Raw genomic sequence first — 144,179 nt, forward strand, 5'->3', positions numbered from 1 at the left:
ACTAGCCTCTTCAGTGATCTCCAGCCCAGTGAGAGACCCTGTCTCAAAAACACAAGGTGAAGGGTCTGGAGAGATAGCTCAACAGTTAAGAACACCTGCCACTCTTCCAGAGGACCTGAGTTCAGTTCTCAGCACGCATTCTGGCAGCTCACAACTTCCTGTAACTCCAGATCCCGGGACCTGGTCCCCTCTTCTGGCCTATGCATGTGCCACCTGCAGGCACACACGAACACGACATGAACAACTTTCTCTGACCAAAGTCCAGCAAAATCCACACATTTAAAATGTCGCTGCTCACAGGTGGGTTTTGACTGCTTGAAACGGAAGTCCTTTTGAGCATATCACAACATGGAGGGACCTTGAAAACTTCATCCCAAACAAAAGGCCACACGTTCTGTGATTCCATGCATAGGAAATGTTTGGAGCAGGCAAATCCACAGAGAGACAGCAGACGTGTGGCTGTTCCAGGTTGAGCAGATGGAGCAAAGCCACCACGGAGTACAGAGAAGTGGGAAGTTGGAAACAAATAGTAAATCAGTATAAGGGAGTGACAGTACCCCAACTCTGAATATATTAGAAGCTACTGAGCGCTACATTTTGCAAGGCTGAATCTTGCAACATGGGAAATATCTTACTGGGTGAGTAGTACAAGTTTAATTGTGCACTGTAATGTGTTGCTAAGTGCTTCGCTCAGAACGTTTACCTTCAGTTAAGATTTGCACATCTGCTCTCTTACCTCTCTCCTTCCTAACTCTCTCTCTTACCTCTCTCTCTTTCTTCTTCTCTCTCCCTATCTCTCTGTTTCTCTCTGGGGTTCCCCTATCCCCTTTCCTTCTCTCCCCCATGTTCATTTAATAGACTTGCACATCTGTGGCCTCCCCTTTGGGTACTTTGAAGCAAATTAAGTGCAAAGAATGACTTTTCTGGCTTCACCAAATATGGACGTGGCAAGCACAGAGAGAAATCAAGAATTAAGCAAGTCTCCAGTCATAGTGGCACAGGCTTTTCCCAGTCCTAGGAAAGCAGAGGCAGGAGGATCTCTGTATGAGTGCGAGCCCTGCACGATCTACAACGCCAGTTCCAGGCCAGCCAGAGCTGCGTGAGACCTTGTCTCAATCAAACAAACGAAAACAAAGAGGAGCTAATGAAGTGAAATCAGATCAAGAAGGGGAACTGGGTGCTTCAGTGACACCCCTTAGGCTTGGGGGTGAGATGGTGGGAACTGGGTTCCCTCCTCTTAGAGGCATGGGAACTGTGTAAGATCTTTGTTAATGTCTGCCCAGCACTTGTTGAGGCATGCCCCTCTGCCCAGCTCTGCCTTTAGCTATAGGATGGGGAACTGCATCAAGCCTAAACACTTTCAGGATGACCCAAAATATGCTTAGCCCTCCAAATAACAACACAGTCCAAGAGCACTGGTCCAGGAGTAGAGGTCAAATCGTTGTCTTCATGGTGGGAGAGTTAAGGAGTTGCTTTCAACCCCCTGAACTTATTTAGTTATTTTCCTTACATTTGGGTACCCTAGGGTAGCTTCAGACTTGGGACATCCTCCAACCCCTGCTAAATGGAGCCAACCCAAAGTAATAGAAGCAAGGGTTTGATACTGATGGCCTGTGACCCTAGATCAGACTCTGATCTGAAGCAGTGTCTCCTGTTCAGTGACACAGAAATCTTTAGCAGGATGAGTTTCCTTTTACTTGCAGTAACAAAGATTACACGTGTAGCTCATAAAGTCTCAAAGTGCAAAGGCTGTACAAAATATAGCTGTTTCTATATTGTATTACTTGTTTACTAGACCTTCATAAAAAGTTAAATGAAACTTCCTGAAAATAGGCTAAAAATATTTACTCCTTAACAAATAAAATATGCAGTTTTTCAAAATTAAAGAAAAATATAGGAGGCTGGAGAGATAAATGGCTCCATGGCTAAGAGAGCCTGCTGATCTTCCAGGGGACCTGGGTTTAGTTTCCAGAAGCCAAGTCTGGTGGCTGTGAGCTCCATGGGATTAAACACCCTTTTCTGGCACTGAATGCAAGTAGTGCACACACAAACACTTGCACACACACATACACATAAAATATAAATAAATAAATAAATCTTTAAGAAAAAATGTAATTGACAAGATTAATTCTGAGTTATAGCTGCTCTAAATATTTTGGAAGCAGAGTCTATGCTTGGCGAACTTATGTTTGACCTGGCTTAGTGTCATCCCTGCCAACACTTCCCTCCAGTGGTTTTCAAGACAGGGTACTATGTTTGGGCAGGGAGGGGGTCTAGTTGAATGACAGGTGGGGTGGGTGGAGCCTGGCCCTGCTCTAAGAGGCAATCTCCCTTCTGCCCACACCATTCAGGTTCTGACCATCAGGCTCTATCCTAGTTAGAAAGTTAATTTAAAAGACTTCTCATCTCACAAGTGGGCTGGTGTTTTCACATGTATCGTGGAAATGACAGCGGTTGCTATACATGCGCATTCAGTTTTGGGTATACCAGAGACCAGATGTCTGTGACACAATGAAACAAGGATAAGCAAAAAATGCACCAGGCAAAAGAAAGTAAGGAAGAGGCTGAGTTCTGATTAGATCTGGACTGAATGTCCCATGTAATTTAAATTACAGTTTCTGAAATGTTTTTAAAAAATAATAATGGCAGTATTCTTTAAATATAAGTGGTAGAATGAAATTCGGCTCAAGGGATACTATGAAGGTTGGGGTGCAGCTCAGTTATAGATCGCTAGTCTGGGATATAGGAAGCCCTAGATACCACCCACAGCATGGCAGAAACAAACACACATGGAAAACAATGAAGATAATGGTGTGGGTATGGTAGACACTTGTACATTTATGGACTGAACATATAGATAGAATCTGTTGCCCAGACATTTTTTTTTACTGTGACAAAAAAATAAGCTCCTCAATTATTACTTTCTGGAAAATGAATTTGGGGTCAGCTAACCTTGAAGGTTACACTCAAATTTGTGTTGGCTATCATTGTTACATCAGAAACATGATACTGTTTTTGCTGAAATATGGCTATGCCTTGGCAAAAGGTTTATAATTTTCTTTCTGCTTATTAATCATAAATACTTATGATAAAGCTTAAAGTTCCCCATGATTTTTTTTTCTGTTGTCAATCATTCTGGAATTCTCAAACCCCCAGTAATAGCCAGAGGCATGAATTGGTGTCTGCCTACATGTCTTTGCCCCTGGGCTGCAGGTGCCTAAGGCATATCCCAGAGTTCTCATTAGTTGCTAAAGGCTTAGAAGGTCATGTCTGGGGTTTTCAGTGCTCTCCAGATGGTGTTTCAGGGATGAACTTCACAGACCTTCAGGTATCCTCACCACCTGCTCACAGACCTCTCTCTCTCTCTCTCTCTCTCTCTCTCTCTCTCTCTCTCTCTCTCTCTCTTCATTTATCATTCATAAAGTGGGTGCAGCTTAGGGGTACAATGCATGCTTCCCATGCAAGAGGCCCAAGGTTCAACCCCCGACAATTCTCAAGACACACATTACCGAGGGTCGGCTGTGGTAACATGCACCTTTAATCCCAGCACTCAGAAGGCAGAGGCAAATGGATCTCTAAGTTTGAGGCCAGCCTGATCTACAAAGCAAGTTCTAAGACAGCTAGGGCTACACAGAGAAACCCTGTCTCAAAAGACCAAAACAACAACAGAAAAGCAAACAACATTACTGGTATCTGAAGTGGAAGTTTCTGTTATATTATGTAAACACGTTTTTTTGTTTTGATCCCAAGCGTGAGATGTGAGACTGCCTTTATCTTATCCACAGCAGATAACAGCCTCCTGAGGCTAGGGAAACATCCTTGTGCAAACCCTGAGAGCGTATAAACAGGAGGTCAGAGAAGAAGGGCAGTGCTTCAAGACGCTCCTAGAGAGAACACTTAGAGAATGCTGATGATGATTCATTCTATGGTTGTTGCTGCTGTTTGCTGTTTGCTATTTAGCTGGTCTGCTGGAATTCTTATGAAGAAGAATGGTATTGCCCCAAGGAATTGAGTCTAAAAAGGTCTATATCCCCTGTCCCTACTAACCTTCTTTCTCTCCTACTTAGGGCAGGTGGGTCGGAAGCAAGATAGAGGCATTAAGGAATCCCAAATAAAGTAGGTTTTTCAAAAAAAAAAAATCAAAGCCTACAGGTGGCACCCAGACATGGCTTAGGCATAATGGGAAACTTAATTTCTAATACTGTAGAGGAGACAGAAGTTATGATGCAATGAAAATATTGGTCAGCAAAATGGCGGCTTCTGCCACTGGGTTTGCTCCAAGAGGGGATTTTCTGATTTTTGCTTTGTATTTTTCCTGTACTCCGTTTTTGAAAAGGTTGGAAGAATTGCTGAACAACTAGAAAAGTTACAAGTGGATATGGAGGGGGTCTGAGAAACAAAAAGTGGATGATATAGGAAAACCAGAAGTGTCACTTAATGCTCCGGTTTTGGAAAGTATTACAGAATTGGCTGTGCAACAGAGAGTTTGCAGGTAGAGGTTGAAGCTCTTGGAAAGCAAAGAGCACTGCAGTAAAGGAAGAACAGAAAGGCTTACACCTGATAACTGAGAGCCAGGGTTTCCCACTCTTGCCGCCCTGCCCTGCTCCATGCACTTTTGCTGCCAGGTCCTGGCAGCCCCCGCATGAGGCAAAGGATCAGGAAAGGTGGGAGACTATACAGGGCAAAAGGGTTAACACTAGCCAAGTGTTCTGCCAGAGGAGTTGCTCCTTTGGCTTTCCCAGTAATTGTGCAATGCATGCCTGCTAATGATGGTGGTCATGATTATAATGGTGTCCAAAAGAAATGCCAGAGGTAAAGAATTTTGAAGAGTCTATTGTATCCTACGAAATGCATTCCCCATCCATTAAAAAACAATTAAGTATCTAGGCTACCCAAAACAGAATTATTTCCCCAAGATTGGAAAGGATTGGTGTCAACTGTGCTGGAAGCTGATCAGCAATTACAATGGTTATCGTGGTGAAGGGATGAAGCCATAAAAATAAAACAACAAAATATAGCAAGAGGGATTAATGTTGTTAAAGATCAATTGCTTGGTGAAGGGCATTATGCTGGCCTACAAGAACAAATCTGATCCGATGATGTGGTTATAGAACAGTGTCACATCACAGCTTTAAGAGCTTGGGTGTCACATCACAGCTTTAAGAGCTTGGGATATGGTTAATGAGCCTTGGGAAAGAGCCACCTCACTTACTAAGATAATACAAGGCCCTGGAGAAACCGTCACAAACCCTGATATCAGAAAGATGTTGATAGAAACCTTGGAGTTTGAAAATGCAAATGTTGAATGTAAGAGAGTAATTAGACCATTAAAAGCATGAGCAGTCCCAATAATATTGACTCTCAGAAGCATCATGCCAATATCAGAGAACAAGCCATAACTAGAGGTCTCAGATATCAAAACACCCGGTGCTTCAATTGTGATGACTATGGCATTTAAAAAGAAATTATAAGGTTAAAAGCTTCAGAGCTCAAAATAGCAGGTACATTAACACTGGAGAATATGGTATTTGTAGAAAAGAATAAGCAGTTTCTGGCTGCAATGTAATGCCAAGGCTTCCAGGGTTTTGTAGCTGCTTTGGAAAGGGAAAACATTGGACTAGGGATTGTAGGTCCAAGAGAGACATACAAGGTAACATCTTGCCATCAGGAAATTAATGGAAGGGCCTGACAGCTTGAAGCTCCGTGGCAAAAAATACGAGCCATTTTCCTTTGGTCATCCAGGAGGTAATATGCAGGCAGAAAAAACAAAACTAATTATTGCTGATCTTATTTGTGCTACTGAAGGCAGTGCAGCTTTGGATGTGGCCACAGATAAACCTCTTACACTATCCCCAAAAGTTAAATGTTAGAAAATAACCACTGGTGTTTATGGTCCTTTACCTTCAATGACAGTAGAAACAATCTTGGGAAGAAGTGGGTTAACTTCTCAAGGCTTTATTGTGCATCCCAGTATTATAGATGGAATTGTAAGGAAGAAATTGAAATCATGGCATATGTTTTAAAAGGACATGCAAACTAATGCAGAGGATAGAATTGCTCAGCTGTTACTGTTTCCTTACATCAAGAGCATAGTCACTCCAGTAGAAAAAATAGGGACATTTAGGAATACTGGAAAATGTATGTTCTGACAAACAGTGGTTAATGATCAGAGACCCAGATTAATATTACAAATAAATAGTGTTGAAATAGATTTGGTTGATACAGAAGCTGACATCAGTATCTATTCCCTAAAGTCTTGGAATTCAGATTGGCCACTTCAGGAGGTTTATACACAGTTTATAGGAATTAGTAAATTATCTCAAATAAGACAAAGTGTAGGATGGATTTTAAATGTGTGGGACCAGAAAGACAAACAGGGAAGTTGAGACCCTATGTGGTTGACATACTCATAAATTTATGGGGAGGGGTTTTATACAACAATCGGGTACTCAAATTGATATTACTGCAATTCTAGAGACAGACAATGATGAAATTAAGGGTGGAATGATATATGTTCCTGGGGAAGGTATTGATATGTGTAATGAGCAACAATCCCAAGCTGTGCCCATTGTCTAAACACAGGACATCACAGGGATTGAGTTTCCAGATTTATAAGAGGGGCCACTGATGAAATACCAACATCCTTGCCCCTTAAGTGGTTATTCAAACAGACCTGTGTGGCAAGAGCAATGGCCCATAACAAAAGAAAAACTGCAGGCATTTGAATACATAACTGGTACAAAAACAGCTGGAGGTTCAACATACAGAAGAATCTACCAGAGTATGAAATTCTCCTGTGGTGGTGGTGGTTGTTGTTGTTGTTGTTGTTGTTGTTGTTGTTGTTGTTGTTGTTGTAGAAGAAGAAGAAGAAGAAGAAGAAGAAGAAGAAGAAGAAGAAGAAGAAGAAAGCAATCAAGAAAATGGAGGACGATAATGGATTTAAGAACAGTGACTACAGTATTGCAACCAATAGGTGTTTTACAGCCTGGAATTCCTTTACCTTCTTTGTTACCTAGGTCATGGCCTATGATAATAATTTATTTAAAAGACTGCTTTTTCCATTTGACAAAATCCAACACCCGTTCATGTTTAAAGTATTGGAGAGATCGGGGATACAAGGTACATTCCTAAACATAATAAAAGCGATATATAGCAAGCCAATAGCCAGAATCAAATTAAATGGAGAGATACTCAAGGAAATTCCTCTAAAATCAGGGACCAGACAAGGCTGCCCACTCTCTCCATATCTCTTCAATATAGTCCTTGAAGTTTTAGCCAGAGCAATAAGACAACACAAGGAGATCAATGGCATCCAAATGGGAAAGGAAGAAGTCAAACTATCCCTATTTGCAGATGATATGATAGTGTACATAAGTGACCCCCAAAATTCCACCAGAGAACTCCTTCAGTTGATAAGCACGTTCAGCAAACTGGCTGGGTACAAAATTAACTCAAAAAAATCAGTAGCCTTCCTATATACAAATGACAATCATACAGAGGAAGAAATTAGGAAATCTACACCCTTCACATTAGCCACAAGCAAGTTAAAATATCTAGGAGTAACTCTAACCAAACAAGTGAAAGACTTGTTTGAAAAAAACTTTAAGTCCCTAAAGAAAGAGATTGAAGGTGACTTGAGAAGATGGAGGGATCTCCCCTGTTCGTGGATTGGGAGAATCAACATAGTAAAAATGGCCATTTTACCAAAAGCAATTTACAGATTCAATGCAATCCCTATCAAAATACCTACACAATTTTTTAAAGACATTGAAAGGTCAATTCTCAACTTTATATGGAAAAACAAAAAAACCAGAATAGCTAAAACAATCTTATACAATAAAAGATCCTCAGGAGGAATCTCCATACCTGATCTCAAGCTGTACTATAGAGCAATAGTACTTAAAACAGCATGGTACTGGCACAGCAATAGGCTGGTTGATCAATGGAATCGAATTGAAGACCCAGATATGAATCCACACACATATAGTCACCTGATTTTTGACAAAGAAGCCACATCTATTCAATGGAAAAAGGATAGCATCTTCAACAAATGGTGCTGGTCTAACTGGATTTCTACATGTAGAAAAATGCAATTGGACCCATACTTGTCATCATGCACAAAACTCAAGTCCAAATGGATTAAAGACCTCAATATAAAACCAGAGACACTAAATCAGTTAGAAGAAAAAGTGGGGAAGAGCCTGGAACACATCGGCACAGGAGACAACTTCCTGAACAGAACACCAACAGCCCAGGCCTTAACATCAACAATTAATAAATGGGACCTCATGAGGCTGAGAAGCTTCTGTAAGGCAGGAGACACTGTCAAAAGAACAAAGCGACAGCCCACAAACTGGGAAAAGATCTTCACCAACCCTGCATCTGACAAAGGTCTAATATCCAAACTTTATAAAGAACTCAAGAAATTAAATGCCACCAAACCAAATAACCCAATTGAGAAATGGGGCTCAGAATTAAACAGAGAATTCTCAACAGAGGAATATCAAATGGCTGAGACACACTTAAAGAAATGCTCAACATCTCTAGTCATCAGAGAAATGCAAATCAAAACAACTCTGAGATTCTATCTTACACCCATCAGAATGGCTAAAATCAAACATTCAAGTGACAACACATGCTGGCGAGGATGTGGAGAGAGAGGAACACTCCTTCATTGCTGGTGGGAATGCAAACTAGTACAGCCACTTTGGAAATCTATCTGGTGCTATCTCAGAAAAATGGGAATAGGGCTTCCTCAAGACCCAGCTATTCTACTCCTAGGAGTATACCCAGAAGATGCTCCAGCACACAACAAGAAAATTTGCTCAACAATGTTCATAGCAGCCTTATTCATAATCGCCAGAACATGGAAACAGCCTAAGTGCCCCTCAGTAGAAGAATGGATAAAGAAACTGTGGTACATATACACTATGGAATACTACTCAGCTATTAAAAACAAGGATTTTCCAAAATTTGTGGACAAATGGATTGAACTAGAAATGATCATAATGAGTGAGCTAACCCAGAAGCAGAAAGAGTCAAATGGTATATACTCACTTATTACCGGACACTAGCCCAAGGGACAGGTCCCATGAAAGTCTGCACCTACCAGGAAACGGGGATAGAGGTGAGGACATCCTATTGAGACTCTAGATGAGGAAAATATAGAGGATAGGCAAGTAGGGGGACCCAGAGGGTCCTAGAAACCTACAAGAAGAACATTATGATGGCTAGATCTGAGCCCAGTGATTCTGCTTGATCTAAGGCACCATCCATGGACAAAACGGGCAGTCATCATCAAACCCCTACCCAGATCTAGCCAAGGGACAGAACATTCTCCACAGCTAAGTGGAGACTGGGGACTGACTTTCACAGGATCTCTGGTGCCCCATATTTGGCCATGTCCCTTTGTTGGGGAGGCCCAATGGCACTCGGAGGAAGGATAGCGGTCTACCAAGAAAAGACTTGATACCTTAGCACCATATTCAGGGGGAGGAGGTCCCCCACAGCCACCGTCATAGGGAAGGGGGATTGGGGTGAAAGTGGGAGGGAGGGAGGATTGGGAGGATGCATGGGATGGGATAGAAAATGAGATGTAATAGGAATTATTTTTAATTTTCAATAAAAATGTGTTATTATTAAATAAAATAAAATAAAATAAATAAATAAATAAATAAAAGACTGCTTTTTCACAATAACCTTGCAAGATCAGGATAGGAAAAGGTTTGCTTTCTCAGTACCTACTCTGAACAACAGTGGTTCAATAAAGAGATACCATTGGAAAGTACTTCCACAGGGACTCTTAAATCGTCCAACTTTCTGTCGATATTTTATGAGACAGCTGTTAGAAACAATTCACAGGCAATTTCCTCAATCTATCACTGTTATTAATCAATTGCAACAAGCCATCAGAAATAGAAACTACCCATTATATATTACTCATATTTGGTTTCATATGTTTGCAAGGTCCACTGGCACAAGGAAATGAGGAAACTGACCAATTATTACTAGGAAATGTTAGAATGTTAGAAGCCTCAAATTTTCATGAAACATCATGTTAACAGTAAAGGTTTTTTTAAAATTCCCTATCGCTTGGCAACAAGACAAAGAATACAATAATAATAATAATAATAATAATAATAATAATAATAATAATAATAACAATAATATAATAATAACAACATCCTACATGTTCTCTCTATAACCAAATTCCATTACCTACTGAAAGTAATCCTATGGTTAGCAAAAGAAATGAAATTTGGCAGGTGAAAGTGTTTCATTTTTCAGAATTTGGAAAACAAAAGTATGTGCACCATACTATTGATACATACTCAGGGTTTCAATGGGCAACTACTTTAAGTTCTGAAAAGGTTGGTTGTGTAATTACACATTTATTGGAAATAATGGCAATTATAGGGATAACTGCACAAATTAAGACTGACAATGCTCCTACATATGTATCCAGTAAGATGAAGCAATGTTTTGCATATTGTAATATAGAGCACATTACTGGTATACTCCACAATCCTACAGGATAAAAAGTATGGAAAGAGCTAATTGTAACTTAAAAGAGGTGCTTATTAAGCAAAAACAAAGAGTAAGCCCCCAGGGACATATTAAATAATACTTTGTTAACTGTATATTTTCTTAATGTTAGTGAAAAAGGAACAACAGCAGTTGAGAAACATTGAGTTATAGAAAAAACTGAAAAACTACAAAAAACCAATATATTATAAGGATGTGTTGACATGAGAATGGAAACCTGCAATAGTTTTGAGATGGGGATTTGGTTGTTCTTATGTATCTTCAGGGAATAAAAAAATATAGTTACCAACAAAACTTACAAAAATTAGATCTGACCAGGGAAGACCTCCTATTAGCTGAGACATGAATGTCTTTACATAGCAAGCGACTCTTGTTGGCTACCTGATCCTCATGACATTCCATTCTTCCATCTTGCATGGAAGGAGATTTATATTACATTTCAAACAGATTTATAAAGTTGCTAGATGCCCTTTACCTACTTAAGCATATAGCATAAAATTATCTTTAGCTGATTTGTGCACCTTGCGTATGTATGTGTGTGTGTGTGTATATGTGTGTGTGTGTGTGTGTGTGTGTGTGTGTGTGTACCTATACTATTACCTTTAAAATTTTGTTTACTTTCAGAGAAAAAGACTGGGTAACAATAAAGACAAAGCAAGTATCCAGGTGATTCAACCTCACAGATGGCCTCAGTTACTGTTTCTTTAAGAATTTGCATGCACGCCAGGCTTGGTGGCACATGCCTGTAATCCCAGCACTCAGAGAGGCAGAGGCAAGCAGATCTTTGTGAGTTCAAGGCTAGACTGGTCTACAAAATGAGTCCAGGACAGCCAAGGCTATGTAGAGAAACCCTGTCTTGAAAAACCAAAAAAGAAAAAAGAGGGAAAAAATAAAAAAGAATTGCATGCAGATGAACTTCAAAAAGGCTATCCCAAATGATTGATCTCACAGAGACTGAACATAAAAACAGCTAGCTTTCCCAGGACTTGGACAATATTCCAATTTCCATAGGGTATCCAAAAGATGCTTTTGCCTCCAGACAGAAAGAAACAACTGTAAGAACACAACACTCCACCCCCTATTCTCTTGAGATGGGGTAGGTGGTTTTGGTTGTTTGATGGGTTATGACTATTTGTTGTTGAGAGGGTTAGTTATAAGTTGTTAAAGGTTAAATTTAGGGATCTCTTTTTTTCTCCCCTCTATTCTTTTTGTCTTATCATCCTCTCTTATCTAATAGTCAAGGAAAGCAAATGGCGTGTGTGTGTGTGTGTGTGTGTGTGTGTGTGTGTGTGTGCGTGTGTTGATAGAAATTTAAGGTTATTTTGCCTAACTATTATTTAATGTATTGTACATAAGCAGCTCATTTTTAAATGTAATGTAAAGTTCTAGTCTTAATACAAAACTTAGTTTTTAGAAACCAGGATAATGTTTTAGGCCTAAAAACATTTTTTAGGTTGATAAATGTCAGTTATAATAAGAAATTCATTCGGGTACAGAACTTTGGACACTAGGAAAGGACTAAGCTAGAATAGACAGTGGAGTACTTTCTCCAAGATTGCCAAATGCATACGAAACGGGCATTGTAAATGTAATTCCTACCTGACAATTCTCATAAGTATCCTTATTGTATATAGCTTATTAATGTTATAGAAAAAGCCATGTTTTTAAACAGAGAAGGGAACATGTAGTGGAAGTTTTGGTGATGTTATGTAAGCATGTTTTTGTTTTGATCCCAAGTGTGGAATGTGAAACTGCCTTTATCCACAGCTGATAACAACCTCATGAGAGAGTGCGTGTTCTTTATCAGCTTGGAACTGCCTCATGTGGGGGCATGATCTTTGCCAGCTAGAAAATATCCTTGTGTGGAGTCTGAGAGGATATAAATAGGAGCCCAGAGAAAGAGGGACGTCACTTCGAAGCGCTCCTAGAGAGAAATGCTCTGGAGGACACTTTGAGAAGGCTGCTGCTGATTTGTTCTTTGGTTGCTGCTGTTTGCTGTTAGCTGCTGCTGCTTGCTATTTGGTTGGTCTGCTGGATTCCTGATGATAAAGAGTTGAATCACAACACACACACACACACACACACACACACACACAGTTGAATCACCCCTAGGAACTAAGTCTAAAAAGGTCTACATCCCCTCTCCCTACTAACCTTCTTTCTCTCCTACCTAGGGTATGTGGGTTGGAAGGGAGGCAGAGGCATTAAGGAACTCCAAATAAAGTAGGTTTTAAAAAATCAAAACCAACAGGCATCTAGAAGAAGCTGCCCTACAGTTTCAATCTCAGACGTGTTCCTTAAGTGCTGTGGACCATCTTAATTTCCCTTCACCTTTTTCTCTCATTACTTCATGTCTGATTGTAGGGTCTTTCAAATATCAGTGTAATGTCAGTGTGGAGAAGGCATGACAGATATGGCAGGACCCTCTCACAGTTAAACTTATTTAAACATTGGTACTTCTCAGGTGCCAGACCTGAGACTTTGGTTTGAGTAACTGCATACCCTGCATACCCTGCATAATTCTACACTTAGGACTTATTTAAAACTAAGTGAGGGGTTGGGGTGTAGCTCAGGGGTATTTCACATGATTAGTATGTATAGGGAACTGGGGTCCATCCCCAATATGAAGAGAAAAGCAACCAAATGGTCATACTTTAATTTCTCTATCACTTACCTATATAAGCCAGATATAAAAACAGTCTTTGCCAGAACTGCCTAGCCCTGGCTATCTTTAGGAGTGTCTCAATATCAGTGTAAAAATGAAGAAGAGAATTTTCTTTACAGGGATTAAAGGCTTTTATATTGATATTTCTGGATGCCATACAAAATCTTTACTAGCTTTGTAAGTATTAGCCTCAAGAAGAGAGGTAGAGAAAAAAATCCCTGGCACTGTGAAACACACCATCAACAGCTGAAGAGCCAGGATTTTATTATACAGCTCTTCCCAGGCATTTAGTTGACAAACATTTTTACAAGACCAGCTTTTCTACCACTTCAACAGCATTAATCTCCCTGTATATAGTTCAAGACAAAGAAAGATCTTAACCAGATACTCAAGGTGACTGAAAGTCTTAGGAAAACATAAATAAAGGTTTTTTAAATTTATGGTACAAAATAGAAAGAAGAATCACAGGCACTTTCCCCTTGCCAGGGAGGATTTATGACTTTGAACTCTGCATCTTCTGAGGAAGCCTCGGCCAGCTTCCTACACTGTTGTGCCCCCCACAGATGCTTTACATGAGACAGCCTGCCCCACGACTGCTATTTAATTCAGGATTTCTGAAAGATTGAAAACCTTAGTGTTCCTTAAAGAGGACTCAGTAAATAAAATAAGCTACAATTCTGCCATAGAATACTACACAGGACAGCTCTTTGGGAAAGTTCCACTGGTCCTTTATAGCCCAGTTCACATGCCAACTCCCTTGACTTATGTGTCTGTTCTGATCTGAATACAGAAAGCTCCCCACCCTCACCCCAAGCTCATGTTTGCACACTTAGTCCCCCACCTAATGGAACTGATTTAGGAGGCTGTAGAACCTTTAAGTGGCATCCCTGGTAGATGTAGGTCCCTAGAGAGGAGTCTTGACCCTACTTCAAGATCCAGCAGCTGGTGAGGGGCATTGGCATGCACTTCAGCTTCCCTGCCCTGCCCTGCTCTGCCCTCCCTTTTCACCATGGCCATGAGCCCAAATAGACCCTTCTCTCTTGTTTCTGTGAGGTATTTTGTCCCAGCAATAAGGATAGGAATCGCACACTGCCCCCACAGCACTTTGTCGTCACTCACCCTGATACTGGCCATAGTTATGGGGCTGGCACATTGGTACTTCTCTCTCCATCGTTAGACAACAGGCACAGGGAGGGAAGGAAACACAGGGGACTGGTCCCTGATCCCACTCCACAGTTTGGCGCACCCTGCTCAGGGAAGGAGCCCACCCAGGGACAGAGAAATGTGTGAGATTACTGAGAGAAGGGAGGAAGCATGCTGGTCATAGTCAGCAAAGGGCTGGGGTAGAAAAATGAACCCTTCTCTGTAGGTCTCCAACTATACGTCACAACTCATGTACACCCTATGGTGTCTCCAAAGAACCTACTTCCCAAATGGACAGCAACTCTAAAAGATTTGGCAACACTTTTCCATCCCCATTGCTCACATGAAGCATTGAAATGAAAGGGGTTGATAGCTCACATCCTCATTCATCAATACGAAGGAATTAAAAACAGCTCTTCTCACAGGACAAGCAGACAGAATGGTTCAAGCATCACCAACTTTCATCAGGGAGAAGCTCCCAAACCTCACATGAATAATGGCAGGAAGAGGCAACTGGTCAACCCCTCAGCTGTAGGTGGTGATTTCCAGAGGGCAATCACATGCAAAGGCTCGGGGACAACCTAGGAAGATAGCTTTACAGCAGAACCCTCATGCACAGAAGCATAAAGGACTTGGGGCAGAGGCCAAATGGTGGCACAAAAAAAAAAATGCTCTGTTTACACACTGCTCCCTCTTCAAGGTCGATGAAAAATAAAATTCAACAGTAGAAAACTCACCTCTGGAATGATGGTTTTTAAAAAAAACCTTGAATGATATCACAGTAGCAATGGTTGTCCTGCCAACAGTAACAAACTGCACACATGGACCCTGGAGTCAGGTCGAACTATCTGAGTTGGGATCTGCATTTCGTCGACTCTTAGTCCCATGCTTTGTCCTGTGTCTTGTGGGTGTCAGCATTTTCAGCTGTAGGCTGGAGAACATAACAGTGACTAATTACAAGGGTTTTGTGGGGATTAAATGAGATAACAGGAGAAAAAAGCTCATTATGCTGTTTGGTACATAATAAATGCCTAATGACTGTTAGATATTATTACTATCCCCTCATTTCCAATGTTTCCTGGAAGGTTATTTTCCTGTCTGAACATATTAATCTTCATTTTCTGCAGACAGCTCTAAGTGAAGGACAGACATGATCCTCCTGTTCGTTCCCAGGCAACAAGGACTTCAATGTTGTCATTTCCCATGGTGCACAGTCTCCTGTCTCTTTCCCACCTGGTCCAATATCCCCAGAAATACCAAAACTGGACCCTGCCTTATTTAAGAAGTCTGATCCTTCACTGCTCATGTGTATTGTAAGAAAACAAAGTCAAAAGTTTAGCTGCGTTCAACTGACCTCTAATTGTAGAAGTTAATGGAGGCTTTGCTCCAAGTTAGGCAATGGTCCAGGGGGTGAAGGTGAGAGAAAGGGGCCTCACAGTTTGAAAGATAAAGTCACACGAAACAACTGAGTAATCCGCCAGATGCACCCACTATAAAAGGGCATAGGTATAAAAAGCAATGCCATCTATGTAGGACAAAAGGGGTGACGCCTCCTGGATCCAGAAACAGGGAGGACAGGCTATTTCTAGGGTGTCGGGAAGTATTAATAATTTGAGGTGTTGAATCTTAGTCGGCACCATAAGCTATGGAGCCAGACCTGAGCGTCAAGACATGACCTTGCCACTAGCTAGTTTGTGTCCCTCTCAGATTTAATTTTTACTTCACCTCACATAGCCTCAGTGTCCTTACCCATAGGGTAGAGATAATAATTTAGTCAACTCATATGCTATTATAAGGATTACATCACATTGAATGACATCCTCTGAAGCAGGCACCTAATACATATAGCTAGTGTCCTATTTAGGGTTATCATTGTTTGATGAAACACCATGACCAAAGCACTTCCAAATCACTGCTCATCATTAAAGGAAGGCAGGACAGGACCTCATACAGGAGACAGAAGCTGATATAGAGACCATGAAAGGGTGCTGCTTACTCGCTTGCATTTCATGGCTCGCTCAGCCTGCTTTCTTATAGAACACAGGACACCTGCCCAGAGGTGACCCCACCCAAAATGGATTGTGCCCTCCCACATCAATCACTAATTAAGAAAATCACCTACAGGCTTCCCTACAGCTGAATCTTGTGGAGGCATTTTCTCAATTTAGGCTCCCTCCCCTCTGATGACTCTAGCTTTCGTCAAGTTGACATAAAACTAGCTGGCACAGTCAGTGTCATCAGCTGGCCTGAGGGAGATTACTGCAAAGAACACATGGGTTCATGTCTTCAAGAATACATACTGGAAAGCAGGGGAGGCTGTGGGGTCTCTGAGGTTTACACAATGAGGAGAATATCGCCCACTGTCCACTTTATCATCCCTGGGGCCTCATCTGTTGAGCAGCTTGGCTTGGCCTCCACTGCTTAAAGATGTTCCAAATGTCCATGTTTGTACAAAGGGAAATGAATCTCTGTAGACTTAACCCCTCCTATCCCAGAGCCTGATGAGCATTAGGAAGGCCATCACTGCCCCATTGGTGTAAACCTGAAGGGAAGGATATCCCACAGTACCTACAAGAGGCTCCCAGGAAGACTCTACTTCCTTCCTGGAGGTCATCCTTTTTCCCTGTGTTACTTCCCTACTCACATATGTGTTTCCTGGGACCAATGCCCCAAATAAGTCATCTGTACTAAAACACTCATCTTAGAGTCTGTGTTGTGGTTTGGATCTCAACTTCCACAAAGGGCTTATGAAAGGTGATTCCTAAGGAGGCACTGTGTCCAGAGCCAGCTTTGGGGAGGTTTATCACAAGGGCTCTGACTCCATGAGTGGGATTGTCCACCGATGAGATCATTATTGAATGGACTTTGCCAGGTGGTAGAAACTAAAGGGCAGGGCTTAGTTGGAGGAAGCTGGTCACCAGGGGTATGTGTTTGATAGAAATGTTGTGTCCTTTAGCCCTTCCCTCTTGCTGCTTTCTAACTGCCATAGGCTTTGGTCTACCACATGCTTGCTCCCCACCATAATGTTCCTCTGCACCATGTGTGGGCTCAGAAGCAATGAAGCCAAGTGAACATGGACTGAACTTCAGAAACCATGGGTCCAAATAAACCAGTGGTTTAAGAAGAAACCACTTCTTCTTAAATTGCTTGTTTCAGGTATTTTCTCATAATGATTAATAGCTAATCATCATGACCTGCTTGGGGCAAAGTCCATACTAAGATGCATGTCATAAAGATATCTGCTTGAGATATTTCTAAAGGCAAGAGAATAGTGGACATAACAGAATAGAACCTGAGGGAAAATGGGGTGGTCATGGTAACATTCAAGGAATTTTCAAGACCTGGAATCATCTTGACTTAAGGGAAGAGAGGGGAAAGATGGAGCCAAGAACCACTGAGGCAGCTCCTGGGTGACTGAGGTCATAGAGAAGCAAGCTGGGGAAGAGCACTGTATTGTTTGTGAGAAAGCACTGGGCCTGTAGCCAGAGTGTTGGTTTCAAGGTTTAGATCTTTGGGTCCTTAGAACATACATGTGGATGAGGTAACAGCATGCATGGGACTCCTAGAAGAGGAAATAGCGTTGAGGCCAGAATCCTGAAGACAGTGTTGTTGAAGGGGAGTGAGTTACAAGGCAAGAGAAAGGAGAAAATCCAGAAAAGAGGTCTCTAGACCTAAGAAGGCTTTCAGCATAGAAGGATGACTAGGTCCTTCCCCTTGACAGCCGTTCTCAGTAGACAAGGCGATGGCTATTAGACTGTAGGAGGCTGTGAAATAGAGAGGAATTCAGAAGTGCTCCTTCCCTGGAGTACAGAACATTATTGGAAAACTCTAGTAGCGGGGAGGGAAAGATGATAGACAAAGGGAAGACGGGAAAGTGATATTATAGGACAAAGGACAAGGTAGGACCCAGTAAGGCTATGTTCTATGAGTGATGCACACATGGATAAAGGCAGATATACAGTACATCCAAGAATGTCTGCCAGAAGGTCAGAGAGATAGAAGATGAAGCATCACAGGAGAGCAGCTTTGGAGTCAGGGAGGTGTATGTTCAATTTTCTTAACCAATATATTTTATTAACAACTTAGTGACCCGACTAACCAAAACAATAGGAAACGAGGATTAATGGACACAATAACAAAACTGTAAGGATATCAGTTCCGAGGAACGATTCTCCTGGTACAATCTGCAGGATTTCTTCTGCTGGAACCTGGAGTAACCAGAACCCAGAACCTCAGCAGGAGCAGGAACCCCGAAGCCTTCCCTAGAGCTGTTTTCTCTAGGAGCGTCTCCAAGTGCAGCAATGAACAGCCAAAACCATCCCAAGTCTCCAAAAAGCCTCCCCTCCAGTTCTGGGCTCATTTATATATCTCCTCCCAGAGTCCGTTCACGGGATCTTTTCAGCTGGCAACAATCAAGTTCCCACATGAGGTGTTCAGTATTCTAGTGGATTAACCTCACCTGTTCTCTCACAAGACCGTTCCAATCCCACCCTTGGGATCCTACAAAACAGGTTTATCTCTCCTTCAGGGAGGGGACTTCTGGGATGTGAGAGGGGTCAAGGAGGGAAATATTGGTCAGTGGTCTGGTGGTGGGCAGGCCACACTGAAGACCTGGATCAGGAAGGAAGCCTGGAGCAGTGCACACAAACTCTGAACACCTTGAGGAGAGAGGTGGGAAGACAGCTGGTGCCCAACTTGCAGACAAGAATCCCCTTGCTCTTCATCCTCCGCTGTGACTGGGAGGTCTGGGAGAATCGGGGCTTGTACAGGAAGGGAAAGTAGGCTATCCAGATGAGACCTGATAGGCTGTGATCATATGGTGGGGGAGGAGGTCCCCTTCTGTCACAGGTCTAGCGGAAGGGAATAGGGTGAAAGAGGGAGGGAAGGGGGAATGGGAAGATACAAGTGAGGGAATAATAGTCAGGATGTAATCTGAATAAATTATGTAAATAAAAAAAGAAAAAACAAAAGGAGGAGAATGAAAGAGACCAAAATTTCCACGTTACCTGCCTGCATCACCTTCTCCAGCACAGCGTCTGTGATAATTGACTGTACTGGGTTGTTCTTTCCGGGTCCATGGTGTCCACCCACGTCTGCAGTGGTGCTAACCCACCACTGCCTGGTGGAGCTTGCATGACTGGGAGCCCTGGATGCTGGCCATATAGAGAGATATTAGTGTTTCTTGAGCATTAGAGTGCAGCTGTTTAGAAATATTTCTATTCCATATATGAGATGAATTATTTTGCTAGATTAAGAAATTTTTGAGTCAATTACACACGTTTGTAATCCCAACCCTCCGGGAGGATTATGTAGTAAAGTTGTCTGAAAATAAGAAAAAAAAAAAAAGACTATAGTTGTTTGAATGAGACTGACCTCAGAAGGCTCATAAATTTGAATACTTGAGGGATGGTGAGATGGCTCTGTGGTTAAGAGCGCCACTTACTTCTTAGACCAGGCTGGCCTCGAACTCACAGCAATTCACCTGCCTCTGCCTCCCAAGTGCTGGGATTAAAGTCGTGCGCCGCTGTCTCCAAAAAAAAAAAAGAGCACCACCTGCTCTTCCAGAGGTCTTGAGTTCAATTTCCGGCAACCACAACCATCTATAATGTGATCTGATGCCCTCTTCTGCAGATAAAACACTCATATTAAATAAATAAATAAATCTTTAAAACATTTTTTGAGTACTTGGTCCCCAGTTAGTGGAACTGTTTGGATAGGATTATGGGATATGGCTTTGTGTAACTGGGGGAAGGTATTGAGGTTTCAAAAGACTTTTGTCACTTCCGGTGCTCTTTCTGCATGGTTGTGGATCAAGCTCTGAGCTCTTGGCTGTTCCTTTGCTTTGCCTTCAGACTCTAACCCTCTGAAACCATAAACCAGATTATGTGCTTTCTCTTACAGGTTGCCTTGGTCAGGGTGTTTTATCACAGCAATTGAAAGGTAAGTAAAACAAAGACCAAAAGTAAACAGCCTAATTCGCTGTGGTTATGCAGGAATTAAGCTCAGATTTCTGTCTGGATTACAAGTACAAATTCAATGTTAACCAATAGCAAGTTTTTTGGTTTTGTTTTGCTTTAGAACCTTTGATATCACCAGGTGTAGTGGTACACATCTTTAATGCCTTTAATCCCAGCATTCGGGAGGCAGAGGCAGGCAGATCACTGTGAGTTCGAGGCCAGCCTGGTCTACAAAGCGAGTCCAGGACAGCCAAGGCTACACAGAGAAACCCTGCCTTGGAAAGAGAGAGAGGAAAAAGAAAAGGAATCTTTGATATGTTTAGCACATCCAATTTGTGTGAGCAGTTTTTATTTATTTATTTATTTACTTGGGGTTTTTATTTTTTGGTTTTTTAGACAGTTTCTTTGTGTGGCCCTGGCTGTCCTAGTACTCACTCTGTATGTAGATCAGGCTGGCCTCAAACTCAAATTCAACTGCTTCTGCTTCATGAGTGCTGGGATTAAAGGCATGCACCACCACAGCCAGCTAAATAATTTTATTTTTAAATATACATATTTTAACATATAATATGTAGTATCAGAATATATATGCATTAGTTGATCACTTAACTTGTTTAGGGAAGAATTATTCCAAATTATAAACTCTTGGTGTACTGTGTTTTATGAGGTTATCCTAAGTCCTTGTTTTCTTTATGCCCATGGGGTTTGAAACCCGTTTTATCAATTTTTAAGAATCTCATTAAATCAAGTGCAACACTTGGCTTCCACACATTAAAAATACAGAGGCGCTGGGTCAGAAATAGCCATGTAACTGTTAATTTAAACACTGTGATTCACAACGCAGTGGGGGATAGAGGTTACCAAGAGTGACTTTAGTAGCATATGACCAAATGAGAATTTACAAGGGACATCAGTGATGTCAATGTCAAGACACACAGACAACATCAACGTACAACTGTCAAACTAAAATACATATCATTAAAATAAAAAAGCATTTGTTTCTAGTTTTCTGAATTAAATTGGGTGTAGTAGCTCACAGGCCTTGTGAGCTACATAGAGAGTTCCAGGCCATCCATAGCTACATAGTGAGGGCTTGTCTCAAAATAATAATAATAATAATCAAATAGTTGAAGACGGAAAAATTATTTTTACCTGAAGAATTCCACTGAGTATAAGTTCTTCTTAGAACTATCAGGGAAGCTCCTCATAAAATTTCTATGCCATCTAGCATGCCCAATCTGTGGCTCACTAGCTAAGGAGACATTTGTAAACCACAACACTGTGTCTCAATACCAAAAGATTGGACACCTCTGTTATGGCACCCATAAAGTGACAGGGTGATAGAGACTCTTTATTGGCTAGATCAAGCTGGCCACATCCGGGGCTGAACAGTGACAAAGAATTGGTCCAGACACACTGTGCCCCCTGGAAAAAAATAGTTGAAATTCACCAATGAAGTTGATTTATTTAAAAAAAAAAAAAGACTAAAGCAAAAAGTAAAACTGACATTGAGTTGGTCTGTAGAAACATAGGGAATAGCCAGGTGGCTTAATACCACAAAAGGGCAAACAGACAATTTCAAAAATGCTGATTCTTCTGCATCAAACACTAGGAGAAAAACAGTACAGCCAAGGAGAGGGAAGGGTCCTGGAGTGAAGACACTAAATGCAGTGGCAGACGTCGTGTGGATCCTGATTGGAATAAAGCAACGGGAAGAACACACTGGGAAGACAGTGGCGGGCCCTGGAACAGTGTATGTCAAGGGATACTGAAGAATTCTCTGGGTTCTGACAGAGAAAGGGAAGGAGCTCCCTATGTGGGGAAGACGTCTCTCAGCTCTTACAGACAAAATGATGTAATGTCTAGAATTTGTTTCACAATAACCTGCAACGTGAGGCTGGAGGTGAAGAGAGAGTAGATGAAGGGCTGATGGAGGCATTCATGTCCTGTTACTTACTCTTTCTGAACTGAAGCTTAGCAAAAAGCCTTGTTCTCAGCACCGAAACTGGTGATCACTGCCCTATGAAAGTAATTCCATAGTAACTTAAGTGTGTTTGTACTCCACCCCCATGGCCTTCCACCTGCGACCCCACTGTAATATCAGGTAAACACCCATTGTCCAGAAAGGAAGCTCTGAGCCAACTGGGCACTGTCCAGTTGTTATGTTCAGTCTTCTAACTCTTCTGCTTTTTACTCTGCCCTCTCTCTGTCTCTCTCTCTGTCTCTCTCTCTCTCTCTGTCTCTCTCTCTCTCTCTCTCTCTCTCTGTGTCTCTCTCGCTCTCTCTCTCTCGCTCTCTCTCCCCCCCCTCTCTCTCTCCCTCTCTCTTCTCTCCCCCCCTCTCTCTCCCCCCCTCTCTCCCCCCCTCTCCCCCCCCTCTCTCTCCCTCTCTCTCCCCCCCTCTCCCTCCCCCCCTCTCTCCCTCTCTCTCTCTCCCCCCCCTCTCTCCCTCTCTCTCTCTCTCTCTCTCCCTCTCTCTCCACCTCTATCCACCCTCCCTCCACAGGCCCATGCTTCCACAATCTAGAGCAAGAATTTGTTTTCTTCTAGTTATCTTGTTTTAACTTAAAGCTTGAGTATCCCCTAGGAACTGCCAGCTGTTAAAAGCTCTGTTCCTAGCTGGGCACTGATGAGCGGTGATGGAACCTTGAAGAAGAGGAAGCCAGTACAAGGACTTTAGGGCCCTGCAGTCTTGCCTTTGAATAGGATTGTTGGACCAACCCAGCCTCTGCTTCTGTTTTCTGTCATGCTCAGCCACATGCTCCTGCTGTGACATGCTGATGCGCCACAGGTCCCAGGACAATGGCATCAGCTGGTCATGGGCTGGACCCTCCAGACCTGTGAGCCAAAGTCAACTGATTTGTCTCCACTGTTTATCACTGTAATGGGAGCTGAGTCTTGGCATCCACTCTTCTTCACCCTCATCTCCCCTCCTCAAAGGGTCTGTTCTGGTACCAGGCAATTCTAACCAAGCCCAGCAGATCCAGACTCCTCACTTTTCCCTTTCTCCTTACTACAGAGCATTTACCATCCTCCCTGTAGCACAACTCAGTGACTTAAAGCCAATAAGCCTTGCCCTCTGAATGCTTACCTGCTACTTCCCTTATGTGGAGACCAACCTAATTGGTCAGCCATGGGTTATGTGGGCTTTACCTTTCCTACTTCCAGTGTAGCTTTTTCTTGGAACTGCGACATTTCCTCCTGGAGTGGGGAGGGAAGCCCCAAGAACAGGAAGTCAAAAGTCTCACCAACTGGAAAAAGCTAAAACTTGTAGAATTCATAAGGCTGCCTCCCCAGTGTTATACAAGCTGTAAACTCCCCTGGCTGGGACCCCTGTAGGGAGTCTGGCAAGAGTACTTACCCAGACTTGTGTGGTAGGCTGTTCAGTGAGGCCTTTGAGCCTTCCATTCTCCTGTAACCCCAACAAGTTCACCAAATCAGACTTGGGCAGACTCATCACTTTTATCTGTCATCAGTGTCCTAGTTGTATTTGCTCAGGTCTTTCCAGAAAAGGCCTCACCACACTACTTTTTTTTTTTTAAGTTCATACCTGGCTTACTTCATAGTTTTGGGGTTTTGTTGTTTGACCAACAAGTGGGGATTTAAAGCAAAATTATAAACCCTCCTGCCACTGGGGTTGAGTCACTGATTACACTGCTTAGTGCAAGATTATAAAGCAATCCTGCACCTACAAAAAGTCAGCCCTAAATTAGATCAAGCCCTGAGGCAGCTGCCAACTTACTGTTGGGCAGAACAGAGGAATATGTGCAACTGCATATGCCATGTACATGCCCCAGACTGAGGGAAAGTGGACAGGACAAATGTCTTGGAGTCTTCAAAAAATTTCCAAAAGAGAAAGGGGAGTTGGAAATAAAAACTATGCATCAAAAGAGGCTTAAAGAACGTTAGTCAAACATAATAGTGTCTCTTTATGTGTGTATTTGTATTTTCTACATTAATGGGAAAATAATTACTTCAACACTAGCTGTGTATCTGATAACATTAAACAATTTTTAAGACTGATCACAGTATTGTGATCACTATGGCTTGCCTGTGAAACGTTCCCCACAGGTTCACGTGTATGAACACTTGGCTCCCTGCTGATGGCATTGTTTAGGAGGTTGTGAAGCCTTCGGGAAAGGCATCTTGCTGAAGGAGTAGATTGCTGGACAATGGGGCTTATGGGTTAGATACAGCCCCATTCCCACCTCAGTCTGTCTGCTTCCTGATCCACTGAGATACAAGCAACTACTTCACATTCTTGCTGCCACAGAACTGCTTATATTCATGCCTTCCCAGCTATGACGGACTGTGTCACCTCAATGAGCCAGAATCAATGCTCACCTCCTTTAAATTACCTCTTGTCAGGTGCACTGTCACTGAGAAAAGTAACTGATTATAGTGGTTGTGGTAATTTTTAAAGATTTACTATATTTTAAATGTACTGGGCTTTTAAATATACCTATTGAAAACATTATGGGCAAAATCAAATAATATCTTCTATTTGTTTCAAAATAATGAAGGGGTGATATTACTGAAATGGAGACAGGGCTGGCCTTGAGTTAATGGCCATTGGAAAAGTGATGTTATGTGGGGGCCCACTGCACTGTCATCTACCAACTTGGCATAATACAACATTTCACCAAATCCTATACACTGTAGCATCAAAGGGAAGAGCTCCTCTGACAGGATAACTTGTAGTTATTTTTAGTGTTTTAGTCTTACTTCTGTTAGGAAGAAGGAGTAATTCTCCTCTCCTTTGCTTCTCTTCACTGCTCATTTTTGAGGGTAAACTTATTCTGAATCCTGAAGAACTGGGGCATCATGGGCAAACATGAAAGAGTGAACAGTTTTCAGCAATCTTCATTCCTACAAAAAAAAAAAAGCTGAGCTATGTCTGAGGAGAGAAGATGAGGCTCCTGGGCTGGAGCACGCAAAATCTTGGAAGGAGACATGTGCTTTCATCTCAGAGGGCCTGTCACTCTACCCCAGGACCCGAAAGGAAAGCCCAGAGCAGAGGCTGGCTGCCAGCCAAGGGGTTGGGAGGGGAAGCCTTCTCATCTGTGCTCTCACCATAGCTTAAGAACCATAACTGAGATGGTTCAGCTGTTAAGAGCACTGCTTGCTCTTCCGAAGGTCCTGAGTTCAATTCCTAGCAACCACATGGTGGCTCACAACCATCTATAATGCGATCTAATGCCCTCTTTTGGCCCGCAGAAGTACACACAGAGTACTGTATACATAATAATAAATCTTTTTTAAAAACATAACTGCAATGCTTTCTCATCCAGGCGAGCCCAGTTGTCAAGAGCAGGTGATCTCCCTCACTTGGGTGGGCCTGGGGATAGGACAAAGTAAGGCCCAGGGAGTGGGACACAGCGGGGCCCAGTGTTACCTTGTCAATGTGCTCACTGTGTATCTCTTGTACTGAGCTCTCCTTTTCTGTCTGTAACTTTAAGCTACCTCCAAGGTCTTCTTAGATCATCCTTGCTATAAGGTGTCATCTGCACACTGACCTTTCCCCAGCCTGGATATTCAGTTAGCTTCTCCACGTTAACTCACCCAAACCATCCTCTTGATTTTTCTCCCAAAACTTCAGTTGCTCTGCCAAATACTGCAGTCATCCTTCATCTCCCTTTTCTTGCTAAGGTCCAACCCATCAGGAAATCCTTTCCATTCTACCTTCCAAATCCTACCACTTTTCATCACACCCACTAATATCTGAGAGACCATCTTGCTTGTGCTGGCTGGAGAGCTGGCTCAGGACTATCCAGAGGCTTCCTCACATGAAGTGCATACAAAGTTCTTTCCTGGCTACCTGACCCTTCATGTACTGGCCTCTGCCTTCCTCTCCATCTTAACCTCTTATTTCTCTCTCTACTTGGATACCACAGCCAGGGTGGCCTCTGTGATGTTCCTCTGGGCTCCCGATGCCATCGCCACAGGAAATGCTAGGATTTCTAATATCATTCTAGCTAGAACAATACCTTTTCACTCTCTAACCATTCATCTTGTTTTATTTTTTTCCATGTAGTTTGTCATTATATGACATTGATTTACATATAATCTGACTCCTGACCTGAATTTAAGTTCCATAAAGGCAAGGACTTACCAAAACAGTTCTTAACACAAAGTACTATTACGTCTTGAATGAATGGCTGGATGGGTGGGTGGAGTGAAAAATGACACAAATGCCTTTCATTTGTGTAAGTTCAAGTTCATAAAGTTTAGGAAAACAACCTCCTTCATTCCCAGAAATGCCATACCTGTATCCAACCTCATATAATTGAAAAATGACTACAAAATATAGAAAATGTTTCATTTGCTTAGCAGATTAGTATTGGGCAACCTGTGATGACTGCTATTTCTTACTGAGTCCCATGCAAAGATATGTATCACTTAGAGTGACCTTCCAAGGCAGATGTGATTCTGACATTTTGTCATTGGCAACAAATACCAATGGATCATGAGACTTTTACCAGGACATATAACCTGTATCTGGAACAGATGGGACTCCAAGGCCGATCCATTCTTTACCCTAAGATATAAAGACATAAAACTTTTTTATCCTTAGCCTGAAGCCATCTCATTATGGAACAGTCCCTTCCTACCCAGAATTGGTAGCAGTATTGCCCACATGAGCACAGGAAACACTTGTGGTTTATTTGTCACCTCCCCTGTGGAGCCCTTTGTGCCACAGGCAAAGTTGGCTGCTGGCTGCTCCAACCCCAAAGCCCTTTGTTAATGTTGCTGAACAACTAACTACTATTGCTTGTCTATTTGTCCTACTGCCTCTCCCTAAATCTCTCAAGGACTTGTCTGTCCCTGGAGCCTAACATAGCATCTGCCATGTTGTGGGAAGTCAGTGACTGATCAATGAGTGAGCAAGCACTCCATGAGGAGACTTTCCACCCTGTGAGCTGCTGATGGAGCAGATGGCCAGCTGGCCCCTTGCTCCACTCAGCCTTCTGGGACCCTTCTTCGCTTCAGATCTGCATGCACGGGTCTGTGCTGCCCATTTCCTTACACTAGTCTGTGGAACACTTCTGTGCCACAGGGGCTCATTTGCACTAACTACCTCTTTCTGGTAGCAACTGTTCTGTAAGAAAATGTCTCTCTTGAATTCAGATTCTGCCTTGTAGGGTCCTATTTCCCAGTGATCAGAGAGGTCCTTGTCTGAGGAAAAAGGGAGGTTGAAGTTTGGTGCCTCCTGGAGCAATCTAATTAGATGTTTCGGTACAATGTCATGAATCTTTTAAAAAGCTCCAGTAATGACAGGATTCAACTTTAAGGGGGTGGGGACTAGTTATGGTATGCACATCTATAATTCCAGATCTCAGAAGGCTGAGGCAGGAGAACCATAAATTCCAGGCTAGCCTGGGCTACACGGGGAGGCCCTGTCTCAAAAAAAAAAAAAGATACATTTTAGGTGAGTATGTTAGCATAGACTGCTCAGTGTACTGATTTCTATAATAACATTACATAATAACATAGAGGCTTGAGTCTGCAGTAAACAGATGTGTTTATTATTTCTCTTCCCCACAAAGACCAATTTCCTACCAGAATCTTTCCTCGGTGGTTGGTGGCAATATCTTCAGGTGAGCTCCATCATCGGTGACAGATGCTGAGAAGCAAGGCTGTCCTCGGCTGCACAGCAGCTCCACTTAGACGATGACTGTGACACTCTTGCTCCCTGTGGCTTTGCCCTCCTGCCTGCCCCCCCCCCAGTCCACTGCAGGTGCAAGCTGGGAGCTCTGTGAACAGTCCTTTCTCTGCTCGTGTGTCTTCCATCAGGTCTGTCTTTGCTTCTGCAAGACCACCTTGCTGTCTACATGTCTGTCAAGAATGCTGATAGGTCCACAGCAATACTCTAAAGAAGTTATAGAGACATATATTCTTTTGGAAGAACGTTTCAGAGGAAATGAGGCCAAGTGCTAATATTGTAGTTATTTTTAGAGTATTTTACACTTGACAGTTTCTCCCGAAGACCCATTCCTCTGGAGAGTCAAAGTAGTGACATGTGCCAACCTGTAGGAGGACATGAGAAAGACACTGGACTGTTTTCATTTATATACCTTGTGTGTCAGAATCAGGTCTCACTGACATTTTCACTGGGTCTATGGGTCAGAGATGCACATTCAGGGAAGGCAAGCAGATGTTCTGGAGTTAGATGCGGTCAACAGGCCTGTTCTTTTTTTTTTCATGTTCTCTGGTGTTTTGCCTGTATGTATATCTGTGTAAGGGTGTTGGATCACCTGAATTGGAGTTAGGGACAGTTGTGAGCTACCATGTGGGACTGGGAATTGAACCTGGGTCCTCTGGTAGAGAAGCCAGTGCTCGGAGCAGCTGAGCCGTGCCCCCAGCCCTGCCTGCTCATTCTTTACCTGCAACTGCTGTGTAACTACTAAGTCTGGGGTCTAGATAACTGCAGACTCGACAGATATTGTCTAGTTATAATAAAAAGAACCTGCATAAATTTGTAATTGGCTGAGCCAGGCATGGTGGCACACACCTTTAATCCTAGCATTCAGGAAGCAGAGGCACTCAGATCTCTGTGACTTCGAGGCCAGCCTGGTCTACAAAGAGAGTTTAAGACAGCTAACACTACACAGAAATATCTTGTTTTGAAAAGCCAGAAAAAAAACGTAATTGGCTTACAATTCTCACAAAGTAATCTTGAATGGAAGGTAAAACTGATACTGAGCACAAGAGAGCTTCAAGAAAGTATGGTGTGCACTGGGAGTGCAGGATGGGGTACAGTTAAAGCTAATAGATCAATTCCTATGAGCTCTTTGCAGCTACAACACAAGGTTAAGCAACAATAGTATAATCAGATTTGACCAGTAATAAAAGAAATTTAAGAGTCTTGGATCAAGAAGGCAATCAGAAACAGATTTGCCTTGACACCCATTAACGAGTTTGCCTAAGTGAGCATCAGGCCCTGAGAGGGTCACCAGAGCTAAAATGCAGCTATGACAATTAGCAAGACATTTAAATCCTAAGCATTAAAAACAAACAAACAAACAACAAAACAACTTTAAAGCTACATGACAGTGACATATTCTTTAATTTTTTATTTTTTATTTCTATTCAGATTACATATCAATTGTTATCCCATCACTTGTATGGGATCTCCCTCCCTCCCTCCATCTTTCACCCTATTCCCCTCCCCTAGGTCTGTGACAGAAGGGTACCTCTTCCCCCACCATATGGTCACAGCCTATCAAGTCTCATCTTGGTAGCCTGCTTATCCTTTCTCTGAGTGTCACTGGGCTTCCCCACCAAGGGGAAGTGGTCAAATATGGGGCACCAGAGTTCTCCACAGCTGTGTGGAGAGCAGAGACTGACTCTGACATGACATGATATTTAACCCATACTTAAGTTCCACAAGAGCAATAAATCTTTTCACAGTCTCTTACTGGTTGTAAACCTAACGAACAGTGTGACAGAGTTAACATTTGAACCAGATAATCATATAATCTCCCAGTTTTGTGCTCTTTTTTTCTCTTGAGTTTGGAGGGTCTCATGCATTCCAGGCTGGACTAGAACTCACTACATAGCCAAAGATGTCCACAAACTTCTGATCTTCCAGTTCCCCGCAACCCCAAGTACTGGGATTGAAAGCAAGTTCCGCCAAGCCTGGTTCATGCAGTGCTGGGGATGGAAGCCAGGACTTAACACACTAGGTAAACACTGACTGAGCTACACCGCCAGCCCCACCCCGGCCCCAAATGCATGTCTTTTCTCACTAGATCAGCTAAGTGACTCATGCTGCTATAAATGTTTTATGATTGATAGAAATGCAGAAATGGAGGAAAGGAGGGAGGAAAGGAGGGAAAAAAGAAGGAGAGGGTGAGCCTCCTAAGCCCTCCTACTTTCAAGTCCTTAACATAATCATAGCAGCTGATCATTCATAGCACAGTGACAGCAAACCTCTTGGTATCTCTCCATCAGCACCACCCTCATCCCACAGATGAATTTTCTTTCAACTCGCTACTTTCCCACACTCTGCTTGTCCATACCCAGGCGGCAAGTCTCCATCCCCACCCCACCCCCTTCCTGCCTGCCTATCTGGTTTTCTATAAATAACTGCCTCCATCCATTACAGCTTTTAAAGAATTCTCGCTTTATGATATCCATCATCACACTAGACCCATAGAGTAATTCTTTCCACTTCCCATGTGAAGATGCAGACGCTCAGCAATACCAGTGTCTGTGCACGCTCTGCAAGGGCAAAGGCCAATCCCAAATCCCATCTCTGCAACATGTAATGCTTAGGGCAGAGGTTCTTGCATTTAAGTCCCTGAGCCTCTTCCCCAGTGTCCATTACAAATAAAGATTTGGGGGCTACACCTCCAGAGATTGTTCCAAGGATCTATGTGATCATCCTTGGCTACATAGTTACTAACAAACACCCATTCCCCAGGGGGGCTTCTGAAGCACCTGACTGGTAGCACCACTTTTAGAAATGCTAGAGACAGCCTGAGTCTAGAACAGGTCTAAGTGTACATGACCAGGAGGCTGTTTATTTACACTTTGGCATAATGATGATGAGGTGAGACTTATGTGGAAGAGTTAGAAAAAGAAAGGAAAGGAGAAAGACTTAAAGAGAATGATCCAAACATATTCCAGTCCGCAGGAAAACAGGCCTGTCCTTGACACACTCACAATTAGCCTGCCTGCCATTTCAGTCCTTTTCTCTCTTAGGCACTGGACAAGCGCACTGGTACCTGCAAAGGAGAAGTCCCAGACTGGGCTCTTTCACTCCAGGGCAGGATGCACAGCAAGTCAGGTGCCTAGCCCTAAATGAGCCACAAGCAAAGTGGGATCAGAGTGGGATCCCCAGACATGTAGGCCCTGAGTCATGCATATCCCCCAGCCTAGAGTTGTGAGAATACAGCTAGCCTACCACAGACTGTCAGCCACATGGGATAGCGAGTGTATCCAGAAGAAGCCAGAGGACACATAAGTCCTAGGAAAAGCAAACTTTCTGTAGAGCCCCATTCTCTTCTGGGGGAAATAATAACACTGTGGTTCAATTTAGAGGTTGGGGAGTGGGTGAGTTAAGAGGTCAAATGCCCACCCAAAGTGTAAAGGAAGTATTCAGTGTGGGTATAGCTCAAAGGTAGAAGTCTTGCCATCTTGAACCAGGCCTTGCATCTGACGCTGGCACAGTGACAACAGTGCTCCCTCGGCAAACATGGAGTACTTGTTTTTTTGTTTTTTGTTTTTGTTTTTGTGTGTGTGGTTTTTTGGTTTTGGGGGGGTTTGTTTGTTTGTTTGTTTTTGTTTTGCTTTTTGTCTTGTTTTGTTTTTCCTTTTTGGTTTTTAGAGACAGGGTTTCTCTGTGTAGCATTAGCTGTCCTGGACTCGCTTTGTAGACCAGACTGGCCTCAAACGCACAGCGATCCACCTGCCTCTGCCTCCTGAGTGCTAGGATCAAAGGCATTCACCACCATGCCCGATGTGAGTATTTGTTTATTCTGTAACTGAAGACTAAAGTGCAACTTCCTTTGATGTCTGTGTTGCATTCTTTAGTGACCTTTAAAAAAAATGATGCTAAAAATATAAATTACAGCTCCAAAAGGCAACCAAAGACTACCAACCAGCAAGGGTGCCCTTGAGACAAGGAATGGAGAGCAATACCAATCAGAATGCTTAAAACTCTGGGTGGGGCCAGGGATCCAACGTTAAGGCATCTTCTTTCTATCTTCTGTGTTACGAGCTTTTCCTTGAGTGAAAGAATGAGGTGCCTCTTGGCTATAAAGCAATGGGAAGCACTCACCCTACTTACCTGACAGAGCCCGGGTTACATACTCAGAGCCATCTTGGGTGCTGCAGATATCTCCACACCTTGTGCATTTGTGACTGCATGTCATGCCAACCTGCACCATGATTTGCCCCTGGGGAGACTTCCACTTTGACAAGTATTTCTCATGTCTGTCATGTGTCACCTTTACAAAGCCTGGCTAAGAAAAGTCTTGGGGTTACCACACCCTCCTCAAGTCCCCTGCCCTTACCTAAATGCTTGAGGCTCATTTCATCTGCAGGTGGGGATCCCAATATGCATGGTAAGTGGTGTGTCAATTTTACGTTGGGAAAACCTTAAGTGTTCTAGAAAAGTTTGTCTTATGAAACTGTTGAAGGAAGGGGTACTTTACATCACAACCATTGCTGCTTTCATAGAACTTTCCAGAACTGATTCATATGTGCTGGTATACATGGTCATATTGTAAGGGCATGCATGTACATGTGTATACATGGATAGGCCAACCTCAGATGTCCCTCGGGAGTCATTTACTTTTGAGACAATGTCTCTTATTGGACTGGTGAATCCCAGGGATCTTCCTGCATCTGCCTCCACACTGCCAAGATAAGAAGTGCACAGCTTCTGGTGTGGGCTCTGGGGGTTGAATCCAGGTCCTCATGCTTGTTCATCAAGCACTTTTACCCACTGAGCCATGTGCCCAGCCCCCAAGAGTGATTTCATTACCAGTTTCATAAGTTCTTGAAAGGGGTGACCACATATGAATCATACAATGAAGGCAATCTAAGAGTTAAAAGGAGAAATGTTGATGATTATACTAGAACAGCAGGCGCAGGCTGGGTCCACCCAGGGCAAATGGAGACATATAGCATTCTATTTATGAAAGATGTGAAGAAAAGACAGAGTCCCTAATGACATGAAACATGAAAAATGACTTGTTATGGTGAAGATTGGTCATCACAGCATAACTTATAAAGGCAGATTAATACAGTCCTTATAGCTGTGTAAATTCTTTGTCAATCCCTCAGAATAATGGTAACTACTTCATTGGGTCATCAAGAGGGTTAAATGAGCAGGTATAAGTAAAGCACTTAGAACAGTGCCTGGCACATAACAAGAGGCATGTATGTGTTGTATATTATTACTATTTAATAATAACATAAAGAAATGCTCTAGCCGGGCGTGGTAGTGCACACCTTTAATCCCAGCACTTGGAAGGCAGATCTAGATCTCTGTGAGTTCGAGGCCAGCCTGGTCTACAAAGTAAGTCCAGAGAAACCCTGTCTCGAAAACCAAAAAAGAAGGAGGAGGAGGAGGAAGAAAGGAAGGAAGGAAGGAAGGAAGGAAGGAAGGAAGGAAGGAAGAAGAAATGCTATATAGCAATACAGTAAAGACATACTGTAAGCACAGAATATTGTTCCCAGGAATGACAGGCCATCTGACCACACAGAGCAGCTGTTTGCCTTTTGAAGTCTTATGATCCTTCATGCAAGCCTCGTCCTAGCTGGATTTCCCTCCCACCTTAGCCTATAAACCATCACTGTCACCAACCTTCTGTCCATCCATTTCACCCATCTTAACTGATTACAGCACTATACATATTGTGCTCCTGGACCTGGGTTACTGGATAAAAATCCTCCAGGGTTTTCTGAAAGTTCTTTTGTAGAGTGTTCCCCAGCTCTCTCATTTCCCACAAGACACTTCAGACTTGTATTGTCTCTAGCTATATGACAATCTATCTTCCTTCTCATTCATAGACAGTACAACCAGGTGCAGAGGTCAGGCCTGGAGTGCTAGCACTAGGGAGGCAGAAGCAGAAGGGTCACAGGCTATAAGCACAGCAAGACTCTATCTTAAAAACAACAAACGATAGTAGAGCTGGAGGCGCCAAGCAGGGGCTACATACATTAGTTCATGTCCACAAGAAGCTAAAGACCTTTGTAGCCCTGACCCCACCCTTTTGATGGCCTCTGTAGCTCTACCATGCCTCAACCCTTAAAATACAAGCACACAGCACACTTGCGTAGTCTACATCCTCCAAGCTCCCTCCTTCCACCTTCTCTCTCCTCTCTTCCCTGCCCAGGAGCCTGTCTCCTTCTCACATCTGCTTATCTCAGAAGCCAGTCTGCCCCAGAGAGGTTCTCGGCGAATGTGTTGGTGCTGAAACTAAGCGTGTTTCTCCATGACCACTTACTTCACGTGTCCACCGCATCTGGCTTGGCTCCTGCCTCCTTCAGAGCCTCACGTGCCATGGCTTCTCTCCTCTCAGGCTTCCCGTGCTCTCTGCCAGCTCCTCCTCTGCACTCCTGGAAACTCAATACCTCCCCCAGTTCTGTCCTTGGTCATCTTTTATTTTCTTTCCAGGACACTGTGTGCTGACAGCTTCAAAGCCCACATCTCTAGCAAACGTGCCCTTGGTTATCGAACTGATTTTCCTATGGTCAAGCTCTCCAAGCCGGAGATCACCACAGTCAATCTCATTAGCCTGAGCCTTGGGTGTCTTACCTGAATGGCTGCTACCACTCTTTGCCAAGTGTTTAAGCCAGAAACGTAGGCTTTGTGCTCGGCTTTGCCCAGTCTCTCCTCCTGCCCACCAAGCACGCTACCGGCTGGTCTCCTCACCACTAGTCTTGACCCTTCAAATTATTTCTCAGGCTATTTACAACTCCAACACTTTTCTTTGTGATTTTCAGAATAAAGTTCATGTTCAAACACTGAAACTGTAACCTCAATTAGCCTGTTATCTCTTTGGATGCAGTTCCTGTCTCCCACTCCAATCTTCGCGTCTCTCATTGGGTCCCAAATATCTATACACCAGACTCTCAATTCCCCAAGTCCTGTGTCTCGTGACCTCTAGGGTTTTGATCTGTCCTCTCACTGACATGCTCTGTGCTCTGAAGTAAACTACTCAAAAAATAATTATTTTCAAAACTTAAGAACTATTAAGTTTGTAAGTAATGTGTTACCTGCTTGAGTCTGGCCATCAGAAAGCACCCTCACACCCACCCAGGCTGAGTCAGCTGCTTCTTTTGTGCAAGATTCAGCACCCTGAATGTGTGGTTGCTGACTGACTTGCAAGACTCCCTCACTAGCTGTGACCCTGACTAACTCAAGGCTTGCCCATCTCTGCTTTCCAGGCTCCAGCATGTTATCTAGTTATACTCAGCAAATGCTTTCCCCACTGAGCCCCTCCCCAGCCTGGACAGGAACTCCTGTGAGGGGCCAGCCTGAAGGCCCCTCCCGACTCTCTGCTCCTGCTTGCTCCACCATGTGCTTCTGTCTGGCTAGCTGCTCCTTGGTGGGATGATGCAAGGGTGGCCCTCACTCAGCCTGCACAGTGCTGCCTGGACCCTGACCCCCCCTTAACTGTGAGCTAAATGAACCCCTTTCTTATGGCAGCAGTCCATTTCAGGTACTACATTCTGGCAACAACAAGCTAAGTACACTCAGGACAACATTCCCGAGACAGGTATTCTGAATAGGTGAGAATTCTAAAGAGTGAAGAAGGAACTGCCATTATCAGTTTCCATTCAGTCCTCTTTCTCTGGATTCAATTATCTCACCTCCTTTAGCTATTCCATAAATGGCAACATGCTGGATGAGCAAATTTCAATTTTACGCAAAGTTATTAGACTCTCAAATGAGATTTGTAATTGGCATTCATAAGAAATCAATTATTAATAGTTACTCCAGCTGCTCTCCCTCCATGCGCTGCGTGCTGCAGTGTTTACTACTACTCTAAAAGGCAGCCTTCACCAGTGTCACTCATGTCCAGTCCGTGGCCATTCTGACCCACAAGAGCATTCTATGCCAAATCTTAAAAGTGTTGTGATCAATCTTCATTTTCTGTTTAATTAATTTCAAGGTATCATTGGCCTAGTTGTAAAAAATAAGCAATAATACATTTAATATTAAAATATTGTACAATTCCTTTTAAATTATCAGCTTTTCCTTCCATACATCTGATCATACTAAATAAATTTATGTTTTAAATTGATCACTCTTGAAAACAAAATATCTTAAAACAACTATGTCATGAGGCACTAAACATAGAAATTATAAGATAAAAATGTGAAATTAATTAGGACAGGCAATTTTTCAAAGTATCCTTTGAATTAGAAATTGAGTCTTCACAGTGTCTTAAAAGAAAAAAATAGAAATTGAGTCTCTGGAGCATTTAATTTTCATCTACCACCATCATTGATATGTAGTCCCTGTAATTAATGGCATTTGATTCGGGATCAATTGCAGCAGACAACATTTCTTCCATTTCCTCTTGAGAAAAAGGCTCACCTGGAAAGACAAGAAGGGAAACCATCATTTACTGTCAGGAGGGTTTTCCTCTCTTTCCACTAGGCAGCTTCATTGCCATGGAGTCCGCAGACCCCAGTTGTGTCCAGTTTTTTCTTCACTGGAGCTGTAGAGCCAACACCTGAGAATCCAGGCCAAAGGGCGTGCTGCTATACACCCTGCAAGGCTGCAGATGATTGCCCTCCAGTCCCTAGAGGATACATCACTTCAGTCGGAACAGCAGGAGTATATAGCACACCATGAACAAAGGTGTTTATTCATTTAAATTAACATGATTGACATTGCAAAAGTACGTGCTCAAAGCTGAAGTCTTATTAAGTGAATGTAATTATTATGATTATTAAAACTATGGTGATGTGACTAAATGCTAGCTGTTGCTGAAGAGAGACCAGACACTTAGCCACCACATCAGGTCTGCTTCACTCACACTGGTTTAACCACTCGTGCTAACCGCCCCCCCCTTGTTTCAGTCTGGGTGGTGTTGATGTCAGATGGAACTGGAAGCTGGAGAAAGAATCTGGGAGGCTTGTTGTACTCAGGGAACCTCTGAGAGCCATCTCTGAAAGTGGCTTCAGGAGGCAGGCCTCAAACTCCAGAACTAAAGAGCTGCAGACTATTTAAAACAGAACTACGCCAATGCTAAGGGAAAAGAGGGCATCCAGGCCGTCACCCTAGATCATTATGGGGAAGTCTTATGCAAACTAAGGCCTGAGAAGGGCTACCCACCTTATGACCTAAGACACTCCTCCCTGTCCACATTCCTTCCTTACTGGATTCAGCTACCAGCACAGAACTCGTGTAAGCAGGGACCCTGTAGCTTTTGTTTTTAATTTCTGCTTTGCTTTACTGCTGTGTTTTGAGACCCAGTCCTGCTATGGTCAGGAGTCTGACTTCAAGCTCACACTCTTATCTCAGCCTTCTGAGAGCTAGGTTCATAAATATGCAACTTGTTAATTCCTAAGAAAGAACTCCTGAAATGCTGAAGTGACAAACTCTGGATTTTTGTTACCTGACTATTGACACTAAGTCCACTGCCAGGTGAACTTTGATGTAAGTCTCATAAGGACATCAACAGTGGATGCCAGGTGTAGTTGTGCACACTGCAATCCCAGCACCCAGGCCGAAGAAGATAGTGAGCTTACAGCTAGACTTAGCTTTGTCTTAAGCAAGCAAACAAACAAAAGCTACCAAGGTCTCAGAAATAAATTAGGGACAGAATAGTTATCTACCACGTGCAAGGTCCAGGGATCCCCAGCATAAAAGGGAGGAGGGAAGGAAGGAGGGAATACCTAGCAGCCAGCACCTCCTGAATACTGAGGTTAGACCAGCACTGACCTAAGTGTTTCACATATATTAACTAAGTTAATCTGCTAAGCACCTCACAAGAGGGAAGAACTACGGTCTCCATTTATAGACCAGACAGTGCAGCCTGCCCTGCAAGTGAGTGGGGATGAGTCTGAATGCCAGAAGGCCAGCTTACCAGCCTTAGCCAAAGCACTCCACAGCACTGCTTACACTAAGCCTTGCGCACAGTAGTCACTCTGCTGCATGGGCAAGGAAAGAGCTATGCAGTGATTAAGATAGCAAAAAAACTGCTTACCACTGGACAGCACAAGCCTGGAGGATGGTCTCCACTTTTAAGTGATGGGTCTTATTCTAGCTTTCCTGGCTCAGGCAGGCTGCTCAACCTCTCTTCCCAGTCTACAGTACAGGGAATGTAACACTCTCTACCATGGGCTTGGTATGAGGATTAAAAATATTATTCAAATAGCACTTCCATGAGCACCTGACACATGGCAACAAGTATTTGTTTTAAAAGACTTGAGCTTTTCTCTGCTATTAAATGCCATCTGATACAATATATATCCTGGACTAACATGGCTTCTATCTTGTGGGTACTTGATTCAGTGAGGTTTATGGTGTTTATCTTACAATCTCCTGGGCATTTTGAATGTAAATTCTCAAACTTATAGATGTGTTGGCTGCTCTGCAGATGCTATGAAGGGATTGTGGAAGTAACTTGATAGTCCCAAAGCTTGAATATATTTTAAAACAATTTAGAATTTTGGGAATAAAAACATTATTTCTTAGCTAGGCCAGCCTGGTGGCTCACACCCTTAATGCCAGCATTCAGAAGGCAGAGGCAGGGCTGGAGAGATGGTTCAGAGGTTAAGATCACTGGCTGCTCTTCCTAAAAGTCCTGAGTTCAATTCCCAGCAACCACATGGTGGCTCATAACCATCTATAATGAGATCTGGAGCCCTCTTCTGGTGTGTGGGCATACATGCAGGCAGAACACTGTATACATCATAAATAAATCTCTTTTTTTAAGTGCTTTAAAAAAGGAGGAGGAGGAGGAAGAGGAGGAGGCAGAGGCTGGTGGATCTTGGAGTTCGAGGCCAGCCTGGTCTACAGCATGACTTCCAAAACAAAAAGTAATACACAGAGAAACCCTGTCTCTTAAAAAAAAAAATCATTTTACTAAGCCAGGAAGCTGCGACTACACTTAGAAGAGCATGTTACATTCAATATAATGATACACTCAGATAACATTGTGCATTTTATATGCACCTATCAAATATACTGGCTCATACAACATGGGAAAAATTAAATAATGCTCAGTAAATAACTGAAACCATTTATTTTCTTCTCTGGAAAGAAAATGCCACAGACTCCATCTATCAGGATATCCAATGGTTGCCCTAGAAGTACAAGAACTCTGTACATAGACTGCAGTGGTTTGAACAGGATTGGTCCCATGCACTCATGTATCTGAATGTTTGGTCATAGTAGGTGGCACTATTAGGAGGTGTGGCCTTGTAGGCGAAAGTGGGTCACTGAGGGCTGGCTTTGAAGTCTCAGATGCTCAAGTCTGGCCAGTGTGTCTCATTCTCTTCCTTCTGCCTGTGGATCCAGATACAGAATTCTCAACTCCTTCTCTAGCACCACATCTGCCTGCATGCTGCCATTTTTCCTGCCATGATGCCAATGGACTAAACCTCTGACTGTAAGCCAGGCCCAGTCAAATGTTTTCCTTTACAAGAGTTGCCATCATCATGGTGTCTCTTCACAGCAATAGGAACCCCAGCTAAGACACTCACCTTCCTGGAAATTCTCATGAAGCACCTTCCTGTGGACCACACAGCCTCGTCCCTACACATAGCGCAGCTAGTGCCTGACTTCACTGTTTCAATCAGTAGCATTACTGTCATAATGTCATCCCTGTCTGGGGCAAATCTTGGTGTTACTTTACACACAAATCTGCCATGTTTGTCCCCTGCCTTCAGTTGGCCACCATGGCCCAGGGTCCTATAATGAGTCCTACTGCACCAATTCCTTCTCTCTAGTCCCTGTGCCAGGCCACGCCCATATTAAGGGACCTTGGGAATGCTGAAGGAGCCTCCCAGCTCATCCCTCTGGCTGAATCTTTCTTACTCACCTACGCACCGACCAGCACCAGAAACACTTTCCCACAGCAATGGCACACGGATGGTTCAGTCCAGCTCTCTTCCCTACTGCCCAGGGATGACCCAAGCTCAAGAGCAGGCCTCTACAACCCAGCCCCAATAAATCCACCTCCATTCCTTTCTTAGTGTTACCCAACAAGACCCTCAGGGTTGGCTGGGTGCACTTTCTCCCCCGTGCCTGGCTACCTCCCTTCCAGATTTTGTTCCTACTGCTCTATCCATCTGCCTTGAACCAGCCCTTCATCTGTCTTCACTCAACTACTCGTTCGTTCATGCATAGCTCGTCTGTTACACTTCACATGTTGACACCTGTGATCTGTGACAGTGCTATAACATGTAAGACCTTATGATGCCTGCCCTCAATGGCTCACCCTATCTTCTAAAGCAAAGAGTGGTGGCTCCCGTCTGTAATCCCACCTAGGAGGCTGAGGCAGGAGAATTGTCTTGAGTGTACTGCCAGCCTGGGATGCACAATAAATACCAGATTCACCTGGGTTATAAAATGCAACTCTGTCTCAAAACTAACGCAAGCAAATAAGTCTACCTTCTCAAGGAAGCTATTTTCTCTGCCCGCCTTCCCAGGCTGTTTCCCAGGCTAGTTTCAGCCTGCATTGATCTTCTGATAGTTATTTTTCTAATGTCTCATATGGATCTATTTCACAAGTTAGCTTTGATTCCCAATAAGACTGTAATATGCTCAAGAAAAGGATCAGGTTCTGGCATCATTACCACCCACTGTGCTGTAACAATACTAAACATACAACTGGCACACAGAAGGAGGTGCTGAACTCTCTTTGGCCCAATATAATTTACAGTTTACTTCCTTTCATCCTTAGGATTTGAAAGTCCTAACACTCTCATTAAAGTTAACGTTTAGATGAGTGTGACACAGCAGGGAATCCTGGACGGCAACTGTGACTTTCTCATTATTCTTTCTCACACTTCCCATGTCCTAACGTCTGAGCCAAACGGCCACACTGGATGCACAGAGAGCTTCCAGTCCAGGTCTCCTTGCTCAAAATGATGCCCTTGTCCATGTTCTCAAGTGACGTGTGACTGCTTTATCACTCAGGACTTGGCCTGAACACCTGGGAGCTGGGTAGAGAAAGCATGATCCTCCCTTACTATAGGGGCTGGGGCTGCAGAGGAGGGGGGGTGTGTGACAATGGCATTAATGTCCACCAATCTGCTTAAGTCAGGGGAAACACGTGTATATACTAACCTAAAAAGAGAAAGTTAAGTTAAAGAAAATATTTGTGGGAGAAGGTCCCATTATCATAAGAAAATACAGTTTTTGTGTGAATTCACATTCAATTTAGGCTATATTGTTTGCAACTTTACTGCCTAAGAAGGTCTTCTAAAAGAAATATTTATATACTTTAATTCAAATATTCAATCTAAAAAGGCACTGGTTTATGATTGACAGTTTATGTTCTTTAAGTGGCATGTCTTTTATTTAGGAAATATTTTAAGTAAATAAAGTACACACAATTTATACAATTCTATTATGAAATCAAATGCCAAACCAAAATAGTAAGAATAATAAATAACTACTCAGCCAAACAACTGTCTTAAAGTTTTATCCCCTAGAACTTCTGCATAATTGTTCAAACTTCTTAATTGGAGCTGGAGAGATGGCACAGCAGTTACAACCATGCACTGCTCTGGCAAAGAACCTGAGTTCAGTGCCCATGTAACTTCAGCTCAGGGGACCCCATGGGCACTGTATACACACACACACACACACACACACACACACACACACACACACACACACACGAGAGAGAGAGAGAGAGAGAGAGAGAGAGAGAGAGAGAGAGAGAGAGAGAGAGAGGAGGGTAATTAAGAAGAAAATAAAAATCTTTAAACCTATTAATCTCTGCATAAGCTACTCTTACAAGAAATAAAGCCCTCTGACCTTCCTCAGTCATGTACTTGACCAGTTCTTCCTTAGTCAGAATCCCACGTTTAGCTGGATCCAAAACCTGGGCAAAGTAGATAGATATCATATATTTTCTTTGTTGAATAAATTCTATATGATGAATTAATTTATCACATATACATGAATAATGTAGAGCTCACCCACCTCAAAAGCTTGTAAAAGGACATCTTCAGCAATTGGTCTAAATCTGTAATTTTACAATAAAGCCAGTTAACGCCAGCATATTTATCTCAGTCTGCACATGATAGATGACTGCATATAACAAAATAAAAGCTGCTAATAGCCTAGGCTAATGGCATTTCCCTCAGTGAAGTTTCCTTGAATTTCTGGATATGAAGGTCAGCAGTACCTGCTCCACAGGAATGTTCGGTATTACCTATTAGCATTTTTCATTAATATGAAAATAAATATATCTAGGACCAAAACCTCCACCACTCAGTCAACTGTGGTGTACTAATACTACACTTATGCTAGAAGAATAACTGCTGTTAATTTTTGTTTTCAAATGATAATTCACAATTAAATATCACTACAATGTTGCTCTGTTTTGTGGCCCCTTTGCCTTTTAATTGTGCCTTGCTTAGATTGACAAATACTAGCATGGTTGCTATTTCTAGGCATACCCCTGAGCCAGCCCAGAGGAAGCTGCCCTAAGATACACACTGATTAAATAAAATGTGAAAAGCCAAGTGTTCTTGTTTTGTTTTGCTTTGAGGCAGGGTCTTACTCTGTAGCCCAGGCTCGCTAGGAACTATGTTGCTAAGGCTACCCTCAAATTTGTTGCAATCCCCCTGCTTCAGCCCCTCAAGTGCTAGAATCCCAGGCCTGAGGCAGCACGCCTGGCCGAGCCGAATGCTTTCAAATGAATGTGATTCTATTCATTATCTCGCCATAAAATCCGAGTCACTGCCTTCTTTCCAGAAGCACTCTGGTCATCACTGGAAGAAATTTTTCATATCGAATGTATCCAGTGGGTTCTTCTTCCTCTACCTAAAACAGGTTAAAAAAAAAAAAGTCATTTATTCATTCAACAAATGTATTGAGCAACTACTTTTTTTTTTCAGTCACTGAGCTAGATGTTGGAATTTGATGATGGACTATGAGCATAAATCCTGCTCCTGGAGCTTTTTTCTGTTGGAGAGACACATAAAATTCAAAATACCATAGCACTAGCAGTTGGGAGATAGCTCTGTGCTTTCCATGCAACCAGGAAGACCTGAGTTCAATCCCTAGCACTCACATTAAGAGTGGGTGTGTAATTGTATCACAGTGGATTGTCACTTAAAGTTAACCTCTGGTGCGCGCGCGCACACACACACACACACACTGAGCACAATATCAAGCATCCAATTTGCTTTTAAAGACAGTGATTTTACTATATAGGGTAACCTAAAACTTGCAGTGATCCTCTGCCTCAGCCTCCCAAATGGCAGCATGTCAAACCCATGCCTGGTTTGATGTCTAATTCTGGATCTAAGCAAGCATGACAAGTACGGAGTGTGGGTCTAGAGGAGCAGCACAGAGCATGGACCTTCTCCTATCAGGGCAGTCACTGAACAACGTGGCATTTGATGTGGTTTCTCGAAGACAAGAAGAGCCTGTGAAACTGGAGCACAGATGCCAGCAAGGGCAGTTCTTCAAGGTGAGGCTGCAGAGAGAAGAGCCTCATCATCCACAGGGTCTCCAGTCCCTGTTATCCTGAGAACAGAGTGACACTGCTGGCAGTGTCAGGGGCCTGTGTTTGGAAAGGTCGCTGTTGCGGGTGAGGCAGCTTCTTCAGATACAGGATGATGGGGAGGACTGGAGCGGAGGCCGTGAAGGGAGACCTCTAAGATGGCTTGATGGGGCTGATTACTCATTGTGGATAAGGGGGGACAGAAGTCTAGGATGGCCCACAGATTCTGACTTGTACAAATGCACTCTTTCCTTGAAATGAGAATACAGAATGAGATCAGGTTATAGCCACTCAGCATCTCAAGAACCAACCTACATCTCAAACTGTTCATGTGTTTATGAAATACTTATCTGAGTAATAGAATTTTGTTCTGCCTCCCCTAAGTTAAGAGAATACTAGTCTAAAAATAAGAGCTTTGGATACCTAACACTCTAGCATGAGAATAAAACAGGTCCTTTTGCCTGCAGTTGAACTCTGACAGACTGACTGAGCAAAGCACTACTGACCTTAACTTCCATATCAGGCAATTTATAAGGAGCTATAAATTTTGCACTCTCTTTCAAAAATCCTATTAAAAGGCTCATAGATCCCAATTCAACAGATGAGTTTTTAAGAGATTTATTGTTTCAACAAAAAATAAATCTAGGTTGCTATTAAGTGGCTGCACTGTCATCCGAATGACAACTATTTTTAGTGTTCATATAAGATTCATATCTTGTGTGAATAGGGTCTTCAGACTCCATTATCAGGGAGAATCAAATCTATCTAAGGACATCATGTTTCAGAATTTCTGTACCCATCAGTATGGGAACAATTTCTTTAGCTTTCTCTAAGGTCTGAGGGAAGAGCCCCAGCTAATGGGACTCCATTTTGTCAGCAGGCACCATATTGAGCCTGGCCCTAAGTTCACCTCAGTTGCTGGAAAACCACAAACCATTCCAGGAAGGAACCACCCTAGACTAGAACCAATCAAGTACATAATGTCTCCAGATATTATAGACAAATTGCTTAAGCATTTTGCAGTCAGGCTTGACCAATCTCCTAGCACCAACCCAACCTTGTTAACTATCAACCAATCCTGTAACTGCCAAACTGAAAACTCCCATTCCCTGCTGTAAACACAGTAAAAAACCCTGCCTAATAGCAGTTCTGGGCTCTTGCTACTGATCTGCTGTGTTGATGAGGTTTGAGGGTCTTAGCTTGAGCTTGAATAAAGGCTCCTTGCTTTTGCATATGGCTTCAGACTTCTGGTGGTCTTTGGGGATCTAGTGATCTGGGCCTAACATCAAGGTGAACATTTTGACAATTCATGTTAATGTAGCTGTGTTATATTTGGGCAATCTGAAAAAACAGGGACTAAAAATTAAATATCTGGCCAGGCATGGTGGCACACACTTTTAATCCCAGCACTTGGGGAGACAGAGGCAGGTGGATCTCTGTGAATTTGTGGCTAGCCTGGTTTACAATGCAAGTCCAGGGTAGCCAAAGTTACAGAGAAACCCTGTCTCAAAAAAAAAAAATTAAATCTCCGGATGCAGGTGCAACTCAATTGTAGAGTGTTTATGGACTCTGGGGTTTAATCCTCAGGGCAGACTTTTAAAAAGTCAATCTCTTGTACCTCCTAGAAAATTCAGAGAATCTATGCCCATGAAGTCTCACCCACATGGCTGCTTAACCCTGACCTGAACAAGGACAGCACCAATAACACATGCTAACATGGAGGGGACAAAGTTCAAGAAGCTTCACCCTCGGCAAAGCAGTGCAGCTCCTAATGACACTCTGCTCTGCTCATGTGTCAGTGCCTTGCTCAGCCATCATCAGGGAAGCTTGTTTCTGCAGTAAGTGGGAACAAACATAGAGATGCACAACTAGACAGTGTGCAGACAGTGAGTGACCTTGGAACAAGCAGTCCTGAATGGACGTCTCCATCAAATCCCACCCCCTCAAGGCTCAAAGAACCCTGCTAAAGAGGAGACAAAAAGAGTGTAAGAGGCACAAGGGGTAGAAGACACCATTGAAACAAGGCCATTGAAACACATATGAACTCACAGAGACTGTGGCAGCACACACAGGGCCTGTGTGAGTCTGGGCCAGATGGTGTCTTGTGCTAAGAGGGTTAGTGGACACTTGCCTCCACCCCTAGCCCCAATTAAAGATTAGTTTTGTCCAATGGAGATACAAACCACCCTAAAGGGCAGGCCACATGGCCAGCAGTCAATAACCAACAGAAAACCAACTCAATGGCATTTTTGGAGGTTCTTTTTTTTTTTAACTTACAGATCTTTTGCATATATATTATAGTTTCTGATTTCGTGTTTTTTTTTATCGTTTTTAGATGCCCATTTGTTTTCTAATGAGGGAGAGAATGAAAAGAATGTGGATTTGGGTGAGAGGAGTTGGAGAAGAAGAAAATATATAGGCCACTAAGAAATGCTGAAAATGGGAGTAATTGTCTTCCCCAGGAAGAAGCATGGGATTGGTTAGCCAATACCAAATGGTCAGCCCTGAAAATACACATACAAGTAACATTATATGCATTGTACTTATATATTTAGGAGTGTGTGTGTGTGTGTGTGTGTGTGTGTGTGTGTGTAACAACAATTAAAGACAGATCATAAACTTAAAGAGAGAAAGGAACTGGGTACATGGGAAAGTTTAAACTTTAGAGAGAAGAAAGGGAAGAGGAAGAGGAAGTAATGTAATTTTATTATAATCTCAATAAATAAAATAAGAATCAATTTCATGAGCTCATTTATAGAACAGTAATGGTTTTTTACATTTATGTACCATGTCTATGTGTGAGTATGGGTGTATATGTGCCACAGTACATGTGTGGAGGTCAGAGGATGATTTGCAGGAATCAGTTCTCTCCTTCTACCATGTGGAAGGACAGAACTTGGGTTGCAAGCTTGGCAATGAGCAGCTTTACCCACTGAGCCAGTTCACTACCCCACAGTGAAAATATTAAAATTAAAAGGTTAACCTTCCATCCTTGTTCTTTCAGAAACTGTTCCAGAGTAGGACAGTCATCCTTCATGTCTGTGTTCCCTAAACAACTATAGGGCAGGCAACATCTACCTTTACAAAATCAAAGCCTCTTTTATCCTACAAAGATCTTCATCGACCTACTGATTTTAGTATTCCAAAGTTTAGCTCTGTAACTCCACTTCAATAATATAAGAACTGAGACATGACATACAATAGGTGCCTTATGTCACCTCACTTGACCCCTTCATCACTCACAAGCCCTCAATCATAAGAACAGTAGGACCAAAACTCGGCAGATGGTTTTTGACGCACAGATAATGTTGAGGTTTAAAATAAAGTTATTAAATTGTCTTAATTAGTGTCCTATTGCTATGAAGAGACTCCATGACCTTAGCAACTCTTATAAAAGAAAGCATTTTTTGAGGACTTGCTCAAAATTTCAAAGGTTATTAGTCCATTATCATCATGGTAGGGAGCATAGTGGCATGCAGGCAGGTCCTGGAGCAGTAGCTGAGAACTACATCATAATCCATAGATGGAAACAGAGACTCTGGGCTTGGCATGTCACCCTTAGTGACACACTTCCTCCAACAAGACCACTCCTCCTAATCCTTCTAACCCTTTCAAACAGTTCCGCTCCCCAGTAACTAAGCATTCACATATATGAACCTATTGGGACCACACTTATTTAACCACCACATTAGTGTATGTCAGAGATAAGCTCCCTCAATCAGAATAGCAAAAAAAGCATAAAGTTCTTCCTTAGTTTTTTAAAGTAATTTATTCAGATTACATCTCTATTGTTATTCTTCCTTACTTTTTTTAGGACGGAGTCTTCCTATGCTCCTGAGATTGGCCCTAAAGCTCTTAATCCTCCTGCCCGAGCATCTCCAGTACTGGGACTCTAAGTGTTTGTCATCATGCCTAATGTAAATTTTCTTCAGTATGAAGAGAAAGAGTGTGAGAGGGGGATGGATAATGAATAAAATAGAAATTTTGTGATTTAAAAGTAAGAAAAGGGCCAGCAAGAGGCTCCAAGGGTAAAGGTATTTGCTGCACAAGATTGGTGACCTAAATTCAATCCCAGCACCCAAGGAAAGGTGGAAAAAGAGAACAGGCTCTACAAAGTTGTCCTCTGGCCTTCACATGTTCACCGTGGCATGCATGTGTGTTCCCACATATATCATACATACATGCACATGAGCACATGCACACAATTTTTAAGTCCATTTTAAATGTTAGTTGATTTTGAAATTGTAAAATTCCTTTCATGACACAACACTGCCCTCTAGAGGCCATATCTGTATGTTCTCTAAACATACATAAGCAATAAATGACATTCAAAACATGCCTATTCTAAATACAACATTCATGGAATGTTTAATGGGTGACAAACACTATTTTATTATAAACAGTCTTATATTCAAATAATTAGTTTCCTTTTATAATAGTTTTTAACAGAAAGTTGCAAAGATAATAAAAGAATTCTCATCTGCACTCCTATTGTTTTAAATTCCTTAGATATTTTATTGAGACAAGATTTGACAAATTAAAATTGTATATGTTTAATGAATATATCAAGATGCTTTGAAATCCATATAAAGTGAAATTATTACTACAATCAGGTAATTAGCATATCTATCATCTCATTGATTTCCTTTTGTCTATAACAAGAACTCTTTAAGAGCTACCTTATTTGGTTCACTGTGGGTTGTTTTTATGGGGGCAGGTGATTCAGAGTTTTTTCTTTAAGTTTTGATTTTCATAAATACATGGATTTCTTATGGTATATATTTAACTGGTGCTCACTATTATGGCCTGGTAAACAAAGATAAATAAGCCATGGTGTCCCCACAAAAAAAGGAAACCGCCAGGAATGACAGTTCACATTTGCAATCCCAGTATTTGAGAGGCTGAGGCAGGAGGACTGACATGAGTTTAAGAACAACGTGGTCTATATAGCAAGTTCCAGCCTGGGTTGCAGAATAAGACCTTGCCTAAAAACAAACAAGCAAACAAATCAAACTTCAACTTTTTTTTTTAAAGGACCTGAAGTGGAGGCGGGTAGGATGGGAGGTGGCACTGAGAAACCCTCAGGAAAGGAGCGGGAGTGAGTATGATCAGAATACGTTGTAAGAAATTAATAAAAATACTTTTTAAAGAATGCAAAAGAGCTAGTTGTGGTGGCGCACACCTTTAAAGCCAGCACTTGTGAGGCAGAGGCAGGCAGATCTCTGTGAGTTTGAGGCCAGCCTGGTCTACAAAGCGAGTCTAGGATAGCCAAAGCTGTTACACAGAGAAACCCTGTTTCAAAAAACAAAAACAAATAAAGGTGAATCTCGTTGAGTTCAAGGCCAGCCTGGACTACAGAGTGAGTTCCAGTCAGCCAGAACTATTATACAGAGAAACCCTGTCTCGAAAAAACAAAAAACAAAAGAATGCAAAAGGAAGGACAAGAGCATTCCAAAGGGGGAAATCTAGGCAGGATGAGGTGGCTCAGTGGACAAAGCACTGGCCCAGCAAGCATGAGGACCAGGGTGCACATCACCAGAACCTACGTAACAGCCAGGCTAGCCAACAGGCAAGCTGTGGGTTCTGTGAGAGGCTGACCTCAATATAAAAGGAGAGCAATCAAGGAAGACACCAGTGTCAGCCTCTGGCTTCCACATGCATGCACATGTGAACGCACAAACACTCAGGGAAAGCAGGAAACCTGGACGCCAACATGTCCATTGGGAGCACACCACTGAACACGAAGATGGCTACTCTGATAAAAAGAAAGAGGGAGCAGAGCTCACAAGTAGAACATTTGCCCGGTGCTCTCAAGGCCCTGGCTTCAATCCCCCTGCACTGGGAAGGGACAGAAGGAGAATGGGAGAGGACAGAAAGCCTGAAACAGAGCTCTGCTCCCAGCCCTCAGAACAATTAACTGCTAAAGCTTAAGTCTAGTGGCTCAGAACCTCTAACAAGCACATTTCATGTTTCTTTATATACGTTAAATACCTATGACATATTTTTGTCCAGTGTGGTTGAATTATTACTCAAGCAAAAATACAAACTGACAATTGACAAAACATTCACTGAATTTAGAATAATTATTTTACAAAGCTGATATAGAAAAAAATAGGACGGGGCTAGAGAGACAGTTTGGTGGGTAACATTACTTACTAGCTGCTCTTGCAGGACTCGGTTCAGTACCCAGCACCCAGACAGCAGCTCATAACTATTTATAACTCTAGTTCTAGGAGAAGTTAAACCCTCTCTGACCTCTAAGGGCACTGCATGCATGTGGTGCACATACATACAGGCAAAACATACATGCTGAGAGAGGAAGTAGACACAAGCGCCAACCCCTAAACCAGACACTATCTCCAGCTGATAACTGCTTGCAAAGGAAATGGAGTCTGGGAAAACAAACCACTCTTAAGGCCAGGCTCCGCCCCCAGCAGAAGAACACAAAATGCACTCAGTGACACCTTTGACATTCTGTGTCTCATAATGCTTTATTAGGGTCCTTCTTCCTTCCTTCCTTCCTTCCTTCCTTCCTTCCTTCCTTCCTTCCTTCCTTCCTCTTAACCTTACAGGTAGGTCCCTTGTGCATATATTATGGCTTCCAGTTTTGTGTTTTTGGGATTCCTGTGTGTGTGTGCATGTGTGTCTCTGCATCTCTATGTGTTTCTTGTGCTTTTTCTTTGGTTCTTTTTTGTCTATTTGTTTTGTCCTGCCCCAGTTTGTTTTATCTTATTTTATTTTTTTAGATGCTTGTTTGTTTTCTAAGGAAAAAGAAAAAGGGTATGAATTTTGGGTGTTAGGAGATCTGGGAGGAATTGGGTAAGGGGAAACTATAATCAGGATATATTGTATGAAAAAATCTATTTCAATTTAAAAAATGACTAACTGTAAATGAGATACAGGCTCATTAGTTTATTAACATTCAAGAAGTCTACTTACAGCTGGGCTTGGTGGTACATGCCTTTAATCCCAGCACCTGGGAGGCAGAGGCAGGCGGATCATTGTGAGTTTGAGGCCAGCCTGGTCTACAAAGAGTCCAGGACAGCCAGGGCTACACAGAGAAACTCTGTCTCAAAACAAACAAACAAACAAACAAACAAACAAACCAAGAAGTCTACTTACAAAATGAACAACCAAAGCAGGACCCAGAGATCAACATGCAGGGAAAGGATGATGCAAACACAACTGCGGGAGACGGAGAAGAAGAGCATGAGTCCAAGGACAAAACAGGCTCCTGGGAATCAGTGTCCGCAAAAACATTACAAGAGAAAGTTCAGGAAGACTGCAGGGAGAAGACTGAGATGGGGCAGACTGGAGCGCACAAATGGTCTGAGGAATCCTAACAGAGAAAACAAGAAGGTAAACAGTAGATAGAAATTAACAAAATAATTGTGAGGACTTTTTCTGGAACAAAGGGATGTAATTCACTAGCTTGAAGGCCACCAGGACTCTACTACAAACAAAAATGAGTCCAGACCCAGACAAACCATTATGAAATTTCAAGCTCTAGAGTCAGAAGAAAAGAAGAGCAGTCCTCCAGAAGGAAAGTTTAATTAAAGTCACATACAAAGGATGGATCCAGACCATCTCAACATCACCAGAAGCGTACCTACAAAGACTGCTTTCTGGCAACGTTGACTTCTGTTTGCTTGCTTGCTTGCTTGTTTTGTAGTGCTGAGGATTAGACCTACAGCTGCAGATGTACTAGACAAGTTCTTCATACCTCAGCCCTTTTTGGTTTTAGTTTTTATAATTTTTGAGACCCTAAATTCACCCTGAGATCTATGCAGCCTTGAATTTTAATCCTCCTGCCTCAATTTCCTGATTAGTTGAGATTATGGGCCTGCATCACCACGCCTAACGCAAAATTCTTTTTTAAAAAAAATATTGTATTTAATTTTAATTTATGTGCATTGGTGTGAGAGTGTCAGATCTTGGAGTTACAGACAGTTGTGAGCTGCCATGTGGGTGCTGGGAATTGAACCCGAATCCTTTGGAAGAGCAGGCAGTGCTCTTAACCACTGAGCCATCTCTCCAGCCCCCAAAATTCTTAACAAAAACCTAAATACCTAAATGTTGAATTCTAGTCCCAGCAATTAAAAAAAAAAGTTATTTCCTTTTCAAGAAGTCATCAAAGGATGTGCAAAATATGGAAGAAAAGATAAGTAATATGAAGCTGGGCATGGTAGTGCATGTCTTTAATCCCAGCACTCGGGAGGCAGAGGCAGGCAGATCGCTGGGAGTTTGAAGCCAGCCTGGTCTACAAAGCAAGTCCAGGACAGCCAAGGCTAACACAGAGAGACCCTGTCTTGAGGGGGGAAAATTAGATAGATAGATAGATAGATAGATAGATAGATAGATAGATAGATAGATAATATGGAATATAAAGGGAGGAAAGACCAATTCTTAGGAACACCCTAACAACAGCCAGGTACCCCATGCAGAGGCTAACCACCCACACCGAAGGTTTTACTAAGGACCCGGCTGTACTGAGGACCATCAATGTTACAACCAGTTGCCATGATGCCACCATTTTACCCAAGAACAGATCTGGAACAAGCCTGGTCCAGTTCATTACTGACCCATCTTTAACATGAGCTGAGAAGCTTCTGCTTGCTCTTCCAAGGTTCTCCTTGGTGAGAGAAGCACAGCCTTCAGTGGCTTCCTAAGCAGCTGCACTCTAACCAATCCTGAAATCCAGAGCATAAGGCCAAAAAAAAAAAAAAAAAAAAAAACCAAAAAAAAACTAAGCACGGCTAACTCCTGATCACACTGCTCTGCACATTCAACACCCAGCTCCCACCACAGCTCTTCTGGGTGACAGCAAGAGAGCAGGTTACCGTTCTGTTGCTGCGAGGAGGCACCTTGACCAAGGTGACTTACAGAAGGAAGCGTTTAGCTGCAGGCTTGCTTATGGTTTCATAGGGTTAGTTCATGATCGTCACGGCAGGGAGCACAGTGGCCGGCAGAAGCATGGGGCTGGAGCACTGAGAGCTCAGCTCTGACCCCAAAGCTACAGGCAGATTGAGAAACTGGACCTAGCATGGGCTTTTGAAGCTTCAAAGCTCACCTCCATACCTCCATGACACACTTTCTCCAACAAAAATAGTCCACCAACTGGGAACCAGACATTTAAGTAAATGAGCCTATGGGGGCCATTCTCAGTCAAACCACCACAACTGGCTCCTATGGGAATGTCCCTCTATTAAACTCCACTTCTGAGAAATATAGCCAGATGATATTCCCAACCATCATGTCTGAGCCACAGCTCCAGCTAGTAAGGGTATAGCACAGCCATTAAAGTAAGTACCACATCAGCCAGGGTGAACAACTTAGCACTGACAGCTTGTCATCTGCAGTCATAACTTCAGAACTTTCCTTTCTTCTATCTCTCCTACCTACTGTCAAACTTGCACTGTAGTCTGCCAAACTGCACTGTAGTCTGCCAAACTGCACTGTAGTCTGCCAAACCTGCACTGTAGTCTGTCAAACCTGCACTGTAGTCTGTCAAACCTGCACTGTAGTCTGCCAAACCTGCACTGTAGTGTGCCAAACCTGCACTGTAGTCTGTCAAACCTGCACTGTAGTCTGCCAAAGCTGCACTGTAGTCTGCCAAACTGCACTGTAGTCTGTCAAACCTGCACTGTAGTCTGCCAAACCTGCACTGTAGTCTGTCAAACCTGCACTGTAGTCTGCCAAACCTGCACTGTAGTCTGTCAAACTGCACTGTAGTCTGTCAAACCTGCACTGTAGTCTGTCAAAACTGCACTGTAGTCTGTCAAACTGCACTGCAGTCTGTCAAACTGCACTGCAGTCTACCAAACCTGCACTGTAGTCTGTCAAACCTGCACTGTAGTCTGTCAAACCTGCACTGTAGTCTGTCAAACCTGCACTGTAGTCTGTCAAACCTGCACTGTAGTCTGTCAAACCTGCACTGTAGTCTGTCAAACCTGCACTGCAGTCTGTCAAACTGCACTGCAGTCTGTCAAACCTGCACTGCAGTCTGTCAAACCTGCACTGCAGTCTGTCAAACTGCACTATAGTCTGTCAAACTGCACTATAGTCTGCCAAACCTGCACTGTAGTCTGCCAAACCTGCACTGTAGTCTGCCAAACTGCACTGTAGTCTGCCAAACCTGCACTGTAGTCTGTCAAACCTGCACTGTAGTCTGCCAAACCTGCACTGACGTCTGCCAAACCTGCACTGTAGTCTGTCAAACCTGCACTGTAGTCTGTCAAACCTGCACTGTAGTCTGCCAAACCTGCACTGTGATCTGTCAAACTGCACTGTAGTCTGCCAAACCTGCACTGTAGTCTGTCAAACTGCACTGTAGTCTGTCAAACTGCACTGTAGTCTGCCAAACTGCACTGTAGTCTGCCAAACTGCACTGTAGTCTGCCAAACTGCACTGTAGTCTGTCAAACCTGCACTGTAGTCTACCAAACCTGCACTGTAGTCTGTCAAACCTGCACTGTAGTCTGTCAAACCTGCACTGTAGTCTGTCAAACCTGCACTGTAGTCTGTCAAACCTGCACTGTAGTCTGTCAAACCTGCACTGTAGTCTGTCAAACCTGCACTGTAGTCTGTCAAACCTGCACTGTAGTCTGTCAAACCTGCACTGCAGTCTGTCAAACTGCACTATAGTCTGTCAAACCTGCACTGCAGTCTGTCAAACCTGCACTGCAGTCTGTCAAACCTGCACTGTAGTCTGGCACTCTCCCACCCCCTCTGGCTCTGACAGTCCCCACTACGTCTCTCGAATGTCTATGGCTTAGTGTTAGCTTCTTAGAGTATCCACCGGACCGCATGTGACATCAGAAGTGACACTATACAAGCAGTGAGATATACTTCTAAGTCAGTCAAAATGGTGGTGCAGTGCTGTGGACACGGATCATCTGTCTCTGGAAGCCTAGTGATAAAGATTTTATGAGCGGTAACTGAGAACATGCTGTTGAAGAAGAGCGTCCTTGCAAGGACCCCAGTGCAATCTCCCTAACAAGGGAAGAGCAAGGCCTACAAAGCAGCAGCATTAGCTGTAAGTTGTACTGAAGCCTGTGGGAAAATGAGGAAAATGGGGGCCTTGTTAAGCGGGTGCTAGATGTCAAGGCCACATGGCTCTTTGGCAGCCTATAAAGAAGCACTCGTCTCCAGCAGTAAAAGGCAGGCCCCACTACACATCAATTAAACAGGAGTGATACAATTCCATGAAAGAGGGGTAATGAATATTTTAGTACTTCAGAATATGTAAGATTTTTAATGCATACTTTTCTTTATTTTTTAGAATATTTAATTTCTTTTTCAAAACAGGGTTTCTCTGTGATGCCTTGACTGTCCTGGACTTGCTCTGTAGACCAGGCTGGCCTCAAACTCACAGATCCACCTGCCTCTGCCTCCTGAGCACTGGGATTACAGGCGTGTGCCACTGCCTCCTGACTGATATTTAAATTTTTAAACCATCACTGATGCTTGATCTTCAATGTCACCTTGATTGCATTAAGAACCACCTTGGAAGATAGGAGCTAGACCAGCTCAGCTGTCAACAGCTCATAACCAAAATATTAAGAATCATTTTATGAGCTGGACGTGGTGGTGCACGCCTTTAATCCCAGCACCTGGGAGGCAGAGGCAGCAGATCGCTGTGAGTTCAAAGCCAGCCTGGTCTACAAAGCAAGTTCAGGACAGCCAAGGCTACACAGAGAAACTCTGTCTCAAAACACACACACACAAAGAATCATCTTAGAAATACACCTGTGGGTGTATCTATCAGAGTGTTTCCAGAAAGGGTTAATCAAAGAAAGAAGAGCCACCTTAAGTGTGGGCAGCATCATGCTGTAGGCCTGGGTCCTGGGCTAAACCAAAGGGAGAAGGGGCGCTGTTTTGTAACAGCAGGTGCAATGCGACCAGCTGTCTCACGTTCCAGCCACCGTTCACTCCCGGCCACGATGCACTCACACTGCGTGTCAGCGTGAACCTCTCTGCCCTTCCTCAGGCTGTTCCTGTCAGGCATCTTGTCACAACAATAAGAAAGTAACTTATATACCACCCATAGCTCAGGCCTCAAGAAAGCAGACTGTGGAGAGGGGCATACACACTAGTTTGACATGCCTGAAATAGAGAATGCAACTGTAAAAGACATCCAGAGGTGTTTACATGCTCTGGAAAAACAGATTAAGGCCAGAGGCCTGGCTGCAAAGGCCTGGTGTGCAAAGGCACGCTGACATATTGGATGGAGAAACCAAACTGCAGGCCCCGGACATTGGCTTGGCAAATCCCCTGGAGGCTCTAAGCTTGCATCATCCCTTTCTAACAGGAGGTGGCACTGTCGCACTACAAAAGATTCTCACCTTGGGCAACAGGTACCCCTGAGGAACTGCCACATCTCTCCCACAAGGCAGACTGAGTGAAGCCCCAGCATAACCTAGCTGGGGTGCACAGGGCTTATTAGTGGAGGAAAGAAAACTCCTTCTGAAGGAAGAAATGCAACTAGCTGGCGTGACTAGGAGACAAGTCTCATGGTGATCAATACTAGGAAAGCTAAACTGCTTCAGGCACTTCCCGTGACACTGGGCTCACCACTTCGCAAGGAACCCAGGAGGTGGGGAAGACTTGCTGACAGCCTGGCTCTTCAGGACCTGGAATAAATAGCTGATAACCAAACAGCAGGCAAAGCATAAAGGCCCCTTTTCTCCTTAGCACCGACTGACTGAAGACGTTATATCATGCATAAGCCAGGAAACCCACCAGAGGACCATATCCCTTGGAAGATGGTGGAAGGATCAGCACACTGCCCACTAACGGTGTCAGGGACATGCTGGTGAAAACAGCCTAAGCAACACTTGGGTCCAAGATGGTCTCGTCAGGCCTGAGTGCACCAGGTCACTGGGTACACAAACCAAGGCTGGTTAACTCCTATGGGCTGATCTGCCAGCCAGCTCCCTCTAGCCCAAGTAATGCAAATCATCTAGGGTTGGTTAACACAGCAGCTACAAGGCCTCACAGTACTGAGGTAAGGTCAAACAGAACCAAAGTGTGGTGCTATTCTTGGTTGTTAACTTGACTACATCTAGAATTTACTAAACTCCAAATGGCTAGGCATACCTGTGAGGGAATTTTCCCTAATGAAATCATTTTAAGTGGGAAGATCACTTCTAATCTAGATCGTTGAGGTAGGAAAATAACACCATAATCCAGATCTTTTGAGGTGGGAAACCCACCTTTATCTGGACCACATGTTCTGCTGTCAGTCTACATAAAAGACATGGAAGAAGGAAGCTCTCCCACTTTACCTGTCTGCTCTTGACCTCACTGACAAGTCCCCTCCTTCACTGGCATTAGAGCCCACTTCTTTAGGTTTCTGGTACATATTGAAGACCAGGTGAGATATCCAGCCTCATGGACTGAAATCTACTGGATTCTTAGACCTTCCATTCATAGACAGCCATTGTTGGATTAGCTGGACCACAGCCTGAAGGTCATTCTAATAGATCCGATAGATAGATAGATAGATTCTGAAAATTCTGTTATCCTAAGATATGTTTTCGAGAACACAGTACATTGGTAAAACAGAATGGCCAATACAGACACAGCTTACCACTCACACAGGAAAGTGTGGCGGAGTAGGAGGCTGAAGATGCTCCCCCCTGTAAAACATAGTCCTATCTAAGTTCTGAAGCCTAAATCAATAATCCTATCAACACAGGTTTTTTTAAAAAGACATCTTTATCTTTCCTGTATAATTAGTTTAAATTCTCTGTAATTCTCTGCCAATTTTAATTTCAAAGGACCCAGACCTTTAAATCGTCTTTCTCTCCTCCCAGCTCCCACACACTGAAGGTCCTAGATAGCTCTGACTTAATATCAAAGGCAGGGCTGTTGAGTAACCTGTGTGCAATAAGATCTGCACTGGCCCTTCCTTTCACAGCTGCTGGCTTTTATAACATCTTATACAGGCAGGGATTACATGGAGCAAGTTGCTAATTTTAGAATATTAAACAGATGAATAAATGTTGAGGAATTTAAAAACTGATCTATTTCAAGAGATTTCTGATCTTCAGGAAGCAAAGAGCTGAGAATTTTTAAGCTTAGAAATGTGTCTGCCCTAAAATTCAAGCACATGATAGCTAGAGAATTCAATTCCGGATAAAAGTTTCAATGTTTTTACAGAATGATCATATATGTGTTTGTGTGTGTATATATATATATATAATCATAATATATAGTGTGCTTATATAAATAAATGGGATTTGTGGTGTTTTGATGATCTAGGCATGGTTTTGGTTTTGTTTCTGTTTTTCTCAGATTCCTTCTTCAGCCTCACTCCTATTCTGTTTATTGAACACACACACACACACAAGTAAAAGCAGCCAGGCATGGTGGCACCTGCCTTTAATCCCAGCAGTTGGGAGGCAAAGGCAGGTGGATTGCTTTGAGTTCGAGGCCAGCCTGGTCTACAAAGTGAGTCCAGGACAGCCAAGATAACATAGAGAAACCCTGTCGAGAGAGAGAGAGAGAGAGAGAGAGAGAGAGAGAGAGAGAGAGAGAGAGAGAGAGAGAGAGAGAGAGAACCACAGATTTTCTTTTGTTTGTTTTTGGGTTTTGATTTTCTAGAGGCACGGTTTCTCTGTGTAGTCCTGGCTGTCCTAAAATTCACTCTGTAGACCAGGCTGGCCTCAAACTCAGAGTTCCACCTGCCTCTGCCTGTGCTGCAATTAAATTCCTATCTTCTTTACAGTGCCTCTTTGCCTTTCCCAGACCCTGCACCAGTTCCAGCTCTGTGAATAAATGTTTTAAAGCAGTCATCAGAAACTAAAACATCTTTTTTTTTTCCTTTGCAAGGGAACAGGGAATTAAATGGGTTCACAGGAAAACAAGCCTTTCTCCTAATCTTTATTCAAAATAACTTTTAAGATTTCAAAGTAAAACAATGTATTCTTAGAACTTAGAATTTCTTACTGGATACTGGATACTTTTAAATAGTAATAAAAAAATTGATGCTACTGCTATGGTTTGTGTCTGAAATATTCACAGGCTCATGTTTTCAATGCCTGTTCCCTAAATGGTGGCACTATTTGGAGAAGGCCATGGAATTTTTAGAGTGAAGGCTAGTAGCAGTGAGTGGCTAGAGGTGATCCTTTGAAGGCTATACCCACCCCTGCTTCCAGCTTCCCTGCTATACCATGAACTGCGAGGCTCTACCATGTATGCCTTCCTGGCTGCAGAAACCTTCTAAAACAGTGGTTCTCAATTTGTGGGTTGCAACCCCTTTGGCAAACCTCTAGCTCCAAACATGTTTAACATTACAATTCATAACAGTAGCAAAAGTCCAGTTATGAAGTAGCGGTGAGGATAATTTTATGGTTGGGGTCACCACAACATGAAGAACCATATTAACGGGCCAAAGCATTAGGAAGGTGGAGAACCCCTGCTATAAGACCATCACCACAAGTCTTTGGTCCCTCAACTTGCATTAGTCAGTACTGTGGTCACAGCAATGTGAAAACAAGTAAGAGTTGCCAAGGTGCTGATATCTAAGCAACAGTCCTCCTAATTTTAAGCTACTTGACCTTTACAGTGGTTTTCCATTTAAAAATGGGTGTAATACTTTATTTAATGTATCATTGAGGCAAACTCTGAAATAGGCATTATTATGGAAAATTGATACTCAACAAAAATTAAGTGGCTTGTCCTGTTCTAGAATTAATATGCCTTCCCAGTGAGAAATCACTCCGCATACTTAGAAATTAATAACAGAAAAGCATTTTAATATAGCATGCGCCCAGCTCTGGCTAATGCCCAAAGGGGAACTGGCCTTGAACAGAAGATTTGACTAACTTACACACAGCCTGGCTTCTGCATCTCACACATCCTGCACCTCACATATCCTCTTTCGGGCACTGGCCCCAGGTTCCACTTTGAACAATTTAAACAGAGACCAAAGACTGCAAGTCTGGCCACTTACACAGATGGGAGATTTACACAGAAAAGATATTTCCAGAATTGTTTCTTATTATTTCTTAAGTACACCAGTGGTGTTTTGTTTTGTTTTGTTTCAAATAGTTGCTACCCGGGTTCCTCTTGTCCATCAGGTAGAACTGTGCTTTTCCTGATAAGAACGCAGAGACTTAATGGCAGGGTGGTTGTGACCCTGCACTACCCCCTTGAACTGCCCCTTAGAAGTATATTCTTTGATATGGGATGAGCCTAATAGCCAGTTATAAGTCCGTTTTCTCCTTTGGCTATGGGAATGAAGCCTAATTGAATATCAATCTTAGTAAATAAACATTGGAGAAACTTTCTTAGCATGCCTAAACATAAATTATGGTGCAAGTTTTTCATTCCTACAGTGTCTGACAAGGCTGGTGAGGACACTATTTATCCTCCAGTCATATTGGAGGCTCTCCTTTAGCTAAATTCTACCTCCTGTAACTTAATATTCCCTAATCAAGCTTACTAGCAAATCCTCTGTAGCATCGATTTTACTATTTCAAGTTTATCTGCATCAGCCCGAAATCCCAAATTCTTTCTTTTCAACATAGCATTGAATAAACAAGGGCTCTACCAACAACACGGAGTAAGGAGACGGGTCAGATTCTACTTCTTTGCTTTTCTTTCTCATCCCTTGTGAATCTTCCAACCACCACCACCACCCTCACCGCCCCCACTCCTCTACCCCCGTCTTCCCCCAAGCAAAGCAAAGCAACTTTGTCAGCCGTATCTCCAGCTGGTGGCCTAGGTAGCTGTTCCTCGTGAAGGTCTCTCATTGTTGAACTAAATTTCACTCAACATTCAAGCAGACATCTTTCTGGGAAGCAAAGTGGAGTATGAAGCTCCCTAGGCATGGGCCAATCATCCACTGCTTTCTTTCTCCTGGCCTCAGCTTACACTGCAAAAATAATTACAAGACTCTTGTTTTAGATTAAGACAGTAGGTCCCAAATAGACTTAAAAACAAAATGGAGTCACCCATGATAAAGTTAAACACTGTCACAAAAAAATTCCCCAGGAAAGCTAGTCCATTTTAATCTTTGGCAAAAAATCTTGCCTGGAGTAACTTGATGTTAACTTGTCAATGATTCTCCTATTGTTCCGTCTCCCTTCCCTGCCTTATAAAGAAAGCAACCCAAAAACAGCCAACCAGGTCTTCGCTCTTCATCCCCTAGGGTTGAGGGAAGCAGGACCAGCAGTCTCCTTCAGTGAGTAATGCTTACCCATTTCAAGGAATATAATCTATAATTACAAAGGAAAGCCAACCAAGACTTTTAAACTAAAATGGCTGGGGTTTATAATCTTTAAATTTTAGACAGGTTAACGTACTTACTTTATTGTATTTATCATTATTATTATTATTATGTGTTCTGAAACATGTTTATTTCCTCAAATAAATAAAAATTTCATCCTCTCTGCGTGCCCTGTGAACCAATATTCTTACGAAATCCATCTGCTATTGGTCTTTCTCCATATGGTCGGCCTCCCTTGCCGTCACTAGCCTATCTTCAACCAGTTTAAAGACTATGTACCAACACGTTGTCATTTCCTCATAGCCATTTCTTCAAGACTTGCTCAAAATGCTTCCAGGCCCTACTGGTTGACTTATGTACAGAGCTATCCTACACTCAAACAGCACCCTCAGTAGTTTATGGAATTTGTAGTTTTAGTGAGTTTTTTTTTTTTAATTACAAGTTCTATAGTCAGCTGAATGTGGCTTCCTCAGCTCCAGACCTACCTCTGCAATGAAATCATGCAGTTCCCCTTCAGTAGGGCAGCACCCTAATGACCTGATGATTGTCCCAATCTCTCTAGAAAAAGAAAGTTGTGAGAAGTCTTAGAATATAAATTCTGGAAAAGCACTGTAACATAAATTATCAAATAATTATCTAAATTATTTTAGATCACAGGTAACATAGCAAACCACTTCACTCAAGTATTGGCTCACTATTATGTGAGAAACTTCCTGGGAAAAGAAAAAGACACACAAGTGAACCAAGACAAAGCAAGGTTTTCACTGACTAGCAAATGCAAGCCCTGACGATTCAGAATGTCAAAGCTCCAGCAAAGGAACCAGGATGAGATGAGGGGAAGAAGAAGGAACGTCCCTCACTGATGGCTATATTAACTGTTGTTTAACGCTAGTGGAGAAGGAAAAAGAATATATGTTAACATTTAGTATGCTAATATGAACCCAGCACAAGCTAACTACACACAGTCTTGTGCTGTGGTGCCTCCTCAGTTCTGCCTGAGGGCTCAGGACTACGTGGACACAGACTGGGTTAAATTTCACTGCACTCCGCTTGTTGTGCTCCTGCTTGTTTCAGTTGAATCCCATCCTTTTATCTTGAAAAAACAGAAAAAGACAAAGCTGTCTGTAGAAATAGCTGACCATGTTTACTAAAGAAAGAACGTCCCTATGGCTACTCGCAACATCTGCTTCTGTAAATACACTGAAACTGCGGTAGAAACATCCCTTTGGTGGTCATGAGACCCAGAGACCACCCTCATAAGGTCCATCAGACAGGAATCTCCACACTGTTGCTCAAATTATAAAAGCTGTAAAAAACTGCAGGATGGGACCAGACTTTGCAAAACACTAGCTTTGGTCCATACCCACTGGACCTGATTATTTGGAGCACCTGATCGATTTACAGCAGTGTTTCATGGGGTGAAAGTGGAAATGAGGCCGGCCGTGAGTCTATTCCTCCTTGAAGATCAAAGAAAGACATATGGAAAGATGGAGTCCCTTTTTTCTCCCTCCAGATAGATCAATGAAGGCAACAATGTGAACTACTGCCTCTCCCCTGTGGTAAGAGCTGGGTTTCTAACTGACTCTGGTTGAGCACTGGGCTTGTCTCTTGAGAAGTAGAAGTGTCTGGCTCTCTGAAGATGAGAATCATGTCCCCACTAAATGGTAGATGGACACGCGGCCAGAGGAAGCAGTTCATGAGTTCCCTTCAGTGGCAATCCTGTGAAGGCAATGCAGATGGTGCCTGAGAAAATGAAAAAAAAAAAAAAGAGAAAATGAGGAAGGGACAGGAAAGTGGCCTCTAAATGCCAATTTTAAAAAATGTTTCTTTAGATGGTGATGAAGTGAGATGAATCTATTCCAAGAGCTCTCCATGTGTGAAACCCTGGGTTCAGTCCTGAACACCAGCAGGGATGGAAAGTCCCTGAGCCCGTGAGGTGGGAGGAAAGGGCAAACACAGCAGACGCCCCGGTGACTCAGAGCTTCCCCTGTTTTCCATGGCCTGAATAAAACACAAGGCTGGATAAGCAGCAGACTAAGCAATCCTCTAAGCCACCCTCACTCAGCGCTGGTGCCAAGAACATGGGAACACAGCAGAAGGGACCAGGTGGGCACTGCAGAGCTCCAGATGGCTTCTAGAGGAGCTGGGATACTGGCCGCTATGAGGAAATCAGGCTGCTGATGCTGCAGCCTTAGGAGCAGTGATGCTCCACGGGATGGGAGACAGAGAAGAAGAACACAGGCAAGAAAATGACCAGGCCTTTGCACTAAAAGAGTAGGAGGCTTAGGAAGGAAGAAAATTGAAAGAGAAATGTAGAAAAACATCAAAGGAGATGAAAAATGCCAGATGTGGCAGTATGCACTTGCAATCCCAGCATTTGGGAAATGGAGGCAAGAGAATTAGGAGCTCAACCTCTCTCCTACATAGCAAGTTGAAAGCCAGACGAGGCTACATGAGATCCTGTCTCAAAAAAAGATGAAAATGCAATTTCAGGAAATGCAAAATGAAAATGTCAACAACCAGGAAAAAGTTCAGAAATAATAAAAAGAAAATTTATGAGTCAGGAACTAGAAAATGAAAAATATGAGATAAGAAAGCCAACATAAGAAAGCTATTTGAAAAGCTACATGAAAATCTACCACTGTAGAAGCTTCCTAAAATATATACATGTATTTTTAAAAAACTATAAATGGAGTCACTATATTATGGGGGAGACAACCACAAGCAGACATTATATGTTACCAAATAAAGCTCCCAGTAACAGGAATGGGTTACATCTTTTTGAGTCCCTGGCCAAAGGGATCCCATAGGCTCTTCAAACGCCACAGGCTATTTCCACCTTGATGGTAAGACCCTATTGCTGAAGATGTCACATATTTATACCATTAGAACATGGAAATAAAAGTGGTACTCAACTGGAAGATTCACCCTACTGGCTGGTGTTTATAGTGCTAGAAGATTCTATACACACTACCACAGATCAGGGAATTATTGTTCAGCCTTCAGCAGAGAAGCTTCTTGCAGTGCATGGTGATTAACACAGAGACACACAGCTAGACATCCTGCAGAGAATGAGGCTTGGAAGCGCTCAGCCATGCGTGGGACGTCTTCGTCACACTCTCTGTCAAGGCTCAGGGATCTATGTGGAAGAGGAGGGGCAAAATTCGAAGAACAAGAGATGGTGGGCAGTTTTTCTGCCACAACAGGGAAGGTGCATATATGAATTCACAGAGACTGTGACAGCATTTCTAAGACTTGTCCAAGCTCAAGCCTGACAAAAATCCCAATACAAACGAGGGAAAGTGGGTACAAGGTGCACTCCTAGCCCAGAAACTATCCAAAATTAATAGCTTCTGGACAAGGGAAAATCAGTTTTCTTCAATGGAGTATACTGACATATACCTAGCTGATACTGGTGATACTGGGTACATCAGCCTCACTCTAGGGCAGGCCCCATGCTCAGTAGCAGGTGTCTAACACAAATAAGATATGTGGGCAGGGAGTGGGGAAGAATCTGGGAGGAGTCGGGGAATGGGAAATAATATGACAAAAATAGGCTGTATAGGATAAATAGCAATTACAAAATGAAAGCAATAGCTAGGATGATTAAATGTTACCATTGGTTAACCTATTTCTTTTTTTTTTTTTTTTTTAAGACTTGCTTATTTTATGTATGAGTGCTCTGTCTGCATGTATATCCGCAGGCCAGAAGAGGGCACCAGATCCCAGTACAGGTGGTTGTGAGCCACCATGTGGTTGCTAGGAATTGAACTCAGGACCTCTGAAAGAGCAGATGGTATTCTTGACCACTGAGCCATCTCTCCAGCCCTTGGATAACCTATTTCTAACAAGTGAAATTTATTCTGTTTTTAATTTTAATTTTATTTTATTTGTCATTACCTGTTGTTTATTTATTTCTTGGGGGGCAGGATGGGAAAGGGGGGATATGGACAGAAGGGTAGGAATAGGTGCATGCCACTGCACACATGTGGAGGTCAGAGGACAACTTATGGGAGTCAGTTCTTTCTGTCCACTATGGAGGTTCTGGGGATTCAACTCAGGTAGTCAAGCTTAGCAGCAAGTGGCTTACCCACTGAGCCATCTTGCTGGCCCTAAAATTATTTTAAGGAACCACTTAGACCCCTTTTTGGGGTATGGGGGGGTTTGACACAGGATCTCACTATGTGTAGCTCTGGCTGTCCTAGAGTTTATTATGTAGACCAGGCTAGCTTTGAACTCACAGAGATCTGCCTGCCTCTGCCTCCAAAGTGCTAGGAATAACAGTGTGTACCACTACACTCAGCTAATTAAACCTAGTTTTAATGAGCTGGGCCTAGTGGTCCATACCTATGATATCAGCATTCAGCAGGCTGAGCCATAAGATTACCACAAATTCAAAGCCAGCCTGGTCCACATATCAAGTTTTAGGATAGCCAAAGCTACTTAATGAGACCTTGTCTCAAAAAAACAAAAACAAAAACAAAAAACAAAACAAAACATAATAACAATAATATAAAACTATGTGTATGCACATATACGCAGAGGCCAGCAGTCTATGCAGGATATCTTCCTCAACAGCTCTCTAGCATAGTTTTTGAAACGGGTCTCTCACTGAACCAGAGCTCACCAATTCACTAACCTGGCTAGCCAGGAGCTCCAGAGAGTTTCTTGCCTCTGCCTCCCCAGTACTGGAACTGTAACACTTACTGCCACGTACTTTATGTTTGGTGCTAAGGGTCCAAATCCAGGGCCTCATGCAAGCACTTTTCTTCTTAGCCATCTCACTGGTGTAGTGAAATGTTTTACTATCACTAAAATTATTAAGGTACTTTTAAAATATATGAGTATTTTGAAACCATCTTTTTAAGCTAACCCTGAGCTCGAAGCAATCCTCCTATCTCAGCTTCCTGTGTGCTAGGATGATAAACTTGCACCGCCATGCTCATCCAACATTTAAAACTTCTTCAACTAGGTATGGTAGCATACATCTGTAAGTCCAACACTGGGGAGGCAGGAGGATTATCATGAGTTCAAGGCCACACTACTAAAAACAGCAAGTTTCAAGCCAGCCAGGATCACATAGTAAGGCCCTATGCCAAAAAGTAATAAACAACAAATGCTTTAGAAACAGGCACCTCTGTTTGGGGGAGTGAGTTTGTTTGTTTGTTTGTTTGTTTGTTTGTTTGTTTCTCCATGTAGCCCTGGCTGTCCTGGACTTGCTCTGTAGACAGAGATCCACCTGCCTCTGCCTCCCGAGTACTGGGATAAAAAGTACACACCACCATGCCTGGCTTGTTTGGGCTTTTTGAAATATTTATTTATTTTTATGTGTATCTGTACATGGCAGTGTGTCTTTATGTATGCCACATGCATGTGGGTACATAAGAAATCCAGAAAAGGGGCTCCGATCGGCTGGAACTGGAGTTCGGGTGGTTGTGGGCTATCCAATACGAGTTCTGGGATCCAAAGTCAGGTCCTCTGCTAAAGAGCTCTTACCTGCTGAACCATCTATACAGCTGCATCTTTTTAAAATGTGTGTGTGTGTGTGTGTGTGTGTGTGTGTGTGTGTGTAATGAAACTGAGCTTAAGTAATTCTTTTATTTTTATTTTTTTTATTTTTTGAGACAGGGTTTCTCTGTGTAATAGCTCTGGCTGTCCTGGAACTAATTCTAGTCCAGGCTGCCTCTGCCTCCGAAGTCCTGGGATTATTAAAGGCGTGCACCACCACCGCCCAGCTAAGTAATTCTTCATATCAACTAGTTTTTAACAATGGTTTCAGACACTCTTCTGAGCCAGCTTCTACATACCAGTCCCGATCCTGTGGGCCACTGCCACTTCAGACAGCTGCCTGTGTACAAGTTCCTCTCCTCCACTGACCACAGCAGTGAGGACCAAATCACTTAGTACTCCACCATGCAAATAAAGCAGACACCAATATAACTTTTGTTTAAATTTTTTTTAGTTTTCTTTTGAAATATTATTTTCTTCTCTATCAATCACTTTTATGGGATTTTTAATAAACTGATGAAACAACAACCATTTAATATAAATGTTTTAAAATATAGAAACTTTCATTTATCTTATCAAAGTACAGAGATGCCTTATATTGATAAATGCAAACCAGCTCCAAAGCCTTGTTTGTTTGTTTGTTTGTTTGTTTGTTTGTTGAGACAGGGTTTCCTTGGCTGTCCTGGACTTTGTAGACCAGGCAAGCCTCAAACTCAGAGAGCCACCTGCCTCTGCCTCCCAGAGTGCTAGGATTACAGGTGTGTGCCACCTTACCCACCTTAGCTCCAAAGCCTTTTAAACAAAATTCCTTTCTGCATTTATACCATACAGACAGCAATGTCATTTAGACAAAGAATGAGCAACCCAACAGAGGCATTGGATGGGCTCTTGACATGCTGACATTCAATGGGTGTAGTATCACATTGCCGACACAAGGTGGCACCAGTGCCATTGAACTGGAAGAGTGTAAATCATCCATTAAGGGCAGTCAAGGTCAAAAACACCCCAATGAAAACAGATTAAGGACATCTGATGCAATTCTAAGGGCCAAAAGGTGGCAAATCCTTTTACCCTTCTGTAATACAAGTACTCTTACACAAAGTATTAGTTAGTGTAACACAATTTGGAAATTTCTAGAACAAAGCAGAATTTTGGAAAATGGATACCATTCATTTAACAAACATTTACTGAAGACTGCTATGCTGGGTACTATTTTACAGAAGAGTAAAGAACAAAACAAGGACCCTGCCTTCTTCCCCTAGTATGACATTTTTTTTCATAGATCACCATTATTTTGAAGCTAAATAATAAAAGAAATCTAAAACAAGGGCAGATTCTCTAGTGCTCAGAACTACTCTGTTCCAAACAGCCCTCCAAGGCCTTTCTAATCAACTGAAGAGCCTTTAAAGGAAAACAACAAAGGGTTTCTGGCTCTTAATTGCTGCAATGCTATTTCTTCTTAGTCCCTGTGCTAGAGGTCTTGGTCCCAAAAGAAGAACTCTGGGCTCTGTAAAAAGCAGGACATTACAGTGGCAGGATCCGTGATTTAATGGTGCAGCTCCTTTTGCTCAGTGTTGTGACTACTATGGGGAATGAGAAAGATGAGTCCCTGTTCTAGCCTTGGAGCTTACAACCAGGAGAGGAGCACAAACACAAATAAGTACAAGCTAATTTTAGTCAGTGATAAGCGCTATTTAAAAAATCGCACCAGCATTGCTGTTTTTGTCCTTGTGTTAGCTCGCTAAACACAAGCTACCATGAGAAAATATAGGGGGGTGGAGGGGCTACACAGTGTCAGCAACTTCTTTTCTCACTCTCTGAGGGCTTCACCTAAAGCTCCCTGCTTAGCTTGCAGACAGAGGCCTTACTTGTCCTCACAGGAGCATCTCTCTGAGCAGACTCCCTAGTGCCTCTCCTGGTATAAGCCAGTGGCAAGCCACCTGCCTGGCATGCACAGGGTGAAAGAACCGATGAGACTGATTAGGCTTCTCCTAAAGCAAGGCTCTTAATCCAATCACTCTTTTTTGTTTAGTTGATTAGTTGGTTTTTGAAACAGGGTTTCTCTGTGTATCCCTGGCTGTCCTGCAATCACTTTGTAGACCAGGCTGACCTCGAACTCACAGAGATCTGCCTGCTACTACCTCCCAAGTGGTGGGATTAAAGGCATGAGCCACCAAACCCGGCTCTCCAATCACCTCTTTAAACACTTCGTCTGTAGATAAACTCAGATTCTGAGCTATCGGAGTTTAAATTTTCAAAACACAAGGAGAAACACTTCCAGACAGGGACAGGTGAAGGTTTGTGCTGCTGTCACTGTTGTTGCGGTTGTTGTTATTATTGGTGGTGGTAGTTGTTAAGATCTCAAAAGTACAGCCAACAAAAGCAGTGATGGGTAAATGAAAGTATACCAAATAGAGACTTCACAGCAAGGGAAAGACAACAGATGAGGAGGGAGGTATAGAGTAGGGGAAATGTTTGTAAACTATGTATCTGAAAAGGGATCAGTGTCTAGAAGATAGGATGAATTTGAACAACTGAAAAGTCTCTGATTTTTTTTTAAAAAGGCAGTGATCTGAGCAGACATTTTTCAAGAGGAGATACACTAATGGCCCACAAACATACGAAGGTATGTCCAACATCAGTACTCACTAGGGAATCTAAATCCAAACCACTAGGAGATGTCGTCTCCCCCTCAGAATGGCAATTACCAAAAACAGTAGAAAAGATCAAAAGTGGGGGCTTGGGTGGGGGCCTCTGACAGACCTCTGATGGGAACATAAACCAGTGCGGCCGTGTGGGGAACACTAGCAACACCCTCACAGGGCCATAACTGTACATCCAGCCAGTCTGCTTCTGCCGCACAGCTGAAGACACTAAATAAGCACATCAAAGACATATCTGCACAGTCCTGTTTACTCCAGCATGATACACAAAGCCAGGATAGGGGGTCAACTGAGGTGTGTCAGCAAGTGAATGGGTAAAGGAAACACACACACACACACACACACACACACACACACACGTGCGCGCGCGCGAGAATACTATTTGCTGATTTTTTAAATTAAAGTTGTTATTGGCAGCAGCAAAGTAACTGTAGGACATTAAATAAAGTAAATCAGGCAAAGAAATACAAATATTATATATACGAAATACAATATTTCACTCATATAGAAAAACCTAAAAACATTGCTCCCATAGAGGAACAGATCAGAACAGTAAGTGCTGACGAGAAGGCGGAGAGGGGAGGTGATGGCAGGAGGCCTGGAAATCACACAGTAAGGCTGGAGGAGTGAGTTCTACACCTACAGCACACAACATGACTACAGTTTATAAGACCACCATATATTGTATAAAAATCTAGAAGAATTTAAAAACTCAGGGACAAGATTACCCAATTTGATCAATATACATTGTAGACATGTTTATAATTATATCATGTGTACCCTATAAATATACAAATTATCATGTATCAATTTGAAAGAAAAAAGCATTTCAAGACATGAAATTTAGGAACAGAAGTTCAACTTATAGCAGTAAGATGGTTTTTCACACCCTGCTCTGCTGCCACTGCACCACTGGCTTCTGTCCTTGTGCCTGGGCTACTACACCAGCCCACACACTGACATTCTGTGCCGCCCTCTCACAAGCCACTCTTTCCACCGCCAGGCGCTCGCTCTCTGCAGGCCTGTCAACCTTCACGAAGGTTCTGCACCCTGACCTGCATGCCAACTGCCCTCTCCTTTGTTTTCCCAACATGCTAATGCCACTTCCCTCCACAAGACTTCTGGATTTCCTTCCCACTGATTCTTCACATAACTATTTCTAGTCTTTTCTTCCTTTCCTTTCCTTCCCTTCCCTCCCTTCCCCCATGCGTACTTTCTGTGTGTAAATGTATATGTGCATCTGAGCAGCCTTGGCTGGAAGCAGAAAGGTGCTTGTGTCCTGCCTCCTCTCCAAGGTGGGTACCAGGCTCCTCTGTGAGAGCAGCGAGTGCTCTTACACACTGAGCCATCTCTCCAGCTCCTATAATATCATTTGATATCAAACAAAGCTACAGCAGCCTCCTTGTTCTTTTTCATGAGTTCCCTTAGCTGTTCTAGCTTACTTTTTCATATGTACATTAAATCCCACTTGTCAAATTACAGAAAATGTTCATTTTCACTTTGCTGAATTTATGTCAATTTAGGATGATTTGACACCTTTATTATTTCAAATTTTCTATCCCTCAAACATGGTTTCATTCCATTTGTTCTGTTTTTATATCATATAGGTTTTCCTATGGTATGATTTATATATTTCTTGTTGCATTTTTTTGTCTATAACCTCTGTATTTTTGTTGCTCTATAAATGGATCCTCCATCATCTAACTGGGCACTATTTATAGAATATAAGGCTCCTGGGGCTGGGAAGGTAGCTCAGCAGCTAGGACCCCAGTTCAGTTCCCAGGACCCACACGGCTGCTCACAGCTGTCTGTAACTCTAGTTCCAGGGCATCCGACACCTTCACACAGCCTTCTGTATAGTAATCTTACTACTTTACTAAATTTTATTTTTCTTTGCAATAATTTTCTTATCCATTCTCCTAGGTTTCCTCGCTATTTGGTCATATAGCTGCAAATAGTTTTTCTTTCTCCTATCTTTTGTACCGCCTACCATTTCATACCCAGTATTTATATCCATGTTACTACTTAACCAGTTGTGTTGGGCACTGATGTTGATGGTGGCAAATGTAGATATCCTTATCTTGTTCATCATTTTAACCAAAATACCACACATGACTCCTCATTAAGTAAGAACCTCAGCATGGAGCTAAGGAAACTTTCCCTAACATCTACTTTATTGAGACTTTAAAATTATGAACATCTTGCTAAATTCTGTCAAATGCTTCTTTTTCTTCTTAGGTATACTAATACAATGTGCTATATTAATAAATGTCCAACATAGTAATACTCTTACATTTCTAGAAAAAAGTTTGCATTAATTTACTAGATTTTGTTGCTACTGTTTTATTTGAAATTTTCAATGTAGCTTTACATAATCCTTTCCTTGGGGTTTTTTTGCCCCCAAGACAGGGTTTCTCTGTGGGGCATTGGCTGTCCTTGATTCACTTTGTAGACCAGGGTGGCCTCAAAGTCACAGAGATACACCTGCCTCTGCCTCCCTGAGTGCTGGGATTAAAGGTGTGCACCACTACTCCTGGCTGTTTTATGCAATCTTTATTAGGTTTTTGGTGTTGGAATTATATACACTTCAGAAAAATAATTCAGAAGTTTTCCTTTTTGTCCCATCTCCTGAAAGAGATTAAGCTCCATAAGGAATACATTTTAAATTTTAATATGCAGCTATCTGGACTGAAGTCTTCCAATGGTAGACCCCACTGACAACCTGGCTACTGAGGCTACAGAAAGAAGTGCGTCTAAACCAGGCGGGTGGTGGCGCACGCCTTTAATCCCAGCAGAGGCAGGCAAATCTCTGTGGTCTACAGAGCAAGTTCCAGGACAGCCAAGGCTACACAAGAGAAACTCTGACTGGGGTGGAGGGAGGCGGTGAGAAGTGCATCCACATGTTCTATGGATAGAGTTTCTAAGATCTGTCTGGTTTGCTTTTTATTTCAATTGATTTTCTTACATGTTTATTTTATTCTTTTATGTGTGTGTGTCTATGTGAGTGGGTGCCTGAGGAGACGAGGACAGGGTGTTGGATCCTCTGCAGCTGGAGTTGCAAGTGGCTGTGAGCCACCTGAGATGGGTGCTGGGAACTGAACTGGGGTCCTCTATAAGGACAGCTTCTAACCGCTGAGCCACCTGAGATGCGTGCTGGGGACTGAACTGGGGTCCTCTATAAGGACAGCTTCTAACCGCTGAGCCACCTCTCCAGCCCTTTTCAGTTGATTTTTAATACTTTTTTTAGAGTATAATATAATTATGTTATTTCTCCCTTCTGTTTCTCCCCCTTGAAACCCACCCATATGTCCCCTTTGTTTTTTTTTTTTCAAATTCATGCCCTCTTTTCCTTTAATTGTTGTTACACACACGCATCTATGTTCCTAATATATGAAAATACAACCTGCTCAGTCTGTGTAATATTGCTTGCATGTCTGTCTTCAGGACTGACCATTCGCTATTGGATAACCAATGGTGCACTCTTCCTAGGGAAGACTACCTCTCCTACTCTCAGCTCTTGAGCATTGCCCCTTGCATGTTAACATGTCTCCTGATGCTGTCCTTGTTCAGGTCATGTTTAGGCAGCCATGCTGGTGAGAAATCATGGGTGTAGCTTCTCTGGCATTTCAGGAGACACAATTTCGTGACAAACTTGCAGCTCTTCTGGCTCTTACAGCCTTTCTGGGCCCTTCTACAGTGGCCCCTGAGCTCTGTGGGCAGGAGTTGGGTAACAGATCTACCATTAGGACTAGGCTCCACAACTCTGCATTTTGACCAGTTGTGGTCTTCTATAACGGTGTCCACACTAGGAAAATGAAAAGTGGCATTGCCGTAGGCAAGAAGGAGGGCACTATAAAACGAATAGCAGGGTGGAGTTGCGCTGATGTGGGGAATGGGAAAAATGAGAGGACTTTAACTGGAGAGGGAGGAAAAAGATAATTCAAGAGGAAGGAAGGTAAAATATTAAGGATAGCTGAAAAAATTAGCATGAATCATACTATTATCAACCTAAAAATGCTTATAACACATGTAAGTTGTTATATAAATATAAATACATAATTTAAGTGAAATTTTCCCATCTGGGCTGATAATACTCCCTCCAAAAGCTATAGACCATTTAACAAGAACCCCAACACCGAACCTGAGAAGTCCTCCTTTGATTGTCCAGGTGTCCAAAGGACGCCCCAAACATTACAAGCTATTGCTACTGCCTTAGCTGCCTCCCACACACTCAGGAACTATCCAATCCAAAGTCACAAGACATATACCAATGGTTTTTTTCCCCAAGAGTTTTATAACTTGAGGTCTTGCCTGTGGTTTTTTTCTTTTGAGTTAGTTTTTATACATGGTATGTGGGAGGGATACGGCATCATTTACTTACAATTGGATACTCAGTTATCCTAGCTCCACCTTTTGTGGAGATCAATTAAAGAACTGTCTCCGTTAGCATAGCTCTGAAGTAAATCTTGAAAACAAGAAGTAGGCATCCAACCTTCTTTTTCACTTCCACGATTGCTTAGGTTATATCCAGTTCCTTACAGATAAGTATAAATTTCAGAAACAGCTTGTCAGCTCACGGGGAAAGGATGGTAAAGACTGGGGGACACTCAGTGGTACCATGTGTACCTACCATTCACCAGGCCTTTCATCAGATTCCTAGCCTAAGAAAGAGATGCCAGGAGAGGAGGTGGGAGGGAGGGGTGAGGAAAAAGGGGGGAAAGGCAGATAAAAAGAAAGGAAGAAGAGGAGATAAGAAGGAAAATAAGATTTGCTAATAACTCCACCCAATTTGATATGTGCCTGAAGTGGCACACACCACCTGCCCCACATTCCATGAACAAAGACTCGGTTACATGGCCAACAAGCCCACAGTCCTGAGTCCCCTTCTATCTCTGAAGGTGTCTGAAGTTAGAGCAGGGCCGCCTGCTCAGGCATGAATCACTAGCACACCAGGGAGGGAATGGAAAGAGACCAGTGAGTTCACAACTGCTGCTCTAGAAACGAGGTCAAAATGTCTCTTAGGCTTAACCACTGCACCAGGATTTTTGGAGGTAATTACGTCACTAAGGCAGGAAGTTCCATGCCCAATGCACAGCCCTCTGTGAAGGCGTTCTTCCCATACAGACTGCTGGGTTTTATGTGTTTGATCCGTCTCCCCAGGCACAACTGACTGAACCAGAGGTGGCTACTTAACCCCAAAGTCACATAGCTCTAGGCCTTCAGCAAAGGCCTCTGAAGTCTAGCATAAGCTCGGCTCAACAAAGACACCCTCTGCTGAATATTAATAAGTGATCAAAGTAGAATTTCCCTTTTCTTCCTTGGAAGATTTCAAGCAAAACATACAGAGAGCCACACCTGGGAGAAGAGTGGCAGAGAAGCCAGTACGCAAGATTCTAAGTCTGCAGAAACCCTGAGTGACCAGACCCAAGGGTGAAGAGGCGGGCAGGAGAGACTCGTCAGGAGCAGGGAAGAAGCTGAGAGCGAGGGAGGGAAGGAGCTGTCACCAGCATGTTAGCTGAACAGAGTTGGTGTGCAGCCACCACAGTGACAGGAAACACAGAGCCCCTGAAGCCTTTCAAAGGCAGCAAATACCAACCTAGTGCCCATGCAGCTCAAGTGCCTGTGTGTGTGTGTGTGTGTGTGTGTGTGTGTGTGTGTGTGAGAGAGAGAGAGAGAGAGAGAGAGAGAGAGAGAGAGAGAGAGAGACAAAGACAGAGACAGACAGGTTAAGTGAATGTTACAATATGAAAAGGCTATCTTTTAAGTAAAAATAATTCATAAGATAGCTTGGAGGAATGCAAGGAATTTTTGTTTTGTTTTTGTTTTTCAAGACAGGGTTTCTCTGGGTAGCCTTGGCTGTCCTGGACTCGCTTTGTAGACTAGGCTAGCCTCAAACTCACAGAGATATACCTGCCTCTGCCTCCTGAATTCTGGGATTAGAGGCATATGCCACTGTGCCCTGCTACAAGGAATTTTTAAAGTATTGATTTCCTTATCTTTTAAAATAAAAAAAAATAAAAATAAACAGTGCTTTCTACATTTGAAGTAGATCATGTGCCTAGAGTCTCCTAAGATCTTCTTTTCTGAATGTAAATGTTGTCTTCTATGACAAACATCTGAGACTCCACAGTCTCTTCAATGGGAATTATTTTTTTCTTTTGTAAATTCAATTTTTTCTTTTGAGACAGGGTCTTATGCAGCCAGGCTAGCCTAGCACTTATGAGCTGAGGATAACTTTGAACTCCTGCCCTCCAGCCATTACCTTCCAAGTGCTATGGTCACAGATATGAGCCACCATGTCCCACTTAAGCAAATTATTTTTATTTTTAAAAAGCATGCAATTGTGAGCCTCGGAGTATAGCTAGAAGGCAGGAAAGAACAGCCCTTTCTCCTCTTAAGTTGGTTTAATAAAGTATGTTGAAAATGTCACAATCCAATACAATCTTATAACACCTTCAGAATTCATTTCTGTTTTTGACTGGACAGTAATGGTCTTGATGTTTAAGTGTGGCAGAAACCATCATTTCAACTTAATAGATAAGGGAAATCATCAGTTAAAAGGAGTGCAGTTCTGAAAATCAAGGGCAGAGTCTAAGACTGACTCCACTGATTTCTAGCATACTTTTATTCTATTAAATTCGAAGAGAACAAATTACAAAAAGTAAGATTTCTTGGTAAAATTACAGTTCTTTTTCAAATTGAATTTGAAAACTAGCCATATAGAAAAAAAAATACTTGCAGTGGGACATGGTGGCACACACCTTTAACGCCAGCATTTGGGAGGCAGAGGCAGGTAGATCAGTGTGAGTTCAAGGCCAGCCTGGTCTACAAAGCAAGTCCAGGACAGCCATGGTAACACATAGAAGCCTTGTCTCAGAAAACCAAAGGAAGCCGGGCATGGTAGTGGCATGCCTTTAATCCAGGCACTCAGGAGGCAGAGGCAGGCAGATTACTGTGAGTTCGAGGACAGCCTGGTCTACAAAGTGAGTCTAGGACAGCCAAGGCTATACAGAGAAACACTGTCTCCAAAAACCAAACAAACAAACAAAATGAAAAACAAAAACAAACAAAAAAAAGAAAAAGAAAAAGAAAAATATTTTCTTGACTTCAGCATTCCCTTAAAAACATGTTTCTGGTTTTTATTATTTATTTTTAATAAGTTAATTACACTCAAGGTAACCAAGTTATTCTCTTATGGCAATTCCACAGATTGTGGTATAGCTCAATGGTAAATAAAATACATGTTGAATGTGTGGAGAGCCCCTGGGCCTGGCAAGGAAATCCAACAATAACAAGCAAGCTAATGTCCAAACATTTTTTAAGACAAGGGTCTCACTGGCTAGCCTGAGATTTACCATGTAGATCAGGCTAGCCTCAAACTTATAGACATATGTATGTCTATGCTTCCAGAGTGCTGATATTAAACATATTTGCCACCAAACAGCCAGCAGTGGTTTTTGTCTCCAAAAACTATATTCATACTAAAAAAAGGTATGTAATCTGAATATTTTTTAAATTTCTGAATTCCAGCAAGTAAAATCAAAGGAAGAAAACACATGATTTACATCACACACCAAAATCTTTAACTTATAAAACCAGAAATAACTAAGTAAGAAAAATAATCAAAAGTCATAAACTACCTTTCCAAATAGAATGAGATACAAATAGGTTTTAGAACTAGAAAAAGTTTTCATGGTCTAGCAAGGTAAGTCAACAGGTAAAGATGACTGTCACTGAGGCAAGAGGCCTGAGCTGCATCCCTGGAACCCACACAGGGGAAAAAAAGAAGTGACTTCCAAAAGTTGTCCTGGCTTCCACACGAATGCATTGGGAATGCAACACACACACACACACACACACACACACACACACACACACACACGTAAATGAATAAATTAAAAAATGAAAAAGACAAAAAGTAAAGGTGCTCATAATTCAGAAAATAAAAATTAACAGTTTGACAAACTTTTTCAGAGGGAGAAAAAACAGGCAACATCACATGGCAAGATGGGAAACCATCGTCTCAAGATAACAACATGTACCAAAAATATCCATGCACTTTGACCTAGTTCTTATTTTCTATTAGTAGGTTGGTTGATTGGTTAGTTGGTTGGTTGGCTCTGGCTTGCCCAGAGAGCATTTCTCTGTAGACCAGGCTGGCCTTGCATTCAGAGATCCGGCTGCCTCTTCCTCCTAAGGGCTAAGATTAAAAACATGCGCCAGCATTCTGGGTACTTTGACCTATTCCTAAGAAATTATCCTACAGAAAAAGTCTCACAGTTGCAAAATATCATACACACCAACAGATTCTGCAACATGGATTATTAAAGCAAAATCCTATAGGTATCTTAAATTATCAATTAATGAGGCTTACCTCAGTATATTAGATTCACTGGCACAATTGAATGAGGAGCCGTAGACAATACAAAGGACTAATCATCAAAACTGTATTGTTAAGTAGGGCAGGGTATATTAATTCCAGAAGAGGCAGTTGGATCTGTTTGAGCATGATGCCACTCTGATCTACAGAGAGAGTTCCTGCCTACCAAGACCACATAATGAGACCCTCTCTGAAGGCAACGAAATAGACCAGAAGCCAGTTGAAATGGGATCCAATTGTATAAAAGGTAGCATATTATATAGTAGGCCTAACAATTTAAACAGAAAATATAAACTGTTAAGTTAAAAATTTAGCTTTCACTTCTAATCATAAGCCATTATAAATTCCAGACAAATCAACTGCTTTAGAAACAGAGAGACCCTGTTCATCACAGTGTTCCCAAGGCTTCTCCTGGGTTGGGTGCAACCAGCTTGGAGAACACTGCTCAACAAAAAACAAAAACTAACTAACTTGACCTTCAACTTAGCTGCTCACTCTGTGCAACCTGGGCAAGGGTTTCTGTGTCTCTGTCCTTACATCCAGGTTATAAAGGCTGATTCAAAGTGACACCAGAAGCAGGAGGCTGAAGTGCCACATAAGTCAGTATAGGGAGCCAGGCACAGCAGCATACACAGCTGGAAGCCCACTACTCCAAAACAGAGGCAAGAGGGCTGCCATGAGTTTGAGGTCAGCCTAAGCTACACAGTTACTTGAAGGCCAGAATAAGACTGTTTCAAAAGAGAAACAAACAAATAAACAAAAATTAACATAAGGAGTCAAGATTAGAAAGCTGCAGCCATCCGTTTACAATTCTTCAAATGTGCTTAGCACTAATATTCTAGCACCTAGAACAATGGCTCTCCTCCCGGTGGCCATCTTTATCTGATAGAGTAGACTCAACTGTAAGCACATGCTTTCCCTTGGGAACTCAGTAAAATTATTTTAGAATGGGGGAAGTTTCAGCCCATAAACACATCTCTTTCTCCTGACTTGGCCCTGTACCAAAGAAGGCATGGCTGGCTCTGCTCTACAGGATATGGGAAATTTCCTTTCACTGTTACTGTCAAGAAAACTAAAGGCAAGAAACAAGGCCAGGAATCTGTGAAGGGCTGGGTAGGAAAATGCGGGCAGGAAGGCATGCTCCCAGGCGCAGTCAGAGACTTGGAACTGGAAAAGCCCAGGTGTGATACTGAGCAAAGCATATACGTATCCCTTGTCGTCAAGCCTGGAGATGCTAACCCTTCCCACAAATAAAAACTTTACGATAAGTTGATGGACACAAAACTCCTAGATGTCAACTACAGGACAGCCAGACTGTCAGTACGCAAAACTTAAGCACATGCTTGATCTCTTTTCCCTTCTCACAAAGCTTTGGTAGCGCTGGGGTGTAACTCAGCGGCAGAATGTCTGACTGGCATGCACAAAGCCTTGGAACCCATCCCCAGAGACCTCAACCAAACAGCACATCTAAAGCTATATTTTCCCTGATTTTTCTAACAATACCTCTCCCATGGCCCAGGATGAGAACCATTCAGATTCAAGGAGAGGTCAGTGGGCAAGAACTTGTCTAGCATATATCTAGTCCTTATAATCCCAAGATAGGTCTTTATGTTCCATGCTGCTCATCAAAGCCTACAACCAGCACCATCCCTGCCCAGCTCACTTTCCCAAAAGAACACACCGACCAGACTCAATCTGTGTAGAGAGTCATTCCCATAGAAGGAGATGTGACCAGAGCTCCGCAGAGCTGCGCAGTGCCACCATGCCACCCTGTACATTCTCATAACACCTCCACTGCAATGGCTGAACCCAGGCTCACATTGCCCATGATGGTTAATACCAACTATCATCCTGGCAGGGCCTAGAACCAGTAAGAGCCAAGCCTTGGGCATGCCTGAGCATGGGGTAAGGTTAGGTGAGCCTCTGGGCATGCCTGAGCATGGGGTAAGGTTAGGTGAGCCTCTGGGCATGCCTGAGCATGGGATAAGGTTAGGTGAGCCTCTGGGCATGCCTGAGCTTGGGCCTACCTGTGAAGGTTAACTGAGGTGGGAAGACTCCCTTAACTATGGGCAGCACCTTTCCTTAGGCTGGGATCCAGGACTGAACAAAAATGGGAAGAGTGAGCTAAACTTCATACTTCTCTCTCTGCTTCCTGACTATGGATGTAATATGACCAGATACCACAAGCTCATGCTGCCACGACATCCCTGCCATGACAGCCTGTACTCTCAAACTCTGAGCCGAATAAGCCCTCCCTCCCGTGAGATGCCTCTATCTGACATTTGTCTCAGCAAGACAAGTAACTAGCAGAGCCCATTATAAGACCCAGGAGGACGCATTTAACTACTCCTTCCACGCTGTCTATCACAGCAGGCTTACACACAAACTGGAGTACAAAACAAAACTTCATGAGCTTTTACATGTTCATATGAGGACATGAAACTTGTTCCACTTGTTAATCTTGGACCCTTGGGTCTAGAAACTAAATAATCCATATCATTACAATGCATAACTAAAATCTCATATTGCCGGTTCAATTTGGCTCAAGTCGAAGCACCTGGGCCCTGGCTAGTACAGGAAGTGATGGATGGCCCTAATTTATAAGCAATTGTCTGCTGCACTTTAGATCGCTCTCCACTGCATTGCTGGCCTTAGTATTAGAAGTTTTTGAGACTATGAACTCGTGAATTAAGCCTCATTTTGCCTGGCCTCCTGGGAGAATGGATTGCTGGCTTTCCCATGCTGTACATGGCACAGATCCCACAGTTTCTATTAGACTCCCGTGTGATTTCCTCTGCCTTCCCCACCGCACCCCCCATGCTAGTCTCCCTGCATAGCCAAGGCTGGCTTCAAATTCATCATCTTCCCGGCATTCGTGCCTGAGTGCTGCACTACAGGTGTACACCACCACCTGTACTCCACTCCAAACCTGCCAACATCCGTTATGTCTCTCCATTTCCCATGCTCTGTTTAGCCCATCAGTCTTTAAACGTAACTATTCCTCGTTATGTGTCTTAATAATACATATCTATGTACTTCTTATAATCTTTCTTTAAAAAACTGTGTGTGTATAGACTGTAATATGTATAGAATCTGTGGTGTGTTTGTGTGTGTGCATAAGTGTGCATGTACCCAGAGGGCAGGAGAAGACAAAAACACAGACTACAAGAAAATAAATACTTTAAATACCACAATAAACTCAAAGTAAAGTTGGGGGGGCAAAATTCCCCTTCTATTTATGAATTATATTCATAATTTAGAATTATAACAATAATAAATATTTCCGAACCTCACATCTACTGTATTATTTCCTTCATGGTCAAATACTTCAAATGCATCTTTGATCTTCTTATGAAGTTCTATCGCTGTTACCTCTGCAAAAGACAAAGTGAACAAAATTACTTTAATTATTAATCCAAAATAAAATTCTCAGTAACATAACTAAAAATCTTTTGGGGGTTTTCTTTGTTTTGTCTGACCATCTGTCTGTCTGCTTTGAGACAGGTCTCACTCTCTGCATATGTAGACCAAACTGCCTTCAATCTCAATGCTTGAGACTCCAGGTGTATGCCAGGAGAAAGTAGAAAGCTGAATAAGGAAGCTTGGTCACTTGTGAGTCACTCTTGGTCTCTTTATAAATCTTATGCCATGCCCTCTGGAAATGCCAAAAGCAAGTTAAGGACAGGAGGGGTTTTTCTGGTATGGTCCCTCATGCTGGGGAAGTCATGACATTAGACATTTTTTTCCCTGAGGTACAACAGTAAGCTTACTTGAATTTTCATCTTGTATATGTGAGGGGTGTCGTTCATGCAGGCAGGGCGGGGTGGGGGTCACTACAGGGGATCACCTTCTAGCTCTGCCAATCTTATTTTTGAGACAAGTTCTCTTACAAAACCTGGAGCTCACTGTTTCAGACTGGCAAGAAGTCCCCTGAATCTGCCTGTCTCTGCCCCTCCATTGCTGGAATTACAGATGTGCTGTGGCCCTTGGCTATTATGTTTGCTGGGGATCCAAACTCAGGGCCTCTTGTTTGGACTGCCTCTTGCCGTTTCAGTCACTGAGGCATCTCCCTGCTGAGCAATTTCTGCAGCCCCTAATTTTGATCTTAAATGCACACTGCATATACTACAAAAAGCCAAAATCCAGATCTAAGTGAAGACCTTCCAGCCTACCCTCTATCTACTGTAGTTTGGGTGTCATCCTAGTTCAACAAGACATCAAACGCTACCTCCTTGTCAGTAGCAGGCCTACTCCTCACCTTCGCCTGCTCTTGAGGAGGGCATGGGTGGGCAAGAGGCATATGAACCCACCTGCTTATCTTCAGGGAGCTTTAACAAAGTGTGGGTTGAAGCTCGCTCCCACAGAATAGTGAAGTAGTCAGTAAATATTACTGAGAACTCACTCACTCCACAAACTTAAGGCCATAGAAAGGAGCCAAACAGACAAAAGGTCTTGTCTTACAACTATTTTTATTGGGAAGATATATAAGTGTCTACATATTTGCTGACATATACAGTAAGTTACATGACCTTAAACACTGAAAAGAAAATTTTTTAAAAAGAAAGAAAGAAAAGACAATAGTAAAAGATGTGAAGAGTCCCAATGAGAATGCCCACCTCCATGACAAGGTGACAGGCACAGCTGGCAGACAGGAAGAGCCAATCTGTAACCATCTCCAGAAAGTTTTCAGTCAGAGAGATAGAAAGTGCAGGACAGCAGGTTGTGAGCTGTTGGGAGTGAAGCTGAATCCCTTGAGGATTTTTGTTGTTGTTGTTTTTTCGAGACAGGGTCTCTCTGTGTAGCCTTGGCTGTCCTAAACTCAATTTATGGACCAGGCTAGCCTTGAACTCACAATGATCCACCTGCCTCTGCCTCCCGAGTGCTGGGATTAAAGATGTGCGCCACCATGCCCAGCTTCCCTTAAGGATTTTGAACTTTCGTCTGAATGCTATGAGAAATCACTGGAAGGTTCTAGGCTTTATGGTGACCTGATAGTCTTTTCACCTTTGTCACCTGTAGAGAAGGAAAAGGTGGTCACAGAGACCAGTGCAGAGGTGGCTGCAGTATCTCTTTCAGATATGGACACTGGCTAAGCCCAGAAGGGGACCAGTGGACATGGAAGGAAATGGCAGGACTCTGGTTACAATCTGAAAGCAGTGTCACTGAGATGTGCTAACAGAGTTGCTATTAGGAGGGGGCAGTGGGGAGGGCGGGCTGAGACTGACTTCAAAGGGCTTTGATGAGTAGAAGAAGGGGTAACTAGATACAGCTCAGTGATTAGCACACATGAGAGTTAGGTCCCCCACAAAAGAGGAGGGCATCACCAGCTCTCAAATGTTTATACTGAGACAGCCATGGAATCAAGTCTCAAAGTTTGTGACGCAGTGTATTCAATATGACACCCAGAAGGGAAGAGGATAAAGTACACGCATAGTTCATACCGAATAGAAAACCACCAAACATGGAATGAGACCTCAGACCTGCCCCCACCTTAGGGAAAGACCACAGGGCAAAGAATATGGACGAGTTTAAATTAGCTTTAAATCACCTAAAAATCTAATTACTGTTGGTATTGTTCTTTAATCTTTCACCTAAAGTATTCTTCCTTCTCAAAAGAGACTACATTGCCTGTCTTTGTGACTGCTTGGACTCAGCTGGACGTCTTTACCAAGATTAGTTAGACCCCTTACCTGTGAATATTTAGGTTACTTTCATTATTACAATACATTCTCTAATCCAGTTCATTTTTGTGCATTTGTCACCCATTTCATTGGAATTCAGTGGCAGAGGAGGCTGCAAAGATGGCTCAGTCAGCAAAGAGCCAAGTGAAAAGCACACAAACCTGAGTTCTATCCCCAGCACCGTAGAAAAGCTCAGCGTGGCAGCAATGCTTGCGATTGGTGCTCTGGAGACAGAGACAGTCCCCTAGGGCTTGCTCACCACCAGCCCAGCTGAATCAGGGAGCTCCAAGCTCAAAAACATAAAGTAGAAAGCAACTCAGCAAGACACCTGATGTTGACTTCTGTGTGCATGCACACGTGTGAGTGTGCACACACACACACACACACACACACACACACACACACACACACGCACACAAAGAAAATGGTGGAAGTTATGCAGAATACGAGAAAGGTACTGTTACTGAGACAAGGTCTCATGTATCCCAGAAGACTTCAAACTGACTATAGAGCAGGATGACCTTGAACTTCTGATCCTCCTTCTACCACATCCTGAGTGCTAGGAGTACATGCATGTGCCAGCACACCTGGTTTACAGTGTAGGTATCAGGGACCTGAGCTACCTCCCAAGCCCTACAGAAGTTCCTACTAGTCATAAGCACCAGAAACTGAAGGAGAACCCTCTGTTGCCACTCTGGAAAGGAATTCAGGGAACTACTGAAGAAATGGGTTGATATTGCAGAAACCCAAAGAGCTGGCATTCATCCTCAAGTGCAGCCAGTCGGGATTGAAGGGCTGGTGGCTCTACAAGGGAGTAACAGACACTCAAGGGACACACATATCAACCTTTTCTGGCCCTGTGTAGCTACAATGCCCTTTGAACAGCAGCCAAGCTCACTGTGTTATCACTCTGATAACATGTACATGTGTAAAGATTAAATCTTTACCATTATTTTGATAGGAGACATTGTTTACTCAGTTTTAAGACAAGTCCTCACTATGTGGCTCAAGTAGGTGGGTAACTCAAACTCCTCTTCTGATTGCCAGGATTACAGGTGACATGAGTTACCACACCCACCCCTGGCATTATTGTGAAGTAATTAATATAATGAATAAACCATTTATATTACCAGAAATTAAGTTATATTTGTCAGTTAAGTTATATAAAATATTTTGTAATTTAAATACTTGAAATTTTTAATGGTTTCAAAGATGTCTTGACATTTTTGTGTGAAGTTTCTCATTAGTGGAATAATATCAAAAACTGAGAGACTTGTACAGAAATTTTTTTCAAAAATTGAATCTCAGCTGGGTGTGGTAGCACATGCCTGTAATCCCAGCACTCGGGAGGCAGAGGCAGGGAGATCTCTATGAGTTCCAGGCCAGTCTGGACTATCACACAGAGAAACTGTCTCGAAAAACCAAAATAAAAAAAATAATAATAATTAAATCTCCAGCCAGATGTCATGGCCCACCCCTTTAATCCTAGCACTTGGGTGGATCTCTGTGAGTTTGAGACCAGCCTGGTCTTCACAGAGCGAACCAGGACAGCCAGGGCTACACAGTGAGGCCCTGTCCCAAGGGGAAGAAATTGAATTTCAACCATGGGTAACGGCACACATGTATATCCCAGCGCCCAGGAGGTAAAGGCTGAAAGATCAAGAGTTCACAGTCCTCCTCTGCTATACAGTGAAGGTTTACCTTAGAAAAACAACTGAAAATATAATTTTATTTGTATTAAGTATGTGGGCATGTGCATTTATGAGTCCAGGTGACCACAGAGTACAGAAGAGTGTCTCTAACCCCTGCAGCTAGAGTTACAGGTGGTTGTGAACTATCTAAGGTAGGCACTGGGAATCAAACGCGGGTCCTCTGAAAGAGCAGCAAATGTTCTTAATCACTGAGCCATCTTTCTAGCACACACACAAAAAAAAATTTAAGTAAAAATAAGTTAATATTTTAGATGTTGTGGCCAATGGGGAGGCTTTTGAATTCAAGCTACACTGTGAGACCTTGTCTCAAAAACTAAAGAGGGCTGGTAAGACAGCTCAGTGGGTAAACGTGCTTCCCATGAAAGCCTGAAAAAAGCTGAGTTCAGTCCCTGGAGTCCATGTTAATGGTGGAAAGAGAGAGAACTGACTCCCTGGAGTTGTCTCTCTAGCCTCTATACATACACCACAGAATACATCATCATCATCATCATCATCATAAAATATAATAATTAAAATATTATTGTTGTTATTATTATTATTATTATTATTTAATTAATAAATACAAAGAGATGAAGCCCGGTGGTTACAGGCTTGCCTAGCATATGCAAAGCAAGATAAACAAAAGTTATCTCCAGCACTGCTTATTAATGTCTAAAAGCTCTTCTCGGTATTATTCCAGCATATTATACAATACTATTTTCCATGCTATGTTTTGAGTGATAAACCATCTGTGGCCCAAGGTAATCAATCACCTTCAAGGTTTTCATTCTCCTCTGCATCAACTACGTCAGAGACGTCAGGCTTACCTGCTGCCTTTTGCCCATCCTACTCCTCAAATAATCACTAGCTACATTCTGCTCTGCAGAGCTACTCGGGTCCTGCTGCTCATAGCTTGTGTTTTCCAATTTCTTCACTTAAGGCACTTTCAGACACACAGGAAAGTTGAAAGCTTAGTCAGCAGCCCTGTGCCTACCATCTGGATTGAAGTACTGTTAAGACTGCCGGTTTGTTTGTTTGTTTTTCTGTTCTCCTTCCATTCTATGTAATGGCAGGCACAATAAAACTTTACCCCTGAATACTTCAACATGCATCTTCTAAAAATAAGGGCAATCTCCTATACAATCTCAATGCTATTTTAATGTCCTCAAAAAATAACCAAATTCGCTATAGTCATCTAGTGTCTATCCCATATTCAAATGTTTCCATCTGTCCTTAAATGTCTTTGCTACTTCCTTCAACCTAAAATTTCATGAAAGTTTATGTACTCCATTTAATGTGTATATATGTATATTTTTCAATAGTCTCTCTATCGTTCCCACTCCTTCCCAGACCTATGAAGTAATATTGCTGGCGAGACTGCACTATACACTAGTTTGTGTAATGTTCCCTATAATCTGGCTTGACTGATAGCTTCCTTTTCAATTACTGATCCATTAAAGTCCATCCCTTCAGGGAATGCCACCTACCAATTTGAATTGTGGTCACGTGATTCCTGATTCCACCCATCTCCCCGGCCCCACCTCCCTCACATTTATCATTCTGACTCATTCAGTTTACTAGAAGCCATGTCTGAAGTTCTGTTTGACAATGAATGGCTTCTTATTCCATGTACTAAATCTCCTGCACTATGTCGCCCATTCCCTTCCAGCTGTACTGACAGGGCTGGTGTTCAGAGGCTCATCACTTCTAATCACTTCTAACTGGCCACTTCCTGCTGTTAGTTTCTTTTCCCATTCCGCTGTTCAAACCAAGGTCCCATTTTGCTTGGGTGATTTTTCATTCCTTTCTACTTGATTTTTTTTTTCTTTGTATATCCAGTGAGGGAGCTAGAATCTGGAGCCTTATGCAAGCTAGGTAAGCATTCTACCACTGAGCTATAGCGCCAGCACAAGGATGATCTTTCTGAAATAGACATTTAATCTCATGACTTCTGCTTTCTAGTTCTTCAATGGTGTCATCCACCCACCCCGCCCAGCCCCCATCCTGAGAAACAGCAAGCTTCTTTACTGGACACATGAAGGACTTTATGAACTAGGCCCCAGCCTGTCTCTAGCATATATATTTATTTTTATTTATGTTTTTTTAATTTATTTTTAAGACAGAGTTTGAAACCAGGCTGCCCTCAAACTCACTGTGGAGCCCAGGACAGCCTCCCACATGCTGGGATCACGGCTATGCACCACCATGCCGGAATTCTCAAACACATTTTTAAAACTCTTACAATTCAACATGAAAATATCCTGATTTTAAAATAGGCAATGGACTTGAGTAAATATTTCTAAAGATAATAGTAACACAAATAACTAATCAGCGCATGCAGAGTGCTTTACCCTGTTAGTTTGGGGAAAGGCTAATTAATCAGAGGCATAGTGAAATTGCACTTCATGTCAGTTAGGATGCCTATTACATAAAAAACAAGGTACTATGTTTGAGCACATGTCTTCTCTAAAACGTATGTTGGATTTTAGCTGCTACTGCTACAGTACTAAGAGTCAGGACCTTTGAGCCAGGCAGTGGTGGCTCACACCCTTAATCTCAGCACTCAGGAGACAGAGGCAGGCTAGTTTCTGTGAGTTTGAAGCCAGCCTCGTCTACAAAGTGAGTCCAGGACTGCCAGGGCTGTTACACAGAGAAAACCTGTCTCAAAAAACCAAAAAGAAAGCTGGGCATGGTGGCACATGCCTTTACCTCTGTCTCAAAAACAAACAAATAAACAACAAAGCAAAAAAGAAAAGAAACAGATTCCCAAATCCAGCCTGTGGCCCTAACCAGTCAGTTTTGTTCAGAGTTCAATAAACTTCCATCAGTCTGAGTCTGGTGTTTGAACGGTCAGTGTGCAGCTATTCCTGAACTCACAACACTGCCAGGCAGTTGTAGCACACATCTCTAATCCCAGTACTCAGAGAGGCAAAGACAGACAGATCTCAAGAGTACCAGGCCAGCCTGCTCTACAGAGCTGGTTCTAGGACAGCCAACACTACACAGAGAAACCCTGGCTCCATAAACACACAAAGCATGAAGGAGTCGTGGAGAGCAGCTAAGTCTGGCCAGCAGGGGCCATTGGTGAAGGTGTAGCCCCAGCTGCAGTGCAGAGACTGTTTCCCATTTTTTAAAGAGACTTAATATTTTTTGTTTTTTTGGGGGGGGGGTGTTTTGTTGTTGGTTTTTTCCCGAGACAGGGTTTCTCCGTACAGCCGTGGCTGTCCTGGACTCACTTTGTAGACCAGGCTGGCCTCGAACTCACCGTGATCTACCTGCCTTTGCCTCCCGCGTGCTGGGATTAAAGGCATGTGCCACCACTGCCTGGCTATTTCAATTTTTTAAAGACTAGAACTTTAAAAGTTGAACGGTTTTATATTGTGAAACTAATATTAACGTGCCATCTTAAGGACACATGGGAAGGGAAAGATTGAGTGGTGACGTGTTTTCATGTCAGGTTAACAAGGGATCAATTGAGTTGGCTAGTTTTATATCAACTTGACACAAACTAGAGTCATTTGTGAAAGGGGAGCTTCAACTGAGAAAATGCCCCCACCAGACTGGCCTTGGGCAAGCTCGAGGGACATTTTCTTGATTGATGATGAAGTAAGAGGGCCCAGATCTCTATGGGAGGTGGCGCTCCAGAGGTCCTGGGTTCTATAAGAAAGCAGGCTGAGGAAGCCATAAAGAAGAAACTAGTCAGAGGCACCCTTTCCAGGGCCTCGGCATCAGCTCCTGCCTCCAGGGTCCTGGCCCTGTTTGAGTGCCTGTCCTGACTTCCCTTCAAAATAGACTGTGACTGGGATATATAAGGCGAAATAAACTCTTTCCTCCCCACGTTGCTTTTGATCATGGTGTTTCACCACAGCAAGAGGGACCATAAGACAGCCTCCTTCTCCTAGCTTCTGTCCTCTCCTCTTTTCCTCTGCTGTCCTCTTTCTCCTGCCTTCCTGCTTGTTGTCTATCATGGACTGCACAGCCAGAAGGCTCTTGTCACATGCTGGTGATTTGATCACAAACTTCCCAATCCCTGGACCTTTCAGGAAATAAATTCCAGTTCTTTATAATGTTGTCAATATTTTGTTATAGAAGCACAGATAAATAACATAGACTACGTAGATGTAGAAAATTTAAAAATCCTTGTGAATTGCTTCTGGGAATATAAAATGGTACAGATGCTATAAATAAAACAATATGGCAACTCCTCAAAATTTTTTTCAGATTACATCTAAATTTTTATCCTCTCATTTGTATCTTCCTGTTCCCCCTCCCTCTTTCAAAAATTTAAAAACTTCTATTGCTCCAACAATTATGACTCAAAATCAGGGATTAGAATTTCCAACAGTCAAAAGACAAAAATCAATCCAAGTGCTCACGTCAAATGGATAAACAGAATGCGGCACAAACATAACAATGAAATATTATTCAGTCTTAAAAAGGGAGGGGACTTTGAACCTTGAAGATCATTGCACTTAGTGATGATACAAAAGGGCAAATACTGTATAACTTGACTTAAACGAGGTCTATCAAACACATAAGACATAAGAAATAATAATGGTTGCCAAGAGATGAAAAAGAAAGAAATGGGCAATCAGTGCGGAACGAGGAAACAGTACTGGAATGGACAGTGGAGAATAATGCACAGCATTATGAATGTATTTAATATCACTGAATTGTACACTTAGAAATGGGAGAGGTGGCCAGGCATGGCGGCGCACACCTTTAATCCCAGCACTCAGGAGGCAGAAGCAGGCGGATCTCTGTGAGTCAGAGGCCAGCCTGGTCTACAAAGAGAATCCAAGACAGCCAGGACTACAAGGAAAACAGTGTCTTAGAAAGAAAGAAAGAAAGAAAGAAAGAAAGAAAGAAAGAAAGAAAGAAAGAAAGAAAGAGAGAAAGAAAGAGAGAAAGAAAAAGTGAGGTGGCTTGAAAGGGGCCTAAGTTAAATAACAGTTCAAAAGAATTAACCATTGTGATTTCCTAAAGGTCTTAAAAGTTACTAATGGCTAATGGCTGTATATATGTGTGAATATTTTTTTAACTGAATTAGGCACTTCAAGAGGTAAACTGAATGACAGATAGACTATAGATTAGTAAAAGAGGAAAACAATTCTTTGTTTCTCAGAGACTACAAATATATAAGAAAGCATTCCTATTATTCTAATAAATAGAGTATGTTTTACACAAAAAAATTAAATAATTAAAAATAAAAATGCCAATTACTTAATGCAAATTTCTTCTAGAAAAATTCACATTTTAATGAAGGCAATCCATTTTATTGTTGAAATATACATACTGGCAAGCATTAAATCTATATATCCTTGAAAAAAAAGCATTTTCTTTGGTAATATTGTAACAGCCCAAGAGTAAATTTCCAGACATTTATTTCTCCTCCAAGTGATTCCAATATGAAAATGTTTGCTTAAAATTCTGAAGTGAAATAATGGTTGCTTTAAAATATTAGGACGAGCCCAAAGCTTCTCAACTCTAGAATACGTTTCTTTCTTAGTGCTACTTAACGACTGATAAGAAAATCTGTATGCACGGCAGTAATTTAACGGTAGAATTCATTTTCAACAGCATTGGTATAGGGCCAGAGAGATGGCTCATCAGGTGAAGGACTTGTGGCCGAGCTTGACAACCTGTTCCCAGAACCCTCAGGAAAGCACAACCCCAGCAAGGCATTCCCTAAGAGCTCCATGCCCCACTCCCCAAACAAATGTAAAAAGCATTAGTACAGGACAGTTTAAGCATTCTAAGTACTAGCTAAACATGTTGCCATTATTGCATGCCCTTCTATGCTGTGTTAACAATTGCAACAAGGCTAAGAATATTAGCCATGGGTAAAAATCTTCTATAGAACAGCCTAACAGAAGCCGGGCAGTAGTGGCACACACCTTTAATCCCAGCACTTGGGAGGCAGAGGCAGGTGGATCACTGTGAGTTCAAGGCGTGCCTGGTCTACAAAAGCAAGTCTAGGACAACCAGGGTTACATAGAGAATCTCTCTCAAAAAAAAAAAAAAAAAAAAAAACTAAAAAAAGAAAAACAAAAGACAAAAAAGAACAGCCTAACAAAGGGGCTGGAGGGACGGCTCAGTGGTTAAGGACACATGCTGCTCTTCCAGCAGACCTGAGTTCAGCTCCTAACACCCACATCAGGTGGCTCACAACCACCTATGACCTCAGCTCCTCTGTACCTGCACTCACACCCAGGTACAATCTATTTTCTTCTAGAACAGAGTCTCCGACTGTCATGGGACGCAAGAAGCAGACTAGGCTAGCTGTCAGTGAGCCCCAGGGACCCACCTCTCTTTGCCCCACAACCCCACTCCCAGTGCTAGGATTACAAGCCTATGCCAAGATGCCTGGTTTTGTTTGGTTTGTTTTGGTTTTGGTTTTGGTTTTTGGTTTTTGATTTTTTTTTCCCAAGACAGGGTTTCTCTGTGTAGCCTTGACAGTCCTGGACTTGCTTTGTAGAGCAGGCTGGCCTCGAACTCACAGCCATCCACCTGCCTCTACCTCCCGAGTGCTGGGATTAAAGGCCTATGCCACCACCACCTGGCTGATATCTGGCTTTTTAAATTTTTAGATCCTGGGAATCACATTCTGGTCCCTTCAAGCATTTTACTGACAGCTATCTCCCAGCCCACAAAGTCTCATTTTAACTTGATTCATCAGTCATGTCAATAAATAATGCCATGATTCATAGGTTTGCTCCAGAAATAACCAACTTCTTGCTATAACTTTGCTGTATATGAGAGCATGATTGGTTAATAATGGAAGTATACCTATTTAATTCATGATTATATCTAATTTAATTCCAGAAGTATTAAATTGATGAAATAAAATTAAATAAAGTTAAAACTATAGTTTTCTATAAATTCTATGCATTTTTCTGAGCTTGAAGAACAATATTAAAAATTATTTATTTATTTTTGGACAAATGGCATGTTCAGCAAATGTTCTAGTAAATATTACTTTAAATAAAATGCCCATTTCCAAAGGTGGAAGAACCATATGTGGACATAAGCACTGTTATATAATGGTCAGATGCTAAAGCAATGCCAGAACCACCAGTTAGCATAACTGCTGCATCACACAGAGCATTTCAGGCTATTTTATACATCTTAGTATGCTATTTACTGCCAGAAGGGTTACCTATTTTGATAAAATAAGAATTTTAGTATCTTTAAACATTAACAGGCAGGAACATTTTTCAGTCCTTGTTACTCTCCATTCCCCATGCATTCTTCTGAGTATTTACGATATACTAATTCTTACATGTGCATTTTAGAAGATTGTCCTTTGTATTAACTTAAACATTTTTTTCTCTTTCCAAAATCATTTAAAGCATTTTTTGAAAGGAAGTAGCTCAGTGGTAGAGTGCGCTTCTAGTATGGTTGAGGCTTTGAATTTGTTCCCCAGCACCACCAAGAAAGAAAAAAGAAAGGAGAGAGAGAAGGAAAGAAAGAGCAAGAGAAGAATTTACAACACAAATTCAGAGAAAAAGAACTAAAAGGCGTGAGGAACAGTTCTGTGGTTTGCTCTCGAATGTCCGTCTAATAAGATGTAGTTAGAAGACAGAATCCCAGCAACATGCAGGCAAGCTTGAGCTTTTTAGTCAGCCACAGGAAGGAAGCTGGAGTTTATCTACAAGCTGAAGAGTTTGTGGGTATCTGTGGATGGACCCCAAATATGGACACCAAATACAGAGATTTACTGAGGGGCTGGAGAGATGGCTCAGCAGCTAAGGACACTTGCTGCTCTTCCAGAGGACCCAAGTTCAGTTCCCAGCACCCACAACAAGTACAGCAGAACTGCCTGCAACTACAACTCCAAAGGATCTGACACCCTCATCTGGCCCCCGTGGGCACCTGCCCACGCACATTGTTCACACGCCGCCACTGCTGCCACCACCATCATCATCATATTTTAATGTGAATATATATATTATTTGGGTTTTGTTTGCTTGCTTGCTTTTGGAGGCGGGGGATACAGGGTTTATCTGTGTAGCCCTGGCTGCCCTGAAACTCACTCTGTAGACCAGGCTGGCCTCAAACTCAGAAATCCACCTGCCTCTGCCTCCCAAGTGCTGGAATTAAAGGTGTGTGCCGCCGCCACCTGGCTGTTTGCTTGCTTTTTGAAACACAGTCTTACTACATAGCCTTGGCTAGGCTGGAATTCACTATGTAGACCAAGCTGGATTTGAACTCACAGAGACCTGCCTGCCTCTGCCTCCTAAGTACTAAGACTAAAGATGTGTGCCACCAGACCTGGCATGTATAGTTAAGATTTACTTTGGTATTTTTATTTACGTGTGTACAAATGTGCCTGTGGGAGCCAGGAAAGTTGCAGTTGCCCTGGTGACGGAGTTATAGACAGATGTGAGCTGCCCAACATGGGTGCTGAGAACCAAACTCATATCCTGTGCAAAAACAATATGCACTTTTAACCAATGAGCCATCTCTCCAGCCCAGCACAAATATAAATTGTTTTGTTTTGTTTTTTGAGACAATGTTTCTCTGTGTAGCCTTGGCTGTCCTAGACTCACTTTGTAGACTAGGTTGGCCTTGAACTCACAGTGATCCGCCTGCCTCTGCCTCCTGAGTGCTGGGATTAAAGGCGTGCACCACCACCGCCTGGCACAAATATAATTTTTTTTAAATTATTCATTGAGCTAGGGCTGGATAGATAGCTCAGCAGTTAAGAGTACTGGCTGCTCTTCCAAAGGATCAAGGTTCAATTTCCAGCACCAACATGGCAGCTCACAGCTGTCTGTGGCTCCAGTTCCAGGAAATCCAATACCCTCACACAGACACACATGCAGGGAAAACACCAATACACATAAAAATAAATTTGGGGAAAATACTTATTGAGCACCTAACTGCTCAAGATGGTAACTCAGCTGGAAGGGGCAAAGTTGAAGACAAAGAGATGCTGAGAACAGTGAAGAGAGAGGTGACAAATGCATCCCTACTGCGCCCTGTGTCCCCAGCTCACAGTGGAACTGCTTGCCTTCCTCCGCATTGGGCTGCAAGGTCAGTTATACTGGAAGCCTCACCTGCTCACCTCCTGCTGTTTCCCCAGGCCCTAGCAAAAAACTGACCCACGGAGGCTGCTTAGGGTTCAGTAAAGTTTATGGTATGAATAATTAAGTGTTGAAAAAGAAAAAGAGCCCAGGTATCTTCATTTTAAATCAAAATCTGAGAAAGGATTCTGCTTGCAAATAACTTCTAAAGAGTATTTATTGTGTGAAAGCAAGATAATGGACCAGAGCGCTAAACTGGAAGGGTAAGGCGGCAATGATGAAAATGAAAAGTAGTATTCCTTGAGCTGATTGAAACCCGGAATTGAATACAAGTGTTTCTCTAATGAAATTAGCTAGGAAAAAGAACTCACACAATTGAAAGGTTACTAACAAAAGAAGAAAAATCAAATGATTCAAGAATTTTTGAGGGCAAAAAGAAATTAGTTGTAGCCAAGCGTGGTGGCGCACGCCTTTAATCCCAGCACTTGGGAGGCAGAGGCAGGCAGATCGCTGTGAGTTCAAGGCCAGCCTAGTCTATAAAGCAAGTCCAGGACAGCCAAGGCTACACAGAGAGACCTTGTTTCGGAAAAAAAAAAGAAAAAAAAAGAAAAAAAGAAATTAGTTGCCGGGTGTGGTGGTACATACCTTTAATCCCAGCACTTAGGAGGCAGAGGCAGGAGGATCACTGTGAGTTCAAGGTCAGCCTGCTCTACAAAGAAAGTCCAGGACAGCCAAGGCTACACAGAGAAACCCTGTATCAAAAAACAAAAAGAAGGAAATCAGTTACCATCCTTTCTCCTCTCTTGGTTTGCTGCTCAAGAGTTGTGCATAAAATGTCCATTTGATTACACTACTCTCCAGCCTTCGGAAACCGCCTAGCTAGCGCTACAGGCTAAAGATAACAACAGACAGGGAAGCTCCCTGTACTGGACCAGTAATGTAAGAAAGCCAGGAGTGAAGTTCAGATATTTAGCATCTCTGCTCCTGAGACAGAATTCTGGTTCGATGGCTGTGAGTGAGGTCCCAGAATCTCTCTCCACAAGCTTCCTGGGGGGGGGCAGATTCTGATGAGCAGCCAAGTCTGGAAACCATACCACTAACATAACATTGGGAAGGTAGGGGTAGAGATAAGGCTCTGCGCTACAGCCCTGGCCTAGTGCTGGCTCCATCCTCAGGACTACAAAAACAAAAGTAAACGGCCCTCCCACTGTAAGAAGTGTAGGACCTGGGCGGCAGGGCAGGTGTTTTTGTGCCGGACAGCCAGGGCTATGCAGAGAAACCGTGTCTTGAAAACAAATAAATGAACAAACAAGCGATCATTTTAGCTGGATGTGGTAGCCCAGGTCTTTTATCTCAGAACTTGGGAGGCAAAAGCAGGAAGATCTCCGTGAGCTCAGGACCAACCTGATAACATAAGGAACTCTAGAGTAGTCAGAGCTACATAGTGAGACTTTGTCTCAAAAACAAGATAATTTTAAAATGTAGAGATAAGATTATTTGCGGGAATGATAAAGGCAGTAACAGTAGGAATTATCTGGCAGTAGTCCAGGGACAACGGTTCTGTCCTGGCAGCATGCTATCAGTTGTGGTACATGCTAGGCCTCTTTTGTTCTCATCCAAGCTGGTTCTGTGGTTTTCTGTTGATTTTATAGGCTCCTTGCTACCTTTCCATAAACTTCTTTCCCTCCACATTAACCAGAATCAGTCCTGTTTGACTGACAAGCTGTGGGCTAAAGGAAGCCAGAACTCTTTTTTTTTTTTTTTTTTTTTTTGAGACAAGGTCTCTCTGTGTTAGCCTTGACTGTCCTGGAGTCACTTTGTAGACCAGGCTGGCCTCGAACTCACAGCGATCCGCCTGCCTCTGCCTCCCAAGTGCTGGGATTACAGGCATGCGCCACCATGCCCGGCTCAGAACTCTTGATAGAGCCAACACAGGTGTATGTAGGGGAACAGAGCACCACTGGCATTCTGGGAGACTGAGTCAGTCAATCCAGTGAGGGAGTCAAGATTTCAAAGTGGCTCACAGAGTCTAACCATGAAGTAGAATGCCGAAAAAGATGAACAGTTCAGCACAGTTTATTGCTCTTATTTCACTTCCACTACCTCCTACGATACAAATACAAAAATCAAAAAAGTTCCTAAAAAATGCTGAAAAGGAAGTCGGGCATGTGGGACACAACTTTAGCCTCAGCACTCAGGAGGCAGAGGCAGGTGGATCTCTGTGAGTTTAAGGCCAGCCTGGGCTACATGGAAAGTTCCAGGACCAGTCTCCCATTCTCCACATAGGAAGACCCTGTCTCAAAAACAAAACAAAACAAAACAAACAAAAAGCTGAAAAGGAGTAGAGTGGAAGTGAGAGTCACTAGAGTTAAAGAGACTATGAAATGGGTACAGGGTTACTGAAGTAATTACCAAAGCCACCCAAAAGGATGATGGGATTTAGAGTGAACAGAAAAATTAACAAAGAAATGACAAAGTCTTTGATTAACAGAAGTAAGCTAGAGACACTAAAAAAAAAAAAATGACAGTGCAAAGAGGGACAGCTGATTGAGGTGGTGTACATATCAATGTTCTCTATCGCATGCACAACTAGATTTGAACACATATTTACATATATACATACATGTGTGATATGAAAACAGAAAGGGGACGATTTGGGTAAGGCAAATGAGGAGAGTAGAGGGAGAGCAAACATGAGCAAGATTCAGTGATATGCATACAAAAAGGCCAAAAGGAAACCCATGAGTTTGTAAACTACCTGAAAATTTAAAATTAAAATTTTTAAATGATAGTAAAAAAGAAAGACTTTTTATGACCATGAAGAACAGTAATTTTTAATCAAGTTATACTATGGTAGTGCGTAAATGTGATCCTAGAACAGGGAAGGCCGAGGCAGCAGGATTACAAGTTTCACCTTAGCCCGTTTTACACAATAAAAGCCTGGCTCAAAAGCAATAGTAAAAATGTTTTAATTGGAAATAAAGCAACTACTTTATGGTCTTGAACTGAAGAAGACAGAGGAGGATAAGATACTCAATAGTGATCTCCCAGAAGAGAATGCTAGAGTAAAAACAAAACAAACAAACAAACAAAAGAGATGAACATTTTACAAAACAAGTACTTGTAAAGAAGTTTATTGGTGTTAGAAAAATATCTGAGGCTCCAACGATTGCATGAAAAGTGCTCTGGGGAAATTGAGTAGGTGGATGAGAAAACAGAGTGATAAAAGCTGGGACTATGTAGAAAATGACATATAAGAACATAAGAAAAGACAGTTTACTAGAGATAGCCAAAAATAAAATGGAAGCAGCTTGCTCTTTCTCTTTGAATCCTAAGTTTTAAAAAGTTCCTAACATTTGCACAGAACAATTTTATTAACTATTAACTCTTTGGTGCCTCTTCCTTTCTCTTTTTAATTGATGTGATGTCTCTATGGGTGTTAATTTTTGCCATCAAATACTGGGTGGCAAGGAATAAATAACTGGTCTCTAAGATTACAGGTCGGCTGACCTGAGAAAAGCTGCTCTCAAGGAGCTGTTAAGTAACCGCTGCAAGAACCTCACACCTGGGCTTGGTTTTGATATGATTGTGAGCAGATGCTCAACAGTGCCATGAAACAGGTACGGGAGCTGTTCTTATGTAGCGCTGACACCTCATTTGGGCTCACCGGGTAGAAGGGAAGCCTGGCATTTCTACTTTCAATGTGTGTCTATCTCCTTCAGAGAAAAAAAGACACGAAGAAGAAGAAGAAGAAGAAGAAGAAGAAGAAGAAGAAGAAGAAGAAGAAGAAGAAGAAGAAGAAGAATCACTCAGCAGAACAATGTCCAGAAGCTGGGCCAGGGCTGGTTGTCATGTGAGTCCCCTAACAATTAGGGTCCCTCTGACTCTGTTGCCTACCTTTGGATCCCTTTCCCATAGCTGGGCTGCCTTGTCTGGACTAAGAGGATGCATTTAATCCTGCTGAGCTTGATGTGCTAGGGTGGGTGATATCCATGGAGGGAGAGATGTGAGGGTGGGGCTGGGAGGGGACTGGGGGAGGAGGACTTTGGTCAGGACGTAAAGAGAATAAATACATTAATTAATGGGAAAAAAGTTGTGTGAAGAAAATGTAGATTGGTGCCTGTTGATGTGGGGTAAACAGCTGCACATTAATAGTTAACTAATACAAGGACTATGTCTATTTACTTGTTTGCTACTGAAATATTCATTGCTTGAAATTTTTTAAACTAAGTTTGATTAGCTTTCCTTTCTATTACCATTCCCATCTGGAATTTTCATGTTTTTAATTTATAAACACTTTGAGGTTTGAAAATTTATTTAGTAGGTAATATTTAAGAGCCTGAGCCAAGCATGGTGGCACACACCTTTAATCCCAGCACTCGCAGGCAGAGGAAAGCAGATTGATGTGAGTTCAAGGCCAGCCTAGTCTACAAAGTGTGTCCAGGACAGCCAAGGCTACACAGAAAAAGCCTATCTCGAAAAACAAAAGCAAACAAACAAACAAAAAAACCTATCCATACTAAAACTATACTTGTGTTCTACCATTGCTGCATCCCTACGTTAAGAGAAATGTGGTCCAAATGGGCCTTAAGATATACAGGGCTGGTTTCTATCTTGTCATAATGTGCTATTTTACTGTAAACAGCTTTTATAAATTTGAAAGAAAAATTTTCATCTCTGAAAAAAATTATCAAGCCTAAAAACAGTGCACAGTCACAGACATGTCTATAAAAAGATGTCTGTCAACTTTATTTTATACTTTAGAGGAAAACTTGTTGCAGTTTTCAGCTCACTGTCAGCTATTTCCAAGGGAATTTTTTTAGTGTGGTGTCAAAATACAATCAAGAAATGTTAATGGTCTTCTAACAAACCAACTGATTTCTTTAAGATTCAATCACTCCAAGAAGTCAGTTTAACAGCTTTCTTTTTATTTTATACTATGAAATATGCAAATCCTTCATTTAAAGGCTAAAACTATATGAAAATAAATTTAAAGGTATTAAATGTCAAGAAAAGGCTTAGAAATGGGCTGTGGTGGTCATTGATCCCAGCACTTGGGAGATAGAGGTAGATGGATCTCTGTGAGTTCGAGGCCAGCCTGGTCTAAAGAGTGAGTTCCAGAACAACCAGGACTACGCAGAGGAACCCTGTCTCAGTAGAAAACCCAAAAAGAAAAAGAAAAGGCATAGTTTCATTATGAATATTTGTTTACTGAATGAATAAATGTCAAGATCTTTATGGGTTTCCAAAAATTCTATATCAATAATGTAAACATTTGAAATAGCAAATAAATCCAGGCAAAGTGGCAGATGCCTATAGGCCCAGCACTTGGGAGGCTGAAACAGGAGACTCATGAGTTTGAGGGCAACCTAGGCCACACAGCAAATTCCATCTAGCCCAAGCTATTTAGAGAAAATGTGACCACCAAATAAAGAAAGAACTAAATAAACAGGAAATAGTAAAATGCTGCCAAGCAAGCCCTTCTACAACTAACCACATTTGTTTGCTGAAGCAAGGTCTTGCTAAGTAGGCCAGGCTGACCTAGAGCTGTGTAGTTCAGGCTTGCCTTAAACTTAGGATCCTTCTTCCTCAGGTTTCCAAGTACTGGGAATACAAATTCTAATTACCATGCCTTGTTAGGCAAGCATTCTGCCATGGAGCTACTGATATTGTACTAACAATACAGCTAATCAAACAAATCCTGTAGCGAGGCCACTTCTTCAGCTATAAAATAGCACTTCATACAGCTGTTATGACTATGAACTAAAACTAAGACCATAAAATAATTAACATATCCCAGCACTCGCGAGGCAGAGGCAGGTGGATCACTGTGAGTTCGAGGCCAGCCTGATCTACAAAGCGAGTCAAGGACAGCCAAGGGTACACAGAGAGAGACCCTGTCTCAAAAAACAAAACAACAACAACAAAAATTAACATAAAATTTGCTCATAGTAAACAAGCCCTTGGTGAGCATAACCAAAGTAATAGTCAGAAAGACTAACACCCAAACAAGAAACTGCTAAAAAAAAAAAAAAAATTCAGCTCCATCCCCTGATCTCCAAAGAGAGATGACAGGCTGTGGAAGCGGGCTGGTCACATGTGACCAATGATTTAATCCACCTACACAGTGGAACCACCATAAAACTCTAAAGGAAGGGTTTTGGAACATTTCTAGACTGACAAACACATCGACACATCAAGAAGATGGTGTACCACAATTCTACAGGGACCTAAAATCCCAGGTTAAGCCTTCACAGGCCTCTTCTTTGTTAGTTTATGTCCTTTATAAAACCTTCTGTAATACTCTAGTAAACATAATCAGTGTCCCCATCAGTTCTGTGATTGATTGTAGCAAATTAACAAAGTGAGAAGGAAATGATAGGAACGCTCAACTTGTAGCCATGTCAGTCAGAGGTATGTACGGGCAGCCATGTCTGCAATGGGCACATTTTCATGGGAACAGTTTTATGGGGCTAACACTTAACAGGTATAGTCCGCATAATCCCAGTAGTGTCAGAATCCCCACTGGTGGAACTAGAGAGATGTTTGGTATAAAAACAAAAACAAAAACCCACATGCATGGCCTCAGAAGTACTAGAAAATAAAAATATTTTATTTCTTGGCAATCAGAATGCTAAGAAGACTAAAAGTGTGTGTGATAATAGGTTAAAATCAGGCCAGGCGTGGTGCCGCATGCCTTTAATCCCAGCACTCAAGAGGCAGAAGCAGGTAGTTCCCTGTGAGTTCGAGGTCAGCCTGGTCTACAAAGGGAGTCCAGGACAGTCAAGGCTACACAGAAAAACTCTGTCTTGAAAAAACAAAACAAAATAACAACAACAAAAATAGGTTAAAATCAAACCCAAGTGAGAAAAATGTTAAGAATATTTGCAAAGGAAGAAATTAATGGTGGTCTACACAGAGTGAGCAGTCATAACCAAATTAAAGTCAAATGACCAAAAGATACAAGAGTTTTAAATTAAAATGCTACAGAGGTTTTTCTGATACTGAGGTGTCTGTGTACATATTCAAGCACTTAACTAGGTGCTCAGAACCCTAACCTGCAGAAATGAAGACAGGATAATAAGTCCCAAGAGAGGCACTTACCATGAGAACTGTTTAAAGTACACAACAGTGAAGAAATGCCCTCAAGGTTAATTAGCTGCAAAGTGTAAGTGTTATTGCCCTGCTTGACTCAAGTTATGCCGGCATCTATTCCAGACACACACTGTTTAAAAACAGCCAAGGAACCAAGTCTTCTCTGTGTGGAGGAGGAAGTTGTTAGTGATTCATATTTTATGAATAACTTTATCCAAAGAGAATACATAAGGAAACACCCGACCAAAAATGTAAGTCAATCATCATCCAGTTTTATACATGGTGTTTTTGTTTTGTTTGTTTGTTGTTTGTTTACTTTTGGAGACAGGGTTTCTCTGTGTAGTCTTGGCTGGCCTGGACTCACTTTGTAGACCAGGCTGGCCTCGAATTCACAGAGATTCACCTGCCTCTGCTCCTGAGTGCTGGGATTAAAGGCCCGCGCCACCACCACCTAGCACACTGTGCTTTTATATGAAATGTTTATTGAGGGTTTGAGTATAGTTCAGTGGTAGAGCACCAGCTGAGCATGCTTGAGACCCTGAATTCAAATCCTTAGTGTGCACACACACACACACACACACACACACACACAAAATATTAATCTCCACTTACAGTAGATCCAATCTAATGTAAAAGGAAAAGAGATCAGCTACAATAAGTCATAACAGGCCAATGGTAAAAACTCAGCAAGGAGGCTGGAGAGATGGCTCAGCAGATAAGAGCACTGTCTGCTCTTCCAGAGGTCCTGAGTTCAATTCCCAGCAACAACATGATGGCTCACAGCCATCTATACTGGAATCGGATGCCCTCTTCTGGCCTGCAGGTATATATGCAGATAGAGCACTCATACATAAAATAAATAAGTAAATATATATATATATATATATAAAGTCAAACTCAAAGTCTGACACTCTAGAGAGGTGGTGACTCACCTCTAGCTCTCCTCCAATCTCAGTAAGTCTATACTTACTAGACTAAAACATTTTTTATTGTTTTTTTTTTTTTGGTTTTTGTTGTTGTTGTTTGTTTTTGTTTTTGTTTTGAAACAGGGTTTCTCTGTGTAGCCTTGGCTGTCCTGAACTAACTTGTAGACCAGGCTGACCTCAAACTCACAGAGATCCTTCTGCCTCTTCCTCCTGAGTGTGGGCATTAAAGGCGTGCGCCACCACACCCGGCTTAGACTAAAATCTTCTCTGTCAATTTCTGTCCTAGTTTACTTTTTGTTACTGTGATGGAGACCATGACCGAAAGCAACTTGGAAAGGAAAGGGTTTATTTGGATTACATATCGGGGGCACAGTCCACCGGGAGACGCAAAGGCAGGGCAGGACCCTGGAGGCGGGCACTGAATGAAGCAGAAGCCACAGCAACACTGCTTACTGGCCTGCTCTTCATGGCTCCTTACCCAGCCTGCTTCCTTACAGCACCCAGGACCGCCTGTCCAGGGGTGCACCACCCACAGTGAGCTGGGCCCTTCCACATCAATCATCAATGGAAAAATGAAGCACAGGCTAGCCCACAGGCCTATCTGGTGGAGACATTTTTTCAGTTCAAGCTCCCCCCTCCCAAATGATGCTAGCCTGTGCCAAGTTGACATAAAAACTGCCAGGACAGCCAAGCATGGTAGGGCACGCTTTAATCCCAGCACTTGGGAGGCAGAGGCAGGTGGATTGCTGTGAGTTCAAAGCCAGCCTGGTCTACAAGTGAGTTCACGACAGCCAGGGCTACACAGAGAAACTCTGTCTCGAAAAACAAACAAACACACACACAAAAAAAACCTGTCAGCACAGCTCTTTAAAGGTATTTTCTAAAATTTTATGTAATAAAATGTTGAAGGGGCTGGGGGCTGGAGAGATGGCTCAGTGGTTAAGAGTACTGCCTGCTGTTCTAGAGGTAATTTTCATGCAATATATAGATAGTGGATTCACTAATAACATTGAACCCCAGATATACAGAACTCCAATGTTTTGTGTTTCTCATCAAACTCACATTTAAATTATACTGTGTGAAATAATAAAATTTTTATTTTGAATGGAGAAGATGTGAGGACTGATGGACACATAGATACAAGTTCTAGTGTGCCATCACACAGGACGGCGACCATAACATTAAATTTATTTCCAAACAGCTGAGAGGAAAGAGCTCAAGGTCACAGCAATAAACAGCCAAAGAGACCGGCATAACTTACCTCTTAAGGCAGGAGCTGCCGTGTACTGTCCCCCTCTTAAATCTCCAATGGCTTCCTCTTGCAGAAGCTACCTCCTGTGGCCTGTGTTCAGGGAGGGCTGCCTCGGCCTGTGCTACACACCTCATTTCACACTCCTCCCACACTCACTTTCCCAGTCCAGCCTCGCTCTCCTGCTTAGTCCCTCCAGTAAGCCATTTTCCTCTCTGACTTAGGGCTTTTAGGGTTCTGGTTTGTGGTGTTGTTATTGTTATTTTGCTTCGAGCTTTTGAATTTCAGCCAACTGCTTTCAGCAGAGAGAAACGTCACCCTCAAAGCTCCTGAAGTAAAGAAAAATTATATCCGTGTTCTTCTGCTGCAGCCTTGAAGGTTTTCAACAATTTATCCTATGTGTAATTAAGTGATTGTATAATTCTGTAATGGTTCTCTCAACAGTAAGTAATCTCGAAGAGAACCAGGCCCACATGGTCTCACTCCTCCCCGAGCGCAGTGCTAGTGCAGTAGCACATTGCAGCGCTCTCCCTACCTGGGCAGCCCTTGCTACGCGGCCTGCCACTGGATGAGCAGCTCCGCCACACGCAGCCGTCATGTGAAGAAACTACAATACTGGGCTCCCAGCTCATAAATTTTACTACAGACTTCATGTTCTGAGCCACTAGCAGGTATTACTTACTAACTGTAGGATGAATACATAATGCATGTCCTGGCTAGAACCCTGCTTATAAGACTAACAAATAACTCGCTCCCCGTAACGAAGCATGCATAGGTGCTATTAGACATGTAGCCAGAAAGGGAAGAAACTGGAAGAAAAAAGACCACCTAGTTTGCTTTGCTAGAGAATTCTGATTATTCTAAAACAACATAAGTAAGAGTTTTAGGTATAGAATTCATATCCAGACAATCAGCTCTTCAGCACGATAAATGAAAACAAGTACATTAGTTATAGCGATTTTTGCAGTAGTCCAATAGATGCAGAGGAACATGTGTCAAGAGACTGAGGGGCAGCTGGAGAGATGCTCAGCGGTTAAGAGCACTGGCTGCTCTTCCAGAGGTTCAATTCCCAGCAACCACAAGGTGGCTCACAACCATCTATAATGGGATCTGGTGCCCTCTCCTAGCCTGTAAGTATGCATACAGATAGAATACTCATATACATAAAAATAAATAAATATTAAAAAGAAACTGAGGGGCTGAGGATGTGGCTCTCTTCGTAGAGCACTTGCCTACAGTCATGAAGTACTGCTTGTCTTCCCCAGCACTGCATTAACTAACACTATGTAAAGTGGCATGTGCATGAAATATTAGCACTTGAGCGACAGAGGCATGAGGACAAGAATGTCAAGGCCATCCTTGGCCATGCATCAAATTCAAGCCCAGCCTAGGCTATATAAGACCCTGTTGAAGAAAAAGGGAAAGAGACAGAGACTGACTGACTGACTGAGGGACCAATACATTCTGCATTTTATGGCTTCTCATTTCTCTGCCATATAAGAAGCTGGCTCCAAGGAGAGGTGAGAACAGCGGAGATATAAGGAAGCTATACATTTCTAATGATGAGAATCCTTTCTGAACCAATCAGTGTTGACAATATATCAACAACAACAACAAACTCCGCAGGCACTATTCTAGATCAAATGAAAACAAAGAGGCAGTCAACTCTATGCAATGTGGGATTCTCAGCTGAAACCCGTCTGGGAAGAAACACAGAAACAGGCACTACTGACAACTGACAAAACTGAAGACGGGATGTGTGAAAGGTGATAGTCATCCTACGGCACACCGTCCCTACCATCAGCTGGGCCAGCTATCTTCAAGTCCTGTCTTTAAATAAAAGAAAGTTGAAGTGTACAAAAGGCTAAACTTTTTAAAATTTTTTCTTCTTCTTTCTTTGGTGGCCTAAAGCAAGAAGAACAGTTATTAACTGGCCTCAGAAATATGCACAAATGCTTTAGGTATGATTAACAATTGGTCAATTGTTTTGATCAACAGCAGGACTTAAATGTGTTTTTCTTGACCTTGAAGTTCATGTCAGGCACACACTAGTAATCACTAGGTCCTAAAAAGCAGAGTGCTTTCTCATGGTAGGCTCTGTCGGTGCTGGAAACATAACAAGGAATAAGAAGACACCACCCAGTCAGTGTGACGGTGAATACCTTTAATCTCAGGCCTGGGGAGGCAGAGGCAAGCAGGCAGAGTTCTGTGAAGTTCTCAGGGCTGACCTGGTATAAATAGTGAGCTCTGGGAGAGGTGGGACTACACGGAAAGACCCTGTCTCAAAAAGAAGAAAGGAGGAGGAGGAAAAGACACCGCTCTCATCACAACACACACAGGGACAGTGCTCTCAGCTTTATAGCTGAGGGATCTGAGGCTCCTTAGGTTTTCAATTTGGATTTCTCGTGTGTGTGTGTGTGTGTGTGTGTGTGTGTGTGTGTGTGTGTGTGTGTGTGTGTCCGTCCTCCTGTATCCAGCCTGCCTGAATCTTTTCAGACAGGGCAAGGTCTCTCACTGAATCTGGAACGCGGCTGGAGACAGCAAGCTCAGGGATTCTCCTGCCTTTGCCCCCCGAATTGTGGAGTTTTTAAGTGCAGGAGTATTACTGTCCTGCTTTTCCCAGGAGCCTGGGGATGCAAACCCGGGTCCTCCTGCTTGTGCAGCATTGTGCCCATGACGCTAAATCTCCAGCATCTCAATTTAGATTTCTAAATGTTTTGGTTTCAGAGTGGTACCAATAAAGAATTTTAAAAAATAAATAAATAAAACATGTAAAACTTCCACCATAATTGAATTAGAGTCATTTTTCCAAGTAATGTTATCAAAAGATGCAAAATATCAAGTAATAATTTAGTACAGACAAAAATAATAAATTTGACAGGGAATGTGTTAGAAAACTGACATACCTTCTAAAGCTCATTGGTCTGCCAAAAGTTAGAATTCTATATCTACAAAGTGTTGGCTTTGATTCTAATTACAAACAAACGATCCTTCTAGTACTGTGTAAAATTCTCTAGGAAGTATGAACAATGGGATTAAAAGAACCAACAAATTCACAACTGCATCAATTACTCACTTAAACAAACAGACCAGACAAGAAGGGGGAAAATTCAAAGAAAAATGCTGAGGAAACTTCAAAGAAATAATAAAACTTCAAAGAAAAATTTCATATCACATTCCAAAGATTCAGTACCAAAAAAAAAAGGATAAATTATTTTAAATTTACTTGATTTTAAAATTTTTTTTAATTCACTTGCTTTTTAGCTAACTATAGGAAAATGTAATCTAGGAAAAAGAAAATTACACTGTCCAAAAAAAAAAAACAAAAGAAATAAGCAAGCTATACATGGCAGTAAATGCTTGTAATCCCAGCACTCTGAAGGCAGAGGCAGGCAGATCTCTGTGAGTTTGAGCCAGGCTGGTCTACAAAGTGAGTCCAGGACAGCCAAGTCTACACAGAGAAACCCTGTTTCGAACAACTAAAAACCAAACACAAAGTTACAAAGAAGCATAACAACATCAACATATATAACCACATAGAAAGGTTTTTGTTTGTTTGTTTTTGTTTTTTTGAGTGGGGGGATTGAGACAGGGTCTCCTTGTAGCCCTGGATGTCCTGGAACTTGCTCTGTAGCTCAGGCTGGCCTCAAACTCACAGAGATCTGCCTCTGCCTCCCAAGAACTGGGATTAGAGTGCACTACCACCACCTGGCCACAATCTTAACTAATTCTTTTTTTTTTTTTTTAAGTGTTTCAAGACAGGGCTTCTCTGTATTATCTTAGCTGTCCTGGACTCACTTTGTAGACCAGGCTGGCCTCGAACTCACAATGATCTGCCTGCCTCTGCCTCTCAGGTGCTGAGATTACCGGCGTGCGCCACCAAGTCTAGCTAGTTAATTCTTAATCTTAATTATCCACCTGACTGAACTGACAGAGAAACAGCACACCTCTGGATGTTTCCCAGGGCTTTCCCAGAGACAACTGGATCTTGAGAGCACCAACCTTATCCATTTTAAGGCACTCACTAATAGATTTAAATTTTTGAACAGAACTGTGAAAGGTCCAGTCTCCTGGAGGACGAAGGATGCTGGAGAGTGTGCCCTGAGGGTCTTATTTTGGCCCAGGCTCCTTCCTATTCTTCCCCTTTGTTTCTGATTTCCATTTGTGAACCTCTTATCTCCCTTACCGCTGTCACCTTTGGGTAGGGCTAAGACAACGCCTTCCTCATCTACCTCTGCACTAAAGTCTTGACTCACATAACGGCTAAAGTTAAACTATAAACCCCACTTGCCCAAGGACAGATAACTCCCTGGAATCCTGCTGTTCTTATAAGACAACAAATTACATGTTTTCACTTCAAGAGACAAAGTTTGTTGCCCCAACTGCACAGGACGTACTTGATTAGACTTAGGTTGGCTATACATAGGCAGCAGTACGTCAGGATGTATGCCTGTCCCAGTTGAAGACCATGCAAAGTACAGAGCCTTGTGGGTTTGCCTTTAGATTCCTAAACTGACCTAATTCAGAGCCATTTCTCTGGGAACCCCAAGTATGGAGCTGGCCAGTGTCCACCTGGACAGTACTTAATAAAGTGTGCTTCAATTGCACAATTGTGGATTTGCTCTTTCTCCTCACAATTTTCAGGTTTAACACTCACCAAACTACTGTCCATCAAACAAGCATTAACTATATAAGAAATGAATATATAAGATATGAAAGCCAGGCGTGGTGGCACATGCCTGTAATCCTCGCACTCGGGAGGCAGAAGCAGGTGGATTGCTGTGAGTTCAAGGCCAGCCTGGTCTACAAAGTGAGTCCAGGACAGTCAAGGCTACACAGAGAAACCTTGTCTCGAAAAACCAAAAAAATAAAGTAAACTTAAACATTAAAATGTTTTGGAGCCGGATATAGTGGTGCATGCCTTTAATCCCAGCACTTGGGAGGCAGAGGCAGACAGGCGGATCACTGAGTTCCAGGCCAGCCTATTCTACAAAGTGAGCCTAGGACAGCCAAGGCTACAGAGAGAAACCCTGTCTCAAAAAAAACCCACAAAACAACAACGAAAAAAAGTTTTGGAGATTAAAAAACATAAATCCCCCCTCCTTCTCCTTCTCAAATAGGGGATAAAAACTGTAAAAATCAGGCTGGGCATGGTGGCACACACCTTTAGTTACAAGCAGTCAGATGGACCTCAAGACAAGCAGCTACAAGTTGAGACCATGTGTGATTGTGATTGTATGTGTGTGTGTGTATGTGATTTTAAATTGTAAAATCTCGCAGTATACTCCACTACTATCCTAAGCAAGTCTGTAATTTAAAAAATAATAATAATAATTCATCTCCTAATGGTTTTTTTCTCTTGTATTTTCTCTCTTTTGGGGGTAAATAAGAATTTAATTAAAATAAACTTTCTGGGGAAGCTTTTTTTTTTTAATCTAAAACATTTTTCATACACTCTATTCTTTCCCCTCCCCCCCCCCCAAGGCCTTCCTGACTCTGCCCAATTCCCTACCCACTAATGTCATGTTTTCATTTTGTTCTTGTTTTGTTTTTCAAGACAGGGTTTCTCTGTGTAGCCTTGGCTATCCTGGACTCCCTTTGTAGACCAGGCTGGCCTTGAACTCACAGCGATCCTCCTGCCTCTGCCTTCGGAGTGCTGGGATTAAAGGGGTGCACCACCACGCCAGGCTCTCTAACTTCATGTTTTCTTTCTAAAAAAAAAAAAGAAAGAAAGAAAGAAAAGTGCTTTTTTTTTCATATTTTTCTTAGAATATACCTTCCACTTATAAAGCAGCACCACGAAAATCTTAGTATCTTAGTAGAGGTAAACTCTATACTATAATCCCGACTTCTGAGATTCATTTTACCATCTATATATAAATGCAGATTTCCAGTTATCAATAAGCAGATCTCTGGCAGACTCTCCCGTTTCCCTGCTGGTTTTCTGTGATCACCATGACGATGGACTAAACATCTCTTGTAAATATTAGTTGTTAACCTAAGTACTTTGTTCCAAACTGAGGGGGGAGGGGTCGATAGGGTGTGTTGTGATCAAAAGCGTTACCCTCACTTTTACAATGTTTGCCCTATACAATTTTAGGGCTTGCTTTACTTATTTAGCTAAGACTTTTGTCAACTATCACGTAATTGCTGTTGAATCACTAGATGCTAACCACGGATCCGATTTTAAGTCATTCAGCTGGGTTAGAAACAACTCGAAAGGTCTTGCAGTTCAAGGAGGGGGGATCACTAGTTTTTCGGGTACCCTGAGGCCTCGCGGGTCACTAAAGCCTCGGTCCCCGCTACGCGCGGGGGAACGCGGCCGGTCTGGGCGTCCCCCCGACAGGTCGGAGCGGGCTGGGTTTTTCTTTCCGATCGTATTAAAAAATGATTATTTGGGGATCTGCTGCTTAAAGCAAGGCTCTAGCGCGCGACCCGGGAGGGTACGGCCCGACCTGACCCGAGCCCGTACTCCGCCGCCTGGCGGAGGAGGCAAGATGGAGGCGCGCGGCGCCGGGGGCCGGGCTGGGCGGGGTTTCGGCGCGGCCGCAGAGATTTCCGCCAGGCTCGCCCACCGTCAGGCCGCCCTCCGGGTACCCACAGCCCAGGCCGCGGCCGGCGGGCGTGGAGGTGCCAGGAACAAGGACGCCATTATGAGCCTCCCCTGTGGCCGCCACAACCGCAGCCCGCGCAGAGCTCTCCAGGGGAAATGGCGGGCGGGGCGGCCGAGGCGGGGCGGAGCCGACGGCGGGGACTCCGGGCTGGCGCCAACCCTCAGCCCACCGCCTGCCAGCCGTGGGCCTCAAGATGGACGCCGGGCCGCGCTAATGCAGATGGCGACTTCGTGGCACCCCCGTCAGCGTTCCTACCTGTACCCTCCCGGTCCTTTTCCTCCGCCATCTTGGTGCGGAGCCCGTCGCCTGGGAGATGCCCATCACAAACCCTGCGGGACGCGCGAGCGGGGCCTGGAGCCACCGTGGCCCTCCCGCTCCGGTTTCCCCCTAGAATCGAGGCCTGGGTTCTTTGGGCCTAGGGGACTCATTTATTAATAAGGTTCCGGAGCCCGCTTTGGCCTGACTGTGACAGTCCTGAGAGGACGTGGTGTGCCTTTATTTATTTGTTTATTTAGCTTTTTAATATCTTTTCTTGTTCAGAGTCTGGGGTGCAGACCCGGTGGCCCTAGCGCGCATCCCGGGTCGCCCTCGCCTAAGCGGAGCCACCGCTCAGCCCAGAGAACTGGAGCGAGAACGGACGTGGGCCGGGTGCAGAAGGAAGCCAAGCCTCTCTGGGATCGCAGGAGAGGACTCGTAGAAAAACATGTGCAAAATAGGCGCAAACACTACGTCGTCAAGGCTGCAATTTCTGATACAAAATAGTGTTCTCATAGCAACAAATAAATTCCCGGTCTGTTGTCAGTATTACACGGACTGATATGTTGATGGTGCAGTTTGGCGTGACCTTTCAATGAGAATTTTGAATCCGATTTTCCTGAGAAGCTTTGCTATCGCATCTTTTGTTATTTTGTGGATAAGCTCTATACTGGGATATACTTTCTTAACAATTCTTAAATGTCTAACAGTGTAGCTCAAATGAATATATAGTTTTAATCTTTAATGATATTTCAGGGCGTATTTGTACACATTTAAAAATTTATCTATACAGCCAGGGCTGTTACAGATAGAGAAACCCTGTTTCAAAAAACAAACAAACAAAAGAATATCTTTAAAGTAACTAAAGGTTGAGGCCTGTAAAATACAAAGTATTTAATATTTCGTTTTTATTACTAGTTTTTATTCATCGAACTTCTGTAATCACAGTGAATGAACCTTCAAAGCAGGCCAACCATATTCTTTATTAGAATAGTTTATTCTATAAAAAAAAAATAACTATTTGGAAGTCAGGCTTGGGATGCATGCCTGTAATCCCAGCACTCAGGGAGGCAGAGGCAGACAGATCTCTGAGTTCAAGGCCAGCCTGGTCTACAAAGTGAGTCCAGGACAGCCAAGGCTACACAGAGAAACCCTGTCACGAAAAAACAAAACAAATTTACATTTTATGTGTTTCCCCCTACTCTTCCTGGAGGTGAAGGGCTTTGAAGCAAGTGTGGGAAGGAAGAGAACTTTCCTCTCCTGATTGCAGACTATCCTGAAGGTCGCCTGCTCCTTTAAGCCTCAGTGGCCTCACAGTCACAGACTCACTTTATAGACCAGGCTGGCCTGGAACTCCCCCAGTGATCCGCCTGCCTCTGCCTCCCAAGTGCTGGGATTAAAGGCGCTGGGTCCTCTTTAAGAGCGACTAGTGTTCTTAACCACTGAACCATCTCTCCAGCACATGTTCCTTAATTTTGAATGATCTCTTTATGAATGAACCATATAACACGCTGTTCACAGCACTCTTAAGCAGCTCATTTTTTTTTCCCCTGAAACAAAGCGTTTCCATGTAGCTCTAGTAAGATATATACTTGCTATATAGCTGACAGTGGCCTCAATCTCCCTACCTTAACCTCCCAAGTTTGGGATTAGAAATGTGCACTAACCCTGAGGTTTAGTCTTATATCTGTTGCTGTGATAAAATAGCCAACCAAAGCAACGTTAAGGAAAAAAAGGTCTATTCTGCTTACAATGGCTGCACTCTAACGCTGAGGGGAAGTTAAGGTGACAGGAACCAGTGGCAGCAAATCACAGCCACAGTCAAGAGCAGAAAGAAGAAATTCACATCCGCTCAGATCCGCTGCATACTTAACCCAGGACCTGTAGGAACAAGGTTATTGTGTAATTCAAATGCTGGTTTCTGTACCCCTATATCTGTTTGCAATCCTTGTTCTGAGAATCTCCTGTCTCCATGTAGCTGCTTCCCAACTGTCTTCTGATATACCAATAAAGCAGCTTTCAGCCAGTCACTGAGCAAGGGAGAGAGTAGAACTGGACTCCCGCCAACCAGGGGAGGAGGAGTTATAAGAGGAAGTAGGGGATTGAGAGCCGCAGGAAAGATCCAAGAGACGTCAGGAGAAGGAGCTGGAGCAGGAACGTGCAACTATCTCTGGGTTGTAGGATGGGAGGAACCCAAGTTAGCTTAGAGGATTAAGAATAGAGTAAAAGGCCAGAAGTGGTGGTACACACACCTTTAATCCCAGCACTCCGGAGGCAGAGGCAGGTGGATCGCTGTGAGTTCAAGGCCAGCCTCGTCTACAAAGCGAGTCCAGGACAGCCAAGGATACACAGAGAAACCCTGTCTTGGGGAAGAAAAAAAAAAAGAATAGAGTAAAAGGCCAGGTGTGGTGGCACACACCTTTACTCCAAGCACACGGGAGGCGGAGGCAGGTGGATCTCTGTGAGTTCAAGGCCAGCCTGGTCTACAAAGAGAGTTTCAGGACAGCCAGGGTTATTACAGAGAATCCCTGTCTCGAAAAAACAAAGAATATAGTAATAACTATTCAGTTCTTGTGAAGTTTATTAAACAAATGTAAAAGAGTCTCAATTATTCCTGTGATATCCAAGTTAAGAGAGAAACTGAGAAACAAACACAGTTTTATAAAAAATAACTTTAACAGGGACCCAGTCCTAGGGCATGGTGCCATCCTCAGTGGGTGGGACTTCATAGCTCAGTTCAGCAATCAAGTAAACCCTCCCCCAACAGACACCCACAGGTGATTTAGACCCACCTAAAGTGATGCTCTCTTCCCCCTAGGTTGTGTCAAGTTGATAAAACTAACCTTTGTGGGACTCAGCCATCAAGAGAACCTAGGTTCAATTCACAACACCCACAAAGAGACTCACAACTATCTGTAACTCCAGCACCAGGGGCTTTGATACCTTTTTCTGGCCTTTGCCACCACCAGACACCCACATGCTACACAAACAGGCAAAACACCATACACAAAATAAAACTTTTTAAAAATATATGTACAAATCAAGACACCCAATGTCCTACCCACTCAACTCTCTCAGGGAGTGAACCAAAGAAATATTTTTTAAAAATATTTAATTTATATGAGTGCTCTATCTGCATGTACACCTGAATGCCAGAAGAAGGCATCAGATCACATTGTAGATGGTTGTGAGCCACCATGTGGTTCCTGGGAATTGAACTCAGGACCTCTGGAAGAACAAACAGTGCTCTTAATTACTGAGCCATCTCTCCAGCCCAAGAAACATCATTTAAGCAACTGTTTCTATAGTATACAATACTGACATCCAAGACATATTAACAACTTTCCTTGTCACTGTAACAAAATAGCTTTTGGACATTTCCTTAAGGAGAACATTTCTTTCTTTTTTCTTTTGGTTTTTCAAGACAGGGTTTCTCTGTCTAGCCTCTCAAGTGCTGGGATTACAGGCATAATTACAGTTTAAGAAGGACATTTCTTTAGGGTTCACAGTTTCAGATGGTCCCATTGATGGGTGGGACCGTAGAGCAGAGAAAGCAATCCACATCACTGGGTGGCCAGGAGGCCAAGGAGAAGGAATATTTTGCTCTCGGCTGGCTTTCTCCTTTCACCCTACCTCACGTATTTAACAATACAGCCTTGCAGAAAGACTGTAAGGGTCCTGCCTGCTCAGTCCATATGTAACAAATAGGAAGGACTTTTACCACTGACAGCTACTTCGGTTAGTCCCTGACACTTACCATTCTAGAAAATTGTGCAGAAAAATGAGGTCCCTCCTCCAAAAGACCCAGTTTTACACTATTAGCCACTCTGCTCTCCTGTGTTTGCATCCTCGATTTTCTTAATTTCTACATTTTATAAGTATGAGGCTCCTTCAAATCCTTTTTTTTTTTTAAGGAGGAAATAATGCTCACAAATTTGTAAATCAATTTTGCCCTAGTCTTTATGTAAGTTTTTTTTTCCTTTTTAAATATGGAATGCTTCATGAATTTGCTTGTCAGCCTTGCACAGGGCCAGGCTAATCTTCTCTGTATTGTTCTAATTTTAGAATATGTGCTATCAAAGAGAGCACTCTAAGAGTGTTTTTTTTTTCTTATTATTCTTTTTATGGCACCCAACAAATTCATTTCTTAAATGTATTTGCTTTTATCTGTATTTTTATAGGAGAATGTTTTATTTTAGACAGGGTCTCACTGTGTAGCCCTGGCTGTGCTGAAACTCACTATGTAGATCAGGCTGGCCTCCAACTATAGAAATCTGCCTGCCTCCATGCTTGGCTCAGAACAATTTTTTATTTTTTATTTTATTTTTTTCTGCTATTACTTTTTTTCTCTGTGTAGCCTTGGCTGTCCTGGACTCACTTTGTAGACCAGGCTGGCCTCAAACTCACAGAGATCAAAGGCATGTGCCACCACAGCCAAACCCACATTGCTATTACTTTAAGTTAAGTTTGGATGGCCATAGAATAAGTTTATATGGGCTAAGGGTATACGCTTTCGTTAAATAATAGTGTCCAGAGCTGAAGTACTCTAGAAACTGAGAGGAAAAAAAACCCCAATGCTCCAAACCACAATTTAAAAGGAAGAGACAGGGTGAGACTCCAGCTTTTGTTTGTTTATTTGGTTAGTTGGTCTATTGTGGTTTGTAGCTCTGGCTGTCCTGGAGTGCATTCTGTAGGTCAGGCTGGCCTCTCACTCTCAGGGATCTTGCCTGCCCCTACCTCACAGGTGTTGGGGTTAAAGGCTTGCCCCACTATGCCTGCTGAGTGGCACTTTCTGAGAGCAAGGTAAGTTCTGGGGAGTGAGTAGCTGGCACCATGAATAGAGTCCTTATCTGCCTTGGGGACTCTCAGGGTTTCAAATGACAGAACAGTGTTAACCCAGCTCTCTAATCTACCACTGGGAACTGAGAGAGCACAAAGGAAAGTTACCCTTCTAGCTACTTACCAACCTAGCCGTGTGGCATCTGCACCTCAAATACCTTAAACATTAACTATTCCTGTTGTTGGGTGTGATGGCACATCTATAAGCCTAGCACTTGGGAGGCTGAGGCAGGAGCACTGATGTCAGTTTGAAACCAGCCAGACCAAATGGTGCCACATAGTAAGACCTAGTCTTTTTTTTTTTAGTATTATTACATAAGTAAGTCTTTTCTCCTCCACCTAAAGATTTTTCAAGGATTTAAATATTGCTGTACTCTATCTGTGTTAGTATCAACCCTCAGCATTAAGAGGTTTATACATAATATTGCAGATAAATATCAATTTATTATCTTAGCCTGCTAATTTGCATATGTATGCATATGCATGTTCTTTATGCAGTGGAAAAAGACAAATTGGAACTGAACCGGAGACGGGTTAATTTCATGCAAATGTGTAGTCAATTCACTCAGGCTCTTTTTCAGTTGCAGCCACCATCACTGCTTCCCATGACTCGCTATTGAAGATTGAATTTCTGTTCTTGCTGTGTTTAGAATCTATTTTTAACTTGGCCAACTGACTTACTAGGGAGCTATGTGAGTGCTGCTATTTTTAAGTAAATAATAATTGTCCCTGAAGCCCACTAAGAGAGAAACATTGTCCCATTCTGCCTGTTTCAGAGTATGTTTGTTTGTTTGTTTGTTTGTTTTTTAAGACAAGGTTCTTCAACTTGCTATGTAGCTAAGGACATACTTGAATTTCTGATCCTCACACCTCCATCCCCTCAAGCTAGGAATATCCGGCCACACCCAGTTTTGTAAACTAATGGTTATAAAAAATAAACACTAGGCAAGCATGGCAGCTCATGCCTTTACTCCCAGCATTAAAGAGACAGAGGTAAGTAGAGCTCTGAGTTCTAAGTAAGGCTGGTCTGAGTTTCAGGCCAGATAGGACTACATAGTGAAAGCATCTCAGAAAAAAAGTAAATACTGAACTGCTGTATCCCTGGACCATGTACCTACATGATTTTAGTCCTCACGCATGATTCTGTGTTGGTGTAGACTTCTTGTCTTACCATCTACGTTAAAACCCTACCCTCACCCCCAAGAAAATTGCAACACAGTGGGCAAGTGAGTTCAAGTCCTGTCCTTGCCACTTGCTGTCTAGGTGAATGTGGGCAAGTCACCTAACCCCTGTGAATCTGACCAGCTTTTCCATCTCTTAAGATGAGGACAGAGCTTCCTCGCAGGTTGTAATGCTCACTGGGTTTCTAGTATGTTATGCACTTCTACAGAGTCTGGGGCAAGCAGCCACACAATAAAAGCCGTTACTGGGGGGAGATGACTCAGTAGGTAACAGTGCTGACAGCCAAGCCTGAAGATCTGAGTTCAGTGCCAACCCCTGTCACCCACAAGGTGAACGGAAAGGAGTGACTCCTGAAAGTTTTCCTCAGGCCTCCACATGTGTGCCCCAAATAAATAAATAAATAAATAGTTTTTGGTTTTTGTGAGACAAAGCCTCACTGTATAGCCTCTGCCTGGCCTAGAACTTACTATGTAGACCAGGCTGTCCTCAAACTCGCAGAGATCCACCTGCCTCTGTTTCCTGAGTACCGGAACTAAACTCGTGTTCCACCAAGCCTCACTCAAGTACTTATTTTTGAGATAAGGTCATTGTAATTATCCTACCACACCCCAGCAAATGTAATTAAAAACAAAAACAAAAACAAAAAGCCTGGGCCTGGTGAGATGGCTCAGTGGTAAAGAACATTTGCTGCTTTTGCAGGTAACCTGGATTCAGTTCCCAGCACCTACTTGGCAACTCGAGACTACCTACACTACCAGGGGATCTGACACCCTCCTCTGGCTTCTGTGGATACTGACAGATTATGGTGGTGCATGAATTTAATCCCAGCTCTTGGTAGGCAGCAGCAGGCAGATCTCTGTAAGTTTGAGGCAAGCCTGGTCTGCAGAAAACTTCCAGACCAGCCAGACCAGTTGAAACCCTATCTCAAGAAAAAGGAAGGAAGGAAGGAAGGAAGGAAGGAAGGAAGGAAGGAAGGACGGAAAAATTAATAAATTCCTGGGTTTTGTTGTTGTTACTCTGGGTTGCTTGTTTATTTTTACATCTTGGATTTTTTTTTTTCAAATACTTTGGGAGTCTCTCAATAGCTTCTTGAACTTCAACTGGGCAATTTCTACTTGAGTGACTGGAGGTGGCTGCAATAACCCAGTGTGACATTTAAACACCTGTCAACTCTTCTATCGGATCCCTTTGTCCCAGAGGACCCTCAGACAGCTGCAAGTATCCTGAGTAAAGTCTGGCAGTCATTTCACAGGACAGGTGTGGCTTCTCCTGCAGGCCTGAACACAGGGCGAGAAGCAGCAGCCCAGAGCTGACCTCTGAGGAACTCTCTGCTAGTTCCATCTGTCGATGTCCGGTTAGCCCTCGAGAAACGCCGTCCAGCCTGCCACACTGTCTGGGAGTCTAGCTGCCTTCTTTCTGCACCTAGGGCCCAGAGCTCTGGCAGGAAGCCTGAGGCTTTACCTGGTGACCCCTGAGTTTATCCCTGAGCACACACAGAGGAAACCTATGCAGCTCACCTTACACGTCACTTTCCCTCCTGTTTGCTATTGGATAGCCATTTTAGATATTGATAGGGTTTCTTCCATTTCAAGGCAGCCATTAAGAACTTTTCACTGCTTAGGATGATGAGAAAGGAAACAGAAAGCCCAATATACAGAGAACTACTTTGTGCTAGGAACTTTGCAAGAGAAAGGCTGTGTTGCACCAGGTAGAGAAAAATTTTCTTCTCCTCCCACCATGTTTGTTTCCCAGAAAACATTGTGTGTGGTCTAGAAGCAACTGGAATGTCAGGTGTGGCTATGCATGCTTGTGACCCCAGAGCTTGGGTGAACAGCGGTGAGTCCTGGGAGCTGAGCTTCCAGTTCAGTAAGAGATCACATCTTAAAAGAAATAAGGCAGCGAGGGATAGGGGAAGATAGCAGAATCCTCCTCTGGCCTCCTGCTGCATTTGCTGGGGTGCAGGTGCACCCCTAGCCCACTCACAAACGTCACAAGCCATAAAACAAATAGGTTTGGGGGGGCTTGTTTGTTTTTTGTTTTCTTTTTTGGTTTTTCAAGTCAGAGTTTCTCTGTGTAGCCGTGGCTATCCTGGAACTCACTCTGTAGACCAGCATGGCCTCGAACTCGCAGAGATCTGACTGCCTCTGTCTCCTAAGTGCTGGGATTAAAGGCATGGCCACCACTGCCTGGCGGGTTTTTGTTGTTGTTGTTGTTTTTGAAACAAGATTTCTCTGTGTAGCCATCCCTGTTCTGGACTCACTTTGTAGACCAGGCTGGCCTGGTACTCACAGAGATCTGCCTGCCTCTGCCTCCTGAGTACTGGGATTAGACGTGCCACCATGCCCGGCCAAACAAATAGCTTTACATGATAATTAAATACGTACTTTTCTTTTGGTTCTCCAAACACATTTAAAAGTGTATGTGTCAAAAAAAATAATAATAAAATAAGATAAAAGCATATGTGTCAACTTCCACTCATTGATGGCATAATGCATGCCTTTACTATACAATACACTTAACTAGAAACACTTGCAGAATGTAGTTCAGATATCTCTCTCTCTCTTTCTCTCTCTCTCTCTCTTTCCTCTCAATGCAGGGTTTCTCTGTGTAGCCTTGGCTGTCCTAGACTCACTTTGTAGACCAGGCTGGCCTCGAACTCAGTGATCTGCTTCCTGAGTGCTGGGATTAAAGACATACACCACCAGGCCCAGCCCAATCTCTGGCTCTCTCAAGCAAGTACTATGCTATTGTGTGTCTGTTCACTCACTCATTGAAGCAAGGATCTAGGCTTTCAGTTTTCACTTCTGGTACCAGAGAAAGAGCATGGACCTCTTACATGCCAGGCAAGTGCCTGACCACTAAGCTAGCCAGCTTAGGCTTCCATCCTCTGACATTTTATAAATCGCCTCACGCCCTCTCTGTCATAGTGAATGCTCTCTGCAGAGTTGCTGGGGCAGAGGAAATCACTGCATTGGTTCTCTAACATGCTCCAATTGGAAATGGTTCCCAAATAAGTATTTGCATGAAATTTTACAAACTGGAGAACTTTCCATTTTCAGCATAAACTAAGTGATCTAAAAGATCTTCCAATAGCCGGGTGATACGGCACACACCTGTAATCCCAGCACTCAGGAGGCAGAGGCAGGCAGATCGCTGTGAGTTCAAGGCCAGCTTGGTCTACAAAATGAGTCCAGGACAGCCAAGACTACACAGAGAAACCTTGACTAAAAAAAAAAAAAAAAAAAGGATCAGAGATACCTGATATCTTTTGTCTCTTTGGTGGTGGAAGCAAGAAAAGGAGAAGTTCAAGGTCATTTTCAGCTTTGTGGCAACCTTGAGGTCAGCAGATCCTGTCTCAGAACTAACAAACAAGTAAACAACAAAGTTAGGGAGGTGGCTTAGTGATGGAGCTCTTGCCTAGCAGCGTTCATGGGGCCCAGGTTCAATTCTCAGTACTGAAGAAATAGAAGAGAAAAAAAAGCTAGAGATCTTAAACCGGAAGATGGCTTTGGACTGGAGAGATGGCTCTGTCGGTGGAAGCACTTGCTGTGCAAACCTGACATCCTGACTTTGATCCTGGAACCCACGTAAAGGTGGAAGAAGAGGAAAATGTGCTCTGAAAAGTAGTGTTCTAACCCCTACACGAAAGCTGTGGCTCTCGTGCCCATACTCACCTCCTGCACACATACACACAATGATGATAAATACATTTTAAAAACAAGAAAACTCTTATCTGGGGCTGGGTATGACTTGTCAGGTTTACAATAGGAGCTCTGAGGAGCCTGAGGCAGGAATCTAACAAGTGAAAGGTCAATCTGTACCTTCCTGTATCTGGTTGGCACAGTGCCTCCCAGCACTCTGGGGGCAGAGGCAAGCGGATGCCTGTGAATCCAAGGCCAATTCCAGTCCTGAAAGCCCAAAATCTGGGTTGCCTTTTCTGTTGCCGTGATAAAATACCGTGACTATAAACATGATTATAGGATCTCTTGTTTTGTTTTTTGTTTTCGGCTTACAGTTCCCGAGGGCTAAGAATCTATGATGGCAGGAGGGTATAGCAAAGGTGGCAAAAACTGGACACTAGGAGATTCCCCCTAACTGTAAACATGAAGCAGAAACAGCAAATGAAAACTGGGGTGAAGCCAAGAACTTTCTCTCCCCCCCCCCCAGACAGGGTTTCTCTGTAACCTTGGCTGTCCTAGATTGGCTTTGTAGACCAGGCTGGCCTCGAACTCACAGCAGTCCACCTGCCTCTGCCTCTTGAGTGCTGGGATTAAAGGCGTGTACCACCACACCCAGGTGAAACCAAGAACTCTCAAAGCCCGCCCTCAGTGACATACTTAGGCCAGCAAGACTGCACCATCTCCCCAAACAGCCCCACCAACTGAGGGTCAAGTGTTTAAACAGAGCTAATAGAAGACATTTCCCATTCAAGCCACCACACTGTGTTTGTTTGTTTGCTCTTCTGAGACAGGGTTTCTCTGTGTAACCTTGGCTGTCCTGGACTGGCTTTGTAGACCAGGCTGGCCTCGAACTCACAGCAATCCACCTGCCTCTGCCTCCCAAGTGCTGGGATTAAAGGCGTGTGCCACCACGCCTGACTTCACACTATGTTTTGTTTTGTTTTTTTAAGATTTATTTATTTAAGTATACAGTGTTTCAGCCTCATGTATGCCTGCCCACCAGAAGAGGGCACCAGATCTCACTGTAGATGGTTGTCAGCCACCATGTGGTTGCTGGGAATTGAACTCAGGACCTTTGGAAGGGCAGGTAGCACTCTTAACCACTGAGCCATCTCTCCAGCCCCCACACTATGTTTTTAAAACCTATCTCACCTTGATACCTGTGTGCGTCTTTGTTTGTTTGTTTGTTGAGTTTTTTGTTGTTGTTTTTTGGCTTTTTTTGTTTTTGTTTTTTTGAGACAGGGTTTCTCTGTGTATCCCTGGCTGTCCTGGACTCACTTTGTAGACCAGGCTGGCCTCAAACTCACAGCGATCCACCTGCCTTTGCCTCCCAAGTGCTGGGATTACAGGTGTGCGCTACCATGCCTGGCTTTGTGCACATCTTTTGATCTAGTCCAATCAATAATCAAAGTCAGCCTGAACAGCTGATAGTCCTCTAAGGCTTAGATTACATGGCCCTCAAATTCCTATCTATTAGCATTTGCTGTACATCAGATGAGTCTCAAGGTGAGGCCAAGTGTCCCACTATGATGCCAAAATGTCCAGCTATTCACTCTTCTAACCCAGGAAATGGGCACGTGTCCCCCAAAGACCAGGGCTCACTCTCAGGCTGTCAGGTTCCAACAGGTGCCTCTGCCCACTGAGCCATCTGCCAGGTTCACTTTTTTTTTTTTGAGACAGGGTCTCTCTGTGTAGCCTTGGCTGTCCTGGACTCATTTTGTAGACCAGGCTGTCCTTGAACTCATAGCGATCCGCCTGCCTCTGCCTCCCGAGTGCTGGGATTAAAGGCGTGCGCCACCACAGCCGGATTCATATTTCTTTACTTTGGAAGAGTGTGGTCTAGGCATGGTGGTTTCAGCATCTTAATCCCTGCACTCAGGAGATGAACGGCTGTGACTCCGCCCAACAGAGTGATTCCCAGCACCAGAATTAAAACAAACAAACACATAAACAATAAAACAAAATGGGTCAGAGGAAAGCAGGCCCACACATTCTCTCCTCTGATTTTTTAAAATGTGTTTACGTCAGAGGATGATGGCCTCTTGCCACAGAGTTTCTATTCAGGGAACCAGTTCTCAGCCTCCACCACAGGGGACCCAGGGATGGAACGCAGGCCGTCAGGATTGGCAGCAAGCCCCCTTACCTGATGAGCCACCCCAGTGGCCCTCATACATTGTCCAACCCAATACACAGACAACTGGTCCAGCTTCCTGTCCAGTGCCACTTCCACCCTGCCTCAACTCTCCCTCTCCTGACACCCCAGGGGAGAGGGAATCCCAAGTGCTTCCACACCACATACACCTCACGGCTTTTCCCAGACTGTCCCCTCAACCCCACACCTGTCTCCCACCTACTAGATCATTGCTTCACTGCCATTTGTGGTAGACACAGCAATTCAGAGAGAAAGGCTTCCTTGAAAAGTCACTTGAGAGGTTTTCTGTCTGTGGTTGAAACCTGTAGCCAGGCTCCTGGGTTCTGGCTCAGCACCTATTTGCTGTGGAACCATAGGCAATTAATTTAACCTCTCCTACAGGATCCTTATCTTTAAAATGAGGATGCCGACAGCAACTTACCTCCCAGGGTTATTTTTGAGGTTGACAGCTTTTAGATTATTGGCAGACATACAGTGCACATGTCAGTTCACGTGAAGCTTATTTCTGTCGCTGTTCTTTGTTGGTGGGGCTCGGCCACTGTCAGGTGACAAACAGCCTAGAGGGCCTGAAGTTAGAATTTAGATCTTTGTTTTGTTTTTTTTGGGGGGGGGGTTTGTTTGTGTGTGTGTTTAGTTTTTCCAAGACAAGGTTTCTCTGTGTAGCTTTGGCTGTCCTAGACCCGATTTGTAAACCAGGCTGGCCTTGAACTCATAGCAATCCACCTGCCTCTGCCTCCCAAATGCTGGGATTAAAGGCGTGTGCCACCACACTGGGCACAGAATTTAGATCTTGACACTGAAGTTTGGAGGTAATGGTTTCCACCATAAGACATTGTTATTTCACCTGCCAATGTTATATTTACGCTTTTCGGAGGAACTCAAGTCAGTCACCTTGTTGCTGCACTGTGTGTTCAGGCCTGTAATCCCTGCTACTCAAGAGGCTGAGGCAGGGGGACGCAAATTGAAGACCAGCCTGGGCAACTGAGTGGGTTCTCTCTAGGTGATTTAGGGAGACACTGTTTCAAATAAAAAGTAAAGGCAGGGGTGTATTTCAATGATAGAACCTTGCTTAGGCCTTGCTCTGGCTTCAATCCTTAATGCCATATTTTTTTTTTTCCATTTTGTTTAATGGTTGGCTGGTTGGCTGGTTGGTTGGTTGGTTTGGTTTTTCGAGACAGAGTTTCTCTGTGTAGCTTCAGCTATCCTGGACTCACTTTGTAGACCAGTCTGGCCTCAAACTCACAGAGCTCTGCCTGCCTCTGCCTCCTGAGTGCTGGGGTTAAAGGAGTGTGCTACCACACCTGGTTGGTTGGTTGTTTATTGAGACAGGGTTTCTTTGGGTAGCCCTGACTCACTTTGTAAACTAGCTGGCTCACAGGGATCTACCTGCCCTCCCTCCCTGAGTGCTGGAATTACAGAGATGTGCCACCACACTCGGCCTAGGCCTTTACTTTTTATTTGAAAGAGTGTCTCTCTAAGTCACCTTGCCAGAATGCACTCCGTGGGGTGGTCCCGGGTAGGAACCATAAACAGCAGGAAAAAAATAAAATAAAATAAAAACAAAAAACCAGAGCAATGGCCAAGAGCTGCCAAGTCAGCTTTTAGTTACTATAGTAACAACTGAACTCATCATCTCCTGAAGACGCAGGGGGCCAGGAATGATGGCATGCACTCATGGCCCCAGCACTCAGAAGGCAGAAGCAGGAGGCTAGAGTTCAAGCTAGCCTGGGCTACTCCCGCTCTCAGATACGGGGGGAGTGGGGGGTGTATTACTGTTGCTCACATGGAGATGCTAGCCAATAATCTGTTGGCACCATTGCTTGTGAGCCTGGACAGCACATCAGAGCAAGGGTGTTGGATGGGCTTGTGGGGGGGGGGGGGAGCAAAGCCCCTTACCTCAGGGCTAGTGAACCCAACAGAGAAGGATGGGCTGATGCTCACCAGCTCAGGTGAGCCACCCTCATATATTTGCAGAAGTCCTCTTGGTTGTCGCTCAAGAGTTACTATATGGGGGCTGGAGAGTGGGTTCAGCAGCTCAGAGCATTTGTTGCTCTGGTAGAGGGCCTGGGTTCGGTTCCCAGCACCCCCATGTTGGCTTGCAGCCATCATGACTGCAGTTCTAGACGATCCGATGCCCCTTCTGGCCTCTTCCAGCAGCAAGCTTACATGTGGGGCACATGCAACTTACATGCATACAGGCAAAACATAGATACATATAAAATAAAATCTTTTAAAAAAATGTTATATGGGGCTGGAGAGATGGCTCAGGGGTTAAGAGCACCTGTCTGCTCTTCCAGGGGACCCAGGTTCAATTCCCAGCACCCACATGGCAGCTCACAGCTGTCTGTAACTCCAGTTCCAAAGGATCTGACACCTTCACACTAACGCACATAAAATAAAATTAAATAATGATTACTTTTTTTTAATGTTATATGCTGGTATCTGGTAGGTTTCTGGTTGCATTGAGCCCTGAGCACTGAAATCAAGCCTAGGTCTTCTGTTTATGGCTTGAATGTGAACTGTCCACAACAAAAAAGGCCTTTTGCTCACCTGAGAATAACTGGACCCAGTTTCTTTATTTGAAGCATCAGTTTGTTTCACTAAAATCTCTCACAGGCCATTTCCCACTTCAAACCTGGTGTACCCACGAGTTTTTTTTTTTATCACATATATGGATGTCTGATATTTATCAAATATTGATTTAAATGTGACCATGTGGTCTTGTACAAGATACAAATAATTTCTGACCGTTACATGTAAGCCCAGGCCTGTCTCTTGCTCACTGGGCATACAAGACAGGTCACTTCACTTCTGCTTCCCCCTTGGCCACCATCAGAAATTCTGAACGCTTTAGCTCGACAAGCACAGCTAGTATATACACTGAGTGCTTATGCAGATGAACTCCTTCAGTCTCACAACTACACCGTGAGACTGGCCCCCCATTTCTTAGAGAAAAGAAGTTAAGGGTTAGGGATGTGGCTCAGTGGCACAGAACTTGCCTCAAATGCACAGGACACTGGGTTTTTTTTATCTCCAGCACCAAAGAAAGAGAAAAGAAAGAAAAAGATTGGAGTAAATGACTTGTCCAAGTAAGCATCAGAGCTGCCTTCAAACTCAACTTAGATGCTTTGCGAATTAAATAAAAATAATGAACGTTGAACTATACTGGCAATAGTTGTCAGTTGCATACATACAGATTCCTTCCTTAATAAAGGTTACTAGAAGCCGGGCGTGGTGGCGCACGCCTTTAATCCCAGCACTCGGGAGGCAGAGGCAGGCAGATCGCTGTGAGTTCGAGGCCAGCCTGGTCTACAAAGTGAGTCCAGGATAGCCAAGGCTAACACAGAGAAACCCTATCTCGAAAAACCAAAAAAAAAAAGGTTACTAGGAGCCAGACGTGATGACACATGCCTTTAATCCCAGCACTTGGGAGGCAGAGGCAGGCAGATTGCTGCGAGTTCAAGGCCAGCCTGGTCTACAAAGTGAGTCTAGGATAGCCAAGGCTACACAGAGAAACCCTGTCTCGAACAAATAAGTAAATAAGTAAATAAATAAATAAATAAATAAAAATAAAAGTTACTAGACAGCTAAAATGTAAACAAGGTTCTGAAGAGATGGTGTGCTATCTAGAGACAGAAATACTATTTTTAGAGATTTATTTCCTTTTGATTTATACATGTGTGTGAGTTTGTGTGCATGGAGGTATGTAAGCACGTGCAGGTGAAGGCAGACCCCTGTGGAAGCCACAGCTCGTCCTCTTCCAAACTGCTTGATATGGCTTCTGGGAACCAAACTTGGGTCCCCTGTAAGAGCAGCGTGTTCTCTTTTTTTTGGGGGGGGGGGGATTTTCGAGACAGGGTTTCTCTGTGTAGCCTTGGCTGTCCTAGACTCACTTTGTAGACCAGGCTGTCCTCGAACTCACAGCGATCTGCCTGCCTCTGCCTCCCGAGTGCTGGGATTAAAGGCGTGTACCACCATGCCCAGCTTTTTTCTTTTCTTTTTCTTTTTTCTTTCTTTCTTTTTTTTTTTTTTTAGAAGCAGTGTGTTCTCTTAGCCACTGAGCTGACTCTCCACTCCCCACCCCACCCCCGTCCCCCAAACTAAAGTTTATTAGTTACTTCACATCAGGAACATTGCCAGGGACATCCATGGCCTCTGGTAGTGAGGCAGAGCTCAGTAAGACAGGTGCAAGAAGTGACAAGCCAGCTGTCGTGGGGAGAACTGGATTTAAAGTTAGCATTAAGCCTCTGAAGCCATCAGCACTCACCTGTTTTCACTAAGTCCTCACCCACCCCTTCCTGGCTTGTTTATAACTTAATTAGCTGAGGCTTTCCCTTCATCGAGAGCCCTAACATCAGCTCTGCCATAAAAACACTACAGGGAGCTGGTGGGATGGGCGGGTGAGCAGCTATAGCCAGATGACTCCAGTTGAGGACCCACAGGATGGAAAGACAGAGCCGACTCCCTCAGGTTGTCCTCTGACCTCCACACGAATACCATGGTGTACATACACAAACACACACACGATAAATAGAAGTAAATGAGTGTAAAGTTTAAACATTTTATATATGAAGAATACATAGAGTGCTGTTTATAATTATGGGGTCTCACTGTTGTCCAGGCAGGACCTGAACTCTTTTTTTTTTTTCTTCTTCAAGACAGGGTTTACTCTGTGTAGCCTTGGCTGTCCTGGACTTGCTTTGTAGACCAGGCTGGCCTCAAACTCACAGGGATCCACCTGCCTCTGCCTCCCCAGTGCTGGGATTAAAGGCGTGCACCACCATCACCTGGCAGGACCTGAACTCTTAATTTAAAAAAAGAATCGTGTATGTGTGTCAGCTTGAAAACATGCATAAGCAAACACGGGCCTTCCTGTGGAGGTCAGAGGGCAACCTTCAAAAGTCAATACTGTCCGTCTACATGTAGTGCTAGGAATTGAACTCAGGTCCTTAGGCTTTTGGCAAACACCTTTATCTGCCGATCCTATTTGCCAATGTATGAGCCCAAACTTGCTCATTTTTAAAAAGATGTATTTATTTGTGTTTTTGTGTATATAAGCTCTCTATTTGCATGTATGACTATTGTTTTTACATGACTCCATGACAGAAGAGAACACAGACAGAAGAGGACATCAAATCTCATGATAGATGGTTGTAAGCCTCCCTGTGGTTGCTGGGAATTAAACTCAGGCCCTTTGGAAAATCAGCCAGTGCTCTTAATCTCTGAGCCATCTCTCCAGCCCCAAGCCCAAACTCTTGGAGTCACTCACAGGGATCCACCTGCCGCAGCCTCCTGACTAACTAAGGGCTGGTGCACACCAGAACATCACACTGAAGTTGCCATCTGTTCCCTGTTTTTAAAGATCCCTCTCATTGATCCTGGTGGTTCATGCCTGAAGCTCTATCTATTCCAGACACTGAGGCAGTTGGATTGTAAACTTGTGGCCAGGCTGAAAAGTTTGGCTCTTTATTTAAGCACTTAAAAATTATCTGAGCCTGGCGGTGGTGGCACACACCTTTAATCCCAGCACTTGGGAGACAGAGGAAGGTGGATTGCTGTGAGTTTGAGGCCATCCTAGTCTACAGAGTGAGTCCAGGACAGCCAAGGCTACACAGAGAAACCCAGTCCTGAAAATTGATAGCTGGGGGTCAACAGGATGCCTCAGTGGGTAAAGGCACCTGCTTGAAAAGCCTAACACCCAGTTTCATCTCCTGAACCCACAGAAGGGGAAAGTCAAATACCAAAAGGGGTCCTCTGACATCTACACACTTACCAAGGCTTGTGTGAGTGCGAGCATGTGGGCGAGTGCACACAACACACACACACACATTTTTTTGAGACAGGGTTTCTCTGTGTATGTAGCCTTGGGTATTCTGGACTCATTTTTGTAGATCAGGCTAGCCTTGAATTTATAGAAAGCCACCTGCCTCTGCCTCCCCCACTGCTGGGATTACAGCCTTGAGTCACCTTGCCCAGCAAAACAAAAAAAAATTTCAAATGGATATAACTTATGTAAGCCACCTGTTGATTTTTCCCGTTACCAAGCATGTCAAGTACAGTTCTTCAGGTTGACCATAGTTTCCCTACAATCTCTGTCCACCCTTCCCATCAGATGTGTTGTTGTTTATCCTGTCACAGCACTGGGGAGAAACCTAGAGCTTTCTTTGCACACACCAGGCAAGCCCTTGGCATATGCTGAGGCTGCATTCACATCCTTTTTTTTTTTTTTTTGAGAAGGGATCTTGGAGTTCTGCCTGGTCTGGTACTTGATATGTACTTCAGGCTGGCCTCAAACTCACACCAATCCTCCTACCTCAGCCTCCTGTGTGCTGGGATTACACGCATAAGACACTACATCCAACTTTTCTTTATTTGTTACTATCTGTATTTTTGGTCCTAGTTGAGAGCTATTTCTGGGCTGGAGAGATGGCTCAGTGGTTAAGAGCTGTCTCTGGCGGCCCTTCCAGAGGACCTGGGGTTCAATTCCCAGAGCCTACGTGGAGGCTTACAACCATCTGTAACTTCAGTCTCAGGGGGAATCCAATGCCCTCTTCTGGCACCCTTCGGTACTGCACACATGCGATGCACAGACATACACCCATGCAAAACACTCATACGGTAAATAAAATGCTAAGAACTAGTCCTCAACTACCTCAAAAATATCCTTCCAGCCAGCTGTGCCCTCTTTCCTGTCTGATACAAAAGTCTGCTTGAGGCAGGCAGATCCCTGTGAGTTGGAGGAGGCCAGCCTGGTCTACAGAGTGAGTCTAGGACAGCTAAGGCTACAAAGAGAAACCCTGTCTCAAAAATCAAAAGACAAAAAAGAAAGAAAGACTGCTGAGACTGATGGAGGATGGTCCTTAGAGAAGGTTGTCCTCAGGCTGGAGAGATGGCTCAGCTGTTAATGGCTTGGCTCACAACCAAAAATATAAGAGAATGTGGTCCTCTCAGGCCATGTTAAGAAGCACTAGCGATAGCCGGGCGTGGTGGTGCACGCCTTTAATCCCAGCACTCGAGAGGCAGAGGCAGGTGGATCGCTGTGAGTTCGAGGGCAGCCTGGTCTACAAAGCAAGTCCAGGACAGCCAAAGCTACACAGAGAAACACTATCTCGAAAAACTGGGGGGAAAAAAAAAAAGCACTAGTGATAAAAAAAAACAGTCATTGATGCGCTGAAGGCTTAACAGGCAGGGCAGGAGGAGTTGACAGACAGCAGATGGTCCATGATTATGAAATATGTACAAGAAGCAAAACCATAGAGATGAAAAGTAGCCTAGTTGTTGCCACGAGTTTGTGGGAGGGGGAGGGAGGGGGAGATGAGAACTGACAGCTCACAGACATCAAATTTGTTTGGGAATGATTAAAATCTTCTGGAATTAGGGTCAGCAAGATGGCTGAGCAGGTGAAGCAGGCTAACACTAAACCTGATGATCTGAGTTGCAGCTTTTAAGGATTTTTATATGTGAGTGCCTGAGTGTGTGTATGCACACGAGTGTGTAGGTGCCCTTAGGGACCAGAAAAGGACATTGAATCCCCTGGAACTAAAATTACATGTAATTGTGTGAGTCCCGATGTGGGAAGAACCAAGCTCTGGTTGTCAGCGAGAGGAGCAAGTGCTTTTACCTGCTGAGCCATCCATCTCTCAGCACTCAGGAGGCAGAGGCAGGCGCATCTCTGTGAGTTCAAGGACAGCCTAGTCTAGGCAGTACCAGGACAGCCAGGGTTACAGAGAGAAACCCTGTCTTGAAAACCCCAAAAACCTGGGGGCTGGAGAGATAGCTCAGAGTGTTAGGAGCACCACCTGCTCTTCCAAAGGTCCTGAGTTCAATTCCCAGCAACCACATGGTGGCTCACAACCATCTATAATGTGATCTGATGCCCTCTTCTGGCCTGCAGGTGTTCATGGAGTATAATAAAAATAAATAAATAAGTAATCCCAACACTCGAGAGGCAGAGGCGGCGGATCGTTGTAAGTTCGAGGCCAGCCTGGTCTACAAAGCGAGTCTAGGACAGCCAAGGCTAACACAGAGACCCTGTCTCAAAAAACCAAAAATAAATAAATAAACAAATACATCTTTAAAAAATGAAAGAAAGAAAGAAAAGCAGAGAGAGAGAGAAAGCTATTTATGTGGCTTTTATCAGGAATAGGAATTCTGTGGGTGGGGCTGTAGCTTGTCTAACTTCCGGGAGGCCTTGGGTTTGATCCTCAGCCCACTTGCGCATGCAAACACACACACACACACACACACACACACACACACACACACACTGAGCAAGGAAAAAAAATATGGACTGCAGAGACAGTCCTCTTGGCTTGAGATATAAATCTGCTGCCTATCAGATGAGCAGTATCTGCAACCCTCAGCCCTCAGTTTTTCCATTCGTAAGTGGGGTGTTATAATGACAGTCCCAATTCCACAGGCTACTGAAAGAATGAAGCGCGCTGTGTGCGCAGCCTGTGATGAGCCTGACAATACAAATCCGCTTGTGCCAATCGCTTAGTCACAGGGCTCGTCCTCTGACTCCCGCTGCAGCTGGCAGGTGGCTAACACGTTTCTGAAATAGGCAAGACTATATTTATACGGACTTGGTGTAGTTCTGCCACAACCAGTTCCTCTCTGGCTTTCTTCTGAGGCGTTCTGCGCTTTAGAATAAATGTTATACACTTTCTCGCAGTTTTCGAGCAATATAAAGTCAGAGAATGATCCTAGCGATTCCTGTCCCCAGGGCTCTTTGCTCCGGTTCAAAAATTATCAATTGGAAGCAGATGGGATTCCATCTTGCTGTACCTGCTTTGTGCCCCTATCCTAACTAGATTATTTTGAAGGAAAAAAAAAACCCCTCAGATATAATTTTACCTATGATAATTCAGCCTTTATCTTTAAATTAGTAAGAAATGGGTAGGCCTGGTGTGGTGAAGCATGACTGTGGTCTCAGCGCTCGGAAACCGGAGGCAGGAAGATCAGGAGTTCAAGACAAGCCTCTGCTATGTAACAAGTTCAAGGTCATCCTGGGGTACATTCAGTCCTTAAAAACACAAAACAAGGACTGGAGAGATGACTTAGAGGTTAAGAGCACTGGCTGCTCTTTTTTTCTTTTCTTTTCTTTCTTTCTTTCTTTTTTTTTTTTTCTTCTTCTTCCCTTTGGTGGCTCTTCCAAAGGTCCTGAGTTCAATTCCCAGCAATTACATGGTGGCTCACAGCCATCTATAATGAGATCTGGTGCCCTCTTCTGGTGTGCAGGTGTACATAAAGTCAGAGTACTGTGTACATAATAAATAAATAAATAAATCCTTTTTAAAAAACCCACAAAACAAAACAACTTATGTGTGTATGTGTGTGTGTGTGTGTGTGTGTGTGTGTGTGTGTGTGTGTATCATTGGAGGTCCAAAAAGGTGTGATAGGCCTTACCCTCTATTACAAAGCTAAAACCCCTAACCTCAAAAACAAACAAACAAACAAAACCCTAACCTCATAAAGAATTTCTTAAATTATTTCTCAGATGTCTTTTTTTTTCTTCTTCTTCTTCTTCTTCTTCTTCTTCTTCTTCTTCTTCTTCTTCTTCTTCTTCTGGTTTTGTGGGATGGGGTTCCTCTGTATAGCCTTGACTGTCCTAGACTCACTTTGAAGACCAAGCTGGCCTCAAACTCACAGCAATCCACCTGCCTCTGCCTCTCAAGTACTGGGATTAAAGGCCTGTGCCACGACACCCGGTTCATATTTCTTCTTTATTTTGTGTGCATGAGTGTTTGGCCTGCCTGTACATATGTGCACATACGGACCTGGTGCCCTCAGAGGTCAGAAAAGGGCCTTGGATCCTCTGGAACTGGAGTTACAGATGCTGACAGACTGCTATGTGGCTGCAGGTATAGGAATCAAACCTGGGTCCTCTGGAATAGTAGCTGGCGCTCTAAACAGTTGCGCCATCTCTCCAGCCCCAGGAATACTTTTTAATATTATCACATCATATTAACATATCTAAAATAATATTATGGTTATTGTTTAATATTATTAACAAGCTAGCAGTTGCTGGGTGTGGTGGTGCACGCCTTCAATCCCAGCACTAAGGAGGCAGAGGCAGGTGGATTGCTGTGAATTCAAGGCCAGCCTGGTCTACAAAGTGAGTCCAGGACAGCCAAGGCTACACAGAGAAAGTCTGTCTTAAGAAAATAACAACAACAACAAAAAACAAGCTAGCAGTTGTCAGTTTTCCTTTTTTAAATGGCATTGTTCTGTGTATCTGTGTGGGGGCATGCATATACTATGGTGCATGCACGTGGAGGTCAGATTAGGGGATTGAACTTGGATTTGTCTGTGCAGCGAGTACTTTTATCCCCTGGGCCATCTTGTTGGCCCATGCAGTGTGTGTGTGTGTGTGTGTGTGTGTGTGTGTGTGTGTGTGTGTGTATGTCGGGGGCTGAGCTCAGTGGCATATCATTTGCCTATTATGTGAAGTCCCAGCACCACAAAAAATGAATAAACAAATCCATGAATTAATAAAAAGCAAAAAACAAAAACAAAAACAAAAACAAGATCAGAATCCAAGCCAGACCTAGACACCAGTCACGTGACGCCTCTCTGGTTTCTTAGACTCTGGAGGCTTCCCGTCCTTTTTCCTTTCCCATCTTCATTGTTGAAGAGTCCAAGTGCTTTGTTTTTTCCTGTCAAGTTTCCTGCATTTAAATTTTTGCTGATTACGTCCCTCTGAGCCCTGAAATATTGTATTGCCAAGACTTCTGGGGAGCTTTATCAGAAGGACACAGGAGCTATGGCTGAAAGGAGGACAACCCTGTCTTTAAAAAAAAAAAAATCAACGGGCATGTGTCAAGCCAGGCATTTCTAAATGGTGACTATGGTCCACGATTCCCTTAGGTAAAGCCAGGCCTTCCCAGTCACTATGCTAAACCGTGGAGAAGGGTGGAAAGGCATCTAAGTGTAAGGAGCAGCCACTGCAGTGCACAGGGAACTGTGGACTTTGGCATGCACCCGGGTTATTTCCCCTCCAGACCTCCCATCCTGTCCTTCCGGGTGCAGGGCACTGGTCCCCAGGCCTAACATGCTTAGGCAAGCTCTCCAGCATGGAGCCCCTATCCTCACTGGAAGGTGAACCTGTCTTTCCGCACATGACCTGGCTTTCCAAAGCGGCAAGCATCTGTCGCGGAAGCCGGCGTCACGAGTCCCTCCCGTGCAGCAAGCAGGGCGGAGGTGGCTGTGCCAGGTCCCCCGCGCGCGCGCGCGCACGTGACGCGGTGTGGCCGCGCGCCTAGAGCAGCGCGCAGTTGTCAAGTGGGCTGGCACCGGGCCCCGCCTGCCGCCCTGGGCTCGCCGTTCCCAGGAAGTGCAAGGCGCACCCGCCTGCCTCACGATTTCCCTGGGGCCTGTGAGTATTTATAGTCCTATCACTGAATGCATAGGCCTCCTAGGCTTGCTCCCGACTTCCTTCCAGGATCCAGTTCCGTGTCCCCAAAACAGGCCACGCAGATCTGCACAGCACTTTAATAGATAATTGCACGCGCTCCTAAATGCCCATCTCAGAGGTTACACACCAGCCCATAGGGCCTAACATATTGAACATTTTGGAGTCAGTCAGTATTAACTCACCATTTAGGAACACTAACACACACTTGTGTTGGGGAGGGAGGTGTGCATGCCACAGCACTGGTATGGAGATCAGAGAAACTGACGTTGAGGCTCTCGTACTATGTGGGGCCCAGGGGTCGAGCTCAGCATCAGGCTTGGTCACAAAGACCTCTGCCTTTTGAGCCACCTTGCCAGTCCCCGAGAAAATCTCAAAGCGAATTCTTTCATTTTCTTGGTGTTTCTTTTTTAATTTCTTTTTGTTTTTTACATATACATTTATATTACTATCTAGTTTTGTTTTTCAGTGCATAAAAGGAATAGCCAAATAGTGCTTTAAAAATAATTTTGACTTGGGAGGCAGAGGCAGGTGGATCACTGTGAGTTTGGGGCCAACCCGGTCTACAAAGCAAGTCCAGGACAGGCAAGGCTACACAGAGAAACCCTGTCTTGAAAAACCGAAATAATAATATTTATTATTGTTGTTGTTGTTTTGAAAAAAATTGTTTGATCCCAAAGAATAGAATTCACATTGTTTTCTGCTCTCCAGATTTATGACACTGCCTGACAAAATTGTTTTTGTTTTTTCAGAGACAGGGTCTGTCTGTGTAGCCTTGGCTGTCCTGGAATTCTCTTTGTAGACCAGGCTGGCCTCGAACTCAGAGATCCACCTGCCTCTGCCTCCCGAGTGCTGGGATTAAAGGCGTGTGCCACCGCCACCCGGTGACAAAATTGGTAAGAAAACATGGATCACAGCCACAGAAATAGCTCAGTTGGGAGAGCATTAGACTGAAGAAAAAATGGATCTACAGGGCATCCGGCCTTTGTCTTCACTCCCTGCCATTCTCATGGAAATACAGAAATCGCTGCTACCTCTGAGTGGTGAAATGACTGCAAAGTTCTGAAGTTCCCATGTTTGCTCTTTTCTGTTTTCCTTTATAGGGAGGTAGTGTGGGACACACTGGGAACCGGCTCAGGTTTCTCAGCTTTACGAGCTATAGGCAAAGGGCTCCTTGGTTGTGCGGGATGAAAGGTGACTGACAGCTCAGTCTCCTGGTTTACCTTCAGCTCAGAGGAGAATAATTATTTGAGATTTGACATTTAATACAGACTGGGGAGCACTGGTACTGCAACGGAAAGCTCCCCCAACAAAGGGCGCGAAGGGCAGAGTTGTGAGGTGAGGGCAAATAAATGACCTGGTACTTATCTCTTGAACACGTGGGGGTGGGTGGAGGTCGGACGGACCGCATGACAGACAACCGGACGAGCAGAGCAAAGAGAGCCACGTGAGCTCACCCGGGCATGGAACATGCAAATACAGGAGTCTAGCAGTGAACAGTTGTCGTCCCCATTTTTGCTACTTTACCCAACCCTGTGGAATCTAAGCCCGTGGGAACAGCTTCTCTGTTGCAGTCTCTAAGCAAAGAGTAGACTGGATAAAGTGAAACGACGGAATTCCCTTTGTTAGGTAACATTGGCAATTATCTCTCTCTCTTTAAAAATCTTACCCAACCGCTCTCTTTAGACGATATCTACGTTTGCTGCTTTGTTAGTGGTGCTTATAACCAAGAGATTATTAATTACTTTAAAATGCTGAGCTGGACATGGTGGTGGATGCCTTTAATCCTGGCACTTGAGAGGCAGAGGCAGGCGGATCTCCGTGAGTTTGAGGCCAGCCTGGTCTACAGAGTGAGTGAGTTCCAGGACAGCCAGGGCTACACAGAGAAACCCTGTCTGGAAAAAACAAAAACAAAAACAAAACAAACAAAACAAAACAAAAGAAAAAAACCAGTGGTAGGGAAGGCATGGGATAAAAGCACGGAACCCCAGCAGAGGCAGAAGGGTCAACAGTTTAAAGTCAGCTCCTGCTGCCTTGTGAGTCTGAGTTCTGCCTGAATCCGTGAGACTTAGAACACAAACAAAACAACAGAGGGCCAAAGCCCAAGATGGAGATCATTTGCTGAGCAGCATCCTTCTGCACTGTGAGGTTTCATCCTCCCGTTCCCCACTGCAGCGTCGCACCTCTGTGCAGTCATGCACAGCAGGCAGCCTGCTCTATCCTGCGCTGTATTGCCCAGTGCGGGGGGGGGGGGGGGGGGGGGTTAAGTTATCATTCTCACGGTCGAAAACAAGCCGGCTGAGTCCCGCAGGCTTGTACTCCCCTGCTTTAGGAAGTGGAGGCAGGAGGATCAGGAGTTCAAGGTCATCCTCATTGACGGTGCCCAGTTTCAAAATAAAACAAAACAGGCCAGGCCGGTGACACTGGGCCTGTAATCTCAACTACTTGGGAGGATGAAGCCACAGGATGCAAAGTTCCAAGGCCAAGATAGGCAGTTCTGATCCTGCCTCAAAATGAAAAACCTAATCAGGGCTGGGAACATAGCCCACGTGACAGAGCACCGGCCTAGTTGTGTTTGAAGCTATAGGTTTGACCCCCAGAAAAAAAAGAAAGGAAATTATCTATAATAATTTGTTTCATTTTTCCTTAAAATGACCTGTTTTGAGCTGGGCATGTCAGCTTACACCTGTCATTCCGGCACCACGGAAGCTGAAAACTTGAGGATGGAAGCCAGATGGTGGGTGGCACCCACCTTTAAGGCCAGCACTAGGTGGATCCCTGAGTTCGAGGCTAGCCTGGTCCACAGAGAGAGTTTTAGGACAGCCAAGGCTGTATATGACCATCTCTAATAATAATAATTATTTTTTTATTATTTGCTTTATTCACACATATGTAGATACTTTTCATGCTAAATTAATTTCAGAATAAAATAACCTTAACATATACCAGTCCACAACATCGTTCTATGCCTGATAATTAAGCAGCAATTTTTCAGGACTCTGAGTGTTCACCTGAGGCACTAAGGTCCCTGTTAGGTTCTTTAGTATGCAAAAACATCAGCTTTTAGAGCAGGAAGGAGCCTGGGAAACTCTCAGGCTCCAACACCCTCAACTTACCAAGGAAGGACACCCAAATAAACAGTGTTCCAGCTAGAAGCCCCAGCACCGCCCTTAGTGCCGGGCCGAATTCATTAGGCCTCCTTCTACTGGGGAGCCAAGCCTACCTTAATTTCTAATTAGTTCTATCATCTGGTTTTTTTTCCTTTTCCAAAGCTTTTCACATCCAAGTTTTAGAGATCCTCCAATTAGAAATGGTAACAAACAGCGAGAGAGTACCTTAATTTGTAGAAACATTACCTATGATAAGGAAAACCATGCCGTAGAGGGTTTCCCTCCCTCTCTCCCTTCTCTGAAGCCATCTTGTTAAGCAGCCCACATTAGCCTTTGAACTCACAATGTGGACCAGGCTGGTTTTGAACTAAAGATTCTTAGGCTTTAGTCTCCCTAGTTTGGGGATAACAGGCCCCATCGGCCTTGCTGAGGCTCTGAAGGCCCTTTCTCGCTCTCTCTCTATCTCTCTGCCTCTTCGTCTGTCTGTCTGTCTGTCTCTGTCTCTGTCTCTCTGTCTCTCTGTCTGTCTCTGTCTCTTCCTCTCTCTGTCTCTCTGTCTCTCTGTCTCTCTCTCTCTCTCTCTCTCTCTCTCCCTCCCCACAAATGCTGGATCACTTGGGAGATGGGGCCCTGGGAACACCTGTAGTGAATTCTCTGGATTAAGCTAGTAGAGCTGGGAAGACCCACCCACTGCCAATGACAGCATCCCACCCCCACCCCCACCCCACCCCCGCCCACCCCCCCACCCCCCCCACCCCCCGCCCACTGCCCCCTTACTGGGATCGCAGTTTGCATATAAAAGAGAAAGTGAGCTGAACTCGTACTCAACCTTTCTTCTTCCAGGCAGCAAAGCCAAAAGGACCAGCTGCTTCAAGCCCCTCTCGCTGTGTTTCCCCTCCTCCCCTCCCCTCCTTCCCACCACTGCCACCCCCCAAACCCCTGCCGCTGCTTTCTACCACGAAAGGCTGCATCTTGAAACGTGATCCAGAATAAGCCCTTAACCAAGGCACATAGCCCATGTTGTTCTGGAACTTGCAGCAGTGCTCTTGTCCCACCCTCGGTGTGAAAAAGAAAAAGAAAAAAGAAAAAAAAGAAAGAAAAAAAAGGAAATCTAACTCCTTGAAATATCTGAAGTGCTCTTCCTCTCCAAAGAGTTTGGCAATGATGAGGAACAACAATATATGATCATTCTGACAGTAACACCAAGCTGGGATGTAGCTCAGTGTGTGGTGCTTGCCTAGCATTCGCTCACGAGGCCGTGGGTTCAATCCCCCAGGCCAAGAGTTAAATTGGCCATTAAAGCAGTGTGTTGCTGAAAGAAAGCCCTAAATGATCTTGAAAAATTCAGTTGTCAGTTTGCGTGCGCATCTGTGATAAGAATAGCAGAAGATAGTGTTTGTCAACTGCTCACCGTGCAGCAGCCGTTGCTCGCCTAGTATCTTATGAACATTGACGTCAGCAGTTCTTCTACTCCTCAGTCATGGTGTCACCCTCATGCTACAAACGCTGGAAGCGGGAGACAGAAGCAGCCTGCTTACAGTGGCAAGCAAATCCACAAGAACAACTTAGCAATCGCTAAGTGACCAAGTGACAGCTGGGATGCGCCTTTCTCTTTGCATGCAGGTTGCTACCAGAGCAGTCGGTGGTAACGCACTGCATGCATGTGGAAAGCATCAAGTGGCAGGTTCCTTCCACCTTGTTGTTTGCCCATAGTGCTGTACCCCATTTGAAAATTATATCTGACACTCTGGTGCCTCACCTCTGACCATGTCCCCTGGATGGGGAGACCTGATGGCACTCAGAGGAAGGACAGCAGGTTACCAAGAAGAGACTTGATACCCTATGATCATATAGAGGGGGAGGTAATCCCCCTCAGGAACTGTCATAGGGGAGGGGAATAAGGGGAAAATGGGAGGGAGGGAAGAATGGGAGGATACAAGGGATGGGATAACCATTGAGATGTAACAAGAATAAATTAATAATAAAAAAAATGGAAAAAGAAAAAAAAAAAAAAGAAAATTATATCTGTACATTAAGTAGGCCAGAGGTCGCCTGCTATATTAGTCAGGGTTCTCTAGTGAAGAGAACCAATAGGATGAGTATATTTTATAAGGGGGGGAGGGGTATTAGATTGGATCACAGATACAGGCTATGTAATTTGACCGTGACCATCTTCATATTGAAGACACCATGAACCCAGTAGCCTATGAGGCCGGTGCCAACTCCTTCTCCTTTTTACCTCCTTCTCTCCCCTATCCAGCTCTTTCCCTTCCTTCCACTCTTTTCTTTTAAATGCTAAGCATGAAGCCCAGGCCTGTATATGCTGGGTAGGTAGCTCTACCACTGAGCCACAGCCACAGCACTCATGTTTGCCTTTGAAAGTCTTCCTACCTGGCCACGGTCTTGGATTTCCACACAGATGCTACTGCCATGGTTTTTCTTTTTCTTTTTCTTTTTGGTTTTTGGAGACAGGGTTTCTCTGTGTTGGCCTTGCCTGTCCTAGAGTCGCTTTGTAGACTAGGCTGGCTTTGAACTGGCAGTGATCCACCTGCCTCTGCCTCCCGAGTGCTGGGATTAAAGGGGCGTGCCACCACGCCTGGCTCGCCTGCCATGGTTTTTCTATCCAACCATCAACCTAGGCATTTCCCCACACTTCAGATAAATGCTTTTTGTTTGTGCCCTGTGTAACTGCAGCTCAGATGTGTTTTCCTACATGGATGGGTGAGTGGAAGAATCAATGAGTAAGCAATTTTATTCCTGTACAGCACCGGATTCAGACATAATGTTAGAGCTGTGTTGACTGGCTCTGTTATGGCTTTTGTTTGAAGTGTCTGCTGCAGGCTCCTGTGTTTGGACACTTGGTGCTCAGAAGTGATGCAGCCTGGGAGGTAGACCCTTAGGGACATCTGACCTACTGGGATGGCTAGTTTTAAACATCAGCTTGCCACAGCCTAAGATTATCTAAAATGGAAGTCTCAATTGATGGATTATCTAGATCAGGTTGGCCTGTGGGAGGTGGTCTGGGTTGCTAATTGATGTAAGTGGTATCTGCCCACCCACTGTGGGTGGCACCATTCCCCTGGCTTGGGGCCCTGGACTATATAAGAGAAGAGAAGGCTGGAGTGTGAAAATAAGACAAGCAAGGATCCACAGGACTGTTCTCTCTTTGCTCTTGGCTGCCCCTAAATGATGTACTGTACTTCGCAATCCTGAGCCAGAAGAAACCATCTCTTCCTTAGGTTGCTTCAGCTGGGCAGTTTGTCAGCCGTGACCAGAAAAGCAACAAGCAGAGCTCTTTCAGAATAGGGAGGCCGTGAGCGTTTGCGCACAGGGTTTTGTGTATGATTTCTGCTCCTCTCCAGACCCCCTCTGGGTTGACTCCCTGCATCGTGCGGTAACTTTAAGTTTAGTTCCTGACCAGCTGCCAAGTTGTTTCCTCAGCAGCTGTATCATCACGCATTCCCACAAGCACAAGGGCTCTGATTACTGCACGTCCTTGCCAATGCGCCTTGTTTTTTTTTTTTTCTATGCTCTTTTCTTCTGGCCATCCTGGTGGGTACGGCACTTTTGGTTTGAATTTGCCTGACTAATGACTTTGAGAATCTTTTTTTCTTTTTGTCTTTTTTGAGACGGAATCCAGATATGTGGTCCTGGCTGAGCTACATCCTCAGCCCAACAATGGCTTTTTGTTTTCTGCATGGTTGTGTTTTTTTGGTTTGCTTGCTTATTTGTTTATTTGATTGGTTTTGGATCGGTTGCTGTCTTTGTTTGAAGCAGGGTCTCACATGACTTAGGCTGGCCTCAAACTCTTGATACTCCTGCCTCCCCCTCCTAAGTGCCAAAATTACAAGCATGTGCCACCACACCTAATAATGGATTTTTCACATATATGCACTAAGATATTAGGCAATCAAAGGCTTGTCAGAAGTAAATATCTACACATACGCAATCTTAAGGCTCTCTGAAGTTCGTGTGTCCCTTTCAGACCAAGGCTTTTTGCGCTTAGCAGACAGATATCTGGTAATCCTGAGCACTGTCACTTCAGGAGCTATTTTTCACAAATAGTAAGTGGAAGCTAGGAATGCTAGCCAGCAGTTGCCTAACATGCTCAAAACCCTAGGTTCCACCTCGAACTGTTAAAAAAAATTTTTTTTTTTACATCTTCTGGGTGTGGTGTTGCACACCTTTAATCCCAGCACTTGGGAGGCAGAGGATCTCTGTGAGTTCAAATCCAGCCAGGGCTATACAGTGAGACCTTGTCTCACAAACAACATCTTTTTTTTTTTTTTTTATGGTGAAGCCTTTATTATTGGAACCAAATATTTCACAATAAAATTCTAGAGTCTGTGTTATGACTGAAGGCCACAGTCAAGATGAAGGATGATCTGCTCCAAGGAGCACTAGTTCTACAGATGTTAGCTGGGAAATTCAGGTTTGTTTTTGTAGGGGTTTTTTGCTTTGTTTTGTTTGGGTTTGGTTTTTGTTTTTCGAGACAGGGTTTCTCTGTGTAGCCTTGGCTGTCCTAGACTCACTTTGTAGACCAGGCTGGCCTTGAGCTCACAGTGATCCTCCTGCCTCTGCCTCCCCAGTGCTTGGATTACAGGCGTGCGCTACCACGCCACCTCCTCGTTTCTGCTTCTCTTTTTCTCAAGACAGGATTTCCTCTGTGTCACCCTGGCTGTTCTGGACTCTGTAGATCAGGCTGGCCTCAAACTCACATCAGTCCACCTGTCTCTGGCTCGAGGCGTGTGCCACCACACCCGACTTCATTTTTTCTTTTCTTTTTTAAAAATCTATTTACTATGTATACAATGCTTTGTCTGCATGTACACTTGCAGGCCAGAAGAAGGCATCAGATCTCATTATAGATGGTTGTGAGCCACCATGTGGTTGCTGGGAATTGAACTCAGGGCCTTTGGAAGGACAGACAATACTCTTAGCCTCTTTCCCTTCCTTCCTTTTTTTCCCCTCCCTCTTCCCGCCCCCTTTTGACAGGGTGTGATGGATCGCAGCGTAGCCTCAAACTCACTATGTGGTTAAGGCTGACTTTGAACACCTGATCTTTCTACCGCTACCTCCCAGGTGCTACCACTCCAGGCTGATTAGTGCTTTTTCTTGAGAACGTTCCAAGGATCCCAGGCATGAATACATGGTGCCTGTGTTCCCAGCACTCAGGAAGCAGAGGCAGACAGATCTCATTGGCTTTGAGACCAGCAAGTTCCAGGCCAGCCAGAGCTCAAGGGAGTGTTTTGGACACTCTTGGAGAGAGGGTTGAGGAGAGTCATTCAAGGTCACTGATAATGCTGTCTTCACAGCTCAGGTTTCACATCTGCTCTTTGCTTCCTTACCCACAGGCCTCTGCTTGCAGTTTCTGCCTTCAGCGCTGCTGAGGTCACCTGGAATTCTGAGTGCCACCCTCACTGTGGGGTGCCACTTGGCAATTCCATCACGGGTGCCTCAGGGAGCATCCCCTGCGCTTCGAAGGTTCTTAACCCCATCAGAGTCACTTCCGTGTGAATAAGCCGGCTGGAAGTGTGCATAGCCACTTCTGAAGCTCTAAGCAAGCTTTGCTATCTCTGCAAAGAAAAGAATTGGCTTTCATTCTCTTCCTATTGTGGAGCAAACACAAGACCTTTTTAATGGTGTTGGGAACACTTCTAAGCAAGCCTCCCTAAGCCGGTCTCCTGACATTCCTGCTCTTGCCTACAGTCAAGGGAGTTCCTGTGTTTTTGTGAGTGGGTGGGCCAGTGCTATTCTGGGTCTCTCCTTCCCCGCTGCCAACAGAGCAGGTGTTTTTCATGGAACACTAGTGCTGCCAGGATCCGCGCTGCCTCTCTTTTGTACTTAGCACTTGTGTCTGGGCTGTCTGGTGCTGCTGCCTGGGCTGGCATTTTCTTTCTTGAGCCTTCTTTTCCCATTGCATGAGAAGATGAAGACACTTGGGGCTGACAGGATGGTGAGGAAGGTGACGACTTCTCCCACCAAGCCTGGTGACCTGGGCAGGATCCTCAGAACCCACAACCCATGTGATGGAGGGAAAACTGACTCCTGCAAATGGTCTTCTGACCTCCATGTGCACCCCCATGTACGTACACACTAATATATATATATATATATATATATATATATTTTTTTTTTTTTTTTTTTTTTTTTAAACAGTGAAAATGAAGAATCTGTCAGAAAGACATGCAGCTTGCTTCTAGGACTTTACAGAGGAGAAAGCCTCCCTATTCTCTCTCTCTCTCTCTCTCTCTCTCTCTCTCTCTCTCTCTCTCTCTCTCTCTCTTCAGGCAGAGGGATGCCACATTAGGAGGCTGAGGCAAGAGACTAGCTTGAGCCCAGGACTTTGAAACCAATCTGGGACTATACTGAGGCCCTATCATAAAAGAAAAAAGAAAGGAAAGGAAAAGAGGAGAGAACCCAAGTAAAGTCACAACAGAAAGCGCTACACAGTATCTTAGGAATCGGGTAACTGTGCAGCCCTTGACCCCTCAGAGTCAGCAGAGCATCGTAGCTTCATACATTGCTGGGTACTGACAATAATCCTTTAAAGTAAGCAGGAAGATAGCCCAAGTGAGGGCCTGGGAGATGGTTCAGTGGGTAAAGGTACTTGCCACCAAGCCTGATTGCCTGAGCTTAATCCCCAGGCATTAGTCAGGTTTCTCTAGAGTAACTGAATTTATAGAAAGTGTGTGTGTGTGTGTGTGTGTGTGTGTGTGTGTGTGTGTGTGTGTGTAGAGAGAGAGAGAGAGAGAGAGAGAGAGATAAATATAGAGATACAGATATAAAGGTAAGCCATTAGAATGGTTTACAGGCTGTGGTCCAGCTAATCCAATAATGGGTGCCTATGAATAGAAGGTCCAAGAATCCAGTAGTTCAGGTCTTGAGGCTGGATGTCTCAGCTGGTCTTCAGTATACGCTGCAATCCAGAAGAAGTGGGTTCTAATGCCAGTGAAGGAGCGGACTTGCTGGTGAGGGCAAGAGCAGGCAGGCAAAACAAGAGAGCTGCTTTCTTCCACGTCCTTAAACAGGCTTCCAGAAGAACTGCCCAGAGTAGAGGCAGTTCTTTTTACCTCAAAAAAAATCTGGATTAAAGGTGTGTTTCCCCACCTGAAAGCTCTGCCTTAGAAGCGTATCTTCTCATCTGGCCTACCAAGAGAGTTCCAGGACAGCCAGGGCTATTATACAGAGAAATCCTGCCTCAAAACAAACAACAAAAATACTGTATCTTCTCACTTGAAATGATTTAACTACACAGTTAAGCCATTTGGGGGTTTTGGTTGATTTCAGATATTCACAACCAAAATAGCCATCACCCCCAGGTTCCGTTTCACATAGGGAAGGAAAAGATGGACTCCTGCAAGTTGCCCTCTAACCTCCACACAATGACATGCATACATGTGTGTCTACATACACACATACACGATACTTTCTTTTTTTTAATAAGTGGGATGGAAGTTTAGCTCAATAGTAGAGTACTTGCCTGCTATACAGGCAAACCTAGCTGCCAGTACCAACGTGGGAGGGTGGAGAACAAATAGTCCCATGACTTGGGAAGTAAAGGCAGGAAGATCAGGAGTTCGAAGCCAGTCTATGATACTTAACAAGTTTGAGGCCTTTAATCCCAGCACTTAGGAGGCAGAGGCAGGCAGATCACTGTAAGCTTGAGTCCAGCCTGGTCTACACAGTGAGATTCAGGGTAGCCAGAGCTACATAGAGAAACCCTGTCTCAAAAGAGAAAGAAACCCAATTACAAATGACTAAGGTTGTAGCTCAGTTGGCAGAGTGCTTGCCCAGCATGCACAAGAACCAGGTTTCCATCCCTGGCACTGCAAACACTGGCCAGGGTGGCACATGCCTGTAATCCCAGCACCCAGAAAGAAGAGGGTCAGAGGTTCAAGGTCTCACCCTAAGGGACTTAGAAAGTCTGTGGCCAGCTTGAGCCTCTGCATGAGATCTTGTCTCAAACAAGAAGACACAGCAGAGTTAAAGCCAAGCCAAGCATG

General features: G+C 43.4%; 1 protein-coding gene across 3 annotated transcripts; it reads right to left on the minus strand.

Annotated features, from left to right (window-relative positions):
- Positions 1-35,956: 35,956 nt before the first annotated feature.
- Positions 35,957-110,841, minus strand: DRC8 (dynein regulatory complex subunit 8). 3 transcript variants are annotated; one of them, XM_084793189.1, is made up of 7 exons: positions 109,798-110,696; positions 80,547-80,631; positions 61,188-61,264; positions 42,707-42,782; positions 41,941-41,983; positions 41,773-41,839; positions 35,957-36,369 (listed from the first exon to the last, which is right to left on the minus strand). In XM_084793189.1, the coding sequence occupies exons 1-7, from the start codon at positions 109,826-109,828 to the stop codon at positions 36,254-36,256; spliced, it is 495 nt and encodes a 164-aa protein (XP_084649315.1). In that variant the 5' UTR covers positions 109,829-110,696; the 3' UTR covers positions 35,957-36,253. The 3 variants fall into 3 exon arrangements, with proteins under 3 accessions (XP_084649315.1, XP_084649317.1, XP_084649316.1); XM_084793191.1 differs by lacking the exons at positions 42,707-42,782; positions 61,188-61,264; positions 80,547-80,631 and adding exons at positions 50,594-50,656; positions 108,555-108,639 and having other exon boundaries at positions 109,798-110,841; XM_084793190.1 differs by lacking the exons at positions 42,707-42,782; positions 61,188-61,264 and adding an exon at positions 50,594-50,656 and having other exon boundaries at positions 109,798-110,830.
- Between the last annotated feature and the right edge of the window lie 33,338 nt (positions 110,842-144,179).

The sequence above is a fragment of the Acomys minous genome, assembly GCF_964271855.1.
Source record: "Acomys minous genome assembly, chromosome: 1".
Lineage (NCBI taxonomy): Eukaryota > Metazoa > Chordata > Mammalia > Rodentia > Muridae > Acomys > Acomys minous.

Excerpts from the sequence above, each read along its gene's own strand:
- DRC8 (XM_084793189.1), bottom strand. The coding sequence starts at position 109,828 with ATGGCGGAGGAAAAGGACCGGGAGGGTACAG. Across the intron at positions 61,265-80,546 it reads AATAATACAGTAGATGTGAG|AGAGATTGGGACAATCATCA; the intron begins GTTCGGAAATAT and ends TTCTTTTTCTAG. Across the intron at positions 41,840-41,940 it reads TCCTTTTACAAGCTTTTGAG|GTTTTGGATCCAGCTAAACG; the intron begins GTGGGTGAGCTC and ends TACTTTGCCCAG.